The sequence below is a fragment of the Lactuca saligna genome, chromosome 9, assembly GCF_052625555.1.
Source record: "Lactuca saligna cultivar CGN05327 chromosome 9, ASM5262555v1, whole genome shotgun sequence".
Classification (NCBI taxonomy): Eukaryota; Viridiplantae; Streptophyta; class Magnoliopsida; order Asterales; family Asteraceae; genus Lactuca; species Lactuca saligna.
In genome coordinates, this window is record NC_136425.1 from 13,156,247 (window position 1) to 13,300,425 (window position 144,179).

The 144,179-nt window shown below is 35.4% G+C and overlaps 11 protein-coding genes, 1 long non-coding RNA gene and 2 pseudogenes across 12 annotated transcripts; 9 read left to right on the forward strand and 5 right to left on the reverse strand.

The window, feature by feature from the left end:
• The first annotated feature begins 19,195 nt into the window (after positions 1–19,195).
• Positions 19,196–22,249, forward strand: LOC145018238 (pentatricopeptide repeat-containing protein ELI1, chloroplastic pseudogene; annotated as a pseudogene).
• A 918-nt stretch (positions 22,250–23,167) lies between these two features.
• LOC145014354 (krueppel-like factor) lies at positions 23,168–24,651 on the reverse strand. The gene is made up of 3 exons (XM_078972732.1): positions 24,479–24,651; positions 23,664–23,927; positions 23,168–23,597 (listed from the first exon to the last, which is right to left on the reverse strand). Exons 2-3 carry the CDS (start codon positions 23,908–23,910, stop codon positions 23,560–23,562), a joined length of 285 nt encoding a protein of 94 aa, XP_078828858.1. The 5' UTR covers positions 23,911–23,927; positions 24,479–24,651; the 3' UTR covers positions 23,168–23,559.
• Positions 24,652–25,022: 371 nt separating this feature from the next.
• TIC110 (translocon at the inner envelope membrane of chloroplasts 110) lies at positions 25,023–30,161 on the reverse strand. Its single transcript, XM_078972780.1, has 14 exons — positions 29,499–30,161; positions 29,017–29,076; positions 28,732–28,855; positions 28,557–28,625; positions 28,274–28,439; positions 28,075–28,139; positions 27,898–27,992; positions 27,611–27,738; positions 27,427–27,527; positions 27,084–27,300; positions 26,821–26,975; positions 26,614–26,739; positions 25,550–26,530; positions 25,023–25,467 (listed from the first exon to the last, which is right to left on the reverse strand). The coding sequence occupies exons 1-14, from the start codon at positions 30,026–30,028 to the stop codon at positions 25,213–25,215; spliced, it is 3,072 nt and encodes a 1,023-aa protein (XP_078828906.1). The 5' UTR covers positions 30,029–30,161; the 3' UTR covers positions 25,023–25,212.
• Positions 30,162–51,826: 21,665 nt separating this feature from the next.
• On the forward strand, positions 51,827–58,222 carry LOC145015029 (Pseudouridine synthase family protein). Its single transcript, XM_078973484.1, has 7 exons — positions 51,827–52,218; positions 52,391–52,423; positions 56,425–56,537; positions 56,622–56,770; positions 56,842–56,986; positions 57,069–57,473; positions 57,543–58,222. Exons 1-7 carry the CDS (start codon positions 51,945–51,947, stop codon positions 57,954–57,956), a joined length of 1,533 nt encoding a protein of 510 aa, XP_078829610.1. The 5' UTR covers positions 51,827–51,944; the 3' UTR covers positions 57,957–58,222.
• On the forward strand, positions 55,475–56,358 carry LOC145015030 (uncharacterized protein At3g17950-like). Its single transcript, XM_078973485.1, has one exon. The coding sequence runs from the start codon at positions 55,636–55,638 to the stop codon at positions 56,236–56,238; it is 603 nt and encodes a 200-aa protein (XP_078829611.1). The 5' UTR covers positions 55,475–55,635; the 3' UTR covers positions 56,239–56,358.
• A 14,932-nt stretch (positions 58,223–73,154) lies between the features above and the next one.
• On the forward strand, positions 73,155–75,660 carry RDM4 (RNA-directed DNA methylation 4). The gene is made up of 10 exons (XM_078972407.1): positions 73,155–73,343; positions 73,458–73,538; positions 73,790–73,890; positions 73,979–74,050; positions 74,149–74,190; positions 74,286–74,437; positions 74,560–74,672; positions 74,783–74,873; positions 74,965–75,038; positions 75,264–75,660. Exons 1-10 carry the CDS (start codon positions 73,238–73,240, stop codon positions 75,476–75,478), a joined length of 1,047 nt encoding a protein of 348 aa, XP_078828533.1. The 5' UTR covers positions 73,155–73,237; the 3' UTR covers positions 75,479–75,660.
• A 611-nt stretch (positions 75,661–76,271) lies between these two features.
• Positions 76,272–78,701, reverse strand: LOC145017844 (mitochondrial 28S ribosomal protein S29-like protein). The gene is made up of 7 exons (XM_078975800.1): positions 78,235–78,701; positions 77,868–78,034; positions 77,551–77,762; positions 77,226–77,480; positions 77,059–77,145; positions 76,801–76,973; positions 76,272–76,715 (listed from the first exon to the last, which is right to left on the reverse strand). The coding sequence occupies exons 1-7, from the start codon at positions 78,639–78,641 to the stop codon at positions 76,604–76,606; spliced, it is 1,413 nt and encodes a 470-aa protein (XP_078831926.1). The 5' UTR covers positions 78,642–78,701; the 3' UTR covers positions 76,272–76,603.
• A 16,932-nt stretch (positions 78,702–95,633) lies between these two features.
• On the reverse strand, positions 95,634–95,728 carry LOC145018995 (U6 spliceosomal RNA; annotated as a pseudogene).
• Positions 95,729–96,787: 1,059 nt separating this feature from the next.
• Positions 96,788–97,938, forward strand: LOC145016007 (uncharacterized). The gene is made up of 2 exons (XM_078974452.1): positions 96,788–97,289; positions 97,508–97,938. Exons 1-2 carry the CDS (start codon positions 96,788–96,790, stop codon positions 97,936–97,938), a joined length of 933 nt encoding a protein of 310 aa, XP_078830578.1.
• A 504-nt stretch (positions 97,939–98,442) lies between these two features.
• Positions 98,443–100,588, forward strand: EMB2735 (embryo defective 2735). The gene is made up of 4 exons (XM_078972213.1): positions 98,443–98,610; positions 99,553–99,781; positions 99,875–100,037; positions 100,191–100,588. The coding sequence occupies exons 2-4, from the start codon at positions 99,644–99,646 to the stop codon at positions 100,400–100,402; spliced, it is 513 nt and encodes a 170-aa protein (XP_078828339.1). The 5' UTR covers positions 98,443–98,610; positions 99,553–99,643; the 3' UTR covers positions 100,403–100,588.
• Positions 100,589–101,243: 655 nt separating this feature from the next.
• Positions 101,244–103,854, reverse strand: LOC145017409 (uncharacterized). Its single transcript, XM_078975442.1, has 4 exons — positions 103,692–103,854; positions 102,385–103,133; positions 102,010–102,308; positions 101,244–101,930 (listed from the first exon to the last, which is right to left on the reverse strand). Exons 3-4 carry the CDS (start codon positions 102,100–102,102, stop codon positions 101,403–101,405), a joined length of 621 nt encoding a protein of 206 aa, XP_078831568.1. The 5' UTR covers positions 102,103–102,308; positions 102,385–103,133; positions 103,692–103,854; the 3' UTR covers positions 101,244–101,402.
• A 929-nt stretch (positions 103,855–104,783) lies between these two features.
• On the forward strand, positions 104,784–106,552 carry U2B'' (U2 small nuclear ribonucleoprotein B). Its single transcript, XM_078976431.1, has 5 exons — positions 104,784–104,943; positions 105,520–105,692; positions 105,763–105,856; positions 105,943–106,013; positions 106,106–106,552. The coding sequence occupies exons 1-5, from the start codon at positions 104,871–104,873 to the stop codon at positions 106,382–106,384; spliced, it is 690 nt and encodes a 229-aa protein (XP_078832557.1). The 5' UTR covers positions 104,784–104,870; the 3' UTR covers positions 106,385–106,552.
• A 1,696-nt stretch (positions 106,553–108,248) lies between these two features.
• Positions 108,249–111,125, forward strand: LOC145016008 (uncharacterized). The gene is made up of 3 exons (XM_078974453.1): positions 108,249–108,474; positions 109,459–110,279; positions 111,111–111,125. Exons 1-3 carry the CDS (start codon positions 108,249–108,251, stop codon positions 111,123–111,125), a joined length of 1,062 nt encoding a protein of 353 aa, XP_078830579.1.
• A 14,040-nt stretch (positions 111,126–125,165) lies between these two features.
• Positions 125,166–126,200, forward strand: LOC145014926 (uncharacterized). Its single transcript, XR_013665674.1, has 3 exons — positions 125,166–125,216; positions 125,428–125,496; positions 126,108–126,200. It is a non-coding gene; the product is annotated as an uncharacterized LOC145014926 (long non-coding RNA).
• The last annotated feature ends 17,979 nt before the right edge of the window (positions 126,201–144,179 follow it).

Here is a 144,179-nt window from a genome sequence, read left to right on the forward strand (position 1 = left end):
GATTCCAAAAACCTACAAAACACCTTATGCAAAAGAGAAACCACTCGATACGATCCAAGATAAAGAAGGGATAGAATATGCAATGCAATAACAAAAAAAGGATAAAAATGCTAAATAAACTACATAAAAGAAGAAAATAAACCAAACTATCAAATCACTCCAAGATTAAACATTACTTATCCTCAAGTAAGAACAAGACTAAAGCGAGCTCGTGGTGTACTCACTAAAAAAGAAAAACAAAGTTTACCATAGAACTTGGTCAAATCCAGTGAACATGGCCAGAGTCGAGTGAAAGAATGTTTCAAAAAATGAAAACAACATTCACAAAATTATAACACAATTAAGGATTCCACAAGGTAAATTAAGAGATTTTCATGATATAACTAAAACCATAGATTAGATAGCAATTAACTTTATAGATTTGAAGTTACTTATAGAAATCATTTTACCTAATCTACTAGTGGTGCTCAAGAAACAACAAAGGGAGAGAAACGATTGATTTGAAAGGAGCCTTCCTTTTTGTTATATACGAAGAAAATGCGAGACTTACGATTCTAATATCGAATTCAAATAGCTTCAGGCGATTGTAAATTTTTAATGTCTATAATAAGCGGAAAAAATGTGCACCTTCGTGCATACTTACGTATGTATGATGAGAGCGTCTATCATTGGGCTCATGACTCTTCGGGTCCGAAATATATATCTTTAATGAAAAATCTGTCAAACCACCTAAAATGATATTTTTTTTTTAAATTATATTTTAAATTGCAAGTTTAGAAAAATTAGAGAAAGTTTCATGAATGCTCATTTGGTTTAAAAATTCCCTCAAACTATCCTTATGAAACTTTTTTTTGCATTAATGGTCCCTTTTGACAAAATTTATCACATCAATGGTCCTTATGTATAACGTCAGTTAGAGAGAGAAGTACCCATAAGGACCATTTGTGAATTTTTTGAAACTTCATACAAGCTCCATTTGTAAATTTTTATGAAACTTCACATAAGAAGCATTTGTGAAATTTTGAAAAAGTCTATTAAATTTTGTATTATTTATCATAAATCAAATAAAAAGGAAAAAACCTAAAACAAAGAAAATGTAATGATATTATAAATAAAAAAATAAAACTTAGTAATTTTAATCAACATCAAATATATTTTATTTAATATATAAAAAATTATTATCTAAACCGTATCCAAAATATTTAAACTATAATACATAAGTAAATATTTCCATTTTTATGTTTTATAAAAAAAAAATGAAGTATAAAAACATTATTTTAAATTTATAGCCCCTAACTTAAAGGATTAAACACTTAATAGAAGTGGTTGTTCTACACAGGAAGCGCAACGCGACCAAAACTTGGTCGCAACTATTTTGGATTACAGTGTTCTTGATGCGACCATGAGCCGGTCAAGGTGCTTTGGCCGTTGACCCTTGAATTTTCGGTCATTTTGACTTTTGGTAAAACTTCGATGGAAATAGAGTTTTGGATTGAGGTTTAACCTCCCACTGGTAGTGATTTATGAGATGCGTATGTTGGTAGATTTAGGTGGTTCGTGCTAGTTGGTTCATTCAAGGAGTCTTGCATTAGACATTGAGATTTCTAGCTTTGGGTGAGTTTTCTCACTATAGTGTGTGTGGTGTTATATATTCTTGTGTACTGCTATTATATGAATGTGTGATTAAGGTCCTATGGGATGACGGTTGTATGCCTACAAGCCTAATGTCACATCCATAAAATTCGTGAAAATGTAAAACTTTTTCAAACATTCAAAAACCATTATTTATTACAAAATGTTTTCAAAACCATTGTTTATTACCACGTCCAACCACATCCTCTGGCGAATATTCAGGTTGGGTTGATCCATCAAATATTTCAAGCTCTTGTGGTCCGTGTATGTGGTACATCGAACCCCATACAAATAGTGACGCCAGATCTTGAGGGCGAACATCACTGCCCCTAGCTCCAGATCGTGGGTGGGATACCTCGTCTCATGAGGCTTCAGCTGCCTCGATGCATACGCTATCACATGCCCCTTCTGCATAAGCACTGCACCCAACCCTAATATCGATACGTCGCAATACACCATAAAATCCTCCATCCCTTCCGGGAGAGCTAACAACGGAGCCTCGCATAGTTTCTGGCAAAGTGTCTCAAACGAGGTCTGCTGCTCCGGACCCCACGAAAAAGCAACACCCTTTCGGGTCAACCTGGTGAGAGGCACGACGATCTTGGAGAAATCTTTGATAAATCTGCGATAGTAGTCGGCCAATCCTAGAAAACTTCTGATCTCGGTGGGTGATATCGGCACCTCCCACCTCATAACCGCCTCAATCTTGGCAGGATCGACCAAAATCCCATTCTGGTTAACGAAATGCCCCAAGAACTGGACCTCCCATAACGAGAACTCGCACTTGGAGAATTTGGCATAAAGCCTCTCCGATATCAATACCCCGAGAATCTCTCTCAGATGCTCCTCATGCTGCTCTCTAGATCTTGAATACACCAAAATGTCATCAATGAACACGATCATCGAGCGATCCAACATCGGCCTGCACACCCTGTTCATGAGATCCATGAACGCCGTAGGTACATTGGTGAGCCCGAAAGGCATCACCACGACCTCGTAATGCCCATAACGAGTTCCGAACGTCGTCTTCTGGATATCTTCATCCCGTACTCTCATCTGATGATACCCAAATCTCAAGTCAATCTTGGAGAACTAAGACGCCTCCTGCAACTGACCGAACAGGACGTCGATCCTCGGTAAAGGGTAACGGTTCTTGACCGTCAACTTGTTCAACTCTCAGTAATCAATGCACATCCGGTGCGAACCATCCTTTTTCTTGTCAAAAAGGATCGGTGCTCCCCAAGGGGAACTAATCGATCTAATAAACTCCTTCCCTAACAGCTCCTGAAGCTGCGAGGATAACTACTGCATCTCTGGCGGTGCAAGGCGATACGGCTCCTTGGTGATAGGCGTTGCCCCCGGAACCAAATCGATGTGGAACTCTACCTGCCTCTCAAGAGGCACACCCGACAACTCCTCAGGGAAAACATCTGGGAATTCGCGCAATATTGGTACATCATCAATCGAACTTGGCCTCCCAGCGGCCACTCGTGTGTCCATCACATAGGCTACAAACCCGTTGTAGCCCTGCTGTAAACTCTGCCTTTCCCTAGCATCCGAACAGAATGCTGATTCAGAACGAGTCTCGTATCGTCACCAAACCTGTTGTAGCCCAGCACTCCCCCACTAGGGTCTCGTATCGTCACCAACTGTCGCTCGCAGTCCATAACAGCCCCAAAACGGCTCAACCAATCCATGTCCACTATAACACAAACGTCCCCCATCGCAATCAGGACCAGATCAATCGGGAACTCAACACCGAAGATCTCGAGTACACAACCCCGAATCACCTCAGTAGCATACACTGCTCGCTCGTCCGCTATGGAAACTCGAAGAGGTCGACTCAACGCCTCTCAACAAATACTGATGTGATGAGTAAAAGCTAACGACACAAAGTATTGACTCGCACCAGAGCCATATAACACCAAAGCAGGTACATAATTCACAAGAAAAGTACCTACGCATATCATAAAATAAGCATCGCACCACAATTCAACATAAATAAATGAAAGAATACATATCAGCCACGACATCGGGCGTTGCGCAGACCTCCTTCGTTGTGAACTGGAAAACTCTCTCGCGAGCTTTCAGTGCCTCGGCCTTCACTGGCCGTCCCTCAGTAACTCGCGCAGACCCCTACGCTGACCCCTGCAGCAGCTGTGGACACTCGGCCTTCCGATGGCCCATCTGGTTGCAATGAAAGCAAACCATAAATCCTTTGGTTCAATACTTTGCGATATGCCCCTCCTTGCCACATTTGTAGCAAGCACCTGATCGACAAACCCCATCATGTCCCTTGCCGCACTTCCCGTAAGTGCGGCCCTTCTGGCCTCCAGATCTCGAATTGGCGGGCTTTGCCCGCTTGGCTGCCGGCTGAGACCGTGTCGGCCGCCGATCCTTCCCCTGAGACTCGGCCTCCTCCCTGGCCTGAGTCTCCAACTCAATCTCCCTCTTACGGGCATTTTCTAGGAGCTCGGAAAATGTCCGGTAAGTCGAGTTCGACATGAAATACCAAATATCCCTCCTCAAAACGCCCCAAATACCGACTCATGCATGCCTGCTCGGTAGACACCTGCTCAGGGTAGAACATCTCCCTTTCATGAAACTTCCTAGTAACCACAGTAACAGAATTAGTACCCTGCTTGAGTGTCAAAAACTCCTGGGCTAATCTTTCCCTCTCCACCGGGGGAACATACTCGTCTCTGAACATGGAGGTGAACCTCTCCCAGGTCACTTTTGAAAGCTCTGCAAGAGTGAAGTTCGCCGTCACAAACTTCAACCAATCCTTCACTCCCAGGCGAAGCTGGTTCAGCGCGAACTGTACCCTCAGATGGTCCAGACATGAACACGTGTAGAAGCATCCCTTGATATCAGAAATCCATCTCATCGCAGTGATCGGATCCTGCGTCCCGTCAAACATTGGTGGCTTTGTGTTACTGAACTCTCGAAACAGCGATGACTCACCTCCCTGAGGCCTAGCAGTAGCCACAGTTGCAGTAGCTGCAGCCTCAGTCACTGTTGCGTACCACTCATCGAAAGTCTCAATCAACGTGGTCTTGATAGATCCAAACATCTCCAGAATCTCGGCTCGAATCGTCGCTACCACCTCATCGTGGATCATCTGACGAAGCTCCTCACCACTCACGCTGCTCATCTCAGGTCTGTGGCATGTCCCAACCATGATGTCTCTGAAATACAATCATAAAAATATCAGAAACCCGCTCGAGCATATTAGCACTCGATAACTCAACCCTACTTGTTCCCTAGTACCCAAAGGATTCTTACTTAGGTTGTGCACTGATCCGGTGTCTTCAGTACTACAGGCCCTATACTACCGTCCACACCGCATCAGTATTTACCCCAAGTCCTCCTCCTTGGATCCCAAATCACAAGTACTCTACTTCTCGCTAGCATAGGCTACCCTTCGGTAAACCTTTCGTAGCCCCTCACTGCTACCTACTCACTCGCAAGCATCTCATAACAACAGAAATCCTCCTAGGCTAAGGCATCACATATCATGCCACTCTAGTCCTAATATGAAGACCAAGCCTACTTAACATGCATAACATATCATAACATAACTCTTAACACATAATGTAAGGGTAATCTGGGAAATCCCCGTTCGGGCGCTGGTTGATCGTACACACTGGTCTGCTTTGCTCATTTCAAAACCTTTTTATTCTTCTATAAATATTGTTTGATTTATGAAAAATTTCTCAAATCCCGGGTCTGAGTTCAAATACACCCGAAGGTGCATCCGAATCCTTCAAACCAAGCCTCTGGTACCGACTTGTAACAACGTAAATCTCAAAACAAATTTGTATATTTAAAACATACATTTACTCATAAAATAATGTCAAAACATAATGTATCAAATGTTATCATCACAAAACATATCCCAGAAACTCAAAACATAAACTCCACGAGTGTGTACGAATCATGTTGACGTCTTCCCGCGATCATCACTAGTACCTGAAACACATAACACCACAACTATAAGCATAAATGCATAGTAAGTGATATTTGTATTTTTATACATATTTTTATACATTATATCTTAATATTTTTGCCTTTATTATTCTCTTTTAGAACTAAAAAGTACTTATAATGCTTTGAATTATGATTTGCAGCTATTTGTTGTAGATAGAGCACAAAAGAAAAGATTGGAGCGGAATTAGGGCTTAGAAGCTAAAAGGAAGAAAAAATGTTGGAGGAGCCAATTACGCCCAACATAATTGCTAAGTACGCTTAGCGTAATAGGCAAAGATGGATTACGCCCAACGTAGATAAGGTTACGCCCAGCATAACGACCTGCATGCATATTTCCTCATCGCGATATAAATCCCAGTACGCCCAGCGTAATACGGCTTACGCCCAGCGTACGTAAGTCGGTTCCAAGGGTTATAAAAAGCGATTATCAGCTAACCAGAGAGGGGGATTCAACTTCTAACCTAATTTAGTTGATAATTAACTTCTGTTAAGCCGTTTTGAGGGTCTAGAAGGCGGCTGGAAGGCCGTTAAGCTAACGGGGGCGGAGATCAGAAGGATTGGAGAGCGGATACATGTCGGTAATCATATGGGTTGTTAATGTGACCATGTTTAGCATTCCATTGTGATAGTATTATGTGTTTAGTTTCTGATTTAGGTATAAAAACCTTTTACTTTGTGTTTATGATTGAATGAAACCTTGATTAATGGATTAATTGCTATATTGAATTGTTTGATTATGTTTAATTTATCTTGCCAAGCTTGTTAAAAGATCCTTATGTGTTAATGATAATTATTTGTTGTTAATTGTCAAGTAAATTAAGTTGTATGAACATCTGCTTGATTGCTTGTATCTTATGACTTTGATGACCATCAAGATTATAAGTCTAGGAATAGCGAATGTGAAACTAGGACTAACTTCGAAATAAGTAAGTTAATGTGTGAGCCTTGTGTGATGACCATCAACAAGAGGTTAATTGAACGACCAAATTTGATTAACTATTATTACAAGTCTTGCTTGATACGAACTGAACACTAGGAAACATGTTAGTTTAATCAACTGATCACTGTCTGAATTGACTTGTTTGCTAAAGGATTAGTAATAGTGAACGCGAATCTAATCATTTTAGGAATCGGTGAACATGAATAAATGAATTTGGGTATGCAATTGTCTATGCTTTTAAAGTGCAATTAATCTAAACCAAAGTACCTGAAGAGATTTGTTTCCCTATTAGTTTATCGAGATTTGTTAATTAATTGTTCGTCTGAGATTTAATAAACCACTTCTTTACTGCTTTTGTGTGTTTTGTAACTTATAATCAAATATTTTAAATTAATTCACCACCATTCCCCTTGTGTTCGACACTCTTGCTTATCAAAGCTATACTATACTCGATCGGGTTCACTGCCTGTAAGGTGTGGTTTAGATGCGATAAATTAGGAATTATAAATAAAAAAACCAGTGCATGAAAAATACACATCAGTGAGTTCCCCACAATAACACATACAACACATACGCCTTTCCAGGCCATAACTCTGTGAGATCTTCCGATCCAGGTGTCTCATGGGACTTCCGTCCCGAATTCCGGTAGACCTTCCGGTCCTACCCGTATTGACCTTCCGATCCATGTCATCTTGACCTTCCAGTCCTTATCATACATAACATACATAACACATACATATCACATAACAACATATAGCACATACATCTCATAGCATACAAGACCTTCCGGTAACACATAGGTACCCTTCCAGGTACAGCATAGTGAAAAGACTCACCTCGGATATCTCGGATAATCTCGCATACGTATGCACTGATCTAGCCTCCGCCAAAACTAGGCCTGTCAAATCAGGCCGTCGTGTCGTGTTTTTGTCTGACACGACACGACACGACAAGGTTTTTTGTAACACGAACACGACACGACACAATGTCGTGTTTCTTTTCACTAACACGAAAACGAAGCAATTAAAAAACAACAACACGACACGACAAAGATAATATTACATAACTATTATTTTATTTAATTCATATTTAATCATATATAAAACGATAAAAACGACAAACACGAAAACACGACAAATACATGCTCAATCGTGTTAATTTCGTGTGGATTTGTAAACACGAACACGACACGACACGACATCGTGTTTTTTAAACTTGACACGAACACGACATGAAAACGAATTCGAATTTTGATTTCGTCCCGATTTCGTTTCGTGTTGTGTATTTTTGTCGTGTCGTGTCATAAATTGACACCCCTAGCCTAAACACATAAACAATTATCTCAAATCAATAATGTCTCTCCAGGCTAGACTAGTCTCTTTCATGTCCTCTAATAAGGCTAAAAGACCATTTTACCCTTCAAATGGTCCACCTGACCAGTTGTTGACCAAACCCTAAAATTCAACAAAAGTCAATAGTCGACTTTGACCAGACTCGCCGAGTGCACTCGTGTGACTCAGCGATTCCATGCATGTCCTCTTCGCCCCTGGTCCTCACTCGACTCGCTGAGTCTACTCTACACTCAACAGGTTATCACAGGTCGTGAATCGCAGGGCAACCCGACTCGACTCGTCGAGTCCACTAATGAACTCAGCGAGTTGCTTCCATAATCACACTCAAATGACCTTCTAAGGTCAGATCCGCTTCTCTAATCTATAGATCTGACTTCCCCACGACCAATAACCACGTAAAGGTCAAAACTTAACTCACATGCAATGCACCCAAAGCTTCTTTTGGTGAAATAACCACTAACATGGCTACCTAGGCTTACAACTCAAAAGGGATGGTATAAAGCATAGTTATAGGGACTCTCTAGACCTCTTGAGGTTCATATCTATGAATCATCTCACCTTGGGACCTCATCCACTCCAAATTCAAGCCAAAATAATGCATATAGAAACCCTAGATTCAACTAAACATCATAATCAAGAGATTAAGCACGGATTGATACCTCCAACAGCTTCCTCTGATCAAATGGAAGTAGATCCAATCTCCCCAACTCTCCTAGCTTGTCCTTTCTCCTTTCTTCTTGCTAAAGCACACAAGAAATGGTGGATTAGCCTTCCTCTTGCACCACAAATGATCTCTCTGCTCTCTAGGGTTTCTCAAGGGTGTAGTGTCGCAAATGAAGGCCATAAAGGGCTTTAAATAGGGCTCAGACCCTGAGATTTAGGGTTTCACTTTACAGCGCGGACTCACCGAGTCCACACATTGACTTGTCGAGTCCGGTCATTAATCTGGATAAGAATTCGCGATCCTACTTGGCGAGTCTGAGCGTCTACTCGTCGAGTCCCTCCATTAACTCAAAATAAATAATTTAAATAAGATACCTGGGAATCCGGATGTTATAGGTCCCCCAAAATACCAATGCCATACAAATCATAACCATATCATAGCAAATAAACAACATGCATATAGAGTCTACAGTATGATTGGATTGCCCTTACCGGGCCTGCAGTCTATCTGGTCCACTCTCAAAACCTTCAGCATGTCTGATCCTCCCACCCGGGCTTTCAGCCTGTCTGGACTGTTCTTCGGGCCTTTGGCCTAACTGATATGCCCTAATGGGTCTGCAGTATATCTGGTACACCCTGGGTTGTTGTCCTTCAGCACAAAGCAAGTTCGCCTTAACCCAACTCCGCATACACAATCAAAACATAAATACCAAAAGCTAGCTAGCATGTACAAATAGTCAATACGATCTAACAGATCACTAATCATAGCATCATCGTATATACCGGGATACCGGCCTAACAGGTTACTAATCATATCATCATGCAATAACCAGGATAACAATCCAAAAAGGGCCGGTATTGGTGCCTTCGACCCTGTTAGTATAGTAAGGACGGCTCACCTGGAAAGTAGTGTTGAAATCAAGAAGATCTATCTCCAAATCTCGGCTCCAAACTCAACTGCCTGTAACCATCAAATATTGTTTCCATTAAAATCCCAAATTACCAAAATACCCTCAGAATTCAAACTTTGTCAACCCTTGGTAAAAGTCAAAGTCAAAGTCAACGGTCAAGGTCAACAGTCCATGTTGACCCAACTTGTCGAGTTTATCCACCGACTCGTCGAGTTCCTCCAAAACTCGGTAATCGAAAACTAGGTCCAACTCGTTGAGTTACCAGAGTAACTCGTCGAGTTCCTTCCGAACTTCAAAACCAAAAACTCAAGTCGACTCGCCGAGTTACCTCACCCAAGGCGGGTAAACCCTAATCAACTCGTCGAGTTGGCTTATGCAACTCGTTGAGTTCCTTCAACCCATTTCTCATTCAAATGATTTTAAGCAAAACCAAGGCTCCAAACTATAGATCTATCATCATATGGTGTAGTTATCATGTAAAGTTGCTAACTTTACGTGCATGCAAGGCTTCAAGAAGCCAAAACACTCAAAACTAGCTTGATGAAGAGGTTTAGGGCATGGAGAAGGGCCAAGGCTTCATAAAGCTTGAGACTTAATGTACATGAGGGCCTAGAGGAGTCCAAATCTGAAGTTACAACTTCAAATCATGCTCAAAACCATAAATGCTTCTAGGATAAGCTAGAAATGACCCTAAACTCTTGAATGAAGAGATCTAACAGGAAAATGATCAAGGTAGTGAGTTTTTTACCTCCAAAAGGATGCCAAAACGATGTAGATGTTGGATCTACAATCCCCTTCTCGTTCCAAGCTTCTAACTCTTCAAGTCTCTTCAAGAAACACATCAAACACACACTTTTAGCCTCTCACACACACACACAAAATAGGGGTTAGCTCGATTAGGGTTTCTCTCTGAACGTGAAAGGGTAGTAAGGAGGCTAGAAAAGGGGCTTAAGGTCCTTTAAATAGGGTGCAAACCCTAAAGATTACGTTTTTCATAAACAACCACAACTCATCGAGTTGGGTCCTACAACTCGCCGAGTAGGTTCCATAAATCACGCGGCTTGATCAAACTCTGCACGACGATTTTGGGGCAACCAACTCGTTGAGTGGGTTCTAAAAATGTGAATTTAAAACTTCAAATTAATACCTGGGAGTCGGAATGTTACACCCAATAAAAGGGGATGTCACGATGGGATGATGGCAAAAGCCTATAGGCCCAATAGGATGATGGTTAGGAGCCTACATTCCCGGTAGAATGGTGGAGTTATAATGGATTCTTAAGCCTATTGTTTTATGATTTGTAAGTGTAGTGGAATATATTGTATGTTGCAGAACTCACTAAGCTTTATGCTTACTCGTTATATTTAAATTATTCTCAAATTGTTTTGGTGAGAAAAGGGAAGGGTGTAATATGATTGTACTCGCATCTATGATTTCTTTAGAGACTTCTTCTAAGCTCTATCTTTTTTGTTTTATGATGTTTGAATCAAATGAATATTTATGTTTCTTTTAAAAAGGTGATTTTTAGCTGTTTAATTCATACTTCAAATAGTTTAAATTTGGATGAAATTTTGAGACATTACAATATTCTACCACAATTTAACTATTGATGATTTTATTGTTTTGAGAAGTTATGGGTTTATACATTTGTGTATTAAATTATTGTTCATTCATACAACATCGATATAATGTCTAACCCTAGGATTGTATTCACTAGGCTCCCCTTAGCCTAACCCATAGATTGATAAATTTGTGTTGGTTAGTTGATATCACAAGCTTAGAAGATTTATAACTTTGGATATTTTAGAAGACTCTTGGTTTGTAATGACTTCTTGAACTTTTTACTTTGATTATATTTTTACACTCTCACATGATGTTTAAATCATTTCATGAAAACTTTGAAATTAAGTAATCAATTTATTGCTATAAACTTTAGGACTCTTTTTCGCAAATTAAAACTATGAAAATATTTTAAATATTTAATTAAGGGAATATGACTTATCAAGGTAATTAACTTTTCGCTATGTTCACATCTGGGTAATTATCTTTTTTTTGTATATATCTAGGGAACAAACTTTTTGGAAGTGTTCACATATGACCATTATGACCTGCTATAGCAGGTTAAATCCTAGATGTGAACGCTTTCAACAAGTTTGTTACCTAGATGTGTACAAAAAAAATAGTTACCCAAATATGAACAAAACGAAAATTAAAAATTAAATTACATGAATGGTCCCTGTGGTTTGGGGGACTTTGTGGTTTTGGTCGCTAATTTATATTTTTAACTTAAATGGTCCCTACTGTTTATTTTTGTTGCGCATTTGGTCCCCGTCTTACCTAAAAATACTATTGTGCCCTTATTAATTTATTTTTTAAATTAATTTTATTATCTATGTATTTATTTTTTACATATTTAAAAAAATTAATAGACCACATATATTTGTATTTCTTCGGATGATCTCTACTGTTTATTTTTAATTAAATTTTTTTTTAACTCGGATGATCCTTACTGTTATTTTTGTTACGCGTTTGATCTCTGTGTTATCTAAAAATAGTATTTTTCCCTTATTAATTTTTTTAATTAATTTTCTTATTTATGTATTTATTTTTTATAAAAAAAATTAATATACCCCACATATATGTATCTCATCACCGTAAACCTGAAACCACATTTGAGAAATTTAATTTGAGTCTTACCATTCACCATCTCATCTCTGATTCTCTCAATCTTCTATTTCTTTTCCATCTTTAGTAACATCGACGTCTTCACCGTCTTTTTTTTTGGTACTTCAACTCTGACGAACCAACACCATAACCTACTGTCTCTTCATCTTTAGTGGGTTGTGGTGTTGATTCGACGGAGTTGAAGGACCGAAAAAAGAAGTGATGATGAAGACATCGATATCACTAAAGATGAAAAATAAATAGAAGTTGAGAATGATGAAAGATGGGATGGTGAGGAGATACAAATATGTGAGGTCTACTAATTTTTCTTAAACATATAAAGCATAAGTACATAAACAAGAAAACTAATTAAAAAAATTAATAAGGGGACAATAGTCTTTTTAGGTAAGACAGAGACCAAGTTCGTAACAAAATTAAATAGTAGGGACCATCCGAGTTAAAAAAAATTAAATTAATTAAAAAATAAATAGTAGGGATCATCCGAGGAGATACAAATATGTGTGATCTATTAATTTTTATAAATATATAAAAAATAAATACATAGATAAGAAAATTAATTAAAAAAATAAACTAATAAGGGCACAATAGTATTTTTAGGTAAGACGGGGACCAAACGCGCAATAAAAATAAACAATAGGGACCATTTAAGTTAAAAAAATAAGTTAGCGACCAAAACTACAAATTCCCCCAAACCACAGGGACCATTCATGTAATTTAATTTTTACTTTTCGTTTTGTTCATATTTGGGTAATTATTTTTTTTTTTGTACACATCTAGGTAACAAACTTGTTGAAATCGTTCACATCTAGGATTTAACCTGCTATAGCAGGTCATAATGGTCATATGTGAACATTTCCAAAAAGTTTGTTACCTACATATATACAAAAAAAAAAAGATAGTTACCCAGATGTGAACATACCGAAAAGTTAATTACCTTGATAAGTTAAAGACTATTTCAAATAGGAAAATAGGCCAATGCGAGGGGGTGTTACACATGCATCTTAAGTATCAAGTCAAGCAATCCATATTTACTTGATGTTTATTTAGAAATATATATAGGGAAATTTAGTAAGACGTTTGCTTCCATTTATTTTAAAGTTGCACTTGCAATTGAAGAGTATCACTTTGAACCAGGAGCTGGATGAGATCTTTCTCTATAGTTGGCGTTGTTACCCTTTCCACTTTCATCTCCAATTCCAACGCTATTATTATTGACACCGCCATCACCGTTGTCGGTTGCATTGCCATTTCGGAAAATGTTTCCATTGATTTGACCATTATTGCTCCCGCTTCTGTTTCCGATATTATTGCGGCTACCATTGTCATTTGTGTTATTTCTGTTATCCGTTAACTTAGGATTGGTAACATCGTTGTTTTCAATGTTTGGGTAGCCATTTTTGTTGACATAGATTTTGTACTTATTGTTTCTATTTTGTCCACTAACATCATTACAAACAACATGACCATTCACACATCCTCCTCCTTGTATATTCTTAGTACTTTCTCTATTATCACCCACATATCTTATTCCAATACCATCCCCGAACATTCCTCCAATATTTTCCTTGAGCGGTTCTTTTTTATTATACTCATGTAATCCTCCACATCTCATGTCTCCTGTTGGACAACCAATCTTAATTGTACCCTCACCATATGCAAGGGGTAGCTTTGCCTTTCCAACAAGCTTTCTACCACGTACAATGTCGATTTTGCAAATCAAAAGGATGAAAAATATATAGACAAAAAGCTTAATTGTCATCATGTAAGCTGGGTTTTTTTCTTCTAATTTTATATCGATGACTTATGATAAGTGATAGCACAATCACATGTATATATAGGGAGTTCAGTTGGAGAAAATTTAATAGGCTAGTTAATATATAAATAAATAGTTTTACGTCTTAAATTACCTAAAAATATTAATATGTTATATACTATACCACCTTATGATTTGACAAAACCATCAAACAACTTTCTCTTTGTTTTCATTTTACTAAAAATGTAAGTACAATTATGTTATTTTATCTTTTAGATAATATAATAACACTAGAAAACTCATCGGAGACTATACCATATTATTTGTGTTTTTGAACTTAAGCATTTTATTTATTTTATTGAATAATTCACCAATACAATGTTTTAAAAAAATTTAAGATCTCTATGTTATTTTAAAAAGACTACAAGTAGATATAAACTTTTTCTCACTCCTCGATGCTTGTCCTTTTCTTTTAAATGCAAAATGTTATATATATATATATATATATATATATATATATATATATATATATATATATATATATATATATATATATATATATATATATATATATACTTTCACATCATTTATAATCTTTCATATCTTATGTGTATATCTCATTTTAAAAAAATGGTAAATTGTACAACAGACAGCCTACGTCAAATTCATCCCAAGATCTATCATGTGAAAGGTAAATTACGAAGCAACTTAAAATAGAGGGTTTTAATAGTAAGAAGAAGAATATGAATAAAATTATATAACCTTGGTTTTATGGTTAGTAATACTGGGTTGTTACCTAGTGGGATGTGAAGCCACCAAGAAAATTAAACCCTTTTGCTTGCAAATAAAACATAATAAAATGGTAAAAGTGGGATCGATCAACAGAGAAATGGTTGTATTAAATTAGCAATGCAATCTAATTGAATAATTGAAATAAAACTAACTAACTATAATTAAACTAAAAAAAAATAGGTGTGATTCGTTTGAAAAGTTAAAGACTTGAAGAATTAAAATGTTTGCAATTAAGCAAGATGGTGAGATGTTCAAATTATCATAAATAAATGGTTAACTATGGCAAGTCAACACAATGAATAATTATTTATATATCTTTAGGATTCAATATGTAAGCTTATTATTCAACCCAAATTTGTTATAGCATTCATGAAGCATGAAATGCCAAATTTCCTCAAAGTTAGTATAGAGGTTAGGGAAACTCACAACACACCTTCTTAATGAAGATCAATGATTCGGTTGAAGCAATTCAATTCAAGAAAATTGATTAGCCTTAAGAATGAAGGAATTCCCAATTCCAAGAGGATGTTAATGCTTACACATCCATAAAGGAGTCATGATCCATAAGCTAGAGATGATTTCTACCATCATAAAGCCTTTGTTCTAAGAAAATTTAACGATTCGGTGCTAAATCAAAGAAATAAACCAACAATTACTCATGAAGTACCAAGCTCATGATCAAAGTATTAAATAAGCATAAGAATTATGAACTAAGAATCATAAACATAGGAAAAATGATAACCAAACATGAATCTTTCAAAACTCATAAATATCCAAGAATTTTAGCCCAAGTCAACCAAAATAAAGTAACTAGCCTCCCATGGCAACATATCAATGATCATAAAATTGTTTCAACATCAAGGAATTAGCAAATATAGTAGAAGAATGAGATGTGAATGCTCTAGCTCTCCAAAATCATGCCTAGCTGCTCCAATGATGTCCAAAATCAATATATGGGTTGCAATACCTAACCCTAAGCTAAATGATGGGCCAAATGACAAAAATGCCCTTGATAAGGTAGTTACGCAAGTGGGCGCACAAAGTTGCACGGGTGGAGAGACCTCACCCTCGCAAAAGATGTTGAATTCCTATTGTCTCATTCTTCCACTACTCCACCCAACTACCTTAGATACCCTTGGTTCCCTTCACACCTCACATCATTCAAATATGGACCAATCATCTTCAAGCATCAAAATGGATATTACAAGCCCGTCTTCAAGAGTCCATGACCTATCTAAGTCTTCAAAAGATCAAGCACAATTCTTCTAAAATGGATCTGCAAAGCCCAATAACTCCTCGAAAGCCCACAACACCCATCAACAAGTTAATCCACAACCACAACAAGATTCCAAAAACCTACAAAACACCTTATGAAAAAGATAAAGCACTGAATATGATCCAACATAAACAAGGGATGGGATATGCAATGTAATAACAACAAAAAACGCTAATATAAACTACATAAAAAAGTAAATAAAAAAACTTTCAAATCACCCCAAGCTTAAAACTTACTCGTCCTCAAGTAAGAACAAGACTAAAATGAGTTCGAGATGAGCTAAACTAAAAAGGAAAAAGAAAGGTCACCATCGAACTTGGTCAAATCCATTCAACATGGCTAGAGTCGGTCTTGAATGGACCTACGCATCTTCCAACTCTTCCCCACTTTATAGCCATAAATCACATTCTCAAACAACTTGAAGAAAGACTAGACCATGTTTGAATATGGTGACCATTAGAGTGTACAATACAAAGGAAACAAGGGGATGTGCCCGGTGGGAGCACTCTGAACTCATCAATGTAGACGATAATGCATGAAGGAGTGATACCTCTCCATACACGATGATTCCTACATTAGTTAGGCCAAATTGTATCAAAACGAAATAGAGTTTGCAGGACAACCTCCGAGGCGAACATCCGGCTTGAAAACCACTAATTTTAATATAGTATAAAGTGTATTTTAAAACATTTCATAATACTACGTATATAATAAATTTCAAAAATTTATATAATTTTAAATTTAATATAAATCAAATAATATTTGACATTAATTATTAGGATTAATTAATACCTAAATCAATTATTTACACATTTAAAAAAACAATCATATTAATCAATAAAACAATTAATCAAGTCAAAGATTTATCTCTTAACTTTTAGGCTTGTAATTTATCATCAAATATGCAGCAAAATCGGATTTGGAAGATATTTAAGGAAAATAATTACCAAACAAAACAGACTAGGCGGATAATTACGAAAAATTTGATCAGGTCATATCTCATGTCGTAAGCATCAATGCTCACGTCGTGAGATGAAAGAGTCTGTATTGAAAACCGAAGTATTGATAGGAATATCAGGGTTCTAATCCCTCTCCATCCGCGAGGTGATAACTTCTCTCTTGCGTTATCTATAGATAAGAACGAATCTGATCGACTCGACTGATATGACAGATGGAATGGTAGCTTGTTTTATGATTTAGTTATGACTCTGTCTCTTTTTCGTGATCTTCCTCCCCCCGGTTGGGGAAGGTCCGGAAAGCCTTTCATTTTCGCTTAAGCTTCCCCGGTTTGGGCAGGAGGGGCTTCTTTTTTTTCTCCCACTAGATGGCTAGTAGAAAGAATGACAAGACGAAAGAAAGGCTTAGGATAGCGGGAGAGGGTAAATGAAAGGAAAACAAATCAAACTTCTGGATCGCAAGAAAGGGGAATAATTGCAACTGAATCGACATAGACGAACTTCTAAACTTAACACAGTGCTTAGCGATTAATCCGAAAATTTTAGTTTTGATCAATTCACCAATGTGCAATCACATGAAATATAGTCATAGGATATGATACCACTGATGAGTTATGGAGGTTACAAAAACAATGCTCTAAGGGGGAAAACATTTAACAATTAAATGATTAGGGCACATGCAACCTAGAAGGATCTATGTCTTTCACATAAAGACAACATACTATGAGCTATCAAACTACAAAATTTTCCTATTCAAACTTGAATTCATTAGTAAGAATACATACCTTATTGATTGTTGAAGTAAACAATCAAAAATCATTTTATTGATCTTTTGGAAGCAAGCACCACAAGTGTCGTGCCTCTAGTGGTTCACATCCAACACAAACAATAAGAATATTAAGATAGAGGAGGGAGGAGATCAGAATTTCAGTCTAGCTCTTCTAAAGAATGAGTGCCAAAATATGAAGCCATAAAGCCTTTATATAATGTAGTAAGGAAACCCTAGCTAACCCTAAAACCAATATAATAATATTATATGGTTTTTCGTAATTATCCAACTTCCTGATTTTGCTCCAATGATAATTCTAGAACCCCTACAACAGTTCCAAAATCATCCATAGCCTAAGGAGGTTATAGATTATTAAACAATTACACTTTAACCCCTGCACTTTTAATTAATTCTGTTAATCCCAAAATCAATTCCAATTAATTTCTGATTAACTATTAATTAAATTATACTATTTCTAAATAATATATTATTTTCATAATATATTAATAAATTATTAATAATAAATCAACACATATTTCCAAAATATCATGTCCAATTATTAGGTTTTAGAGTAACCCAAAAGGACTGTGCTACCATCAATTTAAGTTTATATCAATTATAGTTATGAGCTTAGACACATAATCCAACACTTTGGTGGTGGTGTTTACGTGTGGAAATGGTCTGCCACATAGGAATTTATGCGTACACTTCACTCCATATCGGCTGACCTAAGACCACATGATATGTTCAAGGAACATTTTTCACTTTTTGAGTGTTACGTTAGTTTTCCCTCACTATTCGTTCACTCACCAAAAGACAGGAAATTGTTGCCTTTCACTATCTTTATTTATTTTATTTTAAATATTTTATACAATACTATACTCGTTTTGTAAGGAATTAAAAACCATTAATTTTAATATACTTTTTATAATTTTTTATTGTGTATATATATATATATATATATATATATATATATATATATATATATATATATATATATATATAATTTAATAAATATTAAAACAATTGAAGAAAAAAAAAAGATGTTGAACACCAGTTGAGAGAATGAGCGATAACCTTATGGGTGACAGTTGATGACACGACACGAAATGAAACCGGTCAAAACTAAAATTCGAATTTGTGTCCGTATCAAGCATAAAAAATACGAAGTTGTGTCGTGTCTTGTTCGTGTTTAAAATTCGATACAAAATTGACACGATTTAGCATTTGCCAGTCGTGTTTGTCGTATTATGTATGATTAAGTATTAGTTAAATAAATTAATTGTTATATTATGTCATCTTTGTCGTGTTGTGTTTTTTTTAATCGGTTCGTTTCTTATTAGTTGAAAAAAAAAACAGCATTGTATCGTGTTTGTGTTACTAAAAACATTATGGTGTTTTGTCGGACAAAAAGATTACATGATAGTCCAATTTGCCATCGCTAGATAACCTCCCTTCACTCGTTCCCGCATTGCAAATTCTCTCACCTTGGTATTGTGTTCCGAGATTCGAGAAGGGTTCCCACAATCCCACTCATCCTTCCAGCTGTCTAATGGAAATAAATAAAAGTAAGTATGGTATTAAAGAGAGTAACTTTGTCGTGTCTCGGGACTAGAGTTTTGATGGATTCCACTCTTGTACCCGAATCCCTTACTAGTTCAAATTGTTCGCGGCTAAAGAAAGATTGAGCTTGCAGATCGAACCTGTAATGTTACCTCTGTGCAAACCTCCGCACTCCATCCTCGGCTACATCTTACCGACTCTAGACAGTAAATTCTTAACACTCAAACAACTTCAACAAATCCACAGTCTAATCCTCACAAATGGTCATCTCGCTTCAACACCCCTTATCACCACGTTCTTACATTCTTGCTACCATTCTCGTAATCCCAGTTACGCGTTACAGTTCGTATATAACTTACCGGCGTCGTTTTCAAAACCTTCCCTCTGGGGATCCATGATTAAAACGTGTTTAGAATCTAATAACCTGCGGGATTTCTTCACTTGTTATGATGTGATGATGCGGTGTCGTAATTATGATGCAAACATCCCCAGCGTTGGGATGTTTGCTTCGATTTTTCAATATGGTGCGAAAGTGGGTAATGCCCAATTGGGGAGATTGTTTCACTGTGTTGTAGTGAAATGGGGTTTTGATTCTGATCTGGTTTTGCAAACTGGGTTGCTTGATTTCTATGCAAAAATTGGAGATTTGAGGTCTGCCAAGAAGGTGTTCGAAGAAATGTCACAGAGAGATGTGGTTGCCTGTAATGTCATGATTTCAGTACTTGGGAAGCATGGACTTATTGAGGATGCACGGGTTTTGTTTGATAGTATGCTGGAAAAGGATTCCTATAGTTGGAATTCAATGGTATCTTGCTATTTCAAGATAGGTGATATCGACTCTGCACGGCTTCTCTTCGATAAAAACCCTGTAAAAAATACGATCTCTTGGAATGTGTTGATCGATGGGTATAGTAAATCAGGTTATTTAAACAATGCTGATAACTTTGGCGACTTCGTAACTCTTTACAACAAAATGCGATTTAGTGATGTGTACCCCAGTCAAACCATACTTTCTTTGATTCTCCATTGTTGTGCCAGTTTCTGTGCCTCGCAACTAGGGAAAACAGTTCATGGCGAGATATTCAAGTGGAATTTCAACAACGATGTCGTTTTGCAAACAGGGTTGCTCGACTTTTACTCAAAGATCGGGGATTTAAGTTCTGCAAAGAAGGTGTTCGATGAAATGTCCCATAGAGACATTGTAGCGAATAACGCTATGATTTCAGCACTTAGTAAGCATGGATCTGCCAAAGACGCACAGAAACTGTTCAACAGTATGCACGAAAAAAATTCAGTCACATGGAACTCCATGATCACTTGCTATTCCAAGATAGGTGACATCGAATCAGCTCGCTTAACTTTCGATTCCAATCCCATCAAAGACATAGTCTCTTGGAATGCAATGATAGATGGTTACTGCAAATCCGGTCATCTTGATCATGCTGAAGAACTTTTCCACAAAACTGAAGTGAAAAACCCTGTGACATGGAACACCATTATTGCAGGATTTGTTCAGGGTAAGGAGTTCCTAAAAGCATTGCGTTTCTTTGACCACATGCAAGACGAAAGGGTGAGGCCAACTGAGGTAACCATGGTTAGTTTGTTAACCACTTGTGCTCATCTTGGAGCATTGGATATGGGTGAATGGATCCATGGTTACATCAAGAAAAATAAACTCAAAATCGATGTTATTTTAGGCAATGCTCTTATCGACATGTATTCCAAGTGTGGAAGTATATCAGATGCTGTAGATGTCTTTCATAAACTTCAATCCAAGAACGTTTACTGCTGGAATTCGATCATTGTAGGATTAGCAATGCATGGTTATGGTAATGAAGCGATTGATTATTTTCTTTCCATGAAGAAAGAAGGTGTAAAACCCGATGGGGTTACTTTTATTGGTCTTTTATGTGGTTGTAGCCACTCTGGATTAATCTCTGAAGCTAAAACGTATTTTTCAACAATGGAAACCGATTACGGAATAGAACCGGGAATTGAACATTTCGGATGTATGGTTGACCTTTTGGGTCGATCCGGTTTACTTTTGGAAGCGTTGGAACTTATTACCAAAATGCCATTGAAGCCAAACGCGGTGGTGTGGGGGAGTTTGCTTCGATCGTGTCATATTCATAAAGATACCGAACTCGGGGAACACGTGACTCAACGGTTGTTGGAATTGGACCCGTATGACAGCGGGAATTACGTATTCCTTTCCAATCTATACGCGTCATTGAGTCGATGGAAAGATGTGGACAGGTGTCGGAAGTTGATGATGGAAAACGGGGTTCAGAAGGTACCCGGTTGGAGTTCGATTGAGGTGGAGAATGTAGTGTATGAATTTGTGGCGGGAGATAGTTTGCATCCGGAATTTGAAGAGATAAATGGGGTTTTGGTTGAAATTGGGAAGAGATTGAAAGAAGGGGGTTATGAGGCGGATACGGGTGGTGTGTTGCATGATATAGATGAGGAGGAGAAAGAGATGTCGGTTGGGTATCATAGCGAGAGGATTGCAGTTGCTTTTGGGCTCTTGAGGATTTCTTTTGGGAAGGTGATAAGAGTGGTGAAGAATTTGAGAACTTGTGATGATTGTCATAATGCTATGAAGATTATATCAAAGGTATATGAGAGGGAGATAATTATGAGGGATCGGAATCGGTTTCATCATTTTAAGAATGGGGTTTGTTCATGCAAGGATTATTGGTGAGTGGTGAGTAATGTATATAGCATCTTAGCAACCTAATGTGTTGTCCTTGAATAGCAGTAAGGACATGAGAATCTATAAGTATAATTGGTCAATTGGGGTCTTTTCGATTTTGAATTTTGGACACCACGTTTTTTACTCTGGAAACAATATGGTTTATTTCCGTCATGTTAGTTGTTGGACTCATTGATGGGGTGTGAAAATAAAATAACTTACAAGCTTCCTATTGGAATGGATGAAATTTGTTTTGCTAGGAAGATTCTTATTCAAATTTAATTATTTGGCATATGACCAAGCAATACAGAAATATATTTTTCTCAATTTTGTTTTTCTGAAACGGGTGCGTTAGATATTTGATAATTGGTCAAAGCTCTTTACAAAATGTGTGAAGTCAAACATCTTTGATGTATAGAGTAAAAGGTAGTATATCTTAATGACTTAACGTAGGGGCCAATTTCAAGAGGGGTTTGTAGTTGATTAATGGCTGGAACAACATTAGCATTCAGCAATTATATTGCAGGTTGAATTTTAATGGGTCACAATAAGTTTTTATCTCAAACCCCAAAAAATTCAATCCAACACCCAACCTTAAGCCCATTGTATAGAGGTAAATCAGTTATTTAGCAGCCCAAGCCTCCAAAAACTGAATAGCCAGCAACAAGCAACCCAAGGAACGTAACCACAATTGAAAATTAAATAAATAAAATCATGTAGAATTCTAAAGGTTGTTTCTATTTATAAGTTTGAAAACGCGTACATTCATATGCTCTGTTCGTAAAGTTAGCCCAATCACATATTTTTGTTTGTCCAGTAAATTTTCAATGGTCAATGTTTATAGATGTTAGTTGGTTTATTTATATATGGTAATGTACTAATGTTTAATTTATCTACTCTTTAATGAGAGAATTATAAATAATAATTAAAACAATATAAATAAATAAACGGATACCCGGTAACCAGAACCAATTATGGTTCCGATATTTTTAGGAACCACCGGTTCCGGTTCCAGACAATTAGGGCGGGTACCCTCCTCACCCCTATTTATGACACCATACTTCCATGATTCCATCCATAGTGGAAAAAAAGTTGGTGATTCATTGTATTTTGTTTAAGGCCATGTTTGCTGTTATTATTAAGACAGCTTGTATAGCATTATGCATTGGATTTAAACCGAGACGAGTGTCTGAAGCAAAATTTGCAACTTTTCTTCCACCAAAAGGGGTGGATCAAGGTGAACCATGAATGTTTTGGATTCACTTATTTAGGTTTAAAAATCAACTAAGAACATAATCTGCTGAGGAAACATCCGAAACAACTTAACCCAATTAACTTTTGAGTTGATCTATCCAGGTCTCCTTCAGATAAGGTTTCTTTTTCCCTTTTCAATACTCAAAACAAACCTTAAAAAACTATAAGGGGTAATAAATAATATCGAGAAAACCACGAATATGTAAAAACCAAAATAACTAAAAGAATGTCTCAGGCAACCTAAAACTCCGTACTCTTTTATCCATTATACCTTCTCCTTATCTCTATCAGAACTCAGAAAGCAGCAAAAGCAAAGGCAGGCAGCCATTTATTTGTCAAATTCCCATAAAACACCATTTCCATCCTCTGCAATAAGTATTTAGTATTATAAACTATAACAAGAAGTAGTTGAACAGAATTGAAAATGAGTACCTTTAACTTTCTTGTTAATCCAGATTTCAGTCAGCATCCCAGCTCCAATCCCACCAACAATGCAGGACCCATAAATTGCAATGTTAGCTAACATGGATCTACGAGGAAGGAAATAGTAGTCTGGAATGTGGCGCATCTTTTTTGGAATCCGTTTTTTCACAACAGGTCCAGCATCAGCCTCATTCTTATTACCTGAATCGCCGATGCTTTTCCAGTCCAACGAATCCTTAGGGCCTTCAGTCCCCATAGTAGCTCAATAATAGGCTGTCAAATTTCCACTCAATCATGTTATAGTCACCAGCAATTTGGAAAGGACCAATAATAAGAACTTAACAGGCTAACGACAAGTGAGATATTTCATTCTTTCAGATTCACTGCTCAAAGTCTCATTTACAGCATACATAATCTTAAACTTGCAACTCATTGACGCAATATCACAAACACTTGGAGTGCTTTCTATTCCTTGGTTAAGAATTTACCAAATTCCCTGCGTTTTTAACGCTTATTTCAAGATTGAACGAAGAGATTGAAGCAAACAATAAATCATTTCCAAACGGGTAACACATTGACACGAAGAATAACAATTGGATAGCATCGTCTTACAAAATTCATTCGAACCTATTTGAGGTTCTAATTTTCAACAAGATTATAATACAATTAAAATTCAGCATCTATGAATTAGGATGAGATTAACAAAACCTAAAATAGTTCATGGCTAACGCATATAAGCTGCACCAGCACGAGAAAGAAGCCGATTAAAATACAATTACCACTACATAAAAAATCAATTAAAACCCGTAAATAATCAAACATACCAGTTGAGAATATCACCGCCGTGTCAAGGAAGAGGAGTCGCCGTCGTAAAAGCCGATCGAGGAAGAAAAGCGATTGAAAAGCTTGCCGGCGCAGTATGCACAGAGCCACAGACGGGTCAAATTGTTTTCCAAGCCGCGAATAATTGTTTGATGTTTTGGGGGTCGGACGGGTACGGGTCAAAAAAAAAAAAAGTCGTCTTTGCCTTATGCATAAACATTTTTCGTTATTATATATAATCTTTTTTCTATATTCCATACTATTATTAAATACAATATGTGTTATGATCATAATTTAATTTTTAAGCAATACGAAATAGACAATTGTACGTATTTATTGGTATACTTCATTACTTCACACATTTTTTTTAATCATTTTTACACATTTTTTTTTATCATTTCAACGTATTTGATGATTGTCTCGTTTCTTTTTCAGTTACTATTTTTTATTCTACCGTATTGCTGAGTTAAAAACACGACGTAACACAAACCAACCCACATTTAAGTAATCCCACTTAAATGGATCATCTTTTTTCTTAACAATCCAGAAGCCAATTACGAGTGACGTTTTTATTAATTAAGATCACTGAATACTGGAAACCCAGTTTCATAATCTACACACATCTTACATCTATATTGTGACAGACATTAAACAAACAAATACGCAACAGGATAATACTCAAGACTCATAGCCCCCTCACCTATCCTATAACTCACAAAACCGTCACAAAACACCCTCAGAAAACAAACTCCTCTTCACTGGTTCCTCCGCCACTTTCACTTGGTGGTGCTCGATCCTTCATTCCTTGCAACGCTTCTGCTGTTGCATCATCAATGTTCAACAAATACTGCAAACGCGACAGTTTTTCAGGTGCTGGATCACTCTTGAGATATATCAGAAACAGATCCGCCAACTCTTCAGTCACCTCCCATGATAATGGTGATGCTGGCACTGCCTTGTCACATGCTAACAAGTCATTCAGAGAAGAAACCTGCATTTTGTCATTGGTACCCAAACATATTTATCAAACTCAGCAAATCCAAATTATCAAAGATAATGAATTTTACACTTACCACCCCTGAGCTGTTCCTCTGTCGAAGCAACGAAACCGCCTGGACCAAAGAATTCGACAACCGGGTCCGTGCAAGTTCATGAACAACACCACGGGCTTTCTCAACATTAATTCCAAGATCTTCCGGAATCTTCTCGTAAACTTCCACTTCATCAAACTCTCCTGTCCCGGAAGAAAATATATCATCTACAGTCTTCTTGAAAAGATTCTGTCTTAAATTCAACGACACCATCACATCCAACTCAATCCCCGACCCTTTCAGTTCCCGTATCTCCCGTATGCTAAGCCGCCCCTGGCCCACAGCAGTTTCAAGTGCAGCCGCCATTTTCGTGCTCGTGATATTCTTAATAATCTTCTGAGCATATTCACTCGGCAATCCCACTTGTTTCTGTAACTCGTTTAGCTGCGCGACACGCGCTTTCGTCAGCTGCCCGTCTGCTAATATCACCTCCGCTTGCTGCCCAAACGCCTGCTCCGCTAAGCTTCTATGCACTTCCACAATCTCTTTATCGGTCAGCCCGAGAATCCCACCCAATTGTTTCAAAAAAACATATTCGGAATCATCTTTTTTTGTTGTGATTTGGGCACCGAATGGGACCCGGGTCACTTCTCCGGTCAGACAATAGAGTAAATAAGTCTTGTAGAGGTCGGTTCGGTCACGGTCGGGCAGGTCGTCTTTGAGGGTTATTTCGGTTTGACCTGCTTTTCCCATGTTGACTTTGTTAGATTTGACTTTTCGGAGGGTCTGTAATGGCTCCCATTCTTCATCTTCTGTTTCATCTACGGGTTTAAATTCTGCCATAACTGTCTCTTCTTCTTCTCCTTCTGTGGTGCTTTCGGGTGATTCTCCTTTGATATCTGACACGAGTTCGGTTACAACCAAATTGTTAAAAGCTATCATTTTCTTGAGTTCTCTTGCAGCCTCTGTTCGACCACCTGCTGCTCGTGATCTTTGTATGTAACTTACGAAAATTTTCCGAACCTTCATTTAAAAATACTATTTTAGAAAATTGAAAAAGAAAAATTAACAAGGGCAAATCCGTGAAAGAAAGTAAAAAGACTCACTGCTTTGCCAGCAATAGACATGGCCACATCCCTGGTTAACTGTAAACCATATGCAGCCTTTCTAACAGCCTGTTTCACATCAGCATCATACCCGTCAACCCCTGCAGCTATAGCCTCCTTAACAACCTGAAATAGAGAAAAATTATTAATTTATAACAAATTGAAACATGGCTACATAAATTGGTAAGGAAATGGTATGTTAATTACCTTTTCAAATAAAGTGCCACATATTTCTTCGTGGATTTTTTCAACTGTTTGTTTAGGAATACAAAGCATAACTTGCAACCTCTCGAGTGATTTTACCTCAGCATCACTAAGCTCTCCATCCTTCACAGATTGTTGAAGATTTTGACGGTATATTTCTAAGAAAAAGACAAGTAAAAATAAGAATATTACAATTTACAAACCCTTTATACTCATGTTTTAAAATAAAAAAAAATTTTAACAACATATATATATTATATACATACGTTCATGGATCTCAATGGCTTTTTCAGTATCAAAGTGCAATTCCTCACAAAGATTTTGAAGGAATGCTGCTTTACTCTCTGAAGCTTCCAAAGCACCCCCAGTTACAGATTCCGCAAGGCGTTTCCGGTATACTTTTGAGGTAACATCTATTGCAATTGATTCTGCTTCCTTTTTACCCAAACCAAATATATTCCTCAATTGCCCCAATGCAACAAGCTATAGAACATAACAAAACAAAAAAACATTAACATAGACCTTCAAATCATGTAGGCAAAAGTCAAAATTTTGATTGGACCAATATAAATGGAATCCAAAAAGGGTAAGTTTTATTTTTGTATGTACCTTGGTGTTTTCCATACGACCAGTTGATAGAGAATCAGCAATGTATGCTCTGTAGAGGAGTTTTAGGTCATCCATTTTTCTATCACCATCATACTCACCACCTATACAAAAAGTAATAATATTGGCATTAAATACTAGAATAAGAAAATAAATTGTGATGAGTGAGAGTGAGAGTATACAGTACCTATTAAAGAAATTGGGCCCACCCCACGAGCAAAACGGTTAGCATCAGGGTGATTCTTTAACGAGACAAGTGAGTTATTGAACGCCAAAATCTTATCAAGTTCATCAACAATGAGCTTGGCATCCCTTCTGAAAAATATAATATACTTTACAAGTCATGAAAAGTGTTTTTGTATAAAATATGTTTGACCTATTGTTGATAAATATAAACAAAATTGTATGAAGTAGTCAGAATATGAAACTGATAAAAAAAAAGGTATGTTCTTATAAGGAGCCAGGATCACGTACGCTGTTCTTGTCCTGGACTTGAGTACATTCACACTTGTTGTAATGTTTGCTTCAACAAGCTTTCTACTATGCTCCCTAAACATATCTTCAGCAAGCTGCAATAAATCCAAACCAATAACTAAAAAACTACAATCACTTATACAATATTAAGTTGTTTATGCTCTTTGAAATGTGTACCTCATCTGAAAGCCGACACTGTAGTTGTGCATCTCTCAGACTAATAAGATCTTCCGGATTAACATCTGATTCATGTATCAAAAGCACACATAAAAAGTTAAAAACCAACACCAAGTTGTGCTTTTCCAGTTGAAAAGAAAAATCAACCCTAGTTTTGTCCTCATTAAGTCCATTAAGTAAAAAAGAAACAGCAATTTACCTTGAGTAATTAACTTTAGCTTGGAAGCATATAACCGTTGTGCATTGTCACGTATAGCAACCTCAACCTGTGATTCAGTAACTTTGAACACACGTTTCCAAGGTAAAAGGAATCCAGAAGCTTCTCCAAATACAAGTGTTGAAACATAAATCAGCTTCTGAAATGCCTGCACTGGAGACCACAACAATGATCAAGCTCTGTATCTCATTTACTCTACTAATTTCAATTTATTTAAATAAAATTTATAATAATAATAAATAAATAAAAAGGAAAAGAAACCTACTCGACGCTGTTCTGCATCTGCTTCGCGATCACCGGTTTCTAACCTTTGCCTGAAGATACGCCTACCAATCTATTTGAAAAAAAAAAAAAATCAATGAAGAGAAATATGTGTGGATGTAAAAAAAAAAATTCACCTATTAAGGCATCAATAAATCATATTGTAATTGTAGCAATACCTCCATATGCATGCTAGCTGCATCAGGATCATCAATGCCCAAGGAATTTTTGAATTTTATAATAATATCAGCTTCATTGCCCTTTAGATCTTCACCTCCAGAAGGAAGTACAGAAGTAACATATCTGGGAATAAATGGAATGAAAGAATGTTAACAAGTTTTCATGAATAGAATTGCTGCAAAAGCAGAAATTAATTAACATGGAAAAAGTGCAAAAGTAAAGACGTTTTTTGATTTTTGGTTTGAATATGAATGAAATATGATTATTAGACACTTGCTACCCACCGGCAATATATGTCACAAAGCTCTGCATTGAAAGCTTCATTCTGTTTGCTAACACCATATCTGAAAGAAACAATTATAAAGAAAATATAAGCATCAACAATAAAAATATTCATTAGCAGGACTTGTTACTTAATTAATCTGTTCAGCAATACACAAAGACTCCTAATATGATTGTTTTGACTGAAAGTAATCATAATCATTTTTACCCAAAGCGATTCACAATATACAATTTAATCCCATATCCAAACACCCAAAGTAAAACCATATTGGGTTGAGTTCATATCAATTTTGAAGCAGCAAACTGATCGCCAAAGAGCAGCTTTTTGTTTGCCCATAAATGGCAATACATTGCCCTTCGAAATATCTATGTTAATTGAACATTTTTGGTCATAGTTTAATCGTTTGGAATATAGTTACATAGAGAGGATAAAATCATGAGTCTAGAAGAATATAGAGCTTTGTATAGGTTAAACGAAATAAACCTGCTAGCAATGCTTTCAATATCTTCTTTCTTCAGTGCACCAGGATCTGAACCAGCCACGTAATTGTGCAAACTCAAGGCAGCAATCTCCGGCACCGAAGAATTCAACGCGTATACGGCACCGGCGCCGACAGCTCCCAAAACAACAGCCCCACCCAAACTAGCATTCCGGGTCCCACCAATACGTAACCCAAGTCCATACCCAGCAGCAACGGCGCCTGCAACTACAACGACTGAGCTAGCTAACCTAACAGCCGGCGACATAGAATCCACAAGTGATTGGAATGCCGAAAGCTCCTTCTTCCCTCCAAACACATCGCTTACCGGAGTGGTGGTGGGTGGTTGGTCAACTGATGATGACGATGCGGAGCAACGGACAGAAGGGGCGCGGCAGCTGTATCTATGCCGACGATGATTGAAGGTGAGAAACTTTGTTGTGATTTTTAGAGGTCTAGGATTGAGAAATGGAGTGAACAAGATGGTGGGGTGAGGAGAAGATGATTGTTGTGTTAGAAGAGTTGAAGGGTTCATGTTGTGGATTTCAGACTACCTTTTCCCCCCTTCGGTGAAGCTCCGGCGGGTTGAGGCGACGGGAGGAGGTGAGTGAAGATGGTGGGAAAAAGGATAGGGAAGAGATAGTGTGGAGAGGGCGGAGAAGAAGATAAAAGGGGGCAGGCAGGGTTTTGTAAATTACTCCGTATTCCAGAATTACCCCCTGAAGTTTTAATTTTAACACTGGTACACCCTTGACAGTGATTCTTGTATCATTGCCTAGAAATAGATTTGTTGTTAATGTTTTGCATTCTTTTTACAAAATATAGATATTTAACTGGGCTTGATAAAGCTTTACCAACACAATTGTTAGTTTTCCATACAATGTTTGTAAAACTATTTATTATATATATAATTTAATTTAGAAAACCCCTTATGAACAGTATCCGGATTGGATCCAAATATAACCTCACTGCCTACTTTAATCCCTCCACCGATCCACTTTACTTCCACCGCCATTCATGTTCACCTCTCCATCTGCTTTATTTTTCGGTTATCACTAATTTTGTCTTATTTTCCTCCTAAATCCGTTACTCTCTCCCACCGACAATTCTTGTTGACCACAACAGATTCGCATCGTCGTGTATGAACTTTAAAAGCGATGTTTGTGGATTGGTTACTAAATAAGAAGAATGGTGAAGGTAAGAAATTGTCTGCCAAGAATCAGTTCCATAGGGGATTGACTGTAAAACTCCCACTTCTCTTCCTCGAATCCATTCCCTACTGCTTTCATCGTCGCACCAACGACGACAAATTTGATGTTGATTTGGGGTCACCACCCCCTTCTTCCAATCTTCTTTAGGCACATAGTTGCACTCCACCAATTGCTTTAGTTTTTTGTGAGATCTTTCATCTCTCTATCTAGGTTTTCGTTATGCAACCAGCAACAACGGCAGTCATGGATCCTAGGTACCAACAACAATGGATGATGATGAATCGACATAGAGTATCGCCACCATTGCAACAATTCCATCAACAACAGCTGGTGAAACTTTGTTTCAAACTCATGAGAATTTAGAACACTTGGCGATGATGGAGTTCAAAGAGCCAACTAAGATCAGACCTTTTTTGTGAAACTTTTTCTTTCGGGATAATTATCAAAATATGATTTTGTTCTTTCTATGGGTTATTTCAGTTTGGTGGTTGTCGAGGCCAACAAAAATAAATACCCTAAATATTACACACTAAAATAATGTATAGTAGTAAATGTATCGTATCCACCTAGATTTGTTCAATTTTATAACTCTATGATAATCTTATTGTACAAAAAACTTATAAAACTAAAATAAACTAAAATTGGGGGATTTTGATATTTTCATATATTTAAAAGAAACTATAGTTATACTAAGATTTAAAAACACAATTCAACAAAATCAATGTTTGATGTAAAATCAATAAGAGAAAAATAGTTGACTTTGGACTTTCATTACTCGACCATTTGGTTAAATAATCATGAGAATACCAATGTGCAATATTTGTGTTTATAACCTAACTTGGATATATCAACTTATAAGCATAATTTGTCTAACTCTTATTTTGTATTAAAACGGCTAGAGAAGCTCATAGCATATTTTCTAAATCAAAGTTAAAAAAAAAAAAAAAAAAAAAAAAAAAAAAAAAAAAAAAAAACTAATGAAGCATGTAATTTTGTAAAAATCAAGTAGGATTATGCTTTAAGAGTCACCAAATCTAAAGAGTAATCCATTGTTTTCATTACCACTATGGAGAAAATAGTTCTTTAGTCTAAATGAAATGAAAACAAACATTTAAACTAATTGTTGTTTGTTAAATTGAAGACCCGTTGCTTAGCTAATAATTTAACTAACAAAAAATAGCATTCATATATCAAGATTCATGACTAGAGATATATAAAATGAAAGAAATTTTAATGGAAACATAATCATAGATATTAAACACAAGTTCTTGGTGTTCTTCAAAATAACCAAGTCATTCAAGAAATTACATCCAAGTCAACCACTATTAATTTATCCTAACATCACTAAGCTTAAACAAAAAGGAAAGAATTTAGAAATACCACATATTACTCCAAGAAAACAAGATGAAAAACCATAGTCTTCAATTGTTCTTCATGTGTCTTCAAAGCTCTAAAAACTCCAGAGAAAGTCCCTAATATGATCTAAGAATGTCCCAAAAGCTCCCACCAAACTACCCTCAAATAGCCATAAAACATGAAAATCCCAAAATGCCCCTGCATGAACCACACAGCCGCATGCATTGTAGTGTAAAAACTCATGCGACCTCGTGAAATGTGTTGATCCATAATGGTTTTTGTTGTCCCCTTTCCTTTTTAGTATTCTTTGTCTTCTAGCTTTTACTTCTTTAACTTATCCAAAAAACCTAATTGGAATACCAAGTAGCTCAAGACAAGTAAATATAAGTCCAAAGACTCCATAGCCCAAATATAATCCAAAAATCCATCAATGTCTTAGCCCATAAATTCTATCTTTTTTTCATCGAATCGATTTGAATCCATCTTCTAATTCACCATGTCCAAAGTTTCTCCCATTTAATATTCAAAGTAAGCTCCAATGACATTAGTCTTCAATCCAACTATCTTCGATAAGCCCCAAGAATCCCGATCATTCTCTCGAATTTTGTTTATCTTCTAAATCTTTATCCACGCTCTATTCCATTCCTCTAAATATCCGCAATAAAGCTTAAAAACTAGAAAGTACATGATATATATATATATATAATAACGAAAGAGAAAGACTAACTAAAAATAAAATAAAATATGCTGAAATAACTATAAAAAGAAGTAAATAAAATAAAACTATCACGACTATGGTGTTGAAAAATACTTCAAAAAATCCATATTAAAGTGGCCAGAAGGTGCGGTTTTTAGGGAGAGTATTAGAGCAGTGAGGAAGCTAGATCGTCTAAAGGTTTCCTTATTTCTTTTAAAATATTTAACAAAATGAAGTAAGTGTTAGAGGATGTTAATGTTTGATTAGGTGTTTACGCCAATAACTACATTGGTATATACTTAAACTATTACCAAAATCTTTTTTGGTTGCCCTCAAACCTGGTAATTTGATAGAATGTCTTTTAGAGAGATATATTGATTTATTGATTTATTATATGATTAATAAATAGCAATAAATGATTTATTGATATACTATAAGAATACTATATTAATTATAAATAGTATTATTTAATTAATAATTAATCAAGAATTAATTATAATTAATTTTGAGATTAATTGAATTAATTTCAAGTGCAATGACCTAAGCTATAATTGTTTAATAGACGAACAAAATGGTTCCAGAACCTTACCCATGAGAGGTGGACGGTTTTGAGGAATATTATAGGGTCTCTAGAATATTCATTGAAGAACATGAATTTACCATTTACCAAATTATCATTTATCATTTGTGTTGTGAGTTGTAAGTAAAGTTTTGAAAATTTTTATAGTTTTTGAACGAAAAACTTATAATTTGAGATATTTTTAATGTTTTAAAATAATTAGTTAAAATTATGTTTTATTTTGTGGGATCTTAGGATCTCGATCCCGATCTTACAGGTCCAAAAACGATCATACATAGGATCCAAAAACCTCGAATTGAACTATTAGGTCATATGTATACATGCATTTCTATATATAGACATTCATTAATTTGTAATCAGAGTGGTCTTTTTGTAACACCCATAAACAAATCATGCCAAATTTAAACTTTTAAAAACATTTCAAATTTATTAACCATTACAAAACTTGTTTCCAAAATGTATCATATCAGAGTATCCCAGAAACAAAGTCATAAAATGTGAGGAGTTGTACGATCACGCATTTGTCTTGCCACAATCCCCTGATGTACATGAAACAAAAACGGAAACTGTAACTCCGGAAGCTTAGTGAGTTCCCCCAAAATACCCATACCTACAACAATACACATATAATCATAAACAACATACTATAGGTCCAGTCAACCATCAGGTTGGAATACCCCAGGCCCACAACCAACATGTCGGAATGCCAACATACTATGAGTCCAATCATCCTCGGGATGGAATACTCACGACCACAACCAACAGGTTGGAATGCCCAGGTCTATTGGCTTTCGCACAAAGCATATAAGTCTCAACTGCCAAACAAACATGTGCATGTATAACAGATAATCACATAACAGTCTATATACAACAACTGATCTAACGGGTCAAACCACAAAGCACATAATACCATTCTATCTACCAAGATATCAATCTAACAGATCATACCGCATACCATATAATATTATCCTACTTTTTAGGATACCGATCTAACATATCATAACAACATATAACATCCTATCTACTAGGATACTAATCTAACAGATAATAAAAGCACATAACATCCCATCTATCAGGATACTGATATAACAGATCGTAACAACATAACATGACCAGATAACAATCCAAATGGATGACCTTGGTGCCTTAGACCCTTGAGTATAATGAGGATAACTCACCTGGCACTGTTGAAATCCTGCAGATAAACTCTAGCTGTTGGTTGACAGATTCCCAAATTGTCAACATCAAACAATACCCAATTAATAATTGGGTTCCAAGCCCAAGGTCCATCTCACACTCCAAAGACCCAAAAGTCAAGTAATGTGCCAAAGCCCAACATGTGGCCCAATTTTCCAAATTGGGCCCAGACCTCTACATGGTCTTCCCTTAAGGCTCGTTCAATTATTTTAGTCCAAACCATTGGTATTCCTATGGCCCAATATCACATAATCATAAAGGCCCAGTTATGGTCCATCTATGACCCAATTTTCCAAGTTGGGCCCAAGTATCTCACATGGGCCTTACCCTTAAGTTCGTCTAATTATTTAGATCCATTTACTTGTTCTTGGATAGCCCATCTATAGTCCAATCACCAAAGCCCAAAAGAAAGCCCCAACTCACGGCCCAAGTGAAAATAGGGTTTTCACATGAAAAGATAATTAGGGTTAAGTGTTCCTACTTAACCCATTAAGGACTTAATCCATTAAGTCAAATATTGCTTTAGGGATAAGTGTTCTTACTTAACCCATGATGGACTTAACCCACTAAGGACTTAATCCATTAAGTCCAATATTGCTTTAGGTTAATTTGCAATTAATCATTAATTAACATTTTAAGTTTATTGATTAATTCATGTGCAGGTCCCAATAAATCCCCAAACTTAGGGTTTCATAACATTAGGGTTTTCCAAACCCTAATTAGGGGTTCCAACCCAATATTAGCCTATTAGTCAATTGGTTGGGCTGTTAGGTCCATTTGGCTTCATTGGGCCCATTAGGGTTTCTTTGAGCCCATTCTTGCCCAAGCATCCCAAACGAGTCCAAAGCACAAACAAGGCACACCGCCAACCAACATGGCGGCCGGTGGCGGCAGCCACCACCCTACGGTGGTGGTTTGGTTTTCTTTTCATTATTCAATTTTTGTTACAATTTACAATGCAAATCTCAAAAACACACATACTAGGCTACACACACAGAAATAAAATTACACATACACATACACTATAGCCTGCGAAATGAACCCTGCCACCCACCTGGTGTCTCACAGCAACGACAACGTCAATACAAACGGCGGCGATGTCGGAGTAGGGGTGGATTGTGGTGGTGGTGGTTCTCTTGATTCTCAGTCGGGCAACCACTCTCGAAACATGATCTAAAAGCTGCAACTCTCCCAACTCCGCCACTATAGGTGGCAAATGACGACCGGAAACCCTAAAATGGTGGCCCAAAGCCCACCGTCGATTCCAATCAACACACACGACATCATGCCACATAACAAATGAAAAAGAATATGTGGATGGTAGCGGTGGTCCTTATTGTGAGCTCCCTATGCGCTTACGTCTCGCACAACAACGAACACAACCTGTTCCTTCGGTATCAACGGTTCTCCGACGGCGAAACGGGAACGAGTGACATGATGGCGACACAACGGCGCTATCGGTGAAGATCGATCTCGACAAAGCAACTGGAGAAAGACAAGGAGAAGAAGGCGACCTTCCTATGATCGCTTGAGGCCACTGTTGATCGGAACAAGGTGGAGCTCGGTTGATGACGACGCTTGAGACGAAGGGGGTATAAGGTGGTGGCGGTTAGACGTGTTTAGGGTTAGGGTTAGTGGGTGACGGGAATAGCATGGTTAAATACCCCGTTCCATATGAATGTATCCCATAGTGACCAAAATGGCCCCTCCTTCCCATACTTCTTTCAAAATAAATCCAACAATTACCATCTAACCCCTCCTTTAGAAGATCCTTACAATTCAAGTCCTGAAATTACCAATCAGCCCCCTAAGCCTTCAATTTCTTTCAATTTAAGTCTTGAATTTACACTTTAACCCTCGGAAATCAAAATTATATCATTGGCTCCCCGAAACCAATACCCCATTGATTATTATTTGATTTTTGGACTATAATAATATAAGATAATAATAAGAATCAATTCTCGGGTTCCGGAATTATTATTTAATCGCTATATTTTAAACGAGATGTTACAACTCTCCCCACTTAAATTTGATTTCGTCCTCGAAATAGTTTCTCATCATCCTTTACACACCAGTCAACTTGAACCTCGAGGCCACTATTACAAGCATACCCCAGCCTTTCCAAGGCAACCGTATCCAACCATCATAGTGTTCTGAAAAATGATGATACACGAATTCCTCGCAATATGATCACCTTACTCAAGCCGGAATCTGTAGTCTCAAGATGGACTGACTTCCTGACAGACTGCCCACACCAGTTCATTGTCGAATGCATTGCACTTAACTCCCAACTGGCTACTTAACTTCTAATAACCTGAGGTTCCCACTAGAAAACAAAATCACAAATCCCACACTGCTAACTATGATCCTTTTCTTGACAAGAGATTAAGTACTCCTTCACGGGAAACTCGTTCTGGTAATCAATTCTAGGGATATAATGAACAAAGAGGGTGTAAATTGGGAGATGGACCCTTTTAGGGTCCACAAGACAATGTTTCCTTTAGTTCCTAAACCACATACATATAATAACCATCTCATAAGCACAAATACTCATACCTGGCCCAATCAGCCTCGGGTTGGAATACCAGGCACGCCTACGATGGGTCCAGTCATCCATAGGATGGAATACCCTCGTATCACACACATGTTTGGTCCAATCAACCCTCGGGTGGGAATACAAAACACATCAGTTCCACTCAATCGTAGGGTCCGGTCATCCTCCCGATGGAATACCCTAGATTGGAATATCACTTTATACATCACTCGGGTCTAACCCATAACTTGAAATCCAAGGACCTATCCTTGCATCTCATCCAAAATCCTATGATTTGTCACGACCGAGTAACACTCATCCGAAATATTGGGTTCTGGCCCAGTCGCGGAGCTATGGGATTTCCATGTAGTTGCCTCGCACGACTTTCGAACGAAATCCTTCCCTGGAACTAGTTGCCATTAGTCATCATGCCTCTGAGACTTTAGCAACCTGCTGATCCAACCAATTGGATCTATGCATCAAATCCCGACGTCACCAAATCCATGGCTAAAAGTGATTGCTACCTGACCAACGGTAGACTTATATCACAAACGATCTTAAGCAATTCCTTGCTTCCTTGATCTCTTAACTGTAGCGGCATCCCTACAGTCATATCGTTGGCTTAACCAAGTCTAATCCCTTTGGGGAAACCCATAAACCCATCCATGGATTTCCATATCCTTACTAGTGCACCCGAACTAGTGGTTACTACTGTCCCTCCCGCATCCTAACAACGCGTTCATGCTATTTACCAACCTAGTGAATGTTGCAGATACACCTACAAACTTACATCACTCTTAGCACTATCTATTGCTAGTGAATGCTACGACTACCCCTATAGTCTTACAACACTTCCCATACTAACTGATCGCTAGTGAATGCTACGGCTACCCCCGTAGTCTTACAACACTTCCCATACAAGTCGAACACGCACTCGACCTAACACACAACTGAACTTCATTCATGGCTATAATCCCATCCTGATTTCCCCAAGTACTACTATCAAGCACCTTGAAGACGCGATTCACATGCTGAGGAGTTTTACCGAACTCCCAACTCACACAACACTCACAACAAGCGGTCACTAGGGTTGTCTTCCTTCCTGAAAACGATGCGAAACTTATCCCAGTTTCAAAACCGATCATGCTTCTGCATTTCGGGGCAATTCTCCCCCACTTAGATTCAAATAAGTCTTCACAATACATGAAAATTTGAGAATTCTCAATCCTTTTCACTTTCAAACGATCGATCTGATGACAACCAAACCTTCCCAACTAGTACTCCTTTACTAGCCAACCCCAAATGATCACATGCTTCTAATAACTAGATGAACACTCCCTGAATCCCATGGAAAACCAATAGTCCCTTATGCTCGAATGATCCCACACCCAAATGTTGAAGTCCAAAGATAGATGCTCCAACTAGTGTCTCAACAACGAGCTGCTTCCCTTGGCGCTTTCCTCTACCAATCAATAATAGTTACTAAACCAATGAATCCTGACAATGATGAATAACCATCTTGTGGGACCCTGTCCGCAAACCTTCCATATAATACCCTTCTTCCCGAAGTGCTCCAACAAATCTCCCACTCTCGGCTTTAGAAATTATGTCATTCGCGGTCTCACACCCTGACTCACTCACCAGCTCAATCATCCACAACTGAACTGCAGTAGCTGAAACCACCTTTACCCTAAATTGGCCAAAAACTGCTCCCAATACATAGTCTCAGATCCCTATAAGTGCAATAGATCATACAATCAATCCTTACCGTCAGATGCAAGAGATCCAATGTGACTCGAATCTTAGCTCTTATGGGTCGGAACGGTAATCGTGTATGCCTCACAAGATACCCATGCCACATCGACCTACCTGTGCTCACTAGCGTTGAAATACTATCGCCAACCCCTGCGACTAACTAACCCGAGTTGGAACACAACCTGATACTGGGGTCCCAAGTCTGCTCAATCCTTGAGCTCGAAAAATGAAAGGGCACAATCCTTGCCCTATAAAGCGACATTCCAATCCACCAATGAACCATTCTACTTCCAGCTGCAAACCCCCAATTGAACATAATCATCACTCCTTTCCGAAGTCCTCGCGACTCATATTCCGGTCTCGAGCAAAACCCCCGAAGCCTCAAATCTATGAACTTATGTGATAGACTCTCCCGTTTAACCTGCATAATGTAACGAGTAAAGAATATCTCCCTGGTCCCAAGTAACTACAACCCTCTGCTCATCAGAATATGTCCCAGTAATGAGTCCCGGTACTGGAAAGCTCGACCAGCTCCACCCTTGACGTCGTTACAGCTGCTAAAGCTTTTGCAGCAGCCGTCTCAACAATGGCTGCATAGCGCTCGTCGAAATACTCAACCATGGCAGTCTTAATAGACCCAAACATCTCCGATAACTGTCCCCGAACAATATCGATCACCTCCTCCAGGATGACCTCACTGATACGATCCTCTGATAATGTTGGCCTATCCTGGCTACCAGCTCCTGATCCTAACCGGGATCCGGTCTCAAGACGTCTCGTAATCACCATTATGGTGATACACTAGAAAGATATATGATAATCCATATAATGACAGGGAACCAACACTCAACCAACCATAGGGATTGTGACTTCCTTGGTACGTGTATGGGTCTTGTGCTTTCAGTAGTACGGGCTCATGCTACCTTCCACACCGACCCATATTTGTCTCAAGTATCACCACAACACCCTAACAATATACATAATCATAGCGAGCGCTCAATCCTCACTCCTAGAGGAATGTTAAATATCTCGTAACTGGCCTCCCGACCCCTCACGACTCACCCATCCATGAAACTTCCACCAACCCTGCAGGACTAGTGTATGCTAGCCATACATAATGTTGAACCCCATAGACTTTCGAATATCCAATCCTACCCTATGATCCCAATCAAACAAGAACATGACATAAGGCCAAATCAAACATTCTCAAGCTATAAGATCTTAATTATGTACAACCATGATGCATACACTAAGCAACTACAGTAATGATGTCAATCTCATATAAAGGAAACCCTAGGCTAGCAGGCCTCATGTAATCAGACAATTATTGATGGGTTTTGGTCATAAGACATCCTATGTGCTCATACAAACCCTAATGCTAAGATCTAGGTTTCTCTATTGTACATGCTTTGAATCCAAGACTATAAACCCTAATTCTAGCATGCAAGTAATCATATTTACTATGTAATTAGGTTTAAGATCATACCTTGATTGTTATGTAGCAATAACAATCCCAATTCCTCCTTGTATTGACTTTGGAAGGCTTAGAGTCACAAGTGTCACTCCTCTAATGGCTCACAAACACCATAAGCAAATGGAGAAGGTATAAAGAGAGAGGTGAGAGGTTAGAATTCGTATCTAGGACCTCTTGGGAAGGGATACACGAATTCATGACCCTAGGTGTGTTTATATAGGTGTAAAGATAGGGTTTCAGTCATTATCCTTATCTAGTTGATTATCCATTAAGCAACCAACAAGATAATCCTTGAATCCTTATCATACTCGAATTCTAAGGCTTTCCAACCTTAAATTCGTCCACCATATAAATAAGATAATCCTTACCTTATTTTGTAACTATCACATAATTACAAATCAGCCCCTTTAGTTTAATTAATTACATTTGATCACAAAACTAATTCTTAATTAATTATTGACCAATATTAATTAAACAAATATGATTTCTCCTTTCATATATTATTCTTATAACATATTAATAAATCATATTATCCTTTCTCTCTTTATTCATTTCTCCAATCAAGTTGTTTTGGTGAAGGCAACCCAAAAGGACCATGCACCATCGGGTAAAGTACATACCAAAATAGTTATGGACTTAGACACTAATCCAACAGTCTCCCACTTGGATAAGTCTAACAACTATTCTGCGTATGACTTCAGATCCTGATCTGCAATCGTAGCTTTCCAAAGCCGCTGTCAACTCTGATCATATCAGATACGCGTGTCCTTAGATAAAGGATCATATATTCCTCCATTCTAGATATCGTATGAGATATGATTTCAAATCATTCTCTTTGTACTACTTCTCGATTTCCGATTTATGACGACAGACTAACTGAACAAATCAAATTAGCCCTAGCCCGGCCGAGCATTTACGTATGTCATCACTAAACCATCGAGGGGCCCAAAGATATCGCTTTTATCCTACTTTGGATAAAAGGAACGGATAAACTTTGATACAATGCTCGCTTGCACTCACTCACCGAATTACACACAACAATATGTTTTATAACACCAAGTTACTAGTGCGTTTACATATTATCAACGTGCAACCGATTCCCAAGATACAACTCACACATTTCGGTTTCAAGAATATAAGATGTTATCGTCTCACAAATCACTCGTGATACAATTCATGGAGCGATCCAAGTGAGCGTGGGTTTAATCCAATGCTCAAATCATATTCGTAAGCACTCATGAACGTTGCAGCACACATTTGCTTATGTCTAATACTTTTCTAGACAATCCACACACCAATTCATGACAGTCTTCATTCATATCTACTTCCAACATATGAACGACTGTGGCCCGTTCGAATAATTCGATTATTCTTAATAAACTCAATTATTCTGGAAGTCAAAACATGCAAAGTGAAACACAAGAATAATACCAATCCCATATGGCCTCAAACTTTTGAGTATAAATAAAACTCCTTTTATTTATCACCATACCGATTACTCATTATTTGTCGTTTCGGGTAATCAACTTCTTACTTGAATTATTACACTTGTCCCATGCTCCTAGCATGCACACAATGTTTACCTATGGTTCTTACTTTTGTGAAATAGACAAATTGAACACATTTCCAATCATTCTCATTTTACAACTCCAAATCCATTTTCTTAAGTGCAAGAATATCAAATTCTCGCTACTTATAGAATATGCTAGATTCTAACACTTTATGCAACGATCCTTTCGTAATGTCACTGCACCAAAGTCACAAAGACTATTGCCAATGATATTACAAAGTCCTCTATCGGAGATTGTTACAAGACAATTCCTTAGATACGATGTCTTTCACTCAAGGTACATTCCTTTGAACATCCTATTGCATAAAGGTTTCTAATCTAGTCATAGATTTTCAATATTTACTTCCCAATATGGACACGCTTCCATATTTTCCATATGACAACTAATTTCTTAATAGAATCTTATCTATTCGTAATGATGTCGATATTGTCCATCCAATATGGAAACATTTCTATAATTTCCAATACTATACTTCCAACTACTCACAAGCAACCAATCCTCGTCGAACTTTGGATTGTCCTTTGATAGTTGTTTAATTATTTTAGTCAAAACCGATTCTAGTCCCTTTTCCCTCTAAATGCACTAGACATTTGGAAAATCTTAGAATGGTCAAACATTAAATCATTTGCAATCGATCCTATACTCGAAGCGTATGGGACACGACGCATAATGTTTTATTTGCTATGTTCTCAAAATTCGAATTGTGAAGAGGAATGCCGTAATCATAATCGAAACTTTAAGAACACACTATGTACCCTTGACTAAGTTTATTAACATTTCACAACCTAATCCTTTAGATTTGAAATGAAGCATAATACTCTCTCCCTTAATTATAGCAAAACAACCTTTCAACTCTTACAACTTTGCAAAGTATGACTCTTGTTTTCTATAATTAATATTGCCAACTATGCAATACTTGCCTTAATAATCATACAATCATAACATTTATGCTCCCACTATCATGATGATTATTATAAAACATAACACTTATGCTCCCACTAGCTTCGACATGTATTCATAAACATCTTAACTTTTAGAAAAACAATACTTATTGAATTTCTTAAGTTCTTGTTTCTAATACTTAGTGCTTTGATAATCTTTTATCAAGGCTTCTTGAACTTATACACTTTTGACTTAGATAGTTCATATGTGTGTCTTAACAATTAAGACTAATTGCCAAACCTCACAATTCAAATTATGGAAAGGGATGCCGTAACTATGATCGAATTCGAGAATGCAATTTTACAATCACTATCTTTTAAAATCTTTCTTAGTGAAAGCATTTTCTCACAATCATTTTCATGAAGGAGGAAATCTTATGACACTTAGATTTAAACGGTGTATGTGTTCCTATCCATGTGAATTTGTTAAAAACCAAAGTTTACGACAAATTCAAACTCATATAGATCGAACTTTCTTAATCTTGATTTCTTGCCTTATGTTAGCACACTGCCCACCACGTCTTCCAAGTAGTTAAGTAGCTCACCTTTTCCTATCAATGTACTTTCCATTGATCAAGGTCCTTGTCGTTTATGCATTCAAATGAGAACTCATAGGACTCATATGCATAATTAACTCGATTGGATTGGCACGGAAACAAAATAATGTCTTCACGATAGGTTGTAAACCTCAACTCGTGTGCTAGTGATGATCGATAAGGTTTATTTGATTTGTTCTTGAAACTTTTCAAGACTATTAAGACTCCCACTGACTCCTTGACATATATTATTCTCTTATCAAAACATTTCTTGACAAACAAATATTCAAGAGTTAGTGTAGCTTATATCAAAACAAAACACTTCATAATTTTGGTCTTAGTTGGTCTTTGTCTTATCCAAGACATCACAACTTTCCACAATTGATGAATGTTATAAACCTTCTTAATACTATTCACTCAATGTCACAATCTTGACTTTAAGACTTGTTTTGGAACGAAGTATGATTGACTTCTTGATTTGACCATTTCTTCAATCTTTGATTCCTCTTCTTAGACATACAATTGTACCAAGACTCACTTAGAGGATCAATTGAGATATGGTTCTTAATCATTAAGACCTATCATAACGCATAAAAGCTACTCTCCCTTCTTCTTAGAATGGAGAAACTCTTATCTTTCTGCCTACTTGATTCTTCTTATTCGTTTTGCTATTGATCTAAACCCTTTAATCAATTCAAAATTACACTTAATCTTGTAAGTGTAATCATATTTACTAAGCCTTTAGTAAATCATGACGAATATCTTTGTTACTCTTATGGTGAACTTGATCAACACACAACTTTGTGTACTCGATCTCCTAGTCCTTCACTTGACACTTTGTCAATGAGTTAGTCTAATTTCCAAATACGTAATTTCTCATTCATCGTGCATCCACGTTGCATGATTCCAAGTTTCTGTCCAATTGAAACTTGGGCGATGAGAAACTCTCCCTATTTGGTAAATTCTCGACATTTCCATAAATAACATAACTAAGAATCATATCCATTCGTTGTAGAAATATGCAAACATCAATTTTCACATAACGATTTCATTGCAAGGAAGTAAACAAATAAATAAATAAGTCAAAATTTATTTTATTTATAAAAGCAGCGGAAAAACATTTGTCCTTACAATGCAAAATCTTTTGAAAACTATGTAAAAAAGAAAATTTCAAACAACTCTATCATAACTATCTAAGCTCAAAATCCAGCCTTTAAGTCCATGAGATCAAGATCCATCTCTTGTGATTAGATTCATCTTGCTCTCTTATCAAGCTTCCTTTCTTTTCACCGATCCTTCAAAACATTCAAATGCAATCTTATCACATCATGTATTAAGAGTCAATGAATAGGAACTTAATGGAGTTAGATAGTGGATTCTTACCCAAAGCGTAGTCATACTTTTGACTCTCCCATCTCTTAGATCTCTTAGGTAAATAGGGCAACTTCGTCTCCAATGCCCCTTCTCTTGGCAATAAAAGCAAATTGACTCCTTTGGAACAACACATGGAACTACTTCAGACATCGCCTTTCTCTTATGATCAAACTATTCGATCATTGCATGTCTTTCATTGCCATTGTCTATATCCATAGAGGTCTTGAAGGCAGATTCACCAATCAACTTTGCTTTTCTATTGCGCCAAACCATTGTTGATTCAGCAGCAATAAGCATGTAGGTGAGATCTATAAGGGTCACATCGCGGTTCATCATATAGTACTCTCTTACGAACTCACTATATGAGTTAGGAAGTGATTGAAGAACCCAATCAACAGCCATTTCCTCACCGACAACGGATCCCATCATTCTTAATCTATCAATGTGTGACTTCATCCCTAAGACGTGTGCACACACCGACTTGCCCTCTTTATGTTTACTTGCCAAAAGGGCTTGAGTGATATTGAACCTTTCAATTTTACAATCTTGTGGGTTAGGGAGAATAATTGGAGGAGGAGGAGGAAGTGAAGCATGATTTCTTGTTCCTCGATCGAATCGTGGAATATCATCTTCATGTGGAATGCTTGTTCCACGGGATTTGGGAAGACCATAGTTGTCGAACTTTGACATCTACAAAACGGGAGAAAAACGAATTCAAGTTAGTTGATAGATTGAGTCCTTAGTAAATCACCCAAATGAAATTCCAAGGCTAGGACCCAACACAATATCCTACAACTCGGGAGAGGGATGCCGTAACCCAAATTGCAGAACATTTGAAGGTAAGTGAATGACGATTCACTAATTTCCACCATGAAAAACGAAAAAGAAATTTAAGTTTTAAATCTATGAAAACTCCTAGATCCTTTGAGATTCATTGAACATTTCAATGGCATGTTTAAATTTCGATATGCCCCTCTTGTTTGTGACTGGGATGCCGAGGATCACAAAGCGGGTGTGAATAACCATGCAAACTACATGGTGCCCTCACATGTTACAATCACCTATTCGATGTGCCGGTAAACCACACACGCTCCACCGAACTATGACAAACATTAAGTCACCCTTTGCTACCTTTGCTTAGAACCATTTAGTGTGCCGGTAAACCACACACGCTCCACTAACGTCTTCGCAAGGGTACAAAGTGTAATTTCATGGAATTGCATCAATTCACTTTTTGCCTAAGTAACTAAGATTGGGAATTTGAAAAACATTTAGTTACTTGGTATTTCATTATACTTATAATGGAAGGTTTCGTCCTATCCTACCCGTTCGGCTAACGACCCTCCACTAGTCAAGAGTGCGGTGGGTAAGAGTGGATACCCATTCAATCGCCATTTTATAGCCAATTTCCTTAAACACCCCTTATAGACCAGCTTCGTGAATGAGGCCTACTAACGGTAAGACTGACTTTTACTCATACATATATATAATGTTAGACTTTTAATGTTATATATAGTATAGAGTGTATTTTATACTTTTAAAATACTATATGGTTAACTTTAACAATTACACTTTTAATTCAATTAAAAGGTTAACCTAAACTTTTATGGATTTATTAAACCTCTTTTAATTATACTCCTTAATTAATTAATAAAACCATAAGGGTGTGATTTGAACTTTTCAAAACATTACTAGAGTTTTAGAATTTAACATTTCTAATTAAACCTTTTAATCAACTTTTAAATTCCAAAACTTGATGGCAAGTTTTGAAACCTTTTTCAAAACATTAGGGTTTTAACTATTTAAATTTCAAAACTCCAAAACTTTTGGGTTCAAATTTAAACTATAAAACCTAAAGGGGAAAATATGAAACTTTTCATAACAACAAGGATCAAATAACAAATAATATAAATTAACATTTAATCACATAATTATCCATATTTGATTTATTTAATGATTTATTGCAAAACAATTTATCAATTTACTCAAAATAATTAATCAATTATCTTATAAGGAAACAATTATCTTGTTAATTGATAATTATCTTTAATTAGATCAAGAATATAGTCATATATATCATAAAATCGGATTTATATTGATCTAACATGATAAGGTAACTATCCAAATGCAAAAACAGCAAGAAATCCCGAGATAATCATTATCTGACGCTCGAACTCGCCGAGTACCACACTGTACTTGCCGAGTTGAGGTATACTCGTCGAGTACACTGTGGTACTCGCCGAGTTCCTCAGCCATAAAGCCCAAAAAACGATTTTCCAGTTACACAATGCATCAATACAATTGAAACCAAGCTAGGCTCTGATACCACTGATGGGTTTTGGTCATAAGACATCCTATGTGCTCATACAAACCCTAATGCTAAGATCTAGGTTTCTCTATTGTACATGCTTTGAATCCAAGACTATAAACCCTAATTCTAGCATGCAAGTAATCATATTTACTATGTAATTAGGTTTAAGATCATACCTTGATTGTTATGTAGCAATAACAATCCCAATTCTTCCTTGTATTGACTTTGGAAGGCTTAGAGTCACAAGTGTCACTCCTCTAATGGCTCACAAACACCATAAGCAAATGGAGAAGGTATAAAGAGAGAGGTGAGAGGTTAGAATTCGTATCTAGGACCTCTTGGGAAGGGATACACGAATTCATGACCCTAAGGGTGTTTATATAGGTGTAGAGATAGGGTTTCAGTCATTATCCTTATCTAGTTGATTATCCATTAAGCAACCAACAAGATAATCCTTGAATCCTTATCATACTCGAATTCTAAGGCTTTCCAACCTTAAATTCGTCCACCATATAAATAAGATAATCCTTACCTTATTTTGTAACTATCACATAATTACAAATCAGCCCCTCTAGTTTAATTAATTGCATTTGATCACAAAACTAATTCTTAATTAATTATTGACCAATATTAATTAAACAAATATGATTTCTCCTTTAATATATTATTCTTATAACATATTAATAAATCATATTATCCTTTCTCTCTTTATTCATTTCTCCAATCAAGTTGTTTTGGTGAAGGCAACCCAAAAGGACCATGCACCATCGGGTCAAGTACATACCAAAATAGTTATGGACTTAGACACTAATCCAACAATTATATCATGCAATTCCTGAATATCCCTAGTCTAGCACTAGCATGTTGTTCTAACATATCACATAATCAAATAACTGTAGGGTATTTTGGGGTCTAGTTACTGTCTCCGACTGATCGTACACTTTGCATTCTCTTTTACTTATCTTGAAAACTATTTAAGAAATCATTTTGAAAATATTTCCTTGATTTGAGATTGGATTCACACGAATGTTCTTCCAATTCACTCAAACCAAGGCTCTGATACCAACTTGTAACATACATAAAAAAAATCATGTCAAATTTAAACTTTTAAAAACATTTCAAATCTATTAACCATTACAAAACTTGTTTCCAAAACGTATCATATCAGAGTATCCCAGAAACAAAGTCATAAAAGTGAGAAGCTGTACGATCATGCCTTTGCCTTGCCACAATCCTCTAATGTACATGAAACAATAAATAGAAACTGTAAGCCCGAAATTTTAGCGAGTTCCCCCACAATATCCATACCCACAACAATACATATATACTCATAGACAACATAATATGGGTCCAGTCAACCATCGGGTTGGAATACCCCAGGCCCACAACCAACATGTTGGAATGTCAATATACTATGAGTCCAATCATCCTCGGGATGGAATACGCACGACCCACAACCAACAGGTTGGAATGCCCAGGTCTACTGGCTTTCGCACAAAGCAGATAAGCCTTAACCGCCAAACAAACATGTGCACGTATAACAGATAATCACATAACAGTCTATAGACAACAACCGATCTAATGGATCATACCACAAAGAAGAAAATACCATCCTATCTACCAGGATATCGATCTAACAGATCATACCGCATACCATATAATATTATCCCACTCTCTAGGATACCGATCTAACAGATCATAACAACATATAACATCCTATCTACTAGGATACTAATATAACGGATCATAACATCACATTACATCCCATCTATCAGGATACTGATCTAACAGATCGTAACAACATAATATGACCAGTTAACAATCCAAAGGCCGACCTTTGTGCCTTAGACCCTTGAGTATAATGAGGATAACTCACCTGGCACTGTTGAAATCCTGCAGATAAACTTCTAGCTGCTGGTTGACAGATTCCCAAATTGTCAACATCAAACAATACCCAATTAATAATTGGGTTCCAAACCCAAGGTCCATCTCACACTCCAAAGACCTAAAAGTCAAGTAATGTGCCAAAGCCCAACATGTGGCCCAATTTTCCAAATTGGGCCCAGACCTCTACATGGTCTTCCCTTAAGGCTCGTTCAATTATTTTAGTCCAAACCATTGGTATTCCTATGGCCCAATATCACATAATCATAAAGGCCCAATTATGGTCCATCTATGACCCAATTTTCCAAGTTGGGCCCAAGTCTCTCACATGGTCCTTACCCTTAAGTCCGTATAATTATTTAGATCCATTTACTTGTTCTTGGATAGCCCATCTATAGTCCAATCACCAAAGCCCAAAAGAAAGCCCCAACTCACGACCCAAGTGAAAATAGGGTTTTCACATGAAAATACAATTAGGGTTAAGTGTTCCTACTTAACCCATTAAGGACTTAATCCATTAAGTCCAATATTGCTTTAAGTTAATTTGTAATTGATCATTAATTAATATTTTAAGTTTATTAATTAATTCATGTGCGGGTCCTGATAAATCCCCAAACTTAGGGTTTCATAACATTAGGGTTTTCCAAACCCTAATTTGGGTTTCCAACCCAATACTAGCCCATTAGTCAGTTGGTTGGGCTTTTAGGTCCGTTTGGCTTCATTGGGCACATTAGGGTTTCTTTGGGCCCATTATCGCCCAAGCATCCCAAACGAGTCCAAATCACAAACAAGGCACACCGCCACCAACACGACGTTCGGTGGTGGTTTGGGTTTTTCTTTTCATTATTTAATTTTTGTTACAATTTACAATGCAAATCTCAAAAACACACACACTAGGCTACACATACAACAATAAAATTATACACACACACACATACTATGGCTTGCGAAATGGACCTTGCCACCCACCTGGTGGCTCACAACAACGACATCGACAATACAAACGACAGCAATGGCGGCATAGCGGTGAATTACGGTGACAGCCACCACCTTACAGTGGTGGCGGCGATTCTCTTGATTCTAAGCCGGTCAACCACTCTCAAAACACGATCTGAAAGTTGCAACTCTCCCAACTCCGACACTATAGGTGGCAAATGACGACTGGAAACCCTAAAATGGCGGCCCAAAGCCCACCGTCGATTCCAGTAAACATACACGACATCATGCCACATAACGAATGAAGAATAAGATGTAGATGGTGGCGGTGGTCCTTACCGTGAGCTCCATATGCACTTACGTCTCACACAACGACGAATACAATTTGTTCCTTCGGTCTCGGCGGTTCTTTGGTGGTGAAACGGGGACGAGTGAAATGATGGTGACACAGCGACACTACCGATGACGATTGATCTCGACAAAGCAACTGGAGAAAGACAGTGAGAAGAAGGCGACCTTCTTGTGGTCGCTTGAGGTCGTCGTTGATCGGAACAAGGTGGAGCTCGGGTGATGACGGCGCCGGAGATGAAGGGGGTATAAGGTGGCGGCGGCTGGACGTGTTTATGGTTAGGGTTAGTGGGTGATGGGAATAGCACAGTTAAATACCCCACCCCATATGAATGTATCCCATAATGACCAAAATGGCCCCTCCTTCCTATACTTCTTTCAAAATAAATCCAATACTTACCATTTAACCCCTCCTTCAAAAGATCCTTACAATTCAAGTCCCGAAATTACCAATCACCCCCCTAAGCCTTCAATTCCTTTCAATTTAAGTTCCGAATTTACACTTTAACCTCCGAAAATCAAAATTATATCATTAGCTCCCCAAAACCAATACCCCACTAATTATTATTTGATTTTTGGACTATAATAATATAAGATAATAATAAGAACCACTTCTCGGGGTTCCAGAATTATTATTTAATCGCTATATTTTAAATGGGATGTTACATTTTTTATTGTTAAATGCATGATATTTTAATTTATTTTTTGAGTTTTATAAATAAGTAATATGTTGAATATGATTACAAAAATTATGTTGTTATGTTAAATGCATGGTATTTTCTCAAAACAGTTTGTCCATGTTTTATAAACAATTCAATATTTTTCTATGGTTTATTTTATTATTATTTTTTTGCAAATGAAAAAAATGAATTTACTATTTTATGTCTTTTATCATTTATCAATTTATCGTTTATCATTTTGTGTTGTGAGTAAAATTTTAAAGTTTTTATAGTTTTTGAACGAAAAACTGATAATTTGAGATATTTTTAATGTTTTAAAATAATTAGTTAAAATTATGTTTTATTTTGTAGGATCTTAAGACCTCGATCCCAATCTTGCAAGCCCAAAAACGATCCTAACTATAATCCGAAAACCTTGTATTGAACTATTAGATCATATGTATACATGCGTTTATAGATATAGACATTCATTCCTTTTGTAATCAGAGTTTTTTTGATAGTTAAATGCATGCTATTTGAATTTATTTTCTAGGGTTTTATAAATAAGGAATATGTTAAATATGATTACAAAAACTTTTAAATAAAATATAATAAACATAATATAGTTCAATATATATCGATGGATGGAAGACAAACGGGTAACAAGTTGTGTCGCTAGCCCTTTCTGGATGACAAAAATTATGTTGTTATGTTAAAAGCATTCTATTTTCTCAAAATAGTTTGTCCATGTTTTATAAATAATTCAACATTTCTCCATGTTTGTTTGTCTTGCAACTTGGCATAATAATAATCCATTAACTTTCAAATAAAAAACTTGGGTGTAAACTGTGGCAGAATTCTTATAAAATTCGAATCCAGAAAGTTCTTGGATTTGAGAAAGTTAAAAGTTTGGGTCCAATAGTGTAGAAATCTAACTTACGACATATTAAGGTCGAATTGCCAATCCATATGGATCAAATCCATCATGTTAACAAATAAAGGGACAATAAGTGTATACTGCTTAAAGTAGGCGTCATCACTGGAAACCAGTGGTCTGTTCATTCACTCGCAAACTTCTATCATCTCCAATGGCGACCTCTTCCCTCCGGTTTGCATTCTCCCCTCTTATTCATAGCCAAAACTCCTCCAAACTCTTGTTCTCAATCCCTAATTATCAAACCAAATCGATCAGAATCCTCGGTTTCTCCACCTCATCTCCTTCACCAGACACCACTCTCGAAACCCTAGCTCCTCCACCGCCGCCGAGCCATTCCGTCAATAACCTCAACCCATATAAATGGGAGCCTTACCGGAAGAAGAAGGTGGTGATGCGCGTCGGATACGTCGGCACCGATTACAGAGGTAACAACATTCAGTTCACCTTTACTCTCGATTTTGATTTTCCAATTTCCGTTTCTTTATTAAGTTTGGACTCGATTGCTCGGTTTTTCAACGGTGGTAAGTTTATGTGTGGGTTTTTGTTAGTGGGGATTTTGTTTTGGTACCTTACATCTGATACGGATTTTGATTGCAGGATTGCAGATGCAAAAAGATGACTCCATATCCAGTAAATGTTCTTCCTAATACTTGGCTTTCTTCTATCTTGTTAATTTTACAATTCAGCACCTCGTACTTTTGACTATGTCGCCACCCTATCCGCTTTTCATAATCATATGACAAGTACCCCCTTCGTCTAAAAGACCGTCAAAAGCTTAAAGCTTTTAAGAAGAGGATCTTATAAGAAATAATACTTATTTAATAAACATAAAAGGATACGTTATTGTATTTTAGTTTTCTTAAACACTCACTTAACACAAAAATTCCTATTAATAACATGTTATGCTTTTATGTTCATATCAAAATCAAAGTTATCATTTTATTTTATTTTAACCAAGTATTTTATATAAATTATTGATAATAACTGAGATCTAACATTTCCTTTAACCCTTCCTTCTTCCAATAGTTATTTCAACCACAATAGGATGTGATATCTTCCGATAGTTATTTTAACCACAATAGGATGTGATACAATGATGGCTGACCTTTATTTATTTGACTAAATGCTATGCAACATGTACATTTAAAATAAACATGTACATTTAAAATAAAATAATTAAAACATAAATAATGCGTTTAGCGGCTTTATGTCGACTTTTTATTAGATGCACTAAAGCAGACCTGACAATCGTGTCGTATTCGGGTTGGCGGATCAAAATATATCAACCAAAATACGACCTATTTAATTATAAATGTCACAGGTTGATGGGTTTGAAACATAAACTCATATATGATTCGCCAACCCACTTATTTATGCGGGTTTACATGTTGACTGGTTCGTGGGTTAGATTTGGATTCGTGTGTTTGTGGATCAGATTCCATAAATAAAATTGATAATTAAACATGAATAAATTCTTGATGCAAATATATTCGAATTTTGGAAACTTAAGTCTTGAATATCAAAATGAAAATTAAAAACATTCCTGGAACCATATTCAAACTAAAACTTTAATACAAATATAGATAAATTCAATTACAGGCGTCGACATCGTTCGATAATGAATCAATCGTTCATACCGTCATTCTTGTGAGATACCGAGATTATTTAGGGCAAATGCTAAACATGTTGTAATGCAAATCAACAAATGGTTACCCACTGGTCAAATGATCAATGATATTGGGTATTATATCTTAGTATAAAGTATAAACTGTATGTCGTATAAGAGAAATTAAATAGCATTCTACTTTTTGTTCCTATTATCCTCCTACCTATTTTAGATGGTGACAAGTGTCATTAAATTTAATTGAGATTCTAAATTTGTACACTTGTCATCATCTTAAACAGGTATGAAGAAATTTAATTTCTCACTGTATAATACTTAATATATTTAAAAAATATATAAATTTTTTAAATAAAATTCTAAACAGGTTGGCGGGTCAACCCGTATATTTTTTTAAGAAACTCATATATGAGTTGTTTAATAAACGGGTTGACGGGTCGACAAACTCAACCAAACCTGTTTATTTCGTGTCGTGTAGAAAATTGTCGGGTCTAATTAAAGTGTCTAATTATCATTGGTAGCAAAGTTTTTGAGCTCTTCGTATACTTGTTTGATTGATTTGAGTTAGATCTAATTGAGTTAAGGAATGACCCAACTTCTTACCAAATGTAATAAAAAACATATCAAAGTTATATGATACGGAATCAAAAACTTTAAATTATTGTATCAAACGGTTTGAATCTAACCGAGTAAGACCCAACATCTTACCAGACACAATAAAAAAATACCAGATAACCACTTAGGCTATCAATCTAAACGATTAAGACTAAACATCTTTCCAGACCAATAATCAAATAACCACTTAAACTATCTGTTATATCAGTTTTGCGACCCTTTCTCTCTTTTCACCTTGTACATTGTGTATTCTTTTCACCTTGTACATTGTGTATTAGTAGTTGTAAGTTGTTTTTGAATGATGAAAAATTAATATACCATAGTTTGAACTATCAATGAGAAAGATGTGACACTAAGTAATAGTGAAAGATAAAAGACACATATAAGGATATAAACTTGATTTGCAAATTTATAAGTTATTATAATATTGAAAGTAACTATTTATCAGTTATATTATATTAACCATTTATTTTGATTTTAGTTAAATAATTTGAAAATATAAACTTTTTATGACATTTGATATCGATGATAGCTCCATAATTGGAATAAATAAAATTGAGTAGACTTTGATACTAGAAAAAGGTGAGTATTTAAAAACATAATTAGAATAAATTTGGTGGTTATCATTCTTTGTCAAAAATATAAATCTAAGAGAAAATGATAAAAATAGCCATTTACACTAATTACATTACAAAAATAGCAAAAAAAAAATCGAAATTACAAAAATGGCCACCCATTTCGTAGATGAGAAGGTCCCATCTGCGAAATGAGCTTCTCATCTGCGAAAATACAAGTACCTAAAGCACAGTTGTGCTTTAGGTACTTGTACTTTCGCAGATGAGATTTTTTTTTTTTTTTTTTTAATATTTTTTCTGTATATATAAGGTTAATTTCGCAGATGGAATAGGTGCATCTGCGAAATCCTCTCAGCCTATCTATGAAATGGTGTATTTTTTTTGTATTTTTGTATATTTTTTTTTAAGTTTGACTATGAAATGAATTGGTTTGACTACGAAATCATGTTGCTATATAAAAACTTTTGTAGCAAAAATATCATTTTGGTTGTTATTTGTTTAGGAACATGATTTCGTAGTCAAACCAATTCATTTCATAGTCAAACTTAAAAAAAAAAATACAAAAAAATACACCATTTCATATAGATAGGCTGAGAGGATTTCGCAGATGGACCTATTCCATCTGCGAAATTAACCCTATATATACAGAAAAAATATTTAAAAAGAAAAATTCTCATCTGCGAAAGTATAAGTACCTAAAGCACAACTGTGCTTTAGGTACTTGTACTTTCGCAGATGAGAAGCCCATTTCGCAGATGAGATTTTATCATCTGCGAAATAGGTGACGATTTTTGTAATTTCGAATTTTTTTTGGTTATTTTTGTAATGAAATTAATGTAAATGATTATTTTTGGCATTTTCTCTAAATTTAATTATATACTTCTACTGTTCTATCTTTTTGGAAAGCGTATATTCACATGCTTTCCCAAAACCTATTCGATTCAAATAATGAGTAGTGTATGGAAATAGTGTGTGTGTGGATGTGACAGACTGACAAACCCGATCTAAGTGTGTGAATTACGACACGGAGGATGATGATGTTGCATCCGGCAACCGAATTGCTTCCGCCACCCTCATCGCCGACGATCTCTTCAATTTCATCTTCTGATTTCGACACCGAATCAACTGGGTCGTTTTTCCATGACCGTAGCACCACCTTAGGAACTCTAATGGGCGTGACGTCGGCGTTTCCCACCATCACATTCAGAACCCCCTCCCAGCGTCGAGACCGCACGCCCACTATAACGCTCGGATCAACTCCTAACAGTAGAAGCTTCGTAGGACGACGGAGGAGGAACAATGACACGACGACGGACTTGGCGGCGGAAAGGCGTCGGAAGAGGGTGAAAAGAAGGAACTGGTGGTGGTTGTGCAGCGGCGTGGCTACCAAACCTTCTTCACTTGGGGAGTTTCTGGAAGTTGAACGGAGGTTTGGGGTGGAGGCACTCTTCGATTGTGATGCTCTGATGGATTTGAATTTGGATGATAATCGCAACAATGATGGCCGGATGTTATTTGCTAATGGGAGAGTCTTACCACCACCAACACTTCCCTCCGATGTTGATGAACGGAGTGCCTCTTCTCTTTGTAGGTTTCCCGTTTTTCTGACCGGAATCTGCCGCGGTGGTGGTTAACGTCGGGAACTTGGAAATTGGGATACCAAATTCGTCCAATTGTATGCAAATCTGACATTGTAACCATCTAAATTGTTGAAATAAAATGACCGAACACATATAATCTTGGCTTTCTGAAAAGTAGTTGGTTGCTCTTTACTCATAAGTGCTCTTTAGCTAAGTATTATTACCATTTGTATGATATAGCTGTGGAGAAAGAGCTGGAAACAGCCATTTATAAAGCAGGTGGGATTCGCGACAGTAACTTGGGGGATTTGCAAAAGATAGCATGGGCTAGAAGTAGCCGAACTGATAAAGGAGTAAGTTTATTGACTTATTCTTATATTTTGTCTTCTTTTATTAATTAATACACTACAACTACAATTTGTTTTTGGTGATTTCAGGTTCATTCTTTATCAACTATGATATCCCTTAAAATGGAAATCCCTGAATACGCCTGGACTGGTGACCCCAATGGGGTGGCACTTGCAAATCTTGTCAATACATATCTTCCCAAAAATATCAGAGTTTTCAGCATTCTACCTTCACAAAGGTCAGAAATATATGATTCTACCTTTGTAAAAAGTTAGGACTTAAGGGGCTTTTTGGTGACTATGTTTTCAGGAGTTTTGATGCTAGAAGGGAATGTAATATCCGGAAATATAGTTACCTCCTTCCTGTTGAAGTCATTGGGGTCACTAGTAACTTAAGCACATCAGAAATCGAACATCACTTATCAGACTTCAATACTATACTTAATTCTTTTGAGGTATACTTTCACTTTTTCATCCACTCCTATGTTTACACAATTTGGTATGATATTTAATGGATTCCCAACTGGGTTATTTCAGGGAGAGCATCCTTTCCATAACTATACAATCCGAAAAAATTATAGAAAAAAGTATTCTGCAAAACGATCTCCAAACAGTGGGCGTATCGCCGATAGAAGGGCAAAATCGTCAATTGAGCCACCCCAAGCCATTCTTGAGAAAAACGATGAGGAAGAATCATCTGATGGAGAAGAAGCTCTTGAGACAGATGAAACGATTGATGAATCAGATGCAAATGGGGATACTTTGAAGGATGTACCTATTCCCATTCTTGCTAAATGGCTACATGAACCTGATGATAAGGATAGAATAAGCGCTTCCCATTTCAGAAGAATTTTCCAATGTTCATGTGGAAAATTGGAACAATTATTCGGAGCAAGATATGTTGAGATCTCGATTTGTGGGGAATCATTCATGCTGCATCAAGTGAGTGAATCGTTTCTCATGTAAAACAAATTTAAATAAAAAATAATTAACATTGTTAGTTATATTCAGATCCGCAAAATGGTGGGGACAGCTGTTGCAGTGAAGCGTGGGCTGCTTCGAAAAGACATAATTATCCTTTCACTGAACAAATTCTCTCGTATTGTGGTACCCATTGCTCCATCTGAAGTATTGTTTTTAAGATCGAACAATTTCTCGATGAGAACGCGTATTGGTACGAGGCCTGAGATTGTGACTTTGGTTGAATCTGAAGAAATACTCAAGGATGTTGATGATTTCTACAAATCAATCATGTTGCCTCAAGTTTCAGAGTTCTTGGATCCTTCTAGACCTCCATGGAAGGAATGGGTTGAGTTGTTAGATAGAAACACTGGAATTCCTGATTCCCAGTTGGATGAAGTCAAGAATGCTTGGATTGCATGGAAAGGACAATTCCGAAGTCGAGACACGATTGCACCGTTATAGTACATCCACAAACTTTGAATCTTCTTTTTCCAAAAAAAAAATGATTTATGGTTGTGATTTTCTGATTTGTAGTATCAAAAATTCAAAATAGTCATATTTTCAAGCACATAAGGATTTGTAAGAAAAAATGATCATTGAGACGAGGAGGACATTTATGTCTTTTGCACAAATGAGAAACTGAGTGGGAGTCCTTGTTTTGCCTTTTTTGGATGGGACAAAAAGTTTGCAACTTTTATTATCATTATTTGAAGAGTGAACTTTAAAAATCGTTTATGTGGTTTGTCATTCTCTTTGATTTTGGTCACCAAATGTATCTTTTGTAATAAATGACCCTTATAATAGCGTTTTGTGTTGGATCAAGTCCCTCGACTTAACAATGTCGAGAAGAATTTGGTAAGTCCCTTTGCCAGTTTATCATTTTACCTCATTCCTACCTTTTATTATCTTTTTTTAATTGTTGTTGGCTTGTTATTAACCACATCACTTCCATCACCTATCTCTGTAAAACTTTATTTACAAAATATCTCAAGGGTTTAAGTTGGAATGAGGACGTCTAACAGGCTATCACTATGTCTATGTCTATGTCTAATAATATTACTGATTATGCATAAATGAAGGCAACCCTGCCCATTTTCATCAGCCATGATCAATTGAAGAACTGGCTCCTTCAAGTTTGAAGGATTTCTCATAAGGCTCATCTAATTTCCAAAAAATAACATTAGGCTCGAGAAACTCTCATTTTAAACCCTTGATGCCAAGTTTCTCTTTCACTTTTGTATATTCATTATTCTTTTGGGATGTTACTAGCCAACGTGCTTGATAAGAAAAAAAAAATTGGAAATACACAATGAAAGTACATTGTTATTTTTTTTTTGCATCTTTCCTTAAAAGAAACTGCTACCATCTACTGAGCGTTAGGTAGACAATACATAAGTAATTGTTACGATCATAACTTGAGACATATAGCCTCATTAGAAGGGCATTGTATTGTGTTTATCATGCATTGAAACGAAACTAAAATTGATTTCAATGAGTAAAATTTGTAATTTCTTGTCTCGTCCAAAAAGATGGAACACAATGGGACAAACGTTACTTTGATATCCTGTATGTATGTGCATAATGTAATCTTGACATTCCGACTCTACTCAATTATTCATAGAGTAAATAAAAAACGTTTTCATGCATGAAACAATTAAGTTACCATCAACAACATACAAATAAGGCAATGAATAATGTACCGAAAGATTTAAATCGGCCAATTAACAATAACAAAAGTTAAATGTGAACACCGAAGTTTCAAATAGGTGTCACACTCACGCACAACAATATTTGGTGCAAAATGTCATTTGGCTCGATTTAGTTTAATAAAACAGTCATGAAAAGTAATATAATTTTAAGTGTATTTTTGCACAACTTAAAACTTTGATTAAAGTCGGAAAGAAAATAACAAAAGAAAAGAAAAGAAAGAAAGTGAAAGAAAATTGTAATTTGTGTTCCTGAATCAGAGATAAGTGAAAATAAAATTAAACATTTTGTTTATTTCGCTCCAAACCTTACAAAAATTGAAAGGAAAATCTTTCTTCCGTTTCCTTTATTAATAAAACTCAGGTACACCAATTTTTTTTCCCTTTCTTTTCACTTCTATCAAAAATTTTCCCTCTTTAAGTTGAACTCATGAACTTAAACTCACATTTATGCACATGGTGAGCTGATATATAAAATCTTGGCTACCAAACGTTCAAATAAACATTTTTTGAGTTTACATATCTATTTTTTTTTAACCGACAAATACAAATATATAATCTACACCTAAACTAACACCTAATTCCACCTATGTCCACGACAGGACTTGAACCCTCGACCTCATGGAAGGAGGACACCACCTGATACCGCTGGGCTAGAAGCCCAACAAAGAAATTTGTTACCTAAATTCAACAAAAAATAGAATGGTTAATTGATAGACAATAATATACTATTATAATACACAATTATATATGAATACCACTATTAAAAAACTTTTTGCCATATATCCTCTTCTCCTTCATTTGAACATAAAACATTTTCTAGACTTTTTAAATTTTCTATTTTCCACTTGTTATTTTATAGTATTTTTCAATTTATTAAATTAAAATTCCACATTTAATATGTATGGTAATATATGTGTAAGGTATTTATTAGAAAGAATTTATATATGTAATGTATTCAATACATTAAAGCCTCATTAATTGTAATAATTCAATCTTTTTCTCACTTTTCTTATAAATTCAAACTATTCAAATTGTTAAAATTTCATATATATATTTTTTTAAATAAACTCATGTATTAGATAGGTCTCACGCCTAGTATTACATATAAGTGTGCACATAGTATATCGATTACACATATTACATATGTATATAAAATTTCCAAAAGTTTTATTTAAGTAGTATATATCGATTATGCTACCTAATTTTATAACCTTCTGTTGTTGATTTCGTAGCTCAAAATGTATTAAAAAACCTTCAGGAATGATAATTGATGAAGCATGCCTGATACGTTTTTTAAAACTGTGTCGTTATATACGATTAATGAAAACTTCCTTTACAATTTCATAAAAGTATTTTACAATCCAAATGTAAACCAGATGATATAGAAAAACTTTTCAATAAAAATACTTATAAAACAACTATTGGCTACTGCTTTGTTACACAGAGATAAATGAACTCAAAACAAAATTTAACAAAACAATCCATGTAGGGAATTTTAGGGTTTGTGGTGGAGATATGGATACCAACTTGGATCGTGATATCACTTTCCGAACTGATATTTCTACCCTATGCCTGAGTTACAAGAAATTCAGCCTAGGATAATCCAAGTGAACACTTACGATTCTAGGCACAGAAATCGTAAGCCAATATGCTAGAGGATTCTGTGAAAGCATGATGAAAAACAAGAGCTTAAGATAGTAACTTCCCTTAGAAGAGGAAGAAATGTTTATATATTAAACGCGATTAGGGTTTCATTAGGGTTGGGCCGTCATTAGTTGTTTTGGAAGCAAGTAATGTTAATCCGGATTTAATGAGGATTTAGGGTTACTAAAACTAACGAGTTTCGTTAGTTTTATCATAATCATCCTCAAGAAATTGAATTTTCCCCAGCCAGGGGCTCTGCCCCTTGGATCCTGCTAGGGGCGCTGCCCCTTTGGAAACCCCGGACACGGGGGCGCTGCCCCCGGACCCCCGACTAGTCGTCGAGTCGGCTTCTAGTTCGATCTTATACATGTGTGCACTCCGCATAACCTCGTACATATATTAGAGTACAAACTATGAAGCCCCTTAGCTCACATGTTAGTTCCAGTTACTTAAAATGATATGGTGACACTAAAATCACCAACACTCCATTTCTACAATCTTAGTTCTCCAACTTCGTTTCTCTATACACCATTTACCATTTATTCTTTTCCTGAAAAAACGACCCATCCTGCATATTCAAACAAATTAAATTAGTTTCTTTTTTCCATTATAAATCTTTCTTTCAAAAATGAGATTATGATATTTCTGGTATATTTCGACACTTTTACTTTTGTTGTCTGTTGACCTTTAGTATTTATTTATTTTGCATGTTTCATAAATTTGAGATTTATTCGAATCTGAAAATTATGATTTATTCTTTGTTATATATCCTCCTGTTCTGTTTTAATTTTGTGTGTAGAGACTAGAGGATAGCAAGAATGTCCCAAAATTTGATGTACGCGCTAGTGATCATAGTTATGGTTTTGACAACATAAAGTTAGCTGCCAGATGGGCAACATTAACTAGCGATGATGTGTTTCAAGGGTGCCTTCATTATGGCCATGTGTGTAGTAGTGCTGGAGGCTATCCTCTTTATATTCTGAGGCACAGACATGCATTTATCACACCATCTATGGACTATGTATGATCTTGCATGCACTTGAATTATAATTTGATATGTATGTTTTTAGTTGATATTATGGTGATTTGACACTATTTTCAGGAATACTTATGTTTTTATCTCTTGGATTGGGCAGGGTGTTTGCTATAAAACCTTGGTAAATAATCTGCATTTATCTTTAATTAGTTTTTTCATTTTGTTCCTATTTTCATTATGTCTAGAAGTTGAAATGGGACTATGGGAGTAACATTTTCATATATAGTTTTTGTGACTCCACACATCGTATACTTGTTTATTGAATTTAATGCTTGAGCTATTTTTAGTATAAATAATGTTGCTGTAGTTACTTGTTCTTTTGGTTATAAGAGTTTAAAAAATTTATTTTGGACTTGATTTAAATGAAAATTTTAAGTTAAATAATCATTTGACAATCTTGGAGTTGAAATCATAGATATGATTAAAGCATTATGAAGTATAATGTGCAAGTTTAAAGGTAGTGTTTGGCATGTAATAACCAAAGAGATTCTAGTCCAATGGTATCAAGTGTTGTCCTTTTTCTTTAAGGTCGAGGGTTCAAGTCTTGTCTGAGACATAAGTGAATTCATGATTAGTTTAATATTAGATTAGATTTGTCGTTTCAAGAAAAATAAAACATTATATGGTGGAAAGAAAAAAATCATGTTTGATTGGTATAATGAATGGAATTAAGCATTCATTATGGAATGAATGTGATTCATTGTGGATACTTATCACATATGATTATCCTTTGTGTGAAGTGTGAACCGGATTTTTACATTGCTTAGGAAATCTTTTCTTTTGGATTTCCAATAGGTGTAGCAAAGCTAAGATAGGGTGAAATTCTTGGTTACATAACCCTAAACCACCTAAAAGTTCTTGGGTTGGAGGATTTTAAGTGCGAGTGAGAACCTTCAAGATGCTATGCAAAGCCATGAAAACCCACCACGTAAAAGTTCTCACCCGCGCTTAAAATCCTCCAACCCGACAAGCTGAACGAATCGTTCGTGGTTTTGAGTAACTTTTCTTCAGGGGTTATTGGATTAAGCCTTAGTTCATATACTTCATAAGATTAGTTTATGGCATATATCTTCCCCTTGAAAACATGTAAATCAATGAATTCTTGATCAGAGATGAGATGATTCCATGGTACTTTGCTTCTACCTTTACCTTTACCCGCTATAGAAAACCATATTTTAGTGGTGTAACTCTTTCCAACAACAAACACCCACCCTGACATTAAAGGTAAAAAGACAAAAAGAAAGGAAATGAAGTCCATGCCTTGTGGTAGGATTCACAAGCCAACAGTCATGGGTCATTCAACCAAATAAGATGAGGTGACTACGCATTAATCCGACTAAAGTCTTTCCAGAAGAATGGGGAAGCCTTATTTTAATCGTCTTTGTTCTATCAGATGAGTCATCAAAGTAGTACCAATCATCCCTAAAAACACCAATCCATATCGACATTGGTGGTCTCGATTGCATAAACTTGTTCTTATTAGAGAGTGCGAGTAATCTTCATGACTTGCAAACTCCACCGAATGGAACAAAATCAAAAACTTCTATTTGCATCATGATTAAAAAAAAGCACATCATAGGGAATCTCTGACCAAAGTCCATCATGATTCTACACTATCTTTGTCTTTGTCTTACTCTTACCTATTCTCATCCTTAGAAAAAAAGGAAAGATAAATATTTTGTAAACTAGATGAAGGTCACCCACGTCGTTGTCGCGAGTTTGAATGCTCAATAGTTTAAAGGAAATGCTTTTTTTAATACATTGAATGGGAAGCCGGTACACTGATGGATTGAATAAATCTGCACGCTACAAATGATATTAAATAAACTTGACGTTACAAATGATATTCAATAAACTTGCATCTTTACAAATGGCATCAAAAATAATTGTTATAAAGTACATTGCTATAAACGATCATAAAATCAAACATTTTTCCAAAAACCATCTTAAAATGTCATAAAAACTAATTTATAAAGTATGCTACTATAAATTTGCATAAAATCAAACATTTTTCCGGTATCCATCTTTAAATGTGATAAAAAAAACTATTTTTTATAAAGTATATTGCTATAAATGATTATAAAATCAAACATTTATCCACAATCCATCTTTAAATGTCATATAAACTAATTTTTATAAAGTACACTGCTATAAATGACCATAAAAGCAAACATTTTTCCAAAATCCATCTTTAAATGTAAAAAAAAAACTAAATTTTATAAAGTACGTTGTTATAAATGAGCATAATATCAAACATTTTTCTAGAATCCATCTTTAAATGTCATAAAAACTAATTTTTATAAAGTACAATGCTATAAATAAGCATAAAACCAACCATTTTTTGAGAAACCATCTTAAAATGTCATAAAAATTAATTTTTATAAAGTATAATGCTATAAATGAGCATAAAATCAAACATTTTTCAGAATCCATCTTTAAATGTCATAAAAACTAATTTTTATAAAGCACGCTGCTATAAATGAGCATAAAATAAAACATTTTTCCGGAAACCATCTTAAAATGTCATAAAAACCAAATTTTATAAAGTACGCTGCTATAAATGAGCATAAAATCAAACATTTTTTTTAGAAACCATCTTAAAATGTCATAAAAACTTATTTTTTATAAAATACATTGCTATAAATGAGCATAAAATCAAACATTTTTCCAGAAACAATCTTAAAATGTCATAAAAACTAATTTATAAAGTATGTTGCTATAAATAAGCATAAAATCAACATTTTTCCAGAATCCATCTTTAAATGTCATAAAAACTTATTTTTATAAAGTACGTTGCTATAAATGAGCATAAACTAAAATATTTTTCCAGAAACCATCTTAAAATGTCATAAAAACTTGTTTTTATAAAGTATATTGGTATAAATGAGCATAAAATCAAACATTTTCCATAATCAAGTAAAGGAGCACACATTACTTTAAAAGTATTTGTATTTGAGGTGGAATTCGTCTGGTCAACTTGTTGTTGGGAGGTGGAATTGCTCTGGAATAAAATCACACACACACACACACACACTTATATATATATATATATATATATATATATATATATATATATGTATGTATATATATATAGTGTGTGTATGTGTCAATGCATGTTTGTGTGGTTGGGAGTGTACATTGTATGATTTATGTCTGTTTCACAAAAAGTAATAAAAAAGAGAGTATATAAATTAAATAATAATAAATAAAAATACGTAGAAAAGTAATTTAGAGAATATACGTGTTATAGGGACAGTGGACAAAATCTCGCATATAATTGCTTTATAAACTCTTTTTTTATGTGTTCATAGTGGGAAACAAAGCTTCTCATATATCAAAAATTTTCTAGTATACTTGTCATATATCAAAACCATGACAAATCATACAGACCTTGAAGCTAAAACCTGATCCATTATGAAACTAACTCTAATTTGGGAGAAAGAGGATTGAAGGGGTTCTCCAACCTTCATCACAGGTAAGGCCCAACCAAGACAAGTCTCGCAACACAACATATGGGTAAGGAAGATACCTCTAGTACATTGGCTTTTTCCTAAAAATATCCTTCCCTAACTTGCAGGTCTTACTGTTTCTTCTTGAAATCCTGCAAAAATAGACATAAAAATCCAACAGTCGTTATTAAAAAGAAGCCACAATACTTCATAAATAAACATATAAACAACGCCTATAACCAAAATTAGCTTCTAATTAAGTTAGCAATACCCTTATCTCTTTTTTAACATCATCAACACTTCTTCTTCATCCTTTTATAGATCAACAATGTTGTCCTTGATGGTACCAAACATCACAGGAACCACATCTAAAATACCGTGAGTAATCTCAGATGAAACAAACTTGCGAATCCTCTTATCCATAGGCCTAACACCATATCCTGAACCTGAACCGGATCCAGAACCTCCTCAGCGAGTGCTCATAACCATATTGAAAAGCAATCCATACAATGATTTGAGCATACGTAAATAATCCTCATTCTACAGGCTACTTAGAATCTTCATGACTTTCCTTGAATCGAGTACAAATCCTGTGCTTTCAGTAGTATGGGCCAAATGCTACCTTCCACACCTATCCATACTTTCTTTAAGAATGATCCTGAATCCTCTAAGTCACCTTCTCAAACCGGTATTCCCAAAACCCGCTAAATAGCACACCATTCCCACTAAAGCACCTCTTAAGCTCTCCTATGATCGCCACCTCACCATGTCATCAGCTGCTGAAGAATTCCTTCTAATGTCAAGTAACTACTTCATGAATACAATTACATGCAACAAAAAAAATAATCTTTCGATTAAAAGACTCAACCCTACAATGGTTAGACTCATATGAGAGCTGCAAAATATGGCTGAATCAATCATTCTAAAATTATTTAACCTTTGCAGCATGTAACTCAACATATTCACTTAATAGCTAACTAACATCAATAAGAGTCCCATAAAGCACAAAGGAAGTAGCATTCATACAGTAACACTCAAAATCCACAAAACATCAACGTGCATCCTTCCTAATAGGCATTCTAGCATGCAACCCTGAACACGTCCTTATCCTAACTTCTAGCATGCAAATCATATAACATAACAACATGTATCGGTATTCTAGGAATCACTTACTTGAGCTCGGCTGATTGAACGCATCACACCCCTTTCTTTGTAAAAGTCTTTTTAGAAAATTTTATTTCTTTCAAAAAGATTACAAATTCCTCAGTTTGAGTTCAAACACACTCAAGAGTGTGCCCGAATCCCTCAAACCAAGGCTCTGATACCAACTTGTTAACGTCCTAAAAATACCAAGTAAAAAATTCATTTTTAATCAATCCAACATTCATTCATTTGTTCCGAAATATATTAAAAGTAATTAAGTAATAGTATTCTCAAAACATCATAGTAAAAATCACAAATAGCTAATGTGGAATAAACTCTGGGGGATGCAGTGCGATCATGTTGGGCCTTTCCTTCTGGAACCGGAAGTACCTGAAAAATGTTTAAACCACAAACCGTAAGCATAAAGTGTCACACCCCCAACCCTAAATGACGGAAACGTTCGGGGGCGGAGGACATCATGTACAATATCATAACAATGCACAATAGTAAAATAAGCAACAACATCATCTATTGCATTAATAATATAGTTAATACAAGTGCGTTCTATGTAAAGTTGTAAGACACAAAAAATATGTAATCAACAAAATAAAGACGAGTCTTGAATATGCTCCATCTTCTCAAAAACCTGGTCATTTGTACCTGTCTACTGGTGACCTGAGAATACAGGTTATTTTGAAAGATAGTATCAACATAAGAGTTGAGTGAGTGCATAAGTATTCTTGTGTCAAAAGTTTGCATCCGTTTCATGAAAATGTTTGTAAGTGTTTTGATGTAAATGTTTGTATACTTCCTAGAAAATCCTATATTTTCTACCAAGACGAAAAGTAGTCTTCTACCAATACTCGACTATTTTGTATGCTTGTTCTCTCGTAAGAATATATGTTTTTCCATGTTTATGACTATATTTATTAGAAAAATAGTTTGCATTTCTGAATATGAGAATATCACTGTATGAATGTAATGGAAAATGAAAATGTACATTAGTGTTGTGTAAAAATACTCTGCTGAAGCACTAACTACCTTAAAACCAAAATGTTTATTAAGGTTAAAAATGTGATTAGGTTATAACCATGCTTGATTGACTAGTATAAAACACGACGTTCTTCAGACGTCGAAAATGGTATGACATCTGTCACCTGTAGACCTGCAGGTCCCACTGTAGCTACCAGCAAGGTGTGGGATGGTCAATCCCGTATAGATTTATACACAAACTCACGCTCTCCCTGCAGGAGACTCTGGTTACAAAACGTGACACAACAAGTATATTGTTATGCCATGAAATAGTGTTTCTCATTTTAGTTGTTTTGTTATTGTTATAGTATGTATGTTCCTTTCTATTCTTGTTATAGTATGTATGTTCCTTTCTGTTCTTGTTATAGTATGTTTTGTGGTGTATAGAAATCGTATGAATGTATTGACTGATGTATGTTTCTCTATTCTAGAAATAGTATGTAGTGATCCTCTAAACTATACCTATTATAGTTTACTAGTATGTTTGTTTGAACTGTTACTGGTTTGCAGAAAAAACTCAGTTGTTTAACGGAAGCAACTGAGGTAAGTATGATCCTTAAAAATGTTTTTAGTAGTCATATATGTATTTAATGAGCATAATTATGATTTAGCCGACAGTCGAACTAGTGATCCTACCCTAAGCCCACAACCAAACAAGGAATAGGAGTCAAAGTATTTAGAAATAGTCCTAAGTCCGTTAAAGCATACTTATACGTAAATAAATAGATGAATATGATTTTGATACAAAAGAAGTTTAAAATAGTTTAAAAGAGTTTTAACAAGTTTATGAGTATAAGAAATCCTTTTGTTTGCTGTTTTCACATGTAAATGGTTAACACATTTGTATTGTGTTCTGCTTGTATTCTTCCCCTAAAAGCATTTAAAAGTGTAATTGTAGGGGTATGAACTCACCTTGTGTGAGTGATTCGAATGAAAGTTCGATATAGGATGCTTGGTATCACTATAGAAGTCCCGAGCACAAACGGGTCCTAATTAGCATATTATTACACATATATTTATATATTTAGTAAATATACTTACAAAGGTGTTTAGGAAACAACCTAGGATGCAAGAATAACTCACCAAAAGAGTGTTAGAAGCAACTTAGGAGGCTGAAATGGAGTTCACGGCCCTATGGAGTGATCACGGCCCAAGAGCACTTGAGTGTTCACGGTCCAAACATGAAGGGTTCACGACCCTGATGAAGTTTCATGACCCTATGAAGGGTTCACGGCCAAGAAGAAGGGTTCACGGCCAGAACTCTTGCAGATCTTTGATGAAAAGATGATGAATCAAGATGAAAGGCAAGGAACTTCTCATAAACAACAAGAAAGGGATGAGTTACTTACGATTTAGAGGAGAAAATAGAGCTTTTGGTTGATGATAGTTGAGAGAAAACTTGATGTTCACTGCTAGAAGATGAAGAAATGATGAGAAAATGAGCCAAAATCTTATATATAGCATGGAGTTCTCGGCCAAGGATGGGTTCACGACCGTGATCCTAGTTTGCGGCCGTGAACCACTCTTGAAGGGGTTCCTGGCTCGGATGCAGTCCACTAATCTCAAGCTATGACTTCCTAACACCTAACCCTTAAGTGTCCAAGGCTTAGAAACTCGTAAAATAACCCTTAACATAGTTAAAGGTAACATAAACAAGTATGACTTTTGACTGATTTGATTGACTTTTCCATATAGGAATTTCGGGTTGTCACATAAAGCTTAGTGAGTTTCCCAAAATACCGCATACCATACAACGGGCCCAACCGACATACAAATGAGCACAACCCAACATATCCATGGGCCTAGCCGAACAAATCAATGGGCCTAGCTCAATGTGCATACCAATGGGTCCAACCCAACATATCAATGGGCCTAGCCCAACATACATATGCAAGAGTCACAAAGACAACTAGCATCCTACACAGTATAATGAGAAGACTCACATGAATCACTACATCAGTTAAGCCACAACTTAATGCCCCGCAACAGAGGCTACAACACTCTTATCAAAGCATAAAAGGTCCAACCTTAGTCTACACACTAGATCCAGAAATCGTGACCTAAAGTCAACCTAGGTCAACAAGTCAACGATAAAAGGTCAATCCTCAAGGTCAAAAACCCAAAAAGCATCTCAAAAAATCGCAATGTCATGACCTTGAATTGGCCACATCGTGGCAACGTGAAGAAAAAACAATCGAGTCCTTACCCAGTCGCCACGCCATGAAAGCCTAAAGGTCACGCTGTGGGGACTGGTCTAAACAACTTAACATATTAAGTTGTTTTCCAATAACTCCAAGAGCTACAAAGCTCATATCTGGTCCTCCCCACGGTCTTGATGGATAAAATTTCCAACTTTATCCATTAATACATCTCAATAAGTCAAGATCTCAAATCCTAAGTCCTTAAAGGCAACTCAATGCATGAAAACACCTAATAAGCACTTAATCACTAGAGCTACTTCTCCAAAGTTTCTAGAAGGGTTTCCTAAACCTAATGGACCATAAAAATCATAGATTTATTGACATGCATGTCCTTTCTATTTTAGGTCAAAAAACATGGCAAATGTGTACTCAAAGCTTGTGCATGGGACCAAAACTCCAAGGATCCTCAGATCTGTAACATATAGCACTAAGATGACCACAAGGATCCATAAAGTTGCCAACTTTATGGAATCCACCCTTCCAAACTTCCAAACCATGAAGATTAAGGGACAAAAGGCCTAATATAGAAGCAAGTAACAAAAAGATTAGATCTTGAGCACTTACAAAGGTCTAGAGAATGCACAAGAGAATGATGATGAGTCTTTCTTGTTGCATTAACACATTATAACACTTTATTCTTCTTCTTCTAGCCATCAGAGGTACCAAAATGAACCAAAACTCTCAAAGGGAGGCTAGGGTTTTGAGGTAGAGGGTTGGAGGCTGAAGAGGATTCCCTAATCCTCTGAAACGTTACTTAAATATGGGAGGAAACCCTAAAATCACGGGCTTAGGCCAGAACAGCTGCCACGTCGTGGCCAACCTACTGCCACGCCATGACACTCATTAAAAAAAATCGCTTTCCATTTATTCCATGTCATGTCATAGGCATCCTTGCACCATGTTGTGGCACAAAGTTTTATCCCAAAACTCCATCTTTCGTCCTTGATAAATAACAAGCTAAACCAATATAAAACATAGGTGTTACACCCGCACCCTCTATTGGGCGCTAAACGCCCACTATAAGACGCGTCATGTCTTACCTGATTCAACAACTTATTGTTTACTTAATCCATTAAGTCCAAGCTTCCAACTCTCATATCTGAATCTAAATGATGTCTTAATGGATAAAGCCCTAGTTTCCAAAAAGTCCAAGATTGTATTTTTCTCTAAGCATGGAGTACAAAGAGCATATACATGTACTCAAAACTCCACATAAAGGTCAGATCTGAGGCCAAACATGATTCTATGATCATGGAGTTATCCAAACTCCATAGATCAAGCCATCAAAAGGGACCAAAACATCAAATAATAGACTAAAACTCAAAATACGTATAGATCTAAAGGTGAAAATTAATAAAGTTTGAATCTTTAAGACATACCAAGGTCCAGAAGATGAATGAAGGTTGATGTCTTTGGTTGTACAGGTTTAATGCCCAATATTTCAAGTACACTTCACTTTAAAGCCATACAAACACAACAATATGGATGAAATGAGAGAGGAGGAGCTTAAAATTATGAAAGTGAGGCTAGGCTTCAAGGTCGATCTAAGGTTAATGGAGGCTGAGAAATGAAAAACCCTTAAAACACGTTTAACCCATGGGCTTGGGTGCCTCGCACCCTCTTAAAGGCGCCTCGATGCCTCCGAGTAAAAAGCATAGATTTTCAGATTTCAACAAATTAAGCAGAATAAAGCCTATATAAATTAGGTATCGAGAATACGAATGTTACAATTCTTCCTTGCTTGAATTAGATTCCGTCCTTGAAATCTGTCTTGACTAAATTGTATAGGAAAACTTAACGCAATCCTTTTTTACTTCTCCAACCCACTCAACAATCCGATGCATCCACAACATGTGTTCCCAAGTCCACTTGAAATCGAGACTATGTTGCCATCACAAATCCAACCCAAGTATTAACTCAACCCGTTACAAATACCTCTCTCCTAACTGACGAACCAAACAAAATCTTAGCTTAGCAAAACTATATAATTCCAGAATTTTCCTATGAAAAAATAATTAAATTTGCTGTCATAACTTGTCTTTATATATGTAACGAACCCTAAATTCTTCCTCTCTAAATTGTAACAATATAAAAGATGTCATCGAAAGCTTTCTTCAGGGGTCTCTCTCAATATATTTAGAGCATACATTTTAACACTCCATGTTTCCAGTATGAAATATGTACACTAAGACAACCATTTAAAGTCTACTGGATTTGTTTTCCCCAAAACATGTTACATGTACTATAAACTAATATGCCCTTCAAGAAGTGACCGATACCTTTTTGTTGGCTTGGCGATGATGAGGAATAAGTTGTGTGTTTGAGCAAATGTGGCTATTTGATAGTTTAACCACTTGAAATGAATCAATATCATTATCTTTTGTAGCCCGTAACCGCCATTTATAATTTTTTGCAAAGCAAACATCTTCATACCTTTCTTTTATAGATTTGCTCACTGTAATTTGAAATCCCTTAGTAACACATTTGAATCCTACTTTAAACTTAAGTTCGTATTTGCTTTGGAAGAGTTGATAAGCTTTACATAAGAATAATTGCGGGCTACAACACCTTTACATTTTAGTTGAGCTAATTCATGTAATGGTAAAGGTTTAGGCATCCCCCAATGAGTGGTTTGTGTTTCTTCAAAATCGGAAAAATAATAAGGATACTTTTCCTCTTGGGATTTTCGGGGTTTTAGGGGGCTTAGTTTTCTCCTCTTCAAATCAGTCTCATCCCTAGCAAACTCAGTAAAATTATATAAATGTTCAACTAGCTCTCCATGTGGAATTATATTGCCATCACCAAGCAACAACATTAATTTTGCATGATCATTTTTAGATTTATCAACATCAAATTACGGAGTAACATCAGCTGCAACTTTACCTTTATATCTAAAATCATCCATTTTTACAGACATATCTGATTAATGTGTAACCTGGACTTGAAAGCAACCAACGTAATTAACCCACCGAAGTTGATATCACTGTTTATATCTACACCAAATCATGTATAGTTTGGAGCAATATACTGCATAGATCCCTCGATATGTTTCTATTGCCCTCCACTAGAGACCTGCACTCGAAAAAAATCCTTATACAAACTCATTTTTTTAGTATCCGAAAACTACCAAATTAAGGATTCAACAATATGAGAACAAATAGAAAGGTACATGGTGCTTGTGGAAGAATAAAGAATACACAAATAGCCTAATTTTATCAATTCGGAACATCATTCCGGGATGACCGTACATTTTAGAATACAGTTTGGATTATATTTTTGTTCTTTTTTTTTTTTCAGTCCGAAACATATGGACGTGAGATTCTACCAACCATTACCAACTCTGGAATAAACATAGTTGCTTGGAATACCATATTCTGGAATATATTGTCATTTTACAAATTTTATAAAAAATTGATTATTGTCAAATAACTCAATTTCTCTTAAATTAAATGTCCTTAAAGTAAATTTTACCCTCGTTCCTCCTCAAAACCCTCCCGTGTGTGTTTCGAAGCTGCACGGAGACTCATCAATGGTTGACGTGGCGGGGAGTTCATCGACGGCTTCATTGAAAGATGACAAGCCTGTGATTGTTAGGGTTAAACGGAAAAGCTATCAGTCGCCACTCGAAGCTTTTTGTGAGTTCAGTTCAAGTTTCGCATTGTGTGGATATGTTTATAGAGTCTACTTACATAACGATTGAAGTTCTAAGGGCCGTTTTTTATAATTACTCTTATGTTCTGGTGTATTAGGGCTTGAAGTCAATGAAAGACCAGTGAAGCGACCATTGTTGGATTTTGAGAAACTATCTATCAACAATGCAACGTCCCAAGGTATGTGTTTGTCTGTATCTTCTGCATATGAACAGTCTTGTTGCGTTGATCGTATAATCAATACTTGAACTGCTAAGATCTTAAAGCTGTTTTGCTTTAGTTTTGATATTATTTTGTGAAAATTTTCTTGGTGGACAATGATGAGATTAATAAACTTCGGACTCTAATTATGAAGTGTTTGGATGAGTTATGAACAAAGTCTAGTTACAATGATGATTCTAAGCAATATTTACGGTGTTGTTACACTGCAGTTGAGGAAGTGAAGCCCAAAAAGTTTTTTGTTCAACATGTGGATACTGTGAGCAGCTCTGATGTTACTGTTGATGTTCTTCAGTCATTTGTGGCTAGTAAGGTGATCTTTAAATACTTATCATCTTCTTCATATCCTTGTTTCTCATCCATTATATTAATCTTTTTGTTGGTTGTTCTTATTGTATTAGCCTACTTCTGCTGATGCACTTGATTCTAAAGCAAAAGTTGAGGACCAAAGGCGTAGTAATAAGACTGAAAATGTAAGATCTATATCTATTATAGTCAATTCATATTTGGTTACATAGGTTAGATGCTAAAGTGTTGGTTCTTGTGTTCTTTCTCTTTCTCTCTCTTGCAGAAACAGAAGCAGTTGCTGGTAAAAGCTAAAGAAACACAAGAGGTATATTTTGAATTATCTTTTACTAATACATTTTTTTTATATTTTGTAAGTTGTATATATTAAATTCTGAATCCCTCTTAATCTTTGTGCACCAGATTTTGGCAAAGAATGCGCGATTTGAGCAAATATGGAAGAGTCGAAGGGGGAAAGACACTGCTGCTTCTGATGATGCATTGCGTGACATGTGTCATCTTTATGATGTTGTACGTGTGGATGCTGGGGAGACTAGTGGGGTCCACGAGGAAGAGTGAGTTTTTTTTAGTGTTGTCTGGATAAATGGTGTTTAAAAAATATTTGATAAAATTATGATAGGAAAATATAAATTTGATCAAATTAAGAAAAAAATAATATTCCCGTGTGAATATGCAGAGATGAGGAGGATGAAAGGCTATTGCACAGTTTCTTGCCTCTGCTACGGGAGTTCATTCCAAGTGCTGCAGAAGATATTGAATCTGAAATCGACTATCAAATGATAAGAAAAGGTCTTGCCTTTTGTTTCTGATCTTATATTGATCATTATAGAAAACTCAATTTTCTTTTTCTTTTTTGTTAATAATTCTGTGTTATTGAAATCAATGATATAATTAAACAGCATCCAAGGATGAGTATGTATATGATTTGTATGCTGTGAAGGATGGAAACATGAGCATGATGGCTGAAAACACATCATCCCCATTTCCATTGTAAGGATTCAACACTTTTTTTTGTGTGATTTCCATGAATTACCTTTTTGCCCTTGCCTCATATAAAACCTTTTCCTGGGTTTTCGTGTAGCATCCAAGTCAATGAAGATGATGATTTCTACGATGGCCCGGATGATTCAGACTATGAAACCGATGATTCCAACGGTACTTTTCATTACACACACATGTCGTTTCAGACCCTTTTAAGCTTTGTATTGTTTTTGACATGCATTGGACTGAGATTGTAATTGATGTACCCTGCCCAAAAAGGCGGGACAGGGGCTTGGTCTCAATCTCTTGTTTGTGCAAAAGACATTAATGCCCTTTAGTCCCGTGTAGCAAATGCAGAGATGTGTGTTTATGTTGTGTTTGTTTGTTTTGGGAGTTCAGCTGAGGACAATCCCATGAATGATTATCCTGATGAAGAGGAAGAAGAAGCGAGTGAAAGTGGTGATGAAAATTCAGAGGATGAAGATGAAGAAGAAGAAGATGAAAAAGAATCTTCAAAATCAGGAAGCATAGGAGGGGAGGGGTTGTCTGAAGATGAAAATGAGATGCTGACAAATTTTGATGAAGATGAAGATGATGATGAGATGTATTGGTAATGAGTTTAGGGTTGTGTATTATTTTTGTATATGAAACATGTTGATCGTTCATAGTTTGTGTTGACAATAGGTAGTTGGATATTTGGTACTTTTGTTGTTGATTTTTGGTATACTTTTCCCTTGCAAAACCTTGAGTGGATATATAATATAGATATATGTGGAGGCTGGTAAACTACTTTAAATGTTTTTTTTCCCTTTTAAGGAAGGCAACACTTTCAGCTTTGGTTTGCAAACATTTGAGTTATGTATTTTTGTTGAATTAACATCATAAACAATTTTTAATCGTGGGTTTGACTGATCACAAACAATTCCCTAGATATGGTTTAAAATTGAATTTTTTTCACCTTAAAGCTGAGATTGATCAAGAGGTTTGTATGTTAAATTTATGGAAAGTAGTCTCTAGTATATGATGAATCAATGTTCACCAAGTTAGTTGATGGAAGAAGTCCCTGTGAAGTTTATTAGGTCATTTCATCTCCAACCTAAAGTCAAATCCCATTTTTAACACCATTTCTCTCCAAGCAAACACCATTTGCTACACCAAAATGTTTTAAAAAGAATGATATAACATCAAATTTGATGTTATATACTACTTGATTGCACCGAAATGGTCTAAATAGTAATAACCTACTATCAACCTCAACATGCGACAAGTTTAGTTTTGCTTGTTTAAACAATTTGCCAGTCGGTTTGAGAATTGATGAAAATTAATAAGACTATTATTATTATGATCAATAAAACAAGTTCAAATCAAGAATCACTTCCTATGCTCTTTTAAATAAAACAACTAGTATTTTGAGCCAAAAACAACCACAAATGCTATGTTAAATTCAAAAGAGAACTAAATGGTCCATGTCTCATGTTTTTTTTTTTTTCTTCCTTACACATTACACACCAACAGAAACACAGAAACATTCCAGGTTCAATTCTCTAACCTAAAGTTGGTGTCCAAACCAAAGTTTCTAGGATGCTCCAGAAATCCAAGAAGGCTGCATTATTTTCTTCATTTTCTAGTTGAATATGTTCCAATTGCACAAAAGATCAAACGCAATGTCATTCCATTCTTTGTATGACTTTCTTGCAATCAGGCTTATAAAATTTAGGAGCATGTGTGTGTGTATGTCTTCATCGCATGAAAGGAAGCAACCATCTCATTTCTGAACCATTTCCATTTGCAAGAAAATATAATTTCTTCCATCCTTCCTCTGAGAATGCTTCACGACGTATCAGCCTTTGCCTGAGGTTTTACATAATTCATGTCAGTTGCATGTTTTGATGGAAAAAAGATAAAATATTTCAAAAAAAAAAAAAGGCAAGTATACCTGAGGTAATAGTGAGACACAACAGAAGCTTCATCGAGAGTGTAACGAGGAAACATAACACGTGCATTTGTAGGAACATCTGGTAAATCTTTCCTTAGCTTCCCAACTGCTGTTGAATGAGAGAAAGCACCTATCATCATGTTGTCATGCATCATGGAACGAAATGCATTCACCTAGGGACAAACATTACAACCTTCAACACAAACTAAAAAAAGAATATTACAATGATTCTAGAAGAAATTAGAACAACCAACTAACCGTTGCAACTTCTTTAGCATGAATTGGACGAGATGAGCGAACAGTCATTGGCTCCTCAAATTCAGTGAATGTGAACCAACTGTTATACTGCTCACACGGTTGTTGTGGTAAGAAATAACAGACAGAATATGAAACTTGCAAAGTGAAAAGAGGAAAAGTCAACTCACTTGGTCAATTGCAAAAAGAACAGGTATATCTTTTACAAGTGACAACTCTTCCCTCAAACGAACAACAACTCCAACAGAAGCATGTGTTGTAGTGATTCCCGTTTGAACCAAATCATATAAAGATGAACCTTCAGGCATTGCCATTGAATCTGCATCCTTCATCCTCCCAACACCAGCACCTTCACCAAGTGGTATGGGATCAAATATCTTACAAGGTAGCTTCATTAGAGATGATTCATTGTACTTCAAGAAATCCTGCAAACAATAAATAGTGCACTTCATTAGGGACATTCGATTGCATGTTGATAGAAATTAGAATTCTTGCCTGCAAAATGTTGGCTGCTTGTACAGGTGTATCCCACAAACCAGTTTGAGGGTTTTTATAGAAAAGTCCTCCATGAGTCCAACTTCGACCTTCTGGAACATACAATACCAACCAACCTTCATCACGTGCCCAGTGAACAAGCATTGCAAGAGCAATACTCTTTCCACAGCTAACAGGGCCATCCAATACTATTTGCTTCTGAACACTTAAACCTGAGAGTGAAGATGAGAAACAGCAAATATAACTACTACAACCAGCTTCTGAAGAAACACAAGAAACAGCAAATGTGTCATAGAAGCAGTAAGCTAAAAGCACACCTTTGCTGTTACTAGATTGCAATGTTGGGTCAACAATACGCCTGTAATTATCCCGGAGATCCAAGAAGCTGTGTCGTACTAGCAATGCATCTCTCATTGATTCATCAAACTCTTTCTCCATTCCAACTGGTAATTTCTCCGGCAGCACCTCCTCCAGTTTCTTCCTACTGTATACCAAAAAAAGCGAAGTTCAGGTATGAATAATTATGGAATGCACCCACATCAAATTCAATTCCTAGCATTTGGGCAATTCAATTTCAATGTATGACGTACAGATTCTCGAAATGTAAGAATAGAAGCGTACTACTCGATGGATAAAATTTTAGATTTGCAAATGTACTGGTGAAATAGAAGGTATAGATAATACCTAAACTTCATGTAAGTACAGGCGTCCTTTCTACTGAGTTCAGATAAAGAAGCAGAGGAAGTAAACAACGGCCGTCCGTTAGGGCCGATGTCAAGTGACTTATCGCGCTCATCTTCATCGAGGAGGCGCCTCCGGTTTCTTTCGTCCGAGATGAGATCATGAGCTGCATCATCGACAGAGGAACCAACAGCCTCTTCCTGTTTCGACTTTGTTTTCACATCGGCTTTGGATTTAGGCTGAGCTTTCTTATTGCCCGCCTTTGCACCCGACGATTTGGCTTTCTTTACCGCGAAGGTTCTGGAAGATGTCAACTGAGAAGATTTCGAATTCGATGCTGCAATGGAGGTAGGGATGAGAGTTGATTTCGCCTGTGCAGAGGCGACTGCTCGGAGAAGCGAACGCAACATTTCTGTTTCGACGGCGGCGGAGTCCGATGGATGTTTGCAAATACGCAAAGGGTGAAACCCGAGGGCAAAGATGTAATTTCAAAACTTGTGTCTATGACTGGGCCGGTTTGCTTTCAAAAAGGGCTGGGCATTTGTTGTGGACCTTTTGTTGGACCGTGCTTTTTAGTATTAATTGAAAACTAATATTATTGTTTAAAAAAAACACATTTTTTATTTACCCCTGCCCCGCCAGGAAAAAAAAAAAAAAAAAAAAAAAACTCAATTTAGGGCTCCACTCCCGTGGCCTCCTCCGCCCATCGCCGGCCACATGCGGCCTCCTCCACCCATTGCTGGCTACCCAAGGCCTCTTCCACTCGTCGCCGATTCATCTCCAACACGGAAAACTTAAAGGTATGCAAAGCTTTTCTCAAGACAAAATTGCAAGAATGGTCCCTGTGGTATGTCAAAACTAGCAACTTTGGTCCAAAATGAGTTTGGCTCGCAAGGATGGTCCAATAGTTTCGTTTTGTTGCAAGTTTAGTCCAAAAAATTTTAAACTTTTTATAATGACGGATTAAACCTTGATATTTTTCCTTTTTTAATTTTTTTATTTGAAAAATGAAATAAAGAAAAAGAAAAAAAGATTCTCTCTCTCTCTCTCTCTCTCTCTCTCTCTCTCTCTCTCTCCCTCCAGTTTAGAGAACGTCACCACCCTCACTCCCCCCCCCCCCAAACCTTCACTCCCAATGGGAATCCTAAACACCATCGTCGAAAAAAGATAAACGACACCAAATCGAAGCTTTGGCAGTGAAACCCTAACCCTAAAAGTTTCAACTAGCGGCGTATAGATCGAAACTAAGGTATTTAGCAACGGCGGCCTCTGAAACCCTAAGATTTCAGGAAACGAGAATGACGGTAACCTGTAAAAACCATAGGGTATCCTCCTTTCCTTTTTCAAACTCGATTGAAGCTCACCTAAGGGTCATTTGATGGAGCCAGGAAGTTCGATAGACGATGGGGACGGTTACAAACCGTGGTGCAGAGGGGTGGCAGTCGGTGTTTCCAGTGGCCTTTCCTCTGTTGCAGTGGCCTCGTTAGGGTCTGTAATGGCGTCAAGAGGCAATAATAGACCAAGGCAACGACAGGGGTTTCCGGTGGTTTAGTCATCATTGTTGTGTTTTGCTCTATAAAGACGAAGCTTGTCGATTTTCACGAGGCGGCGGATCTGAAACCCCCATTTGCAAACCCTCGTTTCATAGCTGGAGCAACGATTACGGTTCTCCCCTCTCACACTTAGAAGCTCGTCTGAAAACCATTTGATCTTGTTGAGATATAAATTAACAGGGGCCGAAAATGAAGATTAGAGTTAGGGTTTTTTTTTTCTACGTATCATTAAGAGGAGGAATACAATGAAGATGTGGGGGCGGCAATGAAGAGAGAGAGAGAGAGAGAGAGAGAGAGAGAGATTTTATTTTTGTTTTATTTTTAATTTTTGTAACAAAAGAAAAATGGAAAATAAAATAATAAGGGCAAATTCGTCATTATAAAAAAGTTCATAGGAAATTGGACTAAACTCGCAACAAAACGAAACTATTGGACCATTCTTGCGAGTCAAACCCATTTTGGACCAAAGTAGCTAGTTTTGACATACCATAGGGACCATTCTTGCAATTTTGTCTTTTCTCAATTCTGATTCTTCCTGTTTCAGTTACTTGCAATGTGATGTAGATCGTGATTTGATTAATTTGGAATGCATTTCTTATAATTTTCTTTTGATTATTAATCACCTTCTTGCGATGTACAATCTAAAATTCGGGACAGGAACATGATATATATTTGTTGATTAGAGGTATTAACGAATTTTGACAAAATAATTATCAAATATTAATTTAGTCTTTAACCGGTTGTCAAGTCCATTTTAAACTGTATAAGGACTGGACTCGAGGACCAGTCTAGGTTCTTCTCAATCGAGTCTTTTTGAGGGTCTGTTTGTGGGTCAATTTTGCCCATCTGTTATACCATAAAATTTGAATATGAAACCTTCGCTTTACTTGTACAATGCAAATTAAATTGAATTCATAATATATAATAGGGGAAATCTTCAGAAAAATCCTAAAATTTTACTACAATTTATGAAAAAATCTCAAATTAAATTTTGTTTATAGAAAAGCACAGAATATCGGCTAAAACTTAAAAAAAAAAAAAAAAACTCTTTTCGGCCGGTGTCGCTGTTTTATCAAGTATTCTGTTCTTTTTCATTAGTTTGGTCAAAAATTTGGAACTTTTTCGGAAATTACCTGATAACCAAAATATTGGGACTTTTCTGAAAATTACCATGGAATTAAAGGTTATTATTATTAACAAATCATTTATAAACATAATGAATATTTTTATTTATAAAAAAAAGGAAATACACTTGTTGCTAATTTCTGAGAATAAATTGGTGGTCTAACTACTTCTCTATTGCTTATTGACCATATCGAACTCTCTACATTCCTCATATGCATCGTTGTGTGTATGATTGTGAGATGTACTCAGTGAGTGTTCCTCTAATGTTGGTGTTCCTAATATGTTGTTTAATTTAACTACTACCCAACATCTATACCTCACATGGTAACAACCATATGTTAACACACATCTATCAAATGTGAAAAAGTGAATCGTGAATGATAGTTTATATGGAAACAAGTGAATGGTGATTATCTTTAAACTGTCATTCAAAGTTTACTTTTCACTATGTGTGTAATTTGATGGTTGTTACCAAGTAATAAATAGAGGTTAGGTGATATATATGTTAAAGAATCATTGTGTAATGATATTTTCTAATAACATATAATCCTATAGCATCACGTCTAATAGCAAGTAGACACTTATTGATTGTGTATTAATAAATATTATTAACTCTTGTATTTAATTGATGAAACGTACATATTACATCCCACTATGATACCCACAACGATACATAAGAGGAACATAGAGAGTTTGAAGTGGTCAACAGACAATAAAGGAGTACATAGTCGACCATTCTATTCCTAGAAATTTGAAACAAATGTATTCTTTTGTTTGTAATAAAAAATATTTGTTATGTTTATAAATGATTTGTTAATAACAGTATTCAATAATTCCATAGTAATTTTCAGAAAAGTCATAATATTTTGGTTATCGAGTAATTTTCAAAAAAATACTAATATTTTGAGCAAACTAACAAAAATGACAAAATACCGGCTAAATCTACGAAACCGACCAAAAGGGTTTTTTCGAAATTTTAACCGGTATTCTGTGTTTTTTCTATAAACAAAATTTAATTTGAGATTTTTTCATAAATTGGATTAAAATTTTAGGACTTTTATGGAGATTTCCCTATGCATGATGTATTGTTCGACAGTGCAGGCTGCATAATTCTATCTCTAATATCTCCCTAAACCCTAAACCCTTTTAATTCAATTTGAATCAATGTAATGATACATACAATGATTATAAAGGATGGTTTGTTAATGAGGATGAAGACATCTCAATGGCAGGAAGTTATTGATTTGAATCTCACCGGTGTATTCCTATATACACATGTATGATTCTTGATTAATAATTATTCTCAAATATTTTCTTTACTAAATCTTTATATTTTTGTTTTAAGATTATGATGAAGAAGAAAAAGTTAATTTTAATGTTTTTGTTTTTGTAACTAACAATGTTGGAGGGTTTTTTTTTTTTTTACAAACAATGTTAAGTTTTTTTACCTTAAAAATATTGTATGTATAATGTTGGAGTTTTTGCATCTTAAAATATATTATATGCTTAATTTATGATAGCTAAAATTTGTTAGTCAAAGGTTTGTATAAGAAAACAGATATTTAAAATAAAAAAACATAAATAAAAAAGATTAAAAAATTTGTTATTTAAAAAAACAATAAAAAAAGGTAAAAAACTGAAATAAGAATTGTTATTTAAAAAAAATAAAAAAAACAGTATAAATGTGAAATAAAAGAAAATGAAAGAAAATTCGAATATTTAAAATAAAAAAAACATTAACAAAAATTGAAAAAGTAAAGAAAATGGCAAAATACTAATATGGTAAATATTTTTGAAATAGCATTAAAATAGGAAATAACTTTTTCAATATTTTTGAAAGTAGATTAAAATAGGAAATGACAAAAACTCATTTGTTGTGTTCTTTGTGCATTTTAGGTCCATTTACAAGGAAATACATCAAATTGATCATCTCATTGATTATTTATTTTATACTATGTATGAGACCAATATATTATATGTGTTAATTTAAAAAAATAAAAAATAAAAAATAAAAAAATAAACTACATATAAAAGTCAAAATATTTGAGAACTTTGATTTTATAAGAAAATAAGAAAAATAATAAATTATTATAACAGAAAGGTTTTTTATCTTTTAAATTTAAATAAATAAAATAAACCAATGAGCTTTAATTTTGAGAATTTTGAAATTAAAAGGTAAGTTCATTAATGAAATTGATATACATTTATTTCAATTATTACATTAAAATATTAAGTGGAATTTTAAAAAAAATAGAAAAACTTATAAAATGACACCCGGAAAAAAAAATGAAAAATAACCATAAAATGGCATTTGGCAAATGGAATGAGAGTGTGATAAGTGACAACAAAACCCTCATTTATTAGAGAGGATTTTTCACACAAATTTTCTAATGTTATCTTATATATGGAACATTTATGCAAATTTGTTATTAGCCACTCACTATTTCTCTAGTTTTGTAAAATTTAATGGTAATTTTTGTAAATTTTGCTTTAGGGACGGATCATTTCTGTAATTTTATGAAACACAAGGAGCATTTCTATAAATTTGTGAAAAACAATGATAATTGATGTAGATTTCCTAATAGGCATAAACCACATCTATAATCCCCTTTTATAATAAAAGACTCTTTTGTTGTCTACGTGTCATTCTCTATGCTCTTTCAGTTTAAGTCCAATTACTAAACTACCCTTTTATAGCTTAAAATTGGTCATCTGGAGGGTGTTTGAGATTACTTTTTACATTCAAAAGTCCTTCTTGTAAAAGAACCTTTTGCAAAATGAGTTTTTAAAAATGTGTTTGGATTAGCTTTTGAGGGCAAAAATCAAAAATTGTTTTTAAAAAAGTGGGTGACTTAACTTTTACCTAAAAAATGATTAAAAATGACATGCTTACATGTTTACAATAATTTTACTACTTTACATGTACTATTTTATACTTAATAGTTTTTTTACACATATATTATAATTTTGTAAACATTTTATTAGAAAATATAAAATATAAAATTCTTTTAAAATATTTCTAAATTTTTTATTAGACAATGATAATATTAAAATTAATTTCATACAAATTGTAAATAATTCATAAAAAAATATCACAGATAACGTCATATTACATTTATCCCTGCAATGTGATTATATCTTGTGCAATAATATCTCATATTGTTGCCCTATACGAATCATCATCACTTGTGCGATTTGTAATTGAACCTTCTTCGTAAACTTCACTACTAGTACCACCTCGTATGGGATTGTATGATTCTTGTTGTGCCCTATTAAACGCTTTATCATACCTACCAACCTTTCTAATATAGTTACGGATCGTCATTGATGCTATCACAATTCTCACTTGGTTCTTGTACTTGTAATAAACATGCATGTCTCTTAATAACAGTCACCTAGCTTTTCACTCTCCAAAAGTTTGTTCAATGATATTTCTCAATGATGAGTGGAGATAGTTAAATTTCTTTTTCGGTCCACGAGGTTCACGAATAGCAGCCGTGTGTCCACGTCGAAAATTCGGTAAATGATAATGAATATTTGTGCCTTTGTATGGAGCAAGATACCCTTTGGTATTTGGATATCCAACATAAAAAACGTAATATTTATCTGTAAATAAAAACAAAGAGTTGTTATTCATTTCAAAGAAGTAGTAAAAACATAAAACTTGTGTTCCAAATTTTTTTATCTTAACCACCCGTGGATATGGAAAATTAAGATCTGGCCTCTATAAGACTTCATTGAAAATTCTTGTGTCGTGTGCAGCCCCCTCCCAACCGGTCCATACAAATATAAAACACATGTTCAAATCACAAATGCAATCCTTCAAATACAAAAAGATATCATAAATAAATCATTTGTTAAAGTTTGACTAACAAGTAACTGTAAAATTTGGATACTACCTTGAACATTGGATGATACCGAGGGTTATTTAATACATACATATATATATATATATATATATATATATATATATATATATATATATATATATATATATATAGATTCGGGAACATCATCATTATAGTTTGCGTCTGGCTTGATGATGTCGGCACTCAGCTTTAGCACTGCTTCCAAAATTGTATGGAAATGCCTATGAATCGTTTCCCCCGAATGATTAAAAAATTCTTGCACAAATCTATTGCTACACCCACGAGCCAAAGTCATCAAGAATATTCATACAAACTCCTCAATAGATATATTTCGTGTTTGTTGTAGTTCGTAATTTGTAGTAAGATTTATGCATAACTATATAAAAATTGGTACGTGTAGTCTAAACATCTCATAACAACATCTAGGATGGCCATTTAATACTTCATTAATAAATATGTGCCATGTGTGGTTTGAAGTTTGACATGACCTATCGTAGGTTACGAGCTAGTATTATCTTTTTCAAAGCTAATCGACATAAAATTTCAAATTCTCTATCCTCTTCTACCCAACATTCTTCATTATCATTAGACGAATTAGAGTCATCACTATCCACCCTACATAATTGTAACGTCCCAAAATTCAAGGCCAAAAATTTTGTTTTGATTAAGTTATAATATAAAACCATCAGTAATAAAACATTCCTATTCATATCTCATGTGACATCCCCAAATTCACGGCCTGAAAAGACCGATTTAATTTATGCTTTTGAAATAATTTCAGACTAATCATTTGATTAAAAGTGTTGCGAAATTTGTTCCCTGATAGGTGCATTTTATGCACCTATTTTGCATGTTTATTTCCATCTTTTTATAGCATTCTACTTTATAATTCTTGCATTTAGTTGATTATTAGGGCAATTGCATATTTCATTAAGAATGCCTGGTACTTCACTATTTTTGATTTATTTTGTAGATATGGAGAATGGAACGTGGAGCTTGGATGCATGGATGCTTGGAGCATAGAGCTTTGGAACATGAAGAGAAGATGAACCGGTCATTCTGTGCCAGAAAACATGAAGATGGAGCCAACAGTGAATACTTTTTGGAATTTTAGCAAAAAGCATGGGCCATGCCAAAAACACATGGTCAAGACAAATGGTCATGCCAAAAACACATGGGCAAAAGGCATGGCCATGCCAAAAATGCATGACCTTATGGCAAGTCACATGAACTTTAATTAAAAGAGCAGAAGAACGTCATTTGAAGGCAGAACGGTTTTGGGAGTAGTTTCTGGCGATCTAGGCCAATTTTGGGAGAATTCTTGGAGCTTTTGAGAAGACTTAATCATTGCAAACATTTGGATTTTACTTTTGTAAGGATTAAACATTCCAATTCCATCTTATTCTTGTTTGATTTGTTCTTAGCCATGTGTGGCTAAGAAACCCTAGTTCTAGTTATTGTTCAAAAAATGTTGATTGCTTGACTTGAAGCATATGATTTGATGTTTGATTTGTGATTCTATTCTAGTGATTATGTTTTTGTTTAAACTAGAATCCTTGAATTTGATTTGTGTTTGATTGGCCACTTTCATGAATTGAATTTTTATGCAGTTAGTTAACTTTTAGGGCACCTAATCGTTCTATTGAGTTAATAATTGGTAACAAGCAATAAGTTTTCTTATTGTAAAACATATATCACATGTTTTCACACTTCCGAGCGTATGAGAAGAAATGAACATTGTTGGGAAGCTTGTACAAAACTTAATGCAGTTTTTCAATACAATCTAAGAGCGTGTTTAGGTTGAATTAGTAAAGCTAGGTCTAATCAAAGAGCGTGTTTTGGTTAGATAATTTGGCAAGCGAGAGTTATTAGAGCGTGTTAATACCTTTCAGTACCAACATAGAATAGCAATCTTGAATTACATCAAGTCATAATCAAGTTGAACAACAACATTGAGAACTAGAACTAGAACCATTCAATCAATTTGTTTACAAATCTATTTCATTTTGTGCATGCTTTTAAAGTAGATTGTTATTTAGTTATTTACTTTTGCAAACAAACCCCCTCTTTGTGACCAAAGTACCTTGTGCAAAAATGTATAGACTTTTGTCCCGTGTCTCTGTGGTTCGACCCTGCTTGCCTTGTACTACTTTTTAGTGCATTAAAGCAGTGTATTTGGAGTCTATTGTACCCCTTTATTTGTTGGGTCTGACACACCTAACATTCCCAGAAAAACATTATAAATATGTTATCAAATCATTTCCGAAGAAATGTATTTTATTCACTTAAACCATTGGGATGTCATTGTCAATACAAAACATAAGCATAAACAAAAATTACATTCATTTACACTAGTGATCTACTTCTCTTTTAATCTCTCAGTGTAAAGCAACTTCGTATCGATACTTGTGATACAATTAAACTGAGTGGGTCAGGATTGGGAGCCTGGTGAGCATTTAGGGTTTTCAACCCACAATAAATAATAAACTTATTAAGTTCTTAATCAACAATAAATTTATTGATTTCATCAACCAAAATAACCCTAATTACCCATTCCCATTATCCTCACTTTACGTCCCTAAAACAACTATCATAAGGGACATAACCTAAGGATTGTCACTAAGGGTGACAACATTGCTTTGGGGGTTCCTCAGCAAGTTATGTCAAATAAAACAAACATCGGAGTGACAACATTGCTTTCCCTCAGAAAGTTATGTCAAACAAGTCATCCTAACATAAAACAACCAACAAGGTGACAACATTGCTTTCCTTCAACAATTTATGTCAAATAGGCACGAAATCACATCGTCGCCATGTGCTAGTCCATAGCTCTTATTCATCGATGGTATTTCCCACGGGAGTTTCCCCGCAATACATGTCAAAGGGTTTTCCATATACTAAGTCCATAGCTCTTATTCATCGACGATATTTCCCAGGGGTCCCCCCCCGCCCCCCCCCCCCCCCCCCCCCCCCCCGCGTAATACATGTCAATGGGTTTTCCATACAGCTGATGAACATACTAAGGGATTTCCCCAGCCATACATTCACTAAAGGCAATCATGAGGGGAATAGAGTACAATTAATGAACACTCTATCCATTAACACCTACAGGTTGCGGGCATGCTAATGTTTCTATAACACCCGTAGATCCGGGCTAGTCAATTTAGAGGTAATAGGGGTCGAAAATGACTTTTCGACAAAAGATTATTTAGAATAAGTAATCTTAACCAAGTTGTAGAATATGTCACAAGGTTTTTGTACATATAAAGAGCGTCAAAATCGGAGTTATAACGAAGAAGTTATGACCCGTCGAAGTTTCGCGACGGAACCGGCACGGCACCAGGAAGCGTAAATAGTGATTTTACGATGGAGGATTTTTTAGCCTTAGTGATCTAAACGAAAGTCTTATAATATGTTAAACCGAGAAAATCCAAATAAAGAACGCCGAAATCTGACTTCGTATGAAGAAGTTATGATTTTTCTAAGATTCGGCTTAGCAGTGCACGACCCGAAACTCGAATTTTAGTTCGAGCGGTTTTTGGCTTATGTGAATTAAATGAGAGTTGAAGATCTCATTAATAGGAACTTAACAGTAAAAAGACAGACGAAAATAGAGTCCGTATGAAGGAGTTACGAATTCTTCGCGGTCATTTAACAGTCTAAACGTCTCGTACTGTTAAATTTAAGATCGGTCGAAAATTAGCCGACGGAGTCAAAATGAAAGTTGTATATATTATTTTTAACTACGCGTGGATATAAATAACGTCAAAAATGGAGGTCGTATGCGAAAGTTACGGATTTTAGAAGTCGGAAGTGTGTTGTGCGAAAATGGGTGATGTGGCACAATCTTGGCCATTGCTTTCTCCCTAAGTCTTGCCACTAGATGGTGACATGTGGCACCAAGTTCAACCACTTTCACCCTATAAATAGAACCTCTCCCACCCTCATTTTCTTCACACCTTTCTCATTTTTTTCTTCTCTTTACTCTCTCTCTCTAGCCCCGAAACCCCTCGAAAAGCCTAAGGAACCTCCCTAGCACAAGGCGGAAGCCCATGAGTGCTCGAAGGCTCCGAGAAGAAGAGCTTTTCCGCATGGGAATGTTGCTCCAAGCAAATCCTGGTTTTCTATAAAACCCGCTGTTTCGTCGAAGGAAGTTATTTTTTTTTCAAGAAGTGAAGCGCTGTCTGAGTTCAGAATCACGACCTTTTCAAGTGAGTGCATAATTACTTTCATCTTACACATAGATATGAAGTATTTTATATAAACTACGTGCTATGCGTGCATATTATCTGTATACTTGCTGTCTATGTTGGATGAACATTTTTATACATGTTTTAGATGATTTAAACTGTATACGTATTTTATATACACGAATATGTTGGGTATGATACGGGTAGATGAATGATGAGAGATAAAAGATGATGTGAGTAAACATTGGCAGCTATAGACTTAGTGCCTAACTAATAAACATTAGCAGCTATGGACTTAGTGCCTATTGGACAAACACCGGTAGCTATGGATTTAGTACCTGTTAAGGCTTTCGTAGCTATGGACTTAGTACCTATTAGATAAACACTGGTAGCTATGGATTTAGTACCCGATGAATAGACTATAGCAACTATGGAATTAGTGCTTTGTGAACGAACATTGGCAGCTATGGATTTAGTGTCAGTCCTATAACCTTGGAAGTAAGGGACTTCGGAATAAACGAATGCAGAATAGATGACTCTTAGGATAAATCCTTAAGAGTAACGAAGATAATGGGGATGAGTAAGTGGGTTGATTGTTTGATTGTTTAAACATAATAATTATATTATTGTGGGTTGAAAACCCTATGTACTCACCAGGTTTCCCACCTGACCCACTCAGTTTATTTATATCACAGGTGTTGATATGAAGTCACATTACACTGAGAGATTAAATAGATGTAGATCACTAGTGTAAATAAATGTAAGTTCTGTTTATGCTTATATTCCTGTATTGACGATGACATCCCAAACGTTTTAAAAGGAATAAAATATGTTTCTTTGAAAATGTTTTAAAAACGTATTTATCGTGTTTTTCTGGGAACGAATTCCGCAACATTTTTATTAAAAGAAGAACTCTGATTTTTATAAAGCATAAACAAAATCGGTATTTTCTAGCCGTGAAAATGGGGATGTCACAGTTTCCCACTGGACTGTCTAGAAAGTCTGTGGTCATCATCCAAACTCCGCTAGATGATTGAATCTCAAATCACATAGAGACCTCTCATCACTTTATTTTATCACACACCAACTATTTAATTCATAATCTATATCACTAACTCATGAAGTTCGTCCGATCACTTCATAAAAGAACAAAGACTCCAAAGCTCTTCCAAATAAAAGTTTAGGGAAAATACTGATAAAGTACTCCCGTACGCTCCCGTACTCCGACACGTAATAGTGTCAAAAGGAAGAACTGATGGATGAACACATAGTTCAAAAATACCTAATGAACATATAGTTCAAACATACGTACCGATTACAAGTCTACTAACGTTCCATTGGGCTATCTAAAATAGTATGTGGCCGTTGTCTATACTCTGCTAGATGACTAGATCATCTTAAACATCGATACCTCTCATCACTTTTATTTCATCACACATCATCTAATTCATCTACCCATGTTTTACCCAACATATATATATATATATATATATATATATATATATATATATATATATATATATATATATATATATATATATATATATATATATATATATATATATACAGTTTAAAACTTGTATAAAACATGAATTCAACAGTCACCTCAAATAAACAATTAATATATTTACACATAGCACATATTTTAAAATAAATACTTCATATCTACGTGTAAGGTGAAAGTGACTATACACTCACTTGATTTAATGAAAATCGGGCAACAATTCGTTTCCTAAAACGATCGTTTTTAATAAAACCGGGAGTTTTATTGAAAAGTCGGGCTCTGCGAAAGGTTGGGCTTCAAAACCGAAAAGATAAATTTTCTGGGCTTCTCGGGCACTTCGTGGCGTATTCCGGGGGTTATAATTGATACCGGGGCTTCAGGGGATGTTAAAATGAAAGAAATATGGAAAGAGGGGCTAAAAGTGGCAATTTTCCGAAATATATCTGGGAGGTCTCGCACCCTCCTATTTATAGGGCCGACCCTCCTGATCCAACGGTTGAGAAGAAGCCACGCGTCGCAGATCCAAGGGCTCACAAGGAGGGCTCGCACATGGGCTGCGCGATCGAAGTGGCTGCTGGCAGCTCCTTAGTGGACTGCGGTCTAGTCCGAAGTAGGGACGGTTCATGGCACCTGCGAGGGTTCGGACGCACGAGGGAAGAGGTACGCGTCACACTTCTACTGGACCGAAGCTCGGACTCGCGAAGAGCATGACACACCTCGTCAGGTGGCTTCGGTGACTCAGCAGGTTCCGAACACGCGTCGGATTGCGAAGCGAGGACACGTGGCCGAAGTCCACGTGTGTGAAATTCCTCGGTTTTGGGGATTTTTCTCGTTTTTCGCATAAAAATTTCTAAAATCTATAACTTTCTCATACACGCGTAGGTAAAATTATGCTCTACAACTTCCGTTTAGACTTCGTCGGCTAATATTGACTTTAATTTTTATATTATTATTTTTAACAGACCAGGACAGGAAATCCGTTAAAAATTCATAACTTCTTCATCCGACGTCCGTTTTCGTCAGACTTTTTACCGTTATGCTACTAATAACGAGACCTTCGATTCTCATTTAGGTTGTGTCGGATAAAAATCAGTCGATCTAAAATTCGAGTTTTTTAGTTGTCTACTACTAAGCTGAAACTTCGAAAAATCATAACTTTCTCATACGAAGTCAAATTTGGGCGTTCTTTTTGTACATACTCTCGGTTTAACGAACGCTACGAGTTTCATTTAGATTACTCAGGCTAAAAAGTAGTTTATAAAAAACTCACTTTTTACGACATTCGGCCCCGTGCCGGTTTTGTCGCGAAACTTCGACAAGTCATAACTTCTTCGTTATAACTCGGATTTCGGCATTCTTTATATATCCGTAATCTTTGTCACGCCTACTAAAAGTTTCTTAATAGATATCGGCTTTATCTAATATTTAATTTTGACGCTCATTTTTATTCTTAATTAATTAAAACTTAATAATTAAGCATAAAACACATAATTCACATAATTTCCTTTCATTTCTTCAAAATGAGTTACAAAGGTTAACCTAGACCATTATGTCAATATTAATGCCTAGCCTAGAAATACAGACGTTACATCTCATGTCAAAACCAAAGTGTCAATAATCAAAACATTTTATCATAAAACCATATCAGAGTGTAATCCCAAAGATCTCATGTGCGGAAAACATAGTGTGATGCGCTGCGATCAAGCCGTCTCCTTTCCTTTGAAAACGAGTACCTGAAACCAAAACTGCAAACCGTAAGCACGAAGCTTAGTGAGTTCCCCCATCATACCACATACCACATAATACCATCGGTACTTTCAACCGGTAATCGGGGACTATTTCACCCCTACCACTATCACATAATAATGTATCATAACCATACATATCACATACCAACATCATAAACATACTGATCACATACTAACATTATAATATATTGATCACATACTAACATCATAACATACTGATCACATACTAACGTATCATAAACAGACAGATAAGCATTGCATGGGTTCTGTATACCCTTTTGGTGTCTTCCAACCGCTAAATGTCATCGGTATCTGCCATCGGTATCTTTCAACCGGTAACCGGGGACTATTTCACCCCTACCACTATCATACAATAACATGATATAACCATACAATAAGGCATATCTGGGGTACTGACCTACCCTTCGTTCCTAACGATCGAGTCAGGGAAAAATTATTCCCTGCTACTACCATTAACACACATAGCATATCACATAAGCATATCTCACAAACATATCATACCAAGATAATTATCACAAAGACAATTATCTACCAACTACCCCTGTTGGTGGGCCGGCATTGTGGCCTTAGACCCAACCCTACTGAAAGGTAACTCACCTCGCACTGCTAAAGTCCCGAAGACTCAATCCCTCGTTGCTGAAGTCCCGCAAACTCGACCCCAGATGCTGGATGACAGATTCCCGAACTGTCAATACGAAAATAACACCTAATTAATAATTGGGTTCCACTACATAACCATGAGTACATACTTTGGATAATTACTACATTACCCCAAGCTTGGATTTATACAAGCCCAATGCCCAATCCATAGGCTCAAAGTCAACTAGGAATTAAAGCCCAATATCACATTCTAATGGTCCAATATCACATAATCATAAAGGCCCAAACTATGGCCCATCTATGGCCCAATTTTCCAAATTGGGCCTAACTCCTCATATGGGCCTTACCACAAAGCCCATTAATTATTCTAGTCCATTTGCTTGATCTTGGATGGCCCATTAATAACCCAATCAGCAAGGCCCAACATAAAGGCCCAACCATAAACCCAAATGAATTTAGGGTTTCACATAAAATGACGATTAAGGTTAAGTTTCCTACTTAACCCATTAAGTCCATCATTCTTCTAAATAAGTCATATGATGTGATTGGGCTTAATCACACAATTCCATTCCAATGGCCCAAAAGTGGGTCTCAATAAGTCCAAGCCCTCAAATCCAACTATTAGGGTTTTCTAAACCCTAATTAGGGTTTCCAACCCCATCTTAGGGGTCGTTTGATAGCGTATCTAACTGGGTCCAAAGAGGGATTGGGTCCGTAAAATATCAATTGGCATGTTTGATAGGGATAGGACTCGGACCAACATGTGGACTCGGTCCAATAAAAACATAGGACTCGGTCCTTAAATTCAACTTGATGGACCGAGAAACACATAAGGAAAAAAAACGTTGCTGCTGCTAATTGACAATTCATCGCTGCTGCCCTATCGATCCAAAAAAAAAAAATCATTGTTGCCCCCGTTAACCTCTGATCGACGCAACCTCTTGTTTCCCTTATCGATCAAAAGCCTTGCAACAATCGTCATCCAGAGCAACAGTTCGTGATCAAATACAACACATAACAGGTTTGTTTTTAATCTTTTAACGTTGCTTTTCTGTATTCATAGTGAGGGACAAAACTGTCCAAAACTTGAAAAAAAAATCTGCATTTTATTTCTGTCAATACCCCATAATCAGGGGCAAAATAGTCCAGAACTATCCATATATTTTTGTGGTATTCTATCTTCTTAAAGTTGTCAACGAAACTCACAGTCAACCTATGTGAATGTCAAGTTTTCATGAAATCTTGAAGATGTGTGACTTTCATCTTTTTTAATCATATCATTTGGTAGTGAAAACCTTGTATCTAAGAGTTATGGGTTCCATTTTAAACCTGACAATTCATCTTTAATTGATTGAACAAGCATGTTTCTTTTTCTTGTTGTACCCTACTCTATGCCAAAAATTATGTCATTAATGTTAGTATAAGCAAATTATTGTCTTTATAGAGTAAAAAGTTAAGAATGAATATTGTAAGCAATCTTTAGTGATTAATATATATGACTGTGATGGTTGAATTTGTACATTGAAACATATAATCATGTTTGTTTTTTGTTTTAGTAATAACAATATTGTAAAGTTTAGCAAAATTATAAATTTGATATGTAACACCCCCCTCTGGCACGTATCACAATATTGTCCGCTTTGGGCCACTCGGCACGAGGACTTCCCAGGGGGTCACCCATCCCGGTACTCCTCCCGCCCGAGCACGCTTAACTGCAGAGTTCTTATGGGATCTGCTGCCCTCACGGCTTTAAAACGCGTTGTGTTAAGGAAGGTATCCACACCCCTTATAAGTAGATGTTTCGTTCTCCTTCCAAGCCGATGTAGGATCAGGTGCAACCCACCTTCACCCCCCATTATAGGGTTCGACATCCCTGTCGAACACATCGACCCGTGCCCTAGCTCTGATACCATTTGTAACATCCCCCTCTGGCACGTATCACAATATTGTCCGCTTTGGGCCACTCGGCACGAGGACTTCCCAGGGGGTCACCTATCCCGGTACTACTCCCGCCCGAGCACGCTTAACTGCAGAGTTCTTATGGGATCTGCTGCCCTCATGGCTTTAAAACGCGTTGTGACAAGGAAGGTATCCACACCCCTTTATAAGGAAATGTTTCGTTCTCCTTCCAAGCCGATGTGGGATCAGATCTAACCCACTTTCACCCCCCATTATAGGGTTCGACGTCCCTGTCGAACACATCGACCCGTGCCCTAGCTCTGATACCATTTGTAACACCCCCCTCTAGCACGTATCACAATATTGTCCGCTTTGGGCCACTCGACACGAGGACTTCCCAGGGGGTCACCCATCCCGATACTACTCCCGCCCGAGCACGCTTAACTGCAGAGTTCTTATGGGATCTGCTGCCCTCACGGCTTTAAAACGCGTTGTGTTAAGGAAGGTATCCACACCCCTTATAAGTAGATGTTTCGTTCTCCTTCCAAGCCGATGTAGGATCAGGTGCAACCCACCTTCACCCCCCATTATAGGGTTCGACGTCCCCGTCGAACACATCGACCCGTGCCCTGGCTCTGATACCATTTGTAACACCCCCTCTGGCACGTATCACAATATTGTCCGCTTTGGGCCACTCGGCACGAGGACTTCCCAGGGGGTCACCCATCCCGGTACTACTCCCGCCCGAGCACGCTTAACTGCAGAGTTCTTATGGGATCTGCTGCCCTCACGACTTTAAAACGCGCTGTGATAGGGAAGGTATCCACACCCTTTATAAGGAATGCTTAGTTCTCCTTCCCAGCCGATGTGGGATCAGATCTAACCCACTTTCACAAAATTTGGACCATTTCTCGATTTGTGCGTGTCATCCTTGCGCAGGGGCCATGCTAATCTTCTCTGTATCGTTATGACTACTTGAAAAGCAAGTATGCAATTTGGTTGAAATTAAGAAACAAAACTGAGAATCTCTATAATCCTGTTACAAACACGTTTCAAATGACGGACGAAGAGTGGAAAGCGGAGGCGAAGGTAATCTTTTAATTTAAAACACATTATTATTTTTTAAAAAAGTTTAATAATAAAATCATTTTTTCAAACAGTGGAACAAGATGGTTGAGAAATTAAGAAATGCACCCCTCCTTTACCCTGATCTATGTGCCCAGTTGTTTGACGGTGCGACCTCGACCGGTGCTGCTAGTTGGGGACCATCTTCGACACTCCCTCATCCTGCAGAAGTCTTTACTACACAAGATTATGATGATATTGACATAGTAGATACTCCACCTCAAATGGATATCCCAGCCTCACCTTCAACAGTACCCCCACCTACAAGTGCATCACATGCAAGTGGAGATTCGTCCACTCGGTCTAAAAATAAAAGAGGAAAACGAAATGCACCCACAGACACACTGGATGATGACATAAGAGAGGTTGGCAAGGAAATTATGAAGGCGGCTCAGGCGTTCGCGCAAACTAATAATCTTGACAAGGGGATGGATGAATGTATTGAAAAAATCGAAAGGCTTGGAGTGGGGAAATTCTGATCCGAAGTACATCACTACACTTATGTTGTTTGCTGAAAATGCTGGTAACAGGAAGATTTGGTTACGCCTCGCGTCTTCGACTTGTGAGTTGTGGGTGAAAAGTGCGGGAAAGAATTTTGGATTACTTGGTTGACTTTAGTATGACTTTAGGATGTTTTTGTCTTTATGTTTTATGGATTTATATTATGGTACATGTTATGGATTTTTATGTGTAGGGTTGTTCTGTGTTATGTTTAGGATTTTTAAGTTTAGGTTGTTTATGTGTTATGTTTAGGATTGTTAATTGGTATTGACTTTTTTGTTATGGATTTTTATTTTATGAAGTTATATGTCATCCATTTTAATTTTATGGTTTATGTTATAAAATTTATGTGATTTGTATTAACATGTAACATGTTACATATGGATAAGGAAGGTGAGTTTTTAGGTTTCCTTATACTCTCATGCTATTGGTTGAAAGAATTGAAAGAATAAAAGCTAACGAATCGGAAGAAACTGGGCATGCATATACACAAGATTTGATACATAGAGATCCTATACAATGTTTTGATACGATATGTCTTACACATGATGCATTTGTATTATTATGTAATCATTTTACTCAAAGAAATTGGTTGCAACATAGTAGAACAATAAGCGTTGAAGAGAAGATAGCTATATTTTTACATGTTATAGGACATAATGAACGTTTTCGAGCTGTTAAAGAAAGATTTCACCACTCCATACAAATGATTCATCAATGTTTTCATGAAGTGCTAAAAGCAATGATGTGCTTTGCAAGAGAAATTATTGTACCAACATCTTCTAATACAACAAGAAATACCTCGGAAACTTATAGACGGCTAAAAAACATATTCCCTGGAGCATTAGGTGCACTAGACGGAACACTTGTACATGCAGTTATGCCCGTTGATGAACAAACTCGCTATAGGGGAAGAGGAAAAGGTGAATGTTATCAAAATGTAATAGGAATTTGTGATTTTGATATGATATTCACCTTTGTATGGGCGGGATGGGAAGGCATAGCACACGATTCCAAAGTTTTGAAAGAAGTTGCATTTAATCCAACTTCTGGATTTCCATTCCCTCCACCAGGCTTGTCATTTTTCTATAAGTTTTATTATCTATATTATTAATATGATTAATTTGTCACCCATTTACAGATAAATATTACCTTTGTGATGCCGCATACACCAACACCCGTGGATTTATGGCTCCTTACCGCAATACTAGGTATTGGTTAGTTGATTTTCGAAGAAACAGAGCTTTAACTAAGGAAGAAAGGTTCAATCATGCTCATGCACAACTTAGAAATTACATTGAACGTGCTTATGGTGTATTGAAAACGAGATTTCCAATTTTAAAACGTATGACTCCTTATCCTTTTCCAGTGCAAAGAGACATAGTCATTGCCTGTGTCGCGGTCCATAATTTTATAAAGAAATACGATATTCAAGATGACCTATTTACGAACTTTGAACAAAACACTATTTTTACTCCTAATGTGGGAGGTGGAGGAAGTGAGGGCCAAAACGTACAAGACATGGAATGGGGTTCGGAAGCCGTTGAGTATATGACTACTTTACTTGACTAGATTGCTAATCAGTTACTTTCAAATGGTTCACGTTAAATGATATATTTTTTTATTATGTATGACAATGTGTATTTGGGTTTTGTATTACACTTCGTATTTGGATTTTAATTATGTATGTTTAATTTGGATTTTATGTGATAATTTTTATTTGTATAATTATTTTATCCAGTACAAAAGAACAACATAAGGATAATATGGTCATTTTAATCATTCAGCACAATCAGTCAGATAAATAATCAAACAGCATAAATTCAATCAGATGTGAACTCAGTCAACATTTCTAACCCAGTCAACTCCTCACTCAGTCAGCTCTAACCCAATCAACAACTATCAAACGACCACTAAGTATCTTGTATCTTGAATTAGGTATGCATGAGTTATCATGGAGAAAAACCAATTGTAGAGTAAATATAACTTTTATCAAAAATATGAAATGATTTTTGAGGGAGTGTGTCGTCCCATTACAAACGCGTTGTGCTTTTGCTTCACTAAACAGATTATAAGTTCTGTTTTTTTCGAGCTTTTCTCATTCTTTAACCCTTTCTCCTCCATTTGGTTTCCAACGGTTTTCTCCCTCTCAAACTCGATTTTCCTTCAAATTTTCTTGGTGTTTGAATCTTGAAGATTGTTGGTTGAGTCCCCATCATTTCCTCTTGATAATCTAGCTTGGAGGTATCTTCTTCACCCTTTCTTCCGTAAATTCAACCTAGGGTTTATGTGTTTGTATAAATTCGAATTTCATACTTCATTTTTTATGTTCTTATGAGATTATTGATGTAATTTCGTTCCTTGGTCCATCTCCAAGTTCCAATTAGTTAATAACTGTGAGATTAGAGTTGTTTTGATGGGCTTCCTTGACCTCCAATGGTGAAATTCGAAGTTGGTGTTTATTGTCATGTTATAAGCTTGATTTATGCTTAATGATTGTATTTAACTTCAAATTCATGATCCATTTGTCAAATTATAACTTGTGGCGAGATTATTTGGTATTTGATTCAAATTTAACTTCTATATTGATGATTTATGTATTTTCAATTCTAGAGTTCATAGATTCGAAATGTATGGTTCCAAGCAATGATATGAGCTTGAACTTGAGATTAGATTACTTATGTTCTTTCAAATCCAAGACCCATTTGTTGATTCACGACTAATGGTGAGATTTTTTTAGGATTTGATTCAAGTTTAGTTTTTATGTTATGAATTGGGTATTTACAAACCCTAAGTGTTCTAGATCAAGACTTGTGGTTTAAAACGATGATACGAGTTTGATGTTATGCTTAGGTTGTGTATTTCCATTATAATCTATGATCCATTGGCAATCTTAGTCTCATGGTGAGATTATGAAATGTTGAATAAAACTTTACTTTAATTTGGGAAATTCATCTTTATTGATTATGGAACTATGTTTTACCTCAATCTTAGTCTCTAGGAACTTTCTGTTGGGAGTGGAGAGTGTTAAAGGAAAAATGCATTTGACTTGATCTTCTGTCTTGATGTTTCATGTTGGTTTAGTTTAATTAGTCCTACTACATTCAATTTCAAGCGTCGTTGATTAAATTATAATTCCAACAGAAGTTATTCAATTGAGATCATGTATTTCATCTCCCCCTTTAGGTTTCTTTATGGGCATCAACATCTCAAGGAAATTTTCTAGTGAACCCGTAAATTGTAAATAGAAAAACATTGAGGTAATTCAAAGCTCAAAATGAAGGTGAAAATAGTTTGGAGGAAAGTTCGTGATTATGTCCGCTATGATTTGAAAGAAATTGCATTCCCCTCATCTTTGCCCGACCCACCTCATTTCAAAAAACGTAGAAAATTAACTTGGAAAGAACGATATTTGGTGAGTATTTTTTTTTTCTTCTTCTTCTTCTTATTTATCTATTAGTTTCATTATTATAAAACTACTATGTGTTTTATAATCATTATTTTTCAGGTGATGAAGGAAGCAACTAGACTTTATGCTGCAAGCTGGGTAAGAGATATAGGTCCAGAGCTTCGACCAAATGAATACAAAAACAAGGAAAAATCAGGAGATGAAAATGATGGGAAAACGGGTTCCAACACAGAATCGGAACCTTCAACATTGGAGGATCTTGGTAAATCTCACAAAAATCTTTTTTCTACTATTTATGCATCCTGCTTACATTCTTTTTAGAAATTATACTTTGAAATTTTTACCCAATTACAGCAGTGAAGTTGAATTTACTTTTTTTTATTTTTTTTTTGTGATGTTGTGATAATGATGATAGCTGTTGCTGCTCGAGGTGGAATGGAGACACTTAGGCCAGCTTTGCAACGGGTTTATATGATTAGAGCATCTGCTTACAGGGATGCATTAAAGAGCTTCATACAAGGTTACCAAGAAGGCATACAACAAGTCATGGAGAAGAAAGACACCACCACCCTTGAACCTCCTCCTCAACAACAAGAAGAAAATAACGACCCAAAAAAGACTACTTGATCTGTCTTTTTAAGACACCCTCAAATTTTGTATCTCCCTATGAGCTAATAATAATAGTATTCAGATTTAGTGATGTTGCAAACAGAAATTGACTTTTTAGGTATAGATTATATGGATTATAGATACTGTTTTTGTAAAATATCTATCCTCCATGTTTATTAAATTTTTGTAGCACATTGAACATAAGGACTCTACTCGTATATGTTGACTAGGCACACACATCGCATAAAACCGGTGCTATGTCATCATCACTTGTTAAATGATCAGTTACAGTATAGTGACGTACTGCGAATAAACATGTTAGTTTATTGGTAAAGAAAATAGTCTGTGTTGTAAGCATGTAAATCTTCCTTTAACTGTCGTACAAAAAAAACCAAAAATAATTGTTCATAAAGCTGATAATTGGTCAATGAAATGACAAAACCTTGAGATTTGTTAAACCACTCTATAATATTATTTAAGGGCTTGTTTGGTTCGCAGAATGTTGCTGAAAGAATTGCATTTGGAATTGAAAAAGGAATCTGTCAGGAATTTGAATCAAATTCTATATCTTGTTTGGTTGACAGGCAGGAAATGAAATTGGAATTAATTCCATATTTTGTTTGGTTCGCAGGAATTGGAATTGGAATCCATGTAAAATGATAGAATTGATATTTTTGTCTATATTGCTTAATTTTACTTTCTTTTTTAATTTATATGTAAAGATACATTACATAAATTATAAAAACAATAAATTTAATTTAATTGATTGAGTGTTTGTGTTAATATAATGTGAAAATCATGCAAATGACTTCATATAAAATTCTTTAAATACACATCCCAATAATATTACCACAAAAAACATAATTTAAAAGCTATCACCTTCTTCACTAGATATCTTAATATTGTTACCAAAAAAAAAGTTAACGTAAATTATTTCGTTACATCCAAATCGAAGGCACCAAAAACTTTCATATGCAAAATACCGATCTACATCCAATGCATATCCCAACTGGTAATACTACCCTTCCAAAATGTATTTTATCCAAGCTTCTCTATTACCTTCTTCAATTTCCCAAAATTTTTGAACATTAATGGGATCACTTCTTATCTTGGTCAAAGCTTTGAACTTTTCAAGTTGACTTATTGAATTCATCTTTAAAATTGCCGGAGGGATCTTCTCACTTAACTCGTTAATCTTCATATCAAATTTAATACCTTCACTCAAGTCCTTTGATATTTCTTTAAGAGTTTCTGTAATTAAGCCAACCGCCTTGTTAAACCCCTCGTCGCTTCGATTTTTCCTCTTCTTGGAACGAACACTCGGTGAAGTTTCATCATGTTGCACGGCTGTAGTACGACTAACTTCCTCTGAATCTAGAAAATCGTCATCTGAATCTTGCGTTTCTTCTTCTAAATTCACCTCTTGTTCCATCTCCATGAAATCTCTAGCTCTATTTCCTTGAGCTCGGTCTTTTCCAAAAACAATGCAAAGATCTTCATAATAAGGAAATGTTTTGTGTTTCCATCTAGTCGCTTCTTTATGTACCTATTTACCAATATTATAATTCATATAAAAAACAAAAAGCAAAATATTTCCATGTAGTCACTTAATTAATAAAATGTACTTGTAGGTACGCCTCCCAGATCGGATCCTCAGAAGTAACACAATGCTTTTCGGGGTCATAACCAAAACCGCTTGTGTTTGAACCGTTTACCATATCATAAACACATTGCCAATCTTTCTTTAGAAGGCCAAAACATCATTCAATAACATTTCTTGCCGATGAATGTTTCATGTTAAAGAATTCATTTGGTGTAGTTGGTTGGTATCCATGACGCCATTCATTTAAGTGGTACCTTTGTCCTCTATAAGGCGCTAGAAAACCCTCTCCATTTGTGTATCCGACATCAACCAAATAATAACCTATAGATAAAAATTGTAGTTAATAACTTATTAATAAAAATTTATAAATAACATGTATAGTTAAAAAAGAACATACCCGGCCATGGAACTTTAAATCCATGTGGTCTAAGAAGAGCATCACGAAGAACTCTACCATCCGCAGCCGACCCCTCCCATCCAGTTAACACGTATATAAACTGCATATCTTGGGAACAAACCCCTAGAATGTTTGTTGCAATGTCATTCTTTCTTGTTCTATATCTAGGCTGATCTTAGACTGGAACTAGACACTTTATATATGTTCAATCTAAAGCTCCTAAACAATTCTTAAACTACTTCCATCTTTGATCAGTAGAGTTAGCGGGAACAGGTTCGGGTTTCTTAAGCAAATGACTATGTAATCGTATGACTGCATTACAAACTCGAATAAAATGCCTACTAATCGTTTCTCCCGAGTGATGAAACCGACATATTATAACCCGATTCTTAACATTATGAGCAAGAATATGCAGAAAAATAGCAACTTTTTCATCAATCTCCATATTCCTACTTGGTTTTAGGCCTCCCAATGTTTCAAGCATACAACATAATTTACTAAAACACATTCTAGACATCCTAATTTGTGATATAGACATGGTGTCACTCTCATAAACGTATCTATGTAGTATTGGGTATCGATCTACATTTGAAGAAAGATGCTTAATACGTTGTTTATCCCTATGCTTTTTGAATATCATTAACAAAAGGACTACAACAACGTGTAAAACCATGTTCCACCATGTTAAAATCAATGAAGTTTGCCTTTGTCTACGATTGCGTGTTGTTAAACTAAATCGAGGAATTTTCCTGTAAAACAGAAAAACAATATACATATTCCATTGATAGCAAAAAAGCAAAGTGGCATATATTGATAGTAAAACAACAAAACCACAACATGTTTTATGTTCTATCAATTTAGCAAGAAACCAAGACATGTTTTCTCTGTTCAGTAACAGTTGTTGGACAAGGAATTACACAGCTTCATAAAAAAATTAAACCAAATAACCTGAATAGCTTCCTAGTTCTATAACAGACAAACGAAATTAAAACAAGCAGGGAAAGAACATTCGGTTTTTCTGAAATCGTGAAAAGAAGGAGAAATTAGAAAAATCATAAAATTAGAAAAAGATGGAAAGAATGTGAAGAAATCGATTAGCTAACGGTTGTTGTAGACTATGAATCGAGCATGAAATTTAGAAACGAACTTTAATTTAATCGATATGATTCACTTGAATTCAGAAATCAAATAGCTTGAAAACATGAATCGACCAAGACATGCTTCACAGGTGTTGTTTGGCTCGAATATGGAGAGAGAGAGAGAGAGAGAGAGAGAGAGAGAGAGAGAGAGAGAGAGAGAGAGATCACCTGAAAGTCGTCGGCCGATCCTTGTTACGATGAGGAGAAGACGCGAAGAGGATATCGGCTCAATGAGAATGGGATGAACGACTAGGTTAACTGATGTATTGTAATGTTTAGCAAGGGCAAAATTGTAATCTTGTGCTTTCCTTTAAGATTGTGAAGGAATGAACTTTACTTCATATGAACGGAAAATAATTCATTTAGCATTCATTTTTCTTCCTTTGAAGCTGAACCAAACACAGGAATTTGAGGGAATTTGAATCATTTTCCTTCAAATTTCATTACATTCCTACTAAACAAACACTCCTTAAGATTCAAATTTCTTCAATATCCAATTATCTTGATATATTCTATTCATTCAAAAAATATTTTGCAAATAAAACGTCTTTATTATTATTTTTTTTAAAAGTTCCTATAATGTTTTTAATATTTATTTATAGTACAATATTCTATAATAATAGTATATTTTTTACAGAAATATTTAAAATTTTTTTCATTATTTAAATATATTTTAAGCAACTGACAACATATTTATTGCATGATAACATGTTTATAACAAGATATATGGAAAAATATGGACCAATCCAAACAACAACACATATTGCAATAGTTATTTAATTGTTTGGATATTTGACAATTTTCAATAATTTTAAAGTAACATAAAATAATAAAAAACGATCTTGGGTTAAAATAAAATGCATATAATGAAATAGGAGTAAAAACATGGTAATTAGAGATTTTTCCATAAGCATTTTTCTACTAATTATCCAAAACTTTAATCAATCAAATTGATAACTTTTAGCTATTAGCTATCAACTAATTTTCAGGTGTTGTTTTTCCTCTTTAAGATTAAGGGTTCAAATCTCGTCGGAAAAATATATGGATTTTGGAGTAGTTTAGGATTATATAGTATTTGTCGTTTAAAAAAAAAAACTAGTTTGGTCAAATATAAGATAATACAAATTTTTTTCAATCTCAACTTTAATGGGGTTTTGTGAGATTACTAATACTTGAATGGTTCTTTCTGAAGGTTTACCAAACACAGAGGGTAGTTTGTAAAACTTATCGAAAGATGTCTAATTCTATTTCTAGGGCTTGAACTTGTTGGTATTCGTTCTCCCCCCTTTTCATTCGCAAACACACAAATTGAAAATCGCAGTAGGATCTCGAAGTTTCTCTTTGACGATGCTGACGGCCGATATACCACCGAACCAGACAATTTACGTTAAGAATCTCAACGAGAAGGTCAAGAAAGAAGGTATTTGTTTTAGCGCTATTCTGCTGTTTCTGTTATGAACTTGTAATACCACGAATTCGAAGTTGTTAGTGTTAAATTCCTATTTCTTGAAAAAAAAAGTTATAACGAGAGTCTTGCACTTGTGCTGTGAATGTTGGTTTTCTTTTACTCGATATAAGAGATGAGTGTGTAAAATTCTATCGACTGCTTGCAAATTATATGGCATCACTAATTGACTACAATTGGGGAGAAGTGGTGGAAAACTTTCTCTTTCTGATCAGCGGTCTTAAATCGTTGGAACTTGAGAAATGTTGTTGTTAATTTTATTTCGTGGTAACTAAAAACATTTGTTAATGAGAATGCTGGTGAACACCTAAAGTTTGAGTGAAGATATGATCTGGAACTAACAAATACATTTGTGCATTGTGGACTGTATTAGGGAAAAAGGATTTATGTTTTGTTCCATGTTAGAGGTTAACAAAAGCTATTGAAGTTGCCACTTTTAGTAGCCCCACAGGATACCAATTGACTTGGAATTTTTGAAGTGTAATAGTTAGTAAAATTGCTGCAGTAGTAACATGTTCTTTTTGTTATCAGAGTTGAAAAGGTCTCTGTATGCCTTATTCTCTCAATATGGGAGGATTTTGGATGTTGTTGCTTTGAAGACAACAAAACTTCGTGGGCAGGCTTGGGTTGTTTTCAGTGAAGTCACTGCTGCCAGCAATGCAGTTCGCCAGATGCAAAATTTCCCATTTTATGAAAAGCCTATGGTGAGTTTCATAAAAATCTATTTAATAACAAGAGAATCATTAATCAATTTATTGATACAATACAACACAGAGGATCCAATACGCGAAAGGCAAATCAGATTGTATTGCAAAAGCAGATAATACATTCGTTCCAAAAGATAAGAGAAGGAAGCAAGAGGAAAAAAGTAAGTTAAAAAATTACATATTTGCCCCAATACTTATATAAATTGACTATAAATCTAACATACAAGATTTTCCCATGTTTTGACAGCTGAGAAGAAGAGAGATGCTCCACAAGCCACTACTAATGGAACAAGAAGTGACACCAATGGTGCCCCTGCTGTAAGTTTCTTGTAACCAAATTCTCCAGAAACTTTGTTATTCTCAGGGGTAGGATGGTAATTTTTGTTGGTTTTTCTTTTTTGTTGTTGCAGGCTTCGTATCAAAATGGGAGATCAAACACAGAAGAAACGACACCACCTAACAATATTTTGTTTGTACAGAATCTGACGCATGATACAACAGAGGACATGCTGCAGCTTCTGTTCAAACAGTTTCCTGGTTTTAAAGAGGTGAGAATGATTGATGCAAAACCAGGAATTGCATTTGTTGAGTTTGATGATGATAATCAGTCTTCAACTGCAATGCAATCCCTGCAAGGTTTCAAGATCACCCCTCAAAACTCAATGGCTATCAGTTATGCCAAGAAGTAAAACCACCCTATTTGGGTTTTGTATTCTATGAATGATTTGTAAGGAATTTTGGTTTGGCAGATTTTTTTTTAACTTTTTGATGTGAGGAAATTATGGAAACTATTCTAAACAAACTTGATTTGGGATTATGCAGGATATACTTATAAGAGAATCCATCTTATGTGTGTTTGAGATCTCGTTAATATCTTGTGGGAAGTTGTATGGCATGATCACTTTATCGCTTTAAAAAATCGACTTTTTCCTTTTTAAAACAGAAGATATTATGTGGGAAAATGTACTTTATTGTATTTCATGGAACAAAAATAAAAATGACAGGCTAAAATTAAGGAGACATTTTTGTAAACAATGAATCTTGTAAAGTTTTGATTGCTGTCTAATTTAATAACATTGGTTATTTGGGGATTACCGGTTAAGGAGTCAAAATGTCAAATCCTTTGAAAAGCTGAATTCTAAATATATTCCAATAACCAGAGAGAGAGAGAGAGAGGCCTATTTGAAACATCATACAACCACATGATGGATTTGTTATCTTGAAGGTATCCGGTACCTCCGGTCTTTTTCCAAAAAAATGGATCACTCCGCTTCACCCTTAATCTCAATTCATTTTTAGTTATGTTCCATACTCCCCACACATGCAAATATGTTTACGTGTATGCGAATACACCGATTATGTTCTATAATTTTCATTAGTTATAAAAGTTATTTGCTTTAATTTTTATATGTATATATCAGGGCTGGCCTTAAGCTTTTGTTTGTAAAGAGAGGGCTTAGGGCCCCAAATTGTAAGGGGCCCCATTTTCTAATCGAGTTTCTCTATGTATTGACTGTCCAGCTTTACTACCCATTCCTCAAAAAAAAAAAAAAAAACGCCGGCTGCGACTAAAGATCTAAACAATCACCGAATCACACTCACACGCTGCGACTAATCAACTTCCCTTCTTTTCTCTCGGACTCGATTCTATCATTCAATCGATTCTTCTCCAATCGACCAATCGTCAATCGATTCTTCCATTCCACAGCCTATCGATTGAATGCTTTGAATCGCCATTGAGCATTGAGTCTTCACCGTTGACCTGCTTTTCGGATTCTCCATCGCTGATCGCTCAAAAATCGATTCTTCTGTGACTGTTGGCATTGAATTGAAACGGTAATTTGCTTGTATTTTCCCTTTTGATTTTTGATTTCCTATTGTCTGATTATAAGATTATATAATTGGGGATTTGGGGTAATGTGTTATGTGGTTAAATGTTAAATTGTTAATAGCCGATGATTAGCTCAAAGTCTCAAACCACTCAAACCAATGTTCTAAAGACTAAAAATGTCAATCTATATTGCTGATTAATGGAGTAATTGTTGCCTAGCCAATAAGTTTTGTCTAACTGCATCATTTGTTTTGTTTGGTGAATCATTACTCAAAAAGGTTGATGCTTTTTGGCTTTTAGTTTGATTGATTGGCCCCAAACTCCAATATCTAAAAAGTCTTCATCAATACATACAAAACTGAATTTTTATGGAATATACCCAATTACCCATAGCATAGAATGATAGAACAAGCTTTTTTGATCAAACATACCATATTTGATTTGAATTATGTGGTTTGGCATCATAATTTTGTTTTGTTTTTAATTAAGTTATGTAATTTGTATTCTAATTGTTTTTGGCTTTTTCTAAATGGCATGAATGATCAAATTTGTTAATCTTTTCAATTTTCTGATTTTTTATTTCAGATTGGCTGATTCCATTGTTCACTGATTTCAGATTGGCAGATTCCGTTATTTTTGAGCTTTCCATTATCTTAAGGGCGGTATAATCCTAATCCATATCTTCTATACGATAGCTATTATTAATCAAATAATTAATAAACATGTCAAAGAGAAAATACGAATCAGGTGCTTCAAAAAGGAAACGAAAAATGCAAGAAGAAACTTTTATAGATAAACAAAAAGGTTCATTTTTAAAATATTTAACTACAAACAAAAATGTTGATAATGAACAAGAAGAAATTAATGTTGCTAATGAACCAGAACAAGCTAATGTTGATAATAATATTGAACAAATTAATATTGAAATTCATAACGAACAAACTAATAGTGAAAATAATAATGAACAAACTAATATTGAAATTAATAACGAACAAACTAATAGTGAAAATGATAACAAACAAACTAATATTGAAATTAATAACGAACAAACTAATAGTGAAAATGATAACAAACAAACCAATATTGAAATTGATAACGAACAAATTAATAATGAAAATAATAACACACCTTTAAACATATATGATCCAAGTATATGGAATAATATTAGTACTAATTTAAGAGATTTAATTGTAGAAAAAGGTCCTATTAAAATTTATGATTTTAAATTTCCAAAAGATCAACACTTAAGAAGCTTTAGTACATCTCTTTATATGCAAAAAATACCAAATGGATAAAAATACGAACGAACATGGTTGGTTTATTCCATAGATGTAGATAGAGTTTTTTGTTTTTGTTGTAAATTATTTAATGTGAGTACATCTACATATTCATTAGCACATAAAGGTAACAATGATTGGAATAATATTTCTAGTATACTAAAAAGACATGAAGCAAATAACGGACACATTCTTAATATGAGGTCATGGATTGACTTACAAACTAGATTAACAAATAATAAAACAATTGACAAGCAAATCCAAGAACAAATAAATAAAGAAAAAGATCATTGGAAAAACGTGTTAATAAGAATCATTGCTGTAGTAAAAACTTTAGGAAAATGTAATTTAGCATTTCGTGGAACAAATGAAAAAATTTATGAAGAAAATAATGGTAATTTTTTAACTATAATTGAAATGATTGCTGAATTTGATCTTATTATGCAAGAACATATTAGGAGAATTAATGACAAAGAAATTTATAATCATTATCTTGGACATAATATGCAAAACTAACTTATTAGTTTATTAGGAGAAGAAGTTAAAACTAAAATTATTAAAAAAGTAAAAGAGGCTAAACACTTTTCAATAATGCTTGATTGTACTCCTGATACAAGTCATAAGGAACAAATGTCAATTATCTTATGATGTTTAGATCTTTCAACCACTCCAATAGAAGTTAAGGAGTACTTTCTAGGATTTTTAGTTGTAGAGAATACAACCGGTAAAGGCTTATATGATGCTATAGTTGATGAAATTAAAAATATAGGACTAGATATAAATGATGTTAGGGGACAAGGTTACGACAATGGTTCAAATATGAAAGGAAAACTTCAAGGTGTACGGAAACGATTGTTAGATATTAACCCTAGAGCATTCTACACTCATTGTGGTTATCATAGTTTAAATTTAGTAATTTGTGATATGGCTAATTCGTGTGAAAAAGCTAGTGAATTTTTTGGAGTTATACAATGTATATATTCGATATTTGCTTCACCAACTCAAAGGTGGAAAATATTACAAGATAATATATCAAACCTAACACTTAAATCATTATCGCAAACTCGTTGGGAAAGTAGGGTAGAAAGTGTAAAAGCAATTAGATTTCAAGCACCACAATTAAGAAAAGCACTTTTACAATTATCTAAAAAATGTGGAGATCCAAAAATTAAAAGTGAGGCTAAATGTTTAGCTACATATGAACTTGAAAACTATGAATTTTTATTAGGAATGATTATTTGGTATGATGTTTTGATTGCTATTAACACTGTTAGTAAAAGCTTGCAATCAAATGATATGTGTATCGATGATGCTATAGATCAACTAAATGGACTTTTGTGTTTCTTTGAAGAATATAGAGAAAACGGATTTGAAAAGGCTTTAGATTATGCAAAAGAATTGGCTTTAGAAATGAATGTAAAACCAGAATTCCGTGAAAAGCGTATCATTCAAAGAAATAGACGATATGATGAAAATGTTGCTAATGAAACTATTAAAACTCCTATTCAGTTATTTAAAACTGATTACTTTTTATATATAGTAGATAAAGCCATTACTTCACTTAAAAGTATATTTGAGCAATTTAATGAGTTCAAAAATATTTTTGGTTTTCTATTTAGTATAGAAAAATTAAAATCATTTGATGAAAATACTTTAAAAAAACATTGTTTAAATCTTGAAAAAACTTTAAAGCATGATGATAGCTTAGGTATTAATGGTTTAGATTTATTTCATGAACTAAAACTATTAAGACATATTGTACATTTAGAACGTGATACAATTATTAATATACTTAATTACATTAAAAAGTTTAGTTCTTTTCCAAATGCATATGTTGCCTATAGGATTATGTTAACTATTCCTGTAACCGTTGCATTTGCCGAAAGAAGTTTTTCTAAATTAAAACTATTAAAAAATTATTTAAGATCTACAAAGTCACAAGAAAGATTAAATGAATTAGCAATTTTATCAATTGAAAAACAGTTAGTAAAAGAAATTGATTATGAAAATTTCATTAAAGAATTTGCATCTAAAAAAACTAGAAAAATTAACTTTACGTCATAAAATATATTCACAAAAAACATATACCTAAAAAAAAAATTAACTCCGCCATTTGTAAACTTTTTAGTTTATTATTACCAGTCCTAAGCCCGAATAAAGGAGGAGGGTTTATAACATTAAGTATAGTAAATGTCAAAGGGCCCCAAATTTTTGGTTCTCTTAGAGCCCCCAAACTCGTTGAGCCGGCCCTGGTATATATATGTACATGTTTATATTTGTTATAATTTTTATATGTAATTGTTATAGGTACATTTGTTGTAGTTGTTATATGTATGTATGTATATTTTTTGTAATTAATGTTAGACGTAATTGATGTTAGACATGAAGGGAGTTAAGGGGGACAAAATGGGCAGTTGTATAGGGCCGAATTATTCTTATTACTAGGTTATAACCCGTGGGAACCACAGTTATAAAATAAATTATATTTTTGTAAAAAAAGTTATAATTACGAATCAATTATTATAAATAAATTATTCGTAAATATATATATTTTCTAGTTATATAAAATTATAATCGTTGTTTTAAATGAATATGTGAAATATATTTTGAACATATATATATATATATATATATATATATATATATATATATATATATATATATATATATATATATATATATATATATATATATATATATATATATATATATAGAAGAGCAAATATAGTTGTTTATATTGTTTTTATTTCAAAATTAAAGTATATATAAGATTGAATGTTTGAATTACATTTGTGGTAAGAAAATGATGGGTTTTATGCAGAGATTTATAAAATTGAAGGGATTATATAAAGGTGGTGTGATTGTTAGCCCTAATAATAATAATAATAATAATAATAATAATAATAATAATAATAATAATAATAATAATAATAATAATAATAAATTAGATAATAAGTATTACAATTTAAACTTGTGATGACGTTTACATTTGTGTGAAATGGAGGAGGCAATTAATAACATGTTAAATTTTTAATTAATAAGGAAAAAACAAAGAGTGACAAGTGGTAATTTCTTTTTTGAGACAAAACCAAAGAGTGACAAGTGACAATTTAATTAATGAGAAGTTCTAAATGATTGATATATGGCAAAGTAGGTATTCTTTTATTAGATAGGGAGATTATATATATATATATATATATATATATATATATATATATATATATATATATATATATATATAGGGTAAAGTGAATATACCTAACAACCTTATATAAGCTTAGGTACCTAACTTCATAATACTATATCGGTTTGTATCATATTTACATTGTAATTACCTAAAGTTCTTAAACTTCAACCCCATAACTTGATTACTTCCAATATCTTTGGACTTTCATAAATATCTTTCTTTTACATCATGTCTTTCTATCGAATACCACCTGATGGGCTTCATATCCTACCGCTAGAAATGAAATGATGTAGGAGAAATATAATGATGAATTTCCAATTTTTTTTGAAGTAAATCAAATTTAAAGATGAAGTTTAAGAACCTTGGATGATTGCAATGAAAATTTAATGCAAAATGACGTAGTTTGATGAGGTTAGGTACCTAAACTTATATAAGGTTGTTAGGTATATTCACTTTACCCATATATATATATATATATATATATATATATATATATATATATATATATATATATATATATATATAACGATAATGATCATTTTTTTCTTGCTCGTCTAAACCTTTGAGGATATTTAATTCCTCGGGACTAGAGGTGGCAAAAATTGACACGACACGAAACCCGACACGAAATAAATGAGTTTGGGTATTTCAACCCGTTTAAATAAACGGGTTGACACGACACGATATGAAAATTAAACGGGTAAGGTTAGGGTTGAGAATTTCAACTCGAATATGACTCGAAAATGACTTGTTTATTTATATGCTAGGTTTTTGAATTATTTAAATAAACTAGAAAGATACAAAACCAAAACCATAAGTAAAAGAAAACATTCGAATTAGTCGTTTTGTAATGTTGAAATGACTTAGCCGTCAGATCAAAACTTCATTTTAGTTTTTTTGCATTCTCCCCCAAACTACCCAGTCTCTTTCACCATTCTCACATCCTCATGACTTCATCTATTTTGCCTCAAAACTATTAATTTTCCTTTTCTGCCTACCTAACTCCTACTCTTTTAACATGCTCAATCTTTTAACTTCACATGACACACCATATTTTAAGGTATAGCCCTAACCCGAAACTTGACACGAACTCGACACGAAAATAAACGGGTTGACACGACACGACACGACACGTTAATATGGTCAAGCACTTTCAACCCCTTTAGTGTTTCGACACGACACGAACCTGACACAACACGATACGATTGCCACCTCTACTCGGGACCACCCCTGATGTTAGATGAGATGTCTAAAATCTAAGATTTGATAAACTAAAAGGCATATGAACACTATATTTTGAAATAATTCAAAAGTATCAAAAAATTAAAAGTTGTTTCTAAAACAACGAAGATTCCAAAAGAACGTAGATTCCAAAAGAATGGTATTCACACTTACATTTTGAAATTAAAAGTTGTTTCTAAAACAACGTAGATTCCAAAAGAACTGGTCTTCACACATCTTTATGCTTGGGAATGAAACTCATTTGGAATTTTCATTTACTTAACCCATCTTTCAATCTGAAACGAAAAAAAAAAAAGAACAATCTAAAAATTATATTAAAATAGAAATTATATTTAACTAACAGTTACATTAAAAATTAGTTCTATACAATGAATGGTATTAAATAATAATAATAATAATAATAATAATAATAAACACTATTATAGTCGAAATTAGAAAATGACCAAATAAACCGTTTCTAAGTTGAGTAACGATAACAATAGTTAAAATATCAATCGATAATTATATAAGATATTAAGACATACAACCCACAAATTAAGACTGTTGAGAAAAAATATGAATAATTATAATTATCAGTTCTTTATATTTTTCTAAGTTCTTTATATCTTAATAAAACTAAAAATTTTATTTTCCGCGAAAAATTTAGAAAAAATAATGAATTAAACATGTTTTTAATTTTTTTTTTCTTAACTAATCGTACCATTTGATACTCTAATTTTCATCTAAGTATACATCTTAAACTAAGAATGACAATGACAATGTTATATATAACTTTTTTGCTTTATTATAAGTATTATTATAGATAAAAAACAAATCCAGCCAAATTCATTAATTATTATTTAAAAATAGCCATAAATTAAGAATAACCAATCTAACAACTGAAATTGCGTACGGTTCTTAATGGGCAACAATTTTATCTAATAGGCTATAATTTCGAGAATATAGACTGTAATTTGGTCATAGACTAATCCCATAAGACTTTTTTTATTATTATTTATTATTTTTATTTTTTAAAATAAATTTGGTTCGTTTAGTTTTCTAAAAAAAATAAAAATTTTTAATTTTTCAAAATTGTATGTAAATTAGAAAAACAAGTTTTATGTTTTTCGAAAGTTTTACAAATTTTTAAGATGAAAAATGAAATTTCAACATCTTTCAACCAAATGCGTTTTCTAAAATTTTCATTAAAAACTAAAAATGAAAACTTAACTCTATATTCTAAAAACATTTTCTACAACCAAACGCATATTAAGGTATTTAAAGTTGAACAAAAAGTTGTACTATTAAGAAAATCATAGATAGACTATAAGAAATTCCATATGGCAATATGTCATTTGTGATTTCGTCTAGAGAATTAATGAATTTTGTTAGATTTTTTTTTTTTTTCATTAGTATATCATAGTTTTTTAGAACTATCAAATAGACATACACCTCTAATCATAGTTCTAGACCTATATACTATCCACCGTGAGTCTCACGGTGAATCAAATAACACATTTTTAATATATCTAACTCTGTTGGGCCAAAGGCCAGGTGATATTGTTAAATTATTGTTAATGACAATAATTTATTAATTTGGTTGTTTTAACTATATTTAATAATATTAGTATTGCAGACTTACTATTTGCCTATTGTATTATATAAAATAGAGGTTGCATGTGAAGAGTCGAACTAAATTTATATGGTAGCAAGGTTTGCACGTGAAGAGGTTGTCCTAAAGTTAATATAGTTTTTGGATACTCGGTATCTATCCATTTAATCTTTTAGAAGTTGTTGGTCTTTACATGAACACGTGACAAGAGATAGATGCATGAAACTATCCTAAAAGGTTAAATATTTATCACTTATCGCTCTGCTATTTATAGTACAATCCAAATTTGGGACTACATAGAAGCTGATAATTAAAAAAAGACACGACAACGTATGACCAGAACTGAATATTGATTGCAAAACTATTGGTGCAGCTTGAATTGTAGTTACTACTTACTACTCTAGTACACTTGATTATGTATATAATAATTGTCGACACAAACTATGTTCGAGTTTGACTTAATTAAAAAATATATATACAGATTGTATTCCAATTTAACGCAATATTGTTTTTACCACATTATGCAAATTTGTCATCGGAATTTCTTTTTTCAATATTGCACTAAGCTTCGTCAAAGTGATAACAATCTTTATCTGGCCCAAGTTGCTTGTGGCACCTCAAACTGTCTAAATAATTTTTTTCAGAAGCGGTTTTCAAATGTAAAATGTGCAAATTTTGCTAACCTTATCCAAATTTCGGATAGATGAGTATATATACTCATATTTTCCCTAGTTTGGAATTGTCTTACGAAAACTAACATTCAGTATACTTTCTTCGTAAATGAATTCACAATTTTGGTGCTTAAAACTGATTGTTTTCCTCACAAATTGATTTCTTTTTACATAAAAAGCGACCATATACGTTCCCTAAAATATCCAGATTCTGTTTTATTGCCTTATTTTCTAACACATGATTCCAAATTGAAAGCCTTTTTGGAGATAAAGGTTGTTCCAAAAATATCAATTGAAATGCTACCCATATAATAAACTAAATATCTATTTATCATATCCGAAATTATCAGATATTAATTTAGTAATCTTGTTTTGAAGCGAGAACAGTATTTTACATATGTGTTTGATCCACAATGATGTTTTCATATCCAAAAAAACAAGCGTTATTAAACAATCTATTTAATTTTTTATTGCAAATTAATGCATTCAACATAGCTCTAGTCTTTAATATTTAGTCACACTATATGATGAAAGTGGGGTACGATCATGGAGAATTTAGAATATTATTACAACATTCATACAAATTGCACCTTTATTGACTGGCTTTATGCTGGTCAAAAATAGATAGTGGACTTATAACAAATTTGACCTTTTCTTTGCCTTGTTTAATGAAGCCTTGTTTGGTGTATGGGGACAACATTTTTCTTTTGCATATGTATTAGGATAATGTTAATAAAATGGTCACTCAGTTGCGTTTTTCGATTAAAATATATGATAAGATCGAAAAACCCTATATTTATATTTTTTCAGTGGTTTAAATATACAAATTTAGACGGTCAATTTGATAAAAAAAAATATAGGTGGAATGAAGTTGCTAACGACGACATAGTAACAAACACCACTAATAAAGGGCTAAGGCAGTAATAGTACCAATGATTTCCATCATCTCCAAATTATTTCTTCTCTTTCTTTCTTTTCTTGTGATAGTTGTCTCTCTCCTCTCTCTCATGGCCTTCCCCTCTTTTCCTTTGCACATTATGCAACATGCACTACTGCACTGGTATTTTTTGTTCTTGAATGAGTGAAAGATAGGTATACATTGTTTGAAAGAATAATCGAAGATTGAGGAGGAAATGACATGATTCTGAAATGATAGATAATGAATGAAATGTGAATACAAGTATAAACACATAGCTTAAATGATGGTGATTCTTGAACTTGTATCATAAACATTTGTTAATGAAAATAATCAAAACATGTAGAGTAAATTACAATTTTGGTCAAATTTGCCTATTCAATTCAATCATTGAAAATTTGATAAGATGTGTGTCCGTAATTTAAAGAAATTGCACTATATATATATATATATATATATATATATATATATATATATATATATATATATATATATATATATATATATATATATATATATATAAAAGTAAGGGTAAAATAGTATTTTTAAGTGGATTAAGGATGTGCAGTGCAATTTCTTTAAATCATAGGGATGCATTTTGTTAAATTTTCAAAGATTGGACCGAATATGTGAATTTGACCAAACCACAGGGATCAAAACTGTAATTTACTCTAAATGTTTTGATTATTTTGCAAGATCAACAACTTAAATGAAACAATTAACTAACAAATTACTACGATTAATTTAAACTAAAATGATCAAACATAAACGACTCGAAACCACGATTTAAAAAGTATTCCCGTTTAGTTTCGAATCACCTTTGTACTAGATTATTAATGTTGGTTGCTGACCAATATGAGACTAACCCACTTGGCATATGCTTTGACACTTACATCGAAGGTCTAAGGTTCTAATCCATGCATATGTGAATTTTACTAACTTGAGTGAATACTAACTTCTAACCACTAACCAGACGTTCAAAAAAAATAATTAATGTTGGTAACAATTCAAACACATAATATAGATAATTAATGCTCTCTAACACAATTAAACTTACTAACTATTATCACCTAACTCTATGATAAGTTCAATCTCTAGATCTAGCTATTCAATGATCTTAAATAACTAGATATCAAGTTTATGCAACTAGAATGGTCATCTGACTGCATAAAACTTGCAGAATAAGCAATAAATATTAGAACTATAACATCCTAGGAAATTGATCTATCACACTATAACATCCCGATTCTCAGGTATGAGAATTTTTATTAAAAAATCAATTTTTCCTTGGAACACGTCGAGTTGATGATCTCAACTCGACGTGTTGAAAGTTTTTGGGCCGCGGATCTTTTTGGATTCGAGTTGGAGAGGAAAACTCGACGAGTTGGTGAATGAATATGAAACCCTCATTTTTATGGTGTTGCACCCTATTTAAAGGCCTTAAGTCAAATTGATGGCCTCCTTAATAGCCTCCTATGTCTAAAAACCCTAGAATTCGTGCATCTTACCCCAAGTTGAGTGTGTGAGCTTAAAAGTTGCTTCTTTTGGTCTCATTTTGAAAGACCTTGAAGTTGGTGGTGCTAAGCCTAAAGGGAAAGCTATAGATCCAAAATCTCCTTGAGTTTAGCTACCCTTTTGAGGTAAAAAGTCGAAAACATGCTCATCTATTTGCTTAGATCTCTTCCTTGGAAGTTTATTTCCATATTTGACTCATTTTCGGATTGTTTAGGGGGTTAAGCATTTCATGGAGTTATCACTTTAGATCTAGACTTTTGATGGCCTCTTTTGGCTTAAAGTTGCAAACTTTATTGAGTCCTAGGCGTCTTTCATGCTTAAGATCCCTTAATAAGCTTTCCATCAGAGTTAGAGCCTCTTTGGGGCATGCATAAACGTAAAGTTGGCAACTTTACGTGACTTTCCAACTCTTGGGTGCTAGATCTACATCTTGTGTAACACCCATAAAATTCAAGCAAATTTAAAACTTTTTAAAACATTTAAAACCATTAAGTTATTACAGTTTGTTTTCAAAATAATTTAATCATCAGAGTATCTCCAGAATCAAATAAAAAAAAATCATGAAGTATGAGGAGCTGTACGATCACGCCTTCGCCTTCTCGCGATCATCAAAAGTACCTGAAACAATAATTGATATATGTAAGCTCGTAGGCTTAGCGAGTTACCCCCAAAATACCAACGCCATACAGATATAACCATATCATATAAGCATATAAGCAAACATTACATGCATAATGAGCCATCAGTCTGACTGGACCAATTCCCGGTCCTTAGTCTATCTGGTGTCACACCCCAAACCTGCGATGGCGGAAACGTCCGGGGGTGGAGGACTTCATGGATAGTATCACAACAACGAGTATAATAGTGCTCAAAGTACAAACAATCAACATAAATATAATTGAAAAAGTTACATCATAGTATAAGTTTACATGTTTCTAAATCAATTACATTATGTTGAGAAAAATACAATGTTTGACGTCTTAGCGTTCCATCCTCAAAAGCCGTTGTTTACTTGTTTTACTGGTTCCCTAAGAATACAAGTAGTTTTGAAAAAGTGTCAACAATTAATTTGGTGAGTTCAGAAGCTTTTAGAATGAAATGTTGAAATCCTTTCTTGTAAAAGTAGTGTTTTTTCTAGAAAATCCCATATTTTCTCTCTAAAATGTATTGTAGTCTAAAATGCCAAGACTAATAGTGTGCTAGTATTTTTCCATTTAAAGTTTGAATCATGCAAGTTTAAATCGGCATAAACTTGTTAGTTTAAATGGAAATCATGTAAATCTTATGTTTGTTAATACGCCATGTGAGTTATTATAACCATATTATGACTTAGTTGGCCTTGTATACGACGTTCTGCAGGCGTCAGAATTTTAATGACATTTGTCACCCCATACCTCCCGGTCTAGCTGGTGGATGTAGCTAAGGCATGGGTTTGTCAAACCCAATATAGATCTATACACAACTATCACTTTCTCCCTACAAGCGATTTTGGTTATAATTAAAGGACTTTTGTTGTGCTACTTGGAAGTAACGTGAAGCGAATGTCTCACAAATTTATTCATTAACAGATTTATCTAATGTGATAATGAAAACACCTTTTTGTAGAAATGTATTCTTTTTGTATTGTATATGTAACATAAACTATACCTATTATAGTTTAACCAAAAGTTTGTAGTGTGCAGTATTCACTTTCTATGTAAGTAGGATGTATATAGCAAAACGATTCTACGTTTACCATGCTTCATAATGCATTAATTGTAATGATAAAGAATTCTTACAATTTAGTGAACATTTTGTGTAATATAAATGTATCCAAACATAAAACTCATGCAAAATTTGAATACATCAAGGTTTTACATTTTGCTCAACATGTTACAAAGTGTTAATAAAGTTGTAATATGTGAACTTGTTTTTACCATTTCTGCACTGATTTAAAAAAATGACAAAACATTCATACGAGATCAAAAACTAGATCTGTAAACTCTGAGAGTTTATAAAATTTGTGTAGTTTGTTCACAAATTTTATTATGATTTTTAGAATTCACTAACTGGTATGAAAATGTTCATATTCACAGACTAGTCCAAATTCGTAGCTACAGTGATAGACAGTTTTATAAAAATCACCATAAATTGTAGAAAAATCATATGGACATGTGCAAATAGTCATTTTAAAGGTATAAACCTGAAATATTTGCACCTAATATAGTTTTGAAAAATAAAAAGTTTAAGATGTTCAAAACAGTTTGTGAATGAACATTAAGTTTTCTGTTGAAAGCTGTTGTTTGAGTTTAATTATGTTGTTGGTGTTTTAACTTGTATTCTCCCCCTAAATCTTGAAGAAAAAATGAGCATGTGGGGGTATGAACTCACCTTGTGTGGTTTCAGTAGATGGATGATGAAGAAAAGAAGTGTTCAACTCAAGAACACTTAGAAGATTGCTTGAAGATTCGAAGATCTAACACAAATGTGATGATGTTGGTGTAAGCTATCCATGATTTAAGTAGAAAGAAAGAGAAATAATCATGTGAGGGATAATATTACTTACCAAAAGTAGATGAAGAACTTGGAAATTGCCCTTGAATCTCGAGATTAGTGAGGGATAGTGAGAGAGAATGAGTTTTTGCTTCTTGGTGGAGAATGAGTGTAATGGGAGGAGAGATAAGAGTTTTTCCAGCCTTTGATCATGAGTGTGACTGGAAAATGGTGGGAAAAGGACGATGGAATGACAATGTATGGTGGAATAGTGACTATGAATGGTCATGGAGTGAGTATGGGAGGTAACTTGTGTTCTTGTACAAAGGATAAGTCAACACTCCACCTAAATAACTTACCCACCATATTTTATTCTTAAATAAATATTTCGCTAAAAATGTGTTTATCGAATAATTTCATCACTTACCCCTATTAGTGTTTGAAATTTTTGAACGAATGAACTATCCAAGTGATAACTTCTTATTAAAATAGTGAGTTGCACAATAGTAACATAGTGTAAGCCTTAATATACAAGGGTTATATGATCTGACCGGTCTGACCTGTTGATTTTATTTGACTTCGACTTGATCGGAAATTGACAGTTGTCACATCTGGAACGCTCTCCGAGCCCTCAGCACGTCTGGACCACCCTCCTCGGGGCCTTCAGCCTGACTGGTTTTGCCATTCCTGGGCCTGCAGTCTATTCGGTCCGCCCAGGGTGTATTGGCACTACAACACACAGTAGTACCTGCCTCAACCCTTCCCCCAAACCAACAAACATGTGCACATAAATATCGTACGCAAGCTAGCATGTACATATAATCATATAGATCTAAAAGATTACTAACATGGCAACCATCTTATAACTAGGATTCATGGCAACCATCCTATAACCAGGATACATAGCAACCATCCTATAACCAGGATACCGACCTACCATGTCACTAAGCATATCACCATATTAATTACCAGGATGTAATCAATAAAGCATATCACACAATAAAATCGGATAAAAATTTGAAAGGGCCGACATTAGTGCCTTAGAACTTGTTGATATAATGAGGATAACTCACGTGGCGCTACTGAAGTCGCGCGGATAAAACTTCAGTTGCTGGCCGACAGCTTCCCGAACTGTCAACATTAAACAATACCCAATTAATAATTGGGTTCCAAGCCCAAGGTACAACTCACACACCAAAAGCCCAAAAGTCAAATAGTGGGCCAAAGCCCAACATATGGCCTGCTTTTCTAAATTGGGCCCATATGAGCCTTACCTTAAGGCCCATTTAATTTTCTAGTCTAAACTCTTGGTATTCCTATGGCCCAATATCACATAATCATAAAGGCTTAGTTATGGCCCATCTATGGCCTAATTTTCCAAATTGGGCCCAAGTCTCTCACATAGTCCTTACCCTAAAGCCCGTCTAATTATTTTGGTCTATTAACTTGTTCTTGGATAGCCCATCAATTGTCCAATCACCAAAGCCCAAAAGAGAGTCTCAACTTAAGGCCCAAGTAAAATTAGGGTTTTCACATGAAATGACAATTAGGGTTAAGTGTTTCCTACTTAACCCATTAAGGACTTAATCCATTAAGTCCATTATTGCCTTTAGTTAATTTGGCGATGATTATAATTTAATATTGTAAGTTTATTAATTAATTTTGATGCGGTCCTGATAAATCCCAAAATTAGGGTTTCACGACATTAGGGTTTTCCAAACTCAAATTAGGGTTTCCAGCCCAATACTAGCCCATTAATCAAATGGTTGGGCTTTTAGGTCAATTAGGTTCCTTTAGGCCCATTAGGCCCACTAGAGTTTCATTGGGCCCACTAGGGTTTCATTGGGCCCACTTTGTCCAAACAACCCAAACGAGTCAAAACACATACGGGGCACACCGCCACCCAACCCGACGGCTGTGGCGGCAGGAGGCGTCAGCCACCACCTCATGGTGGTGGTTATAACTTTTCTATTATCATTTCGACCGATTACAATACATTACATTTTTACATCCAAAAAATCCAATAAACACACACACACACATAAATAACACACACACAGTCGTACTTTGGCAGCAGGTGGTGGTCGGAGGTGCTAGCCACCACCTTACGGTGGTGGTGGTGGGCCTCTTGTGATTCTCATCCAAGTAACCACACACACATAACCTTCAGTTTGCTGATTTGAAGTAGACCTAGCTATCCACCTAGTGGCACATGACGATGGCAATAAGAGGAACAACCGTTGGAGCGGCGACGACGGTCAACACGGAAGGTATGCAACAACACACACACCCGACTTTCATGGCACGGACACAGCCACCCATATGGTGGCATCCGACAGACTAATCAACTGGCTGCAACATGCAATGGTTGCTCGATGGCGGCAATCTCCGTCTTCATTGGTAGTAATCGCAGCGGAAAGGTGGCTATTATCTACCACCGAAATCAACAACCAGTGGCCCTTTCTAGCTCGATCTTCCACTGCCCGGATGAACGTCGGCTTCGCTACTCAACAAGCAGCTCCATCTTCGTTCTGGTGGGGTTTTCTCCGGTCGTCATTGACTTCACTGGTGGCAGTAGCTCACGCGAGTTCGTTTTCCTGACGTTAGGATAGGGATGGAAAATCGGTCCATCGTGTCGTGTTTTTGTCTGACACAACACAACACGACAAAGTTTTTTGTAACACGAACACGACACGACACGATGTCGTGTTTTTTTCAACTAACACAAAAATGAACCGATTAAAAAACAACAAACACAACACGACACAAAAAGATGACTTAATATAACAATTAATTTATTTAATTAATACTTAATCATATTGTGACAACCCGAAATTTCCATTCTGTACAACATACCAAGTCAATAGAAATTCAAACTCGTTCCTGCTATCATTTAGCACAATTTAGAGTCCGTTTGAGAGTTCTGAGCCTTGTACACTTAAGGAAGAAGTGTCGGGGTTTATCTGCTGAATTTATAGCACAAAGACCGAGCCTTAAGCACATTAACCATGAGTTCACGGACACCACATGGGAGTTTACGGCCATAAACTCCATGTGGTCCGTAAACTCACCTTATATGGTGAAGATGAAGGTCATTTGTCCATTTCTTTCATTTCCTTGGCCCAAATCCTCTCAAGTACCATCCCGATCTTCGTCCCCGATCTTCAAAACTCGTAAGTTTCTTTCCCTAAATAGTTGATCTCTTAGATGATCTAGTGATCTTACATGATTTCATTCATGAAATCATTCCATTTTGTAGATTTTCAAGATCCACACACCAAGAACACACACTCGTATTCTTGGCCAATATCGACCATTTGAGCTCGTAGATTGTAAGTACACTTGATCCAACTCATTGTACACCATGTTTATCATATCTAGAGATTAGAAAACATAAAGAATCATGGAATTCAAGGAGTTTACGACCAAGACATGTTCTTGGGTCGGAAACCCCTTTTAAGGGTACAAATGTCACCCTAACACTTTAGTAAGCCTTGGATTTTAGCATAGAACATTACCCCATGGACCTAAGGACCAAGATTCACGAAATGGTACTCCTTACCATGATTTTATGGCCATAAAATCATGGGGGAGTGGTCCCAGGGCCGTGAACTCCAAGCAAGGCCATTTTATGACCTTAAACCCACCCAAACACTTGTTTAAAGCTTTGGAGCACTTAATGTAACGCCCGGGTTTTCAGGGCTAAGCATTTTTGTCAATGTAATAGTCTAGGTCAACTATTGTAACTCTTTTTGAAGTAATAAATATGAAATATTTGAGTATTATGTGAATTATGTGTGTTTATGTGTTTATTATTTAATTATAAATGTATAATTAATAAAGAATAAAAATGAGCGTCAAAATTAAAGTGTGAGATAATCCCGATATCTCTACATAAAGTTGTATAATATATCTCAAGGTTTCCGTACATATAAAGAATGCCGAAATCCGAGCTATAACGAAGAAATTATGGTCCGCCGAAGTTTTACGGCAAAACCGGCACGACACCGGGAGACGTAAATAGTGAATTTACGATAGAAGACTTTTTAGCCTTAGCAATCTAAACAAAAGTTGTAGAATATTTTAAACTAAGAACATCGATAAAAAGAACGCCCAAATCTGACTTCGTATGAAGAAGTTATGATTTTTCTAAGATTCGGCTTAGTAGTGCACGACATGAAACTCGAATTTTAGTTCGAGCGGTTTTTGGATTACGCAACGTAAATGAGAGTTGAAGATCTCATTAATAGGAAATCAACGGTAAAAAGACAGACAAAAACAGAGTCCGTATGTAGAAGTTATTAATTTTACGCAAACGTTTAACAGTATAATCTCCTTGTACTGTTAAATTTAAGATCGGTCAAGAATTAGCTGACGGTGTCAAAATGAAAGTTGTAGATCTTATTATTACCTACGTGTGGATATAAAGAACGTCAAAAACGGAGGTCGTATGTGAAAGTTACGGATTTTAGAAGCCGGAAGTGTGCTGTGCGAAAATGGGTGATGTGGCACAATCTTGGCCATTGCTTTCTCCCCAAGGCTTGCCACCAGATGGTGACATGTGGCACCAAGTTCAGCCACATTTCACCCTATAAATACCACCTCTCCCACCCTCATTTTCTTCACACCTTTCCCATTCTTTCTTCTCTTTACTCTCTCTCTCTAGAACCTCTCTCTAGCCCCGAAATCCCCCGAAAAGCCTAGGGAACCTCCCTAGCACGAGGTGGAAGCCCCGGAGTGCTCAAAGGCTCTGAGAAGAAGAGCTTTTCGGCTCGGGAACGCTGCTCCAAGCAAAGCCCGGTTTTCTATAAAACCCGCTGTAAGTGAGCTACGCCTACGCTATTTTTAATATAACTTTTATTTAATTATAGTAACGTTATTAGGAACTTATAATAAATATTTGGGCTATTATTATGGGTTATATAAGTATTTTTTTTGACGCTTATATAATAATAATAATAATAATAATAGCTAGACTATTAATTAATCTCGACGAATAATAAACTAAACTCTAGTGGTAATAATACTAGGTTTCGTCGAAGAAAAATTCTTTTTAAGAAGCGAAGCGCTGTCTGAGTTCGGAATCACCACCTTTTCCGGTGAGTGCATAGTTACTTTCAGCTTACACATAGATATGAAGTATTTTATATGAATTACGTGCTATGTGTGCATATTATCTGAATACTTGCTATCTACGTTAGATGAACGTTGTTATACATGTTTTCAATGATTTAAACTGTATATGTATTTTATATCTACGAAAATGTTGGGGTAAAACATGGGTAGATGTAATAGGTGATGTGTGATAAAATGATGAGAGGCCTCGATGTTGTTGTTGTTGATCCAGTCATCTAGCGGAGTATAGATGACGACCACAGACTCTTCTAGACAGTCCAGTGGAACACTAGTAGGCTCGCAACCTGTAGGTGTTGTGAACGATGTGTTCACCGGTGTACTCCATCCCCCACATGGTTGCCTATTAGGACATTTATTGCTGAGGAATCCCCTTAGCAGTAGTGTTTGTCCCGGTGATGATCCTTAGGCTAGGTCCCTTATGATAGGTGTTTAGGGACGTAAAGTGAGGATAACGGGAACGGGTAATCGGGTTATTGTTGATTGATGAAATTAATAAACTTATTTATTGTGGGTTGAAAACCCTATGTGCTCACCAGGCTCCCAAGCCTGACCCACTCAGTTTTATGCAATACAGGTAGTGGCGCATGAGCATAGGTGTGATGTTTTGGACGAGGGATTATGGATATAGGCCTGTAGATATGAAATAATGTAGTAAGGCTTATATTGTACTGTTTATACTTTTGATCTGTACGAACATGACATCCCGAGTCTTTTAATGAAATACATTTCTATGGAAATGCTTTTGATAAATCTTTATCATATTATTGTTTTGGGACAAATTCCGCAACCCTTTTATTAAAAGATAACTCTGATTTTGAAATAAAGTATAAACAAAACCGGTCTTTTCTGGCCGTGATTTTGGGGATGTCACAGTTGGTATCAGAGCATTAGTTTAAGCGAACTAGAAATTTGTAGGATTTCTAGACTTAAACTTAGAATGCTAAGCGATGATTGTGAGGTGTGAGTACTAGCTTATTTTAGGAATTGTGCCTAAAATGCTTTTATGTGCTAAATGCTTTATGCATGATATGCCGTTATTTTGTTCGGATCTATGGTCTGTTGCCGACCGGATCTGGAAACCTTATGTGTTTAGGATTCTAAATGTACGACTACGATATTAGAACTAGCATGTAAATGTTTCGGAGTGATAAGGACAATTTAAAACGTCTCTCCTAAATAAAGATCTAAATTCACCTTATTCGGTGTATAGATCATGATGGCAAGGACCCGTAGCGAAAACGTGAACGCAAATGGAGGTAGGAACCAACCCCCAGTAGTTCAGCAAATACCTATTGTTGAAGAAGTTGCACCTAAGCCAGTTACCATGGCTGGAGTTCAAGCCATGATTCAGGCTATGCTAGCTGAACAAAGGGAAGAAATGAGACGGATGCTCCGTGAGAATAGAGACGAACCTACCATACATGTTGAACCGACGGAGCCAGTTCCCGAGCCATCTGAGGAAGGGAACTATAGCCGTCAAGTGAGTCAAATAGGGACTCAAGGTGAACAAAGGGATGGCCCAGAAGGAAGAAACAACAAGGATGGGCGGATGTACAAAAATTTCTTGGGTGCAAAACCACCAAGTCTCTCAGGAAGCCCAAAGCCTGTTGAGATTATGGACTGGATCTCCGAGATGGAGATGGTGTTTGAGAGCTGCGACTGCAACGAAAAGCAGAAGACTATCTTCGCTGTGAGACAATTGAAAACTGGAGTCTTGAGTTGGTGGAAGCTATTGGCAGATACGATGCCACGAGGAAAAGCCCTGAAAATGTCATGGGATGAGTTCTTGGAACAACTAAAGGCGCAGTACTGTTCAGAGATAGACCTGATTGATCTGAACAATGAGTTCCAAAATTTGAAGAAGGGGAGAATGAGCATCGATGACTATGCTGCTGCATTTACGGAAAAGATGAAGTTGTTTCCATACCTAGTGCCAACCGAACTTTCTAAAATTGAGAAATTCGCAAACGGACTGCCGGCTGACTTTGGCCCAACAGTCAAGATGGCAACCACTCTGAAATCATCTGTTCGAGCAGCTAAGAATGTGGAGACCCAACAAAAGGAAAGAGGTCTGGAAAGGGCTGAGGTCGGTGAGAAACGGAAGTTCGATGGATCCTCGAAGTCCAACAAGAAGAGTAGATTCTCGAAACCTGGTTCGAGAGGAGGAGGATCAGAAGCAAAGTGGTGTGACAAGTGCAAAAAGAAGCACTTTGGGAAGTGTGATGGAGGGGTCACTTGTTACAAATGCGGAAAGCCTGGGCACTTTGCCAATGAATGCACCCTTAACCAGAAGGCCTGTTATGGGTGTAATGAAGAAGGGCACATTTTGAAGGACTGCCCGAAGAAGAAGGAGGCAGGAAGACCCAACATACCACCAAAGTCGAAGGCGAGAGCCTTCCAGATGACGCTCGAGGCTGCAAAGGAGGCAGCAGACGTCGCTTCAGGTACCTTTCTTGTAAATGGTTTGCCTGCAAATATACTGTTTGATTCCGGAGCCAACTACTCCTTTGTGTCGCATAAATTTAGTGCGAAATTAGCATTACCTGTAGAAAAACTTGATAACGCCCTAATTGTAGAAGTTGCCAGTGGCAAATTCGTACCTGTTAGTAATCGTATTAGGAACATCGTCATTGACCTAAACGGAAATGAATTCCAGGAGGAACTATTACCCATAGAGTTAAACGGTTTCGACATCGTTTTGGGTATGGATTGGCTTAGCGCCAACGATGCCGAGATATTATGCCGAAAGAAGATAGTTAGGATAAACCCACCCGGAAAGGAATCATTTATGGTGTACGGGGACAAACGCAGAGTGAGTTCTGGAATCATCTCCTTGATGAAAGCCAAGAAATGTTTGTCCAAGGGATGTGCATCGTACTTGGCATTCGTAATCGATGCTAAGAAAGAAAAGAAAGAGGTGCAGAATATACCGGTTGTGTGCGATTATCCGGAAGTCTTTCCCGAAGATCTTCCCGGATTACCACCTGATAGGCAAGTAGAATTTCGTATAGACTTATTACCAGGAACAACACCGATAGGAAAGGCACCTTACTGATTAGCACCGACGGAGATGAAGGAGCTCATGATGCAGCTTCAGGAGCTGTTGGACAGCGGTTTCATTTGACCTAGTTCATCACCCTGGGGAGCTCCGGTGTTATTCGTGAAGAAGAAGGACGGAAGCATGAGGATGTGCATAGACTACCGAGAGTTGAATAAGGCAACGGTGAAGAACAAGTATCCATTGCCGAGGATTGATGATCTATTCGATTAGCTGCAAGGTTCGAGCTACTTCTCAAAGATCGATCTTAGGTCAGGATATCATCAGTTGAAGGTGAGAGAGCAGGATATTGAGAAGACTGCATTCAGAACAAGATATGGACACTACGAGTTCTTGGTTATGTCATTCGGACTAACCAATGCTCCCGCAGCATTCATGGATTTGATGAATAGGATTTGTAAACCATTCCTCGATAAATCTGTGATAGTGTTCATTGACGACATTCTCATTTACTCGAAAAGCCAGGAGGAGCATGGCAAGCATCTACGAGAAGTGTTGGAGGTGTTAAAGAAGGAGAAGCTTTTTGCAAAGTTCTCCAAATGCGACTTTTGGATACGGGAAGTCCAATTCTTGGGTCATGTTGTTAACCAGGAGGGAATAACGGTTGACCCCGCCAAGATCGAGGTTGTAATGAAGTGGGAACGTCCGAAGAGTCCCACGGAGATTCGAAGCTTTCTAGGATTAGCCGGATATTACCGACGATTTATCCAAGGCTTTTCTTCGATAGCTGCTCCATTAACAGCTTTGACCCATAAAGGAGCTACGTATACATGGAGTGAGAAACACGATGAGGCGTTCGAGAAGCTAAAAAAGAAGTTATGTGAAGCACCGATACTTTCTCTACCCGATGGAGTCGAAGATTTCGCAGTTTATAGTGATGCATCTGGAGTCGGGTTGGGTTGTGTTCTGACCCAAAGAGAAAAGGTGATAGCATACGCATCTCGACAATTGAAAGAGCACGAAAAGAACTACCCCACTCATGATCTGGAGTTGGCAGCGGTAGTATTTGCCTTAAAGATATGGAGGCATTACCTCTACGGCACGAAGTGGAAGCTCTTCATTGATCATAAGAGCCTCCAATATCTTTTTACTCAGAAGGAGTTGAACATGAGGCAACGACGCTGGCTAGAACTTCTCAAGGACTACGACTGTGAGATACTTTCCCACCCAGGTAAAGCAAATATTGTTGCTGATGCTCTCAGTCGGAAAGTCAATCTTGAAAGAAAAAGGCCAAGAGCGTTAAGAATTGAAGTCGTCTCGATGATTGTGGAAAGTATCAGGAAAGCTCAAGAAGAAGCCTTAGAAAAGAATGACCGAAAGGAAGAACGTTTGGGAAAAACGTTAGTGTTCGGTACGAACAGTCGAGGACTGAAGCTATTCCAAGATCGAATTTGGGTACCTAAGACGGGAGGAATAAGAGATCTTCTAATGGAAGAAGCACACAAGACCATGTACTCGATTCATTCCGGTAGCACTAAAATGTATAGGGACCTAAAACCCTACTACTGGTGGCCGACGATGAAGCTCGATGTTGCGAAGTATGTGACTGAGTGCGTAACATGTGCGAGGGTTAAGGCACAACATCAAAAACCGTATGGGAGTTTAGAACCCTTACCTGTACCCATGGGAAAATGGGAAGACATCACCATGGATTTTGTGACTAAACTGCCCAGAACGAAGAATGGTCACGACATGATTTGGGTAGTCGTGGATCGTTTCACCAAGAGTGCACACTTCATAGCAGCCAACGAGAAGTGGTCTATGGATAAGCTCGCAAATGCTTACGTGAAGGAAATTGTAAGACTTCACGGTGTCCCTCTTACTATTGTGTCAGATCGTGATAGTCGTTTCACATCGAGGTTTTGGAGGAGTCTACAAGAGGAGTTGGGTACAAAGTTGTGTTTGAGTACTGCTTACCATCCACAAACTGATGGTCAGAGTGAAAGAACGATTCAGATGTTGGAAGATATGCTGAGTGCATGTACCCTCGAATTCCAAGGGAATTGGGACGAGCACTTACCTCTGGTAGAATTTTCCTACAACAATAGTTTTCACTCGAGCATCAAGATGGCTCCTTATCAAGCCTTGTATGGGCAGAAGTGTCGTACGCCGTCTTGTTGGCTTGAAGCTGGAGAGAAGCAGTTTATGGGCCCCGAGATAGTCCATGAGACTGCTGAGAAATTAAAGGTGATTAGGGAAAGAATGTTAGCAGCTCAGGATCGTCAGAAGAGCTATGCCGACAAGAAAAGACGACCGATAACCTTCGAAGTTGGGGATTCCGTTTTACTTAAAGTCTCACCGTGGAAGGGACTTATACGATTTGGGAAACGAGGAAAGTTGAGTCCAAGGTTTATTGGACCATTCAAAGTTCTTCAGAGGATTGGGAACCAAGCTTACAAGCTGGAATTGCCCGAAGAACTCAATGGTATTCATAACACCTTCCATGTGTGTTATTTGAGGAAATTCATGGGAGATGTTCCCGACATAATTCCAATCTCGGAATTAATGATGGATGAGAATAAAAGGCTGATCGAAGAGCCTGAGGCAATTATTGACCGTAAGACTAAGAAGTTACGACGCAAGATGGTCGACTTGGTGCTAGTCCGATGGAAACATTCGAATGGGCCGAATCTCACTTGGGAAACAGAGGATGACATGATGAGTCGCTATCCACATCTGTTTGCTGATGCATGATTCCGGGACGGAATCATCCTAAGGGGGTGAGAATTGTAACGCCCGGGTTTTCAGGGCTAAGCATTTTTGTCAATGTAATAGTCTAGGTCAACTATTGTAACTCTTTTTGAAGTAATAAATATGAAATATTTGAGTATTATGTGAATTATGTGTGTTTATGTGTTTATTATTAATTATAAATGTATAATTAATAAAGAATAAAAATGAGCGTCAAAATTAAAGTGTGAGATAATCCCGATATCTCTACATAAAGTTGTATAATATGTCTCAAGGTTTCCGTACATATAGAGAATGCCGAAATCCGAGCTATAACGAAGAAGTTATGGTCCGCCGAAGTTTTACGGCAAAACCGGCACGACACCGGGAGACGTAAATAGTGAATTTATGATAGAAGACTTTTTAGCCTTAGCAATCTAAACAAAAGTCGTAGAATATGTTAAACTAAGAACATCGATAAAAAGAACGCCCAAATCTGACTTCGTATGAAGAAGTTATGATTTTTCTAAGATTCGGCTTAGTAGTGCACGACATGAAACTCGAATTTTAGTTCGAGCGGTTTTTGGATTACGCAACGTAAATGAGAGTTGAAAATCTCATTAATAGGAAATCAACGGTAAAAAGACAGACAAAAACAGAGTCCGTATGTAGAAGTTATTAATTTTACGCTGACGTTTATAAGTATAATCTCCTTGTACTGTTAAATTTAAGATCGGTCGAGAGTTAGCTGACGGTGTCAAAATGAAAGTTGTAGATCTTATTATTACCTACGTGTGGATATAAAGAACGTCAAAAACGGAGGTCGTATGTGAAAGTTACGGATTTTAGAAGTCGGAAGTGTGCTGTGCGAAAATGGGTGATGTGGCACAATCTTGGCCATTGCTTTCTCCCCAAGGCTTGCCACCAGATGGTGACATGTGGCACCAAGTTCAGCCACATTTCACCCTATAAATACCACCTCTCCCACCCTCATTTTCTTCACACCTTTCCCATTCTTTCTTCTCTTTACTCTCTCTCTCTCTAGAACCTCTCTCTAGCCCCGAAATCCCCCGAAAAGCCTAGGGAACCTCCCTAGCACGAGGCGGAAGCCCCGGAGTGCTCAAAGGCTCTGAGAAGAAGTGCTTTTCGGCTCGGGAACGCTGCTCCAAGCAAAGCCCGGTTTTCTATAAAACCCGCTGTAAGTGAGCTACGCCTACGCTATTTTTAATATAACTTTTATTTAATTATAGTAACGTTATTAGGAACTTATAATAAATACTTGGGCTATTATTATGGGTTATATAAGTATTTTTTTGATGCTTATATAATAATAATAATAATAGCTAGACTATTAATTAGTCTCGACGAATAATAAACTAAACTCTAGTGGTAATAATACTAGGTTTCGTCGAAGAAAAATTCTTTTTAAGAAGCGAAGCGCTGTCTGAGTTCGGAATCACCACCTTTTCCGGTGAGTGCATAGTTACTTTCAGCTTACACATAGATATGAAGTATTTTATATAAATTACGTGCTATGTGTGCATATTATCTGAATACTTGCTATCTACGTTAGATGAACGTTGTTATACATGTTTTCAATGATTTAAACTATATATGTATTTTATATCTACGAAAATGTTGGGGTAAAACATGGGTAGATGTAATAGGTGATGTGTGATAAAATGATGAGAGGCCTCGATGTTGTTGTTGTTGATCCAGTCATCTAGCGGAGTATAGATGACGACCACGGACTCTTCTAGACAGTCCAGTGGAACACTAGCAGGCTCGCAACCTGTAGGTGTTGTGAACGATGTGTTCACCGGTGTACTCCATCCCCCACATGGTTGCCTATTAGGACATTTATTGCTGAGGAATCCCCTTAGCAGTAGTGTTTGTCCCGGTGATGATCCTTAGACTAGGTCCCTTATGATAGGTGTTTAGGGACGTAAAGTGAGGATAACGGGAATGGGTAATCGGGTTATTGTTGATTGATGAAATTAATAAACTTATTTATTGTGGGTTGAAAACCCTATGTGCTCACCAGGCTCCCAAGCCTGACCCACTCAGTTTTATGCATTACAGGTAGTGGCGCATGAGCATAGGTGTGATGTTTTGGACGAGGGATTACGGATATAGGCCTGTAGATATGAAATAATGTAGTAAGGCTTATATTGTACTGTTTATACTTTTGATCTGTACGAACATGACATCCCGAGTCTTTTAATGAAATACATTTCTATGGAAATGCTTTTGATAAATCTTTATCATATTATTGTTTTGGGACAAATTCCGCAACCCTTTTATTAAAAGATAACTCTAATTTTGAAATAAAGTATAAACAAAACCGGTCTTTTCTGGCCGTGATTTTGGGGATGTCACACTTAACCACTTAAGCCCTTAGAGTTTTAAGCCCCTTTTGGTGACCTATGGATAGTTTATGGCTATGAGTAAACTCCCCTAGGCCGTAAACTCCAATGAAGATGGCCATTGGACCATAAACTCCCGTATGAGGCTTTGCACTCCTTTGTTGCAACCCGATAGCCTCCTAGCACTTGACCAAAGTGTTTTCCTTGCAATAGGATGTTCATACATGTTTAATTAGTGTTATAATCACTAATTGTTTATATACATATGTCTTCATATGTAATTAGGATCATTGTGTGTCTCTAAGTCTTCACTTCACACCAAGCACTTATCCGACACTTCCTTCCGATCCGCTCACTGCAGGTGAGTTCATACCCCTTGAATTAACCTTTTAAATGTTTTCAAATGTTTATAAATGCTTTATGGGGGGGGGGGGGGGGGGGGATACAATTTGAATCATGTTTAGTTATTATACCAATCACATGTGATTGATAATTAACATGCAAATGGTTTTACTTTACGTTAACTTTTTTACCAATCAGATTTCTTCAAAAGTTTACCTTAAATGTTTTGAAGTGTTTAAAACACTTTATTAAACTGTTTATTAAACACTGTATGTTTCATTTCAAACTCTGTTACATCTGTTGTTCAAACAAAGGTTCCTTTATACTTAAACTGTTTTTATCAAACAAATACTTTCAAACCGTTTTAGAAATTGATATCAAGTCGATATTTTCTTAGGTATTAATCTTTTTCAAAGGTTTTACAAAAATCCTTATATGATTTTATAATGTCAATTGCATGCCGGTATATGTATAGTTATATAAATAATGTTTAAAGGACTTAGGTAGGCTACCCCGCTTTATTTCCTTTTCCCCGTTGGGATGTGGTCTGGTAGGGTATCGGGTATCCTTCCGAAGGTCGTTTAACTATCAGTTATATATCATGTATACATATAAAGACATAAAAGTTGTCCTCATTCAGTTCAGTACCTCTGGGTAGCAAAGGCATTACTTTAGGTTATACACGTACATGCTTAGTAACTATTATAGGTATAGTTAGGAGATACCACTTACCATTCCAAGTACAAGGAATCACACAAGAGTCAGTTCATTCATGAGTCTATACTAGTACATTACATGATACATGGGTACGTTTACATATGCTTACATGAGTACGTTTACATATACTTACATGAGTACGTTTACATATGCTTACATGAGTATGTTTACATATGCTTACATGAGTGCGTTTACATGGATACGCTTACATGAGTACGTTTACATGAATACTTTTACGTAGATATTATATGATGGGTTACTATTACATATTATATGTGTAGATACTGTTATATATTTCTCCTTCTTATCTTTATCTTGTGATTCAATCACATAATTGACGAGATAGATTGGACTTTATATCCTAGTACCAAAGGATACTTTGTGAGACTAACCATTCCTACCACCGCTGTTAGCTACAGAGGATAATGAACATCTACGGATGCCAACGGTTAATACTTATATTAGGAGTACCTTTACGAGACTAACCATTCCTACACCCTGTTGTTGGATACAGAGGATAATGAACATCTACGGATGCCTACGGTTGATACCATTACAGGTATACTTTAAGGGATTAACTATTCCTACACACAGCTGTTAGCAACAGAGGTAAATGTACATCTACAGATGTCTTAAGTTAACACTGTTAGTTATCCTAGTACAAAAGGATAGTACATAAGTTATTATGTTATTTTCTTCCTTTACTTTGTGACACATTCACATGAACGATGAGGTAGGATATATTTGATATAGATAACTATTTTCCTTATTACCTTTATATTGTGACTCATACACGTAAACGATGAGGTATACTATAGTTTTATACTAATAGTTAAACAGGTAAAAACCATCACATTTATAGAGATACTTACTTTCAAAACAGTCGGGTCTTGGTAGAAGACTACTTTCAAAACAGTAGGGTCTTGGTAGAAGACTTCTTTTATAGGGATCATAGGTATTTCTAGGGTTATTCAAACGCTTTCTATTTCTTACAAACATTTACATACTTATATGAGCTTTCTTTCAAAACAATGTAAAGACTTTCATTACAAGTTTTACACATCAAAGACACATTAATACTTATGAATTCACCAGCTTTTTGGCTGATACTCGCTTTCAAAATAACTTGTATTCTCAGGTCACAAATAGACAGGTACGACGACCAGGTTTGTGAAGACGGAGCAGTCCAGACTCGTCTTATTCTGATTATTCATTTTATTGTTGTATATTATGAAAGAACACACTTGTAATTAAAATTATACTATTAATGCAATAGATGATGTTGTTGCTTGTTTACTACTTTACATTGTTGTGATACATTACATAACGTCCTCCGCCCCAGAACGTTTCCGTCGTTCTCGGTTTTGGGGTGTGACACATACATAACACGACAAACACAAAAAACAATACTGATAAATGCTAAATCATGTCAACTTCGTGTCGAATTTTGAACACGAATATGACACAGCACAACCTCGTGTTTTTTATACTTGACACGAACACGACATGAACACGAATTCAAATTTCAGTTTTGTCCTAATTTCGACTTGTGTCGTGTCATCAATTGTCACCCCTATGTTAGGATGGACACGAGGTGGTTGCTCCGGTGGTTTGGGACCCCAAACTAGGTGGTTTGCGCATGGCGGAAAAAATGGAAGTGGCACCGGAGATCGGAGGAAAGTGGGGGGTGGCGGCTGGATGTTAAGGTGACGGCTATAGTAGGGTGAGGGTTTGAGAGAGTAGCGACGGGTTTTATACCCCGATTCCTTTGAACTTTATCCCATAATAACAAAAACATTCCTCATTTTATTATTTCTTTCAAAACTAATCCATAATTTATCATTTCACCCCTCCTTCTGAAAACCCTTACAAATCAAGTCCAAATAATACCAAACACCCCTTGACTTATCAAAATCTTTACAAATTAAGTCCCAAAATTACACTTTAACCCCTGGAGATTCAAATCTTATCTAAGGCTTCCTGAAACCAACTCCCAGCTAATTATCATTTGGTTTTGGATTATTATTATAATATTAAATAATAATAATAATAATTACTTCTCGGGGTCCCGGGTTTATTATTTAATTATCTTATTATAAACGGGATGTTACATCTTGAAACGTTGGACTTGATGAAAAAGGACTGAATGTGTTAAAGGGTAAAACTTTGTGAGTTTTCTAGCTAACTCGGGGAGTTGGCTGGGGTTTTCCCGACTTTCTGAATACTATAGGAACTTGACGAGTTAGTAGGTGCACTCGACGAGTTGTGTCAACATGGACTGTTGACCTTGATTGTTGACTTTGACTTTGACCATCGTTGACCAAGTTTGACCCTTGAGGGCATTTTGGGTATTTCAAAGTTTTGATAGAAATTGTCACATGGTGGTTGTAGGCATTTGAGTCCGCAACTGAGATTTTGCGTCGAAGGCACCAAGGCCAACCCATTGAGCATTACTTGTGAGGTGAGTTTTCCTCGTTATATTTACCGGGTAGAAGGCACCAAGGCCAATCCATTGGATTGTTACCATGGTTATTGTCTGATGCTATGTGTAGGGATCTACTACATCTGTATTTCGATTATAGAATAATGATATGCTTAGTGATATGTTAGATCTGTTTGACTGACTGTGCATACCGGCTAGTACTTGATATGATATTTGTTGTTATGTTATGTGTGGTTGGGTTGATGCAGTCCTGCTTTGTGTTGAAGGCCAACAAACCCAAGGCGTCCCGGATAGACTGAAGGCCGAAGGTGGCGTACCGGTGAGATCGAAGGCCTGGAGGGTGTACGAGTTAGACTGAAGGCCAGTAGGGGGTTCCAGTCAGGTTGAAGGCTTTGTATGCATGTTGTTTTCTGTTACTATTCTATTTGGTGATGTTTTCGTATTTTAGGGGGGGGGGGGGGGGAACTCACTAAGCTTTGGGATTACAGTTTTGGATTATGTTTCAGGTACTTTCGAGGATCGTGGGAAGGTGAATGCGTGATCGTGCACCTCCTCATATTTTTATTTCACGATTTTGGGATCTCTCTGATGTTGAACTTATTTTGAAAAGAAATTTTAAACAATGGTGGTTTTAAGTGTGTTTTAAAAGTTTAAAAATTTCCTGAATTTTTCGAATGTTACACACACACAAGCAAAAAACAACTTAAATAAATCCATAGAACTTGAAATCAACGCATAGTATTAGGTTTCATCTATGCTAAACGACAATTAGGGTATTTAGCCCAAAACTAAGTCCGAAAAATAATAAAAACAACGTAAACTAGACTAAACATGTTTAACTAGGAAAACCGAATGATTTCAAGTGTTTTCGTTAAGATATATTCAATCCTTGATCTCCAGTCGAATTATGATATTCTTAGGGTTTTTAGGAAGTTTCTGGTCGCTCTTTGTTGCAGAAAGTTGCAGCATCCCCTCACATTCTGACTTATAAGTTGTATTTATAAGTTGCCATAAATTGGTCGCCACGTCGTAGGAGACACTTTCTTTACATATGCTCTAAGATTTCCATGCAGATGAACATGAATCTTGTAGGCTAGACACGTCACCATGTCGTGGAAAGGTTATGCCCACGATGTGACATCCATTTTTGGCATAATTTCTTCTCTTTGGAAATTGTATTCAGTCTCTAATTTTTTTCTTTGAGAGAGTCCCGTAAGTACAGTGATACAAAACTCACCTCACAGACTGGATAAAAGCTTATAAGGTGACAAATCTGAATCTCAGCTCTAACTAGTCAAATCAACCCAACCGAGTCAACTCAGTCGAGTCAACTCAGAGTGAGTACGTGGGGTGTACTCCCTATGTACGTTGGGTGTACTCGGATGTTGACCACCAAGGGGTGGTTGACCTCGTATGCTGGGCGTACTCCCAGAAATCCCAAAAACTGAATAAGAGCTTAATGGCTTAAGCACTCATGTCCATTTTTTCAGATCCATGGCTAAAATACCTCAAGAGTCATAAAGTTTCCAACTTGATGACTTTTCATGTCCATTAAGTGCTTATCTCAACTTCTTAATCCATTAAGACCTTCTAAATGATGTATGGAGCAAAACCAACCATTTGTAACCTATTTTTCTAACTCAAGACCCTTCCAAGGGTTTGAAAGGACAACTTAATGGGTCAAGAACATGTTATTTTCATGAATAATCATTTTGGGACCATAAAGTGACTTAAAGGAGCAAAAACCTAGATCTACAAGATGGAGTGGGAAAGATGCAAGCTTTATACCTTCAAGATGTTGCAAACTAAGAAGAAATCCCAGATCCAAAGTGCTCTCAACTCTAAGATCTTCTCATCACCTTCTTCTCTTTTCAAAACCACCCCAAAACTATCTTAAAGGCTCAAATTTTCTCTCTCGGAGTCAGAACTACTCCTATGCAAGGCTGTCGTCTCATGCTACTAGGGCTCTACGTTTGCTTGAGGGTCTATATCATAGATTGAGGTTGGGTAAGAAGAGGATATGAGTCCATAAGGTTCCTTAAATATAAGCCAAAGCCCTAAATTTTGGGTTTTCATGCAATCCACGTACGCCCCCATATGAATTTTACACCAACGTACTAAGGCATGCCTTAATACGCTTAGGGTACACACACGTACACACGGCGTACTCATAAATTCCCAAATTTTACCAAATTGCCACTTTGACCCCTTTTCACACTTCCTTACACTTAGGTTCAAAAATGCAATATAATTCAATTATATGGCCAAATTTAGAAGTACTCATCACCGGGATGTTACATTTGTGGCTGTCGGATATGTGATGCAAAGAGGTTGTTGAGTAACCTCTTGCCTCACCCATTGGCGAAGGGTTTTCTCGGGTGGGTTACCTATATATCCTCCTTGGTCTCCCACGGTAGAAGTAGGAATTGAGGTTTATGTGGGTGTGGAGTTTGGGATGTTATGAGTAGGTGAAGAGGGTGTAGTGGTATTTATGGATGAAGATGGTTGAGGTGAGAGTGAGAGGGTTTCTGTTTCAGTTTCTGACACACTTGAGAGAGGTATGTCCTCCCAAATGTTGATGACCGGAGGGGTAAATGATGAAGAAGTTGCCTCTTACGAAGCTTAGTTTGCTTTTGTAACCTCTTTGTAGTCTTCTCTATCTCTATCTCAATTGGCAATGGTGTATATGTATGAAAAGACCTAATCTTTTCCAAATTTGAATCTGATACCCTATGCATTCTGTTGAATTCATATAATGTTTTTTTTTTCATATCGATTGTTACTTAGTTAAGAAATTACTAATGATTTCTTCTTTTAGGTACTCAAGCTGCTCCTAGGAAGATCGATGTTGCTGACTACAGTAAAATTCAAAAGAATCACATCTAAATCAGCTATACAGGTATTAATCAAGAATATTTCCTTTAGAGCAAGTAGTGTAGGTGAGCATCGTTTGGAATCTGCAACTATCTTCATATTATCTTTGCTTTTGTATTCCAGTACTCCCCCGATTCCCCTGCGACTCCCATTGATTTACATTTACTCTTGCCCCGTCTCTATGAAAACCCTAGACTAAACCACCACCTTACCTCCACTGCTACACCCGACCACCGCCTACGCTAATCTAAACCAATACCCAAAACACGGTAGCCAAACCACCATGTCTCTTCCACCATCACATGACTTCAATCACTACCCGATTTTACGTTGTTTTTGTGCCACTTCCTTCTCAGTCTCTCTTACTTCCGACTTGCTCTCCTTCTCAGGCATTTAACAGTTACTGAAAAAGGCTGAACAGAAGAAACAAATCAATGGATTTGAAGGTAAGGTATATATGTTTCTAACTCCTAATGGCCTTTTGGATTGTGATTCGTTCTTTCATTTATTTTTTTTATTATTATTTTTTTTTTGCTTCAAAATTTTCCACAGAAAAAGAGTGGGTGATAAATATAGTATAAATGAGAGGAATTTGAGCGGGAATGGGTTATGTTTCTAACTCTCTCTCTTTTTTTACTCCCACCTGAAAACTCCTTTTCCTCTTTCTCTCTATCTATCTATGCGCAAAACACCCATCACTCACACATATATGTATCTTCTTTTGCTGCTAACAAGGTAAAAGAATCTCTTTTCTTTTCTAAGTTCCAATTATTTCATAACGCATGCCAAGTGTTCAATGATTTGCCCAAGTGAAAATTTTGACGTACATGGTTATCTCAATATGCTATTTTTGCATCCTCTGGTGTTTCTTTTTAACCTATAATACCATAGTAGTTTCGTCTTGCAATTAATTTTCGGTTTTGAAGGATATCCAACAAGCAATGTTAGATAGTGGCTCATTCTTTTATATATTTTCATTTGGGTGCCACTACTGTTGCTTTGCCTTTTGGTTGTTGGCATAGATAACAATTATAGTTATTATATGTAGGTGTGGAAACTGTGAAAGTTGATTATGTGAGCAACAATGAGGAATTTGTAGGTAATGTAGTAGAGGAAGCAACCCCCAATGAATCAGCATGTGAATTTACCCATCTAGATATTGCTTTTATTATTCATCTTAGTTTTAATTTCATTGTTAGTCAAAATAATGTGGAGTAGTTGATTAGTTTTAAATAATTATATGGTATTTTTCGTAGTTGATACAATCTGTTTAACCAATGGTCTACCTGAAAATCTACCAATGCCTTCTGAATGATACATCTTTTGATCAATAGTTTAATCTTTTATTTGAAAATTGAATTCTCTTGGTTTCTTTTTTTTTTTTTTACTTCAAATTTTGATTAATGTCTCTTTTCTTGTTTATAGACTAAAAGAAACACTTATTGAACTTTATTTGTCTGGTTATTCCAACAAAACAATAGATTCTGCTTTTGGTGTAAGGGTTAATGGTGTAAATACTCCAAGTGATGGTTTGTGAAAGATCTTTTTGTTATCTTCTAGATAGACATTGACATGGTTCTTGCAAGATTTAAATCAAGTGTATCTTTGTCCAGGTGTAGATAATGGATCCAAGATGACACTTATGAAGTGGAGTTGCTTCAGATGAAGGTTCACATGGTTTTTCCAAATTTTGCTCCTTTACATATAGAACTTTATGATGGTCATTAGTTGTAACTTTTCCATTGCTTTATAGATCCTTGTAGGGATGAAGATTTTTGAGATTGGATAATGGTTACACGAACAAAAAAGAATGGAAAAAATCACATATACAGATTATTAGGCCGATAAATATTCTGAAAAACGCTCCAATATGTGAAGCCCATCTTGATATGCATGAAGTTAGCATATCATTGCTCCTTAAAATAGCCTAGGATCCAAAGAATATCATGCAATATGGAAGCAAAGAAAATCATACTAAAGACAATCTTGAAAAAATATTATAAAAGGAGAAAAAGGTGTGTAGGAAAATGTTGTTATTATTAACCTTTTCTTTATATGTAATATGTTGATATTTTTTTTTTATTGGTAACTCCTGGCTATAAAACATAACAGTGGATACTAAAAGATGGCCTATAATTATGAAAGTAAATGTGAATTTAAAATATCTTTATTGTGGATCAAAGTCGTTAAAGTTACTATTCATGAATATTGTATGGAGAATCATGATTATGAAATTTGTTTACAGTAGGCTGTAGGATCTCAAGTTAATTCCTCTGAATATTTTCCATCTAAATGTGGTGTGTTTCAAAACTTGAAACAAGTCAAATTTTTTTACCAGAAAATTCTATTGAGAACTTATTTTAATTTAATATAACATTATACTTTAAAAAAAAACACCATTTAATAATAGCATTGTATTTTAAAAAAAAAAATGTTTTTTTTATAAATATTATTCACCCACCCGTGTAGTACACAGGTTATATATATATATATATATATATATATATATATATATATATATATATATATATATATATATATATATATATATATATATATACTTTTAAAAAAACACCATTTAATAATAGCATTGTATTTTAAAAAAAAATGTTTTTTTTATAAATATTATTCACCCACCGTGTAGTACACAGGTTATATATATATATATATATATATATATATATATATATATATATATATATAACTCTTTCAGATCTAAAACTCGAAAAAAACAAAAAAGGTAACAAGCATTAAAAAAAAAAAAAGTTGGTCATAGGATATTTTATGACGTATACTACATATTTAAACCTATATGCCTTTTTTCCCCTATATTATCATTTTTTACATTAAAAATAGAAAGAAAAATCAACTAATATACCACTTTGTATTTGCATCAACTATTTGACCCCTCTCACCTTAATATCTTTTATTCATTTATATATAAATGCCTTTTTTTGACTGGTTTTGTTTCCAATTCACACGACAAGTTTGGTCTATATATATATATATATATATATATATATATATATATATATATATATATATATATATATATATATATATATATATATATATATATATATATATATATATATATATATATATATATATATATATATATATATATATATATATATATATATTTATTTATTTATTTACAGTTTTGGTCCTTATAGTTTGGTCAGATTCGTATTTTTAGTCTAAATTTAGAAAATTTGACAAAATACATCCATATGGTTTAAAGAAATTACATATCCATATGGTTACCATTTTACATATATATATATATATATATATATATATATATATATATATATATAATTGTTTAATTTTTTTATATTTTGTCGCTTACATTTTGTTTTATTTATTTATATTTTTTGGCGTTTTTCTTTAATAATTTTTCTAGTTCTTTTTATTTTTTGATGTTGTGTTCGAATATATTTTTTTATTGTTTTTTTTTTATTTTTTTTAATAAATTTGTAAAGATTTTTATAAATATTTTTTGTATAAAAAATATATAAAAAGTTTGTTAAAGTGAGTATGATTAACACGTAATAGGATTATTGTATAAGCTAATCGGAATTTGAAACAAGTGTCAATGGCTTTAAGGTCAATTTTTTTTAAATTTTTTAAAGTTTTTCTACATTTTATTCCGAATAGCAAATGTTAATAACACTTCCTATAACTCAAACACATGTGTCAATGTTTTCGAGTTCATTTTTTATTTTTAGAAATTTTGTTCGTTTTTGAGTTATACGGTTTACAATTACCAATTATATAACTTGAAACCCGTTTTTGAATTTCGATAGCCTATCTGTTAACTCTATTAAAAAAATTAATTTTACACATAATCTATGTTAATAATATTCACATTTAATGAACTTTTTTATATTTTTTTTACAAAAAAATATTTTAAAAAATATAAACAAACAAAACGTGAATTTTTTTAACTATATTCAAACAACAAGTCTAAAACTACAAAAAATTATTCAAAAAAATATATATTTAAATGAATTAAATGTAAAAAACATTAAACAATATATTCAAAAAAATGTCGAATAAATCTAAATAATAAAAAATATAAATAAATAGAATAAAATGTAAGAGAATATATATATATATATATATATATATATATATATATATATATATATATATAAGAAAAAAGAAAAATAT

Coding starts and splice junctions, on each gene's coding strand:
- LOC145014354 (XM_078972732.1), bottom strand. CDS start 23,910: ATGGGGACTGAAGGCCCTAAGGATTCGTTGGACTGGAAAAGCATCGGC. Junction 23,598..23,663: donor GATTAACAAGAAAGTTAAAG/GTACTCATTTTC, acceptor TACTTATTGCAG/AGGATGGAAATGGTGTTTTA.
- TIC110 (XM_078972780.1), bottom strand. CDS start 30,028: ATGAACCCTTCAACTCTTCTAACACAACAATCATCTTCTCCTCACCCC. Junction 28,626..28,731: donor CAGCTAGCATGCATATGGAG/GTATTGCTACAA, acceptor TTTTTCAAATAG/ATTGGTAGGCGTATCTTCAG. Junction 27,739..27,897: donor AAGTCCAGGACAAGAACAGC/GTACGTGATCCT, acceptor TATATTTTTCAG/AAGGGATGCCAAGCTCATTG.
- LOC145015029 (XM_078973484.1), top strand. CDS start 51,945: ATGGCGACCTCTTCCCTCCGGTTTGCATTCTCCCCTCTTATTCATAGC. Junction 56,538..56,621: donor GTAGCCGAACTGATAAAGGA/GTAAGTTTATTG, acceptor TGGTGATTTCAG/GTTCATTCTTTATCAACTAT. Junction 57,474..57,542: donor AATCATTCATGCTGCATCAA/GTGAGTGAATCG, acceptor AGTTATATTCAG/ATCCGCAAAATGGTGGGGAC.
- LOC145015030 (XM_078973485.1), top strand. CDS start 55,636: ATGATGATGTTGCATCCGGCAACCGAATTGCTTCCGCCACCCTCATCG.
- RDM4 (XM_078972407.1), top strand. CDS start 73,238: ATGGTTGACGTGGCGGGGAGTTCATCGACGGCTTCATTGAAAGATGAC. Junction 73,344..73,457: donor GTCGCCACTCGAAGCTTTTT/GTGAGTTCAGTT, acceptor CTGGTGTATTAG/GGCTTGAAGTCAATGAAAGA. Junction 74,051..74,148: donor GTAGTAATAAGACTGAAAAT/GTAAGATCTATA, acceptor TCTCTCTTGCAG/AAACAGAAGCAGTTGCTGGT.
- LOC145017844 (XM_078975800.1), bottom strand. CDS start 78,641: ATGTTGCGTTCGCTTCTCCGAGCAGTCGCCTCTGCACAGGCGAAATCA. Junction 77,481..77,550: donor AAGCAGCCAACATTTTGCAG/GCAAGAATTCTA, acceptor TATTGTTTGCAG/GATTTCTTGAAGTACAATGA. Junction 76,716..76,800: donor GTGTCTCACTATTACCTCAG/GTATACTTGCCT, acceptor GTAAAACCTCAG/GCAAAGGCTGATACGTCGTG.
- LOC145016007 (XM_078974452.1), top strand. CDS start 96,788: ATGCTATTGGTTGAAAGAATTGAAAGAATAAAAGCTAACGAATCGGAA. Junction 97,290..97,507: donor CTATAGGGGAAGAGGAAAAG/GTGAATGTTATC, acceptor ACCCATTTACAG/ATAAATATTACCTTTGTGAT.
- EMB2735 (XM_078972213.1), top strand. CDS start 99,644: ATGAAGGTGAAAATAGTTTGGAGGAAAGTTCGTGATTATGTCCGCTAT. Junction 99,782..99,874: donor CTTGGAAAGAACGATATTTG/GTGAGTATTTTT, acceptor ATTATTTTTCAG/GTGATGAAGGAAGCAACTAG. Junction 100,038..100,190: donor TTCAACATTGGAGGATCTTG/GTAAATCTCACA, acceptor TAATGATGATAG/CTGTTGCTGCTCGAGGTGGA.
- LOC145017409 (XM_078975442.1), bottom strand. CDS start 102,102: ATGGTAAACGGTTCAAACACAAGCGGTTTTGGTTATGACCCCGAAAAG. Junction 101,931..102,009: donor TCTGGGAGGCGTACCTACAA/GTACATTTTATT, acceptor ATTGGTAAATAG/GTACATAAAGAAGCGACTAG.
- U2B'' (XM_078976431.1), top strand. CDS start 104,871: ATGCTGACGGCCGATATACCACCGAACCAGACAATTTACGTTAAGAAT. Junction 104,944..105,519: donor CGAGAAGGTCAAGAAAGAAG/GTATTTGTTTTA, acceptor TTTTGTTATCAG/AGTTGAAAAGGTCTCTGTAT. Junction 105,693..105,762: donor CATTTTATGAAAAGCCTATG/GTGAGTTTCATA, acceptor AATACAACACAG/AGGATCCAATACGCGAAAGG.
- LOC145016008 (XM_078974453.1), top strand. CDS start 108,249: ATGTCAAAGAGAAAATACGAATCAGGTGCTTCAAAAAGGAAACGAAAA. Junction 108,475..109,458: donor TCATAACGAACAAACTAATA/GTGAAAATAATA, acceptor TATGATGTTTAG/ATCTTTCAACCACTCCAATA.